The 144,179-nt window shown below is 41.1% G+C and overlaps 2 protein-coding genes across 7 annotated transcripts; both read left to right on the top strand.

Annotated features, from left to right (window-relative positions):
- The first annotated feature begins 20,620 nt into the window (after positions 1-20,620).
- On the top strand, positions 20,621-20,944 carry LOC105722530 (protein S100-A11-like). Its single transcript, XM_064384789.1, has one exon. It carries the CDS (start codon positions 20,627-20,629, stop codon positions 20,942-20,944), a length of 318 nt encoding a protein of 105 aa, XP_064240859.1. The 5' UTR covers positions 20,621-20,626.
- A 4,979-nt stretch (positions 20,945-25,923) lies between these two features.
- MOBP (myelin associated oligodendrocyte basic protein) lies at positions 25,924-133,328 on the top strand. 6 transcript variants are annotated; one of them, XM_064360115.1, is made up of 9 exons: positions 25,924-26,056; positions 36,810-36,888; positions 57,332-57,541; positions 57,747-58,037; positions 70,130-70,352; positions 76,865-76,959; positions 80,802-80,885; positions 129,916-130,040; positions 131,358-133,328. In XM_064360115.1, exons 3-4 carry the CDS (start codon positions 57,336-57,338, stop codon positions 58,000-58,002), a joined length of 462 nt encoding a protein of 153 aa, XP_064216185.1. In that variant the 5' UTR covers positions 25,924-26,056; positions 36,810-36,888; positions 57,332-57,335; the 3' UTR covers positions 58,003-58,037; positions 70,130-70,352; positions 76,865-76,959; positions 80,802-80,885; positions 129,916-130,040; positions 131,358-133,328. The 6 variants fall into 6 exon arrangements, with proteins under 6 accessions (XP_064216185.1, XP_064216184.1, XP_064216186.1 ...); XM_064360114.1 differs by having other exon boundaries at positions 131,933-133,326; XM_064360116.1 differs by lacking the exons at positions 129,916-130,040; positions 131,358-133,328 and adding an exon at positions 88,364-90,445.
- Positions 133,329-144,179: the final 10,851 nt, after the last annotated feature.

Below are 144,179 nucleotides of genomic sequence, written 5' to 3'. Positions count from 1 at the left end.
TAGTGCCATATCATCGAGTTGTCAGGAGGAGCAAATGAATTCATATTTTTAGAACCCTTAGAATATTTTCTGGCAGGCTCGGTGTGGTGGTTCACGCCTGTAATCCCAGCACTTTGAGAGGCTGAGGCGGGCGGATCACGAGGTCAGGAGATTGAGACCATCCTGGCTAACACAGTGAAACCCCGTCTCTACTAAAAATACAAAAAAAAAAAATTAGCTGGGCCTGATGGCCTGCACCTATAGTCCCAGCTACTCGGGAGTCTGCAGCAGGAAAATCGCTTGAACGTGGAAGGCGGAGCTTTCAATGAACCAAGATCACACCACTGCACTCCAGCCTGGGCGACAGAGTGAGACTCTGTCTCAAAAAAAAAAAAAGAATGTTTTCTGGCATGCAGCAGTGCTCCAAACATGTCAGCTGTTGTTGCACTTCCATGTTTAATATGTGATCATTCTTTTTTTTTTTTTTTGAGACGGAGTCTCACTCTGTTGCCCAGGCTGGAGTGCAGTGGTGCAATCTCGGCTCACTGCAACCTCTGCCTCCCCGGGTTCAAGCGATTCTTCTGCTTCAGTCTCCTGAGTAGCTGGGACTACAGGCACGTGCCACCATGCCCGGCTAATTTTTGTATTTTTAGTAGAGACGGGGTTTTAACATATTGGCCAGGCTGGTCTCAAACTCCTGACCTCGTGATCTGCTCGCCCCGGCCTCCCAAAGTGCTGAGATTACAGGCATGAGCCAAACGCGCCTGGCCAGCACTTCGATTTTTAATATGTGATCATTCTTTTTTTTTTTTTTTTTAATTTTTTGTTTTTTAAAAGACGGGGTTTCACCGTATTGGTCAGGCTGGTCTTGAACTCTCGATCTCAGGTGATCCGCCCGCCTTGGCCTCCAAAATGCTTGGATTACAGGCGTGAGCCACCACGCGTGGCCGAATATGTGATCATTCTTAATGCCCAGGCAGAGATGAGTGTTAGGCCAGGAATGCATTCCTTCATTGTTTATCACTAAACACAATTCAACAGTGAAAAGAAAACCTTGCTTCACTTAAAATTGGATAATTTCCTCCAGAGACTAATAAATGAGAGACTGTCTTAACTTGATTAAAGGAAGCTTGGGGAAAATGAGAGTAAAACTCTTACTTAATGATGAAACAGTAGACTCTTTCCCGAGATGAAAAGGAATGTTACGTAGGCTGCAAGGATAAATGACAGATGAGTTGAAAGTGTAGCATAAAGGGCCAGGAACGGGCAAATTCCAGACGGAAGATTGGCTGGCCAAATTGATGAGCCCCATTTCATAAGACATTGTGATAAGACATAAGAAGGAAATTCCTGATACTGCTTTGAGTGAAGGGCTCAGAAAGACCCTTTTCTTTCCTTTTTTATAACTTTGAAAAGTCATCTTTTAAAATTTCAAATTTTGACCATCAACATAAAATATTCAAGACACTTGATACTGTATAATATATAGGCAACAGAAGAGGAGAAACAAACCCTATTTTAAGTATGTAAATATTGTCTGCCACATTAAGGTAGGGATTTCTCATATCAATTTTACGTAGTGTTGGATGATACGATGATGAAAGAGCATCACTGACAGAAATAGGCAAAGAGATCCAGGTCTTTTTTTTTTTTTTTGAGATGGAGTCTTGTGCTATTGCCCAGGCTGGAATGCAGTGGTGTGATCTCAGCTCACTGTAACCTCTGCCTCCCTGGTTCAGGTAATTCTCCTTGCCTCAGCCTCCCAAGTAGCTGGGACCACAGGCATGCACCACCACACCTGGCCAATTTTTGTATTTTTAGTAGAGACAGGGTTCCACCATGTTGACCAGGCTGGTCTCGAACTCCTGACTTCAAGTGGTCTGCCCGCCTCAGCCTCCCAGATGCTGGGACTAGAGATGTGAGTCATCGTGCCCGGCCAAAACCCAGGTCTTTTAGAAATGTTTAAATAGCTCATCTGATCACAGTATCTTCATGTGAATATTTTCTAACTTTTCAACTGAATTCTATATTGAAAAATAAGTTACTTGGCCTGGAACAGTCCCTAGATGGTTTTAAGAACAATTTTTAAAAATTTCATTTTATTTTGAATAAATTATAGTTGTATACATTCAAGGGCTATATTGTGATGTTTTGCTATGGTATACCATGTGGAATAATTAAATCAAGCTAATTAACATATCTGTCATCTCACTTATTTTTTTCTGATGAGACATTTGAAATGTACCCACTTAGTAATTTTGAAATATACATTATTGACTATAATCGCCCTGATGTGCAATAGATCTCAAAACTTACTCCTTAAGTAAGTTAAGTGGGGCAGTGAGATGGGTGGAAACGAGGCCAATAAAGGTACATTATTGAGAAGGTAAAGCTGTGGTCAGCTGGGATTCCATGCACTGGGAGCTCTGGGAGGCCATGGAGAATTGAAAGCAGCAGAGAGGGGGCAGATGGGGAGAGTAATGAACACGTCCCTCTGATTTGGTGATCACTGTGTTTTGCTGAGAGCTTCAAAAATGGAAGTTTTTGGGTGCTCCATTCACTGAATATTTTGGTTAAAGGGTTTTAAGCAAAAACAAATCAAAATTTAAAATATTTATAAAAATGAGTAAGGGCACAGTTTGATTTACACAGTAGTTTTTCAAAGGCTCAAAAATTTCTCAGATCTGGTGATCAGTACCAAACTTCAAGTATAAAGTTCAAAATTCATTGAAAAGAACAGTCATTAAATGGAAAGTCACCTTCGTGGTGTGATCTGTAAATGTGCGTTCTGTAGCTGCACATTTTAAACTGTCATTTGAGGGCACAGTCTTCCTAAAATACCTAGTTATTTTTGGAGTGGACATTGAGGCTTCCTCAGCAGGTTTCCATCTCTCTGGGGGAATGTGGGAGGTGGGAGGATCAGTGAATCACCACAGCTCCCACATGACAGCCGAAGCTTACGCAGTTTGTGCAAGTTCCGCAAGTCATCACCAACTTTCTGGAGAAACAGATTTAACACCTACTTTTCTACTAAACCTTGATTTCCACTCATTAGCTCACTGCTATCAAAACCTTTATTGCAAAATGCAAAATCATTGCCAAACAGTGGAATCAATAGTTGCAGATCTACATTATATAGAAAAATGATAGAGCCAGTGCAGCAAAAGCAGAGCACTCCGTTCTCGATGGGAGGATTTCTCAGCTTCCTTCTTACCTGTAATTTCCTACATTTCCCACCTACCCCAGCAACTGACAGTCCAGCTGTTTGCATTTCACATGCCATGGTAATCGTCACTGTGCATCTGGTTGGTACTCACGTTGCTAGCAGGAGCAGCAGCTGGCATTGCTTTTTTCAGCATCTGAGACACATAGGAACTGACTGTCTCTGGGCCTCATGTCCCAGCACATACTATAATTTTAGCAAGTGTCCTGAATGCTGTCTTTGAAATGGAGGTACTGGTTAAGTGGCTGCATTTGGAAAGAGCAGAGCAAGCAGATGTGATTACTGCTGATCACCTTTCACTAAGCCTGTCTAAGTGAGAGTTCCTTTTACTGCACGTGTGTGTCACGTGCCATGACCGGAAGAGATAATCGCTCAAGTTGGGTGGACAAGTGGATGCTTACCAAACCCAGCCTGACTTATTTTAATGCAGCAATTAAATACAATTTTGGGCTGGGTGTGGTGGCTCATGCCTGTAATCCCAGTACTTTGGGAGGCCAAGGCGGGTGGATCACTTGAGGTCAGAAGTTCGAGACCAGCCTGGCCAACATAGCAAAACCCCTTCTCTACTAAAAACAACAACAACAAAATAGCTGAGCATGGTGACACACGCCTGTCATCCCAGCTACTCGGGAGGCTGAGGCAGGAGACTCGCCTGAGCCCAGGAGGTGGAAGTTGCAGTGAGCCAAGATCGATCAACAGCACTCCAGCCTGGGTGACAGAGTGAGACTCCATCTCGAAAATAAAAAATAATAAAAATAAAAACGTTGTCACAAAATGGACAATCTTGGACTAGTGATAAACTGGAAAGGACACAGGGAAAAGAAATCTAAACCAGGCCTGTCCCAGACCGTTGGGATGTTTGCTCTCCTCTGTCAAGCCTGCCATCCAGCTATAGCAGCTGTGGGCCTTGGAGTGTGAACGCTGGTTTGGTTAATATCTCAGTCTCCAGTTGCGATGCAGCAGCGAGGACTGAAATCTAGGAAAATCCCATTCCCAAGCCAGCACTCCTCATTGCCTGGGTTCCCATTCCCAAGCCAGTACTCATTGCCTGAGTGACACCTCCGTCCTCCCAGCCTGCGATCACTTTCAGCTGTTTCTACTGACTCATTCTGGCCACAAGGGTGCAGTATAGCGCAGTGATTACGAGCACAGACCGGTCAGACTTTCCGAATTAAGGTCGCATTTCCTCCCCGGACTGTGACTGGGCAAGTTACTGAAGATCTTTGAGTTTAAGTTTCAACATCTATAAAATGAGAATAATAAGAACATCGAATAGGGTTGTCGTGGGGAGCAGATGAGACAATATGCATGAAGTGCTTGAAGAATATACAGTCATACGAAACTTAACGATGGGAATGTTTTCTGAGAAATGCGTGGTTAGGCCATTTCACCATTGTGCAAACATCACAGAGTGTACTTACACAAATGATAATGGCATAGCTGATACACACCTTGGCTATATGGCGTAGCCCACCGCTCCTAGGTTACTGTCTTAGTCTGATTGTGTTGTCATAAAGGAATATCTAAGGCTCGGTAATTTATGAAGAAAAGTTTATTTGGCTCACAGTTCTGCAGCTGTACAAGAAGCATGGTGCCAGCATCTGCTCCTGGTGAGGGCCCCGGGTTGCTTCCACTCATGGCGGAAAAAGAAGGGGAGCCATCATGGGCGGAGATCACATGGCAAGAGGAGCAGCAAGAGAGTGAGAGGGCAAGGCAGCAGGCTCTTTTTCACAGACAGCTCTCAAGGAAACTCAGACTGAGAACTCACTCATTACTGCGAGGCTGGCATCAAGCCGTTCATGACGGATTCTCCCCACCATGACCCAAATGCCTCTCATTAGGTTTCACCTCCAACACTGGGGCTCAAATCTCAACCTGAGGCTTGGGGAAGACAAATACCCAAACCATAGCTACTATAAACGTGTACAGCATGTTACTGTACTGAATACTGCAGGCAGTTCGAACACAATGGCATTCGTGTATAAAAACATATTTAAACAGAAAATCGGCAGGAAAAATGCAATAAAAAAGATAAAAACTAGTACACCTGTATGGGGCACTTAACATGAGTGGAGCTTGCAGCATTCACTCTGGGTGAGTCAGGGAGTGAGTGGTGAGCAAGTGTGAAGGCCCAGGACATTACTGTACTCTGCCGTTGACATTATAAACCCTGCACATTAAGGCTACACTACATTGATTGATTGACTGATTGATTGAGACAGTCTCCCTCTGTCACCCAGGCTGGAGTACAGTGGCATGATCTCGGCTCACTGCAACCTCCACCTACTGGGTTCAAGCGATTCTCCTGCCTCAGCCTCCTGAGCAGCTGGGACTACAGGCACGTGCCACCAAGGCCAGCTAATTTTTGTGTATTTAGTAGAGAAGTGGTTTCACCATGTTGGCCAGGCTGGTCTCAAACTCCTGATCTCAGGTGATCCACCTGCCTCAGCCTCCCAAAGTGCTGGGATTACAGGCGTGAGCCACTGTGCCTGGCCTACTTAGTGTAGAGACAGGGTTTCACTATATTGCCCAGGCTGGTCTCGAACTCCTGACCTCGAGTGATCCATCTGCCTTGGCCTCCCAAGGTGTTGGAATTACAGGTGTGAGCCACTGCATCTGGCCTCTAGCAGTCCTGCTCTGAGGCTCTCACAGTCCCACCTTCTCTCTGCAAGAAGCTGAAGCATCAGAATGAAGAACGGGAGGAGATGTGTGTCATTGAATGTTATTTCCAATTTGAAATTCTTGCTTCAATTGGAGCATTTACTTCATTTACAGATAGTGTAATTACTGAATGATACAATGGACTGAATTTTTATGTTCCCCAACTCCAATTCAAATGTGGAAATCCTTACCCCATCATGACAGTATTAAGAGGTGTGGGGCCTTTGAGAGGTCGTTAGGTCATAAGGGAGAAGCCTTCATGAATGGGATTAGTGCCCTGACAAAAGGAACCCCAGGAAGTGCTCTAACTCTCTTTCTGGTGTACGAGGTACAAAAAAAGAAAAGCTGGTAATCTGTAAGCCAGAAGGCCCTCATCAGAATCTGGGGCCATGCGGGCATCTTGATCCGAGCATCCGGAACCGTGAGGAGTGAATTCCTGTTTGTAAGCCACCTGCTCTGTGGTACTTTATTATGGCAGCCTGAATGGACGGTGACAATATATTTTGCTCATCTTATTATGTTCTGTTTGTCTTGCCTGCTTTTCTTTATCCCCTATTTTAGAATTAACCTTTTTTAATTAAAAAATTTAAAATTGAGATATGATTTGTATACAGTAAAATTCACTTTTTGTTGTTTAGTTCTAGAAGCTTAAAATTTTTAAAAAAAAATATTTAAAATTGTTTTTGAGACACAGTCCCACTCTGTCATCCAGGATAGAGTGCAGTGGTGTGATCATGGCTCACTGCAGCCTCAACCTCCCAGGCTCAAGTGATTCTCCCACTTCAGCCTTCCAAGTAGCTGGGACTACAGGTGCACGCCACCATGCCCAGCTAATTTTTGTATTTTTTGTCAAGACAGGGTTTCGCCAGGTTGCCCAGGCTCAAGCACTCCTCCCACCTTGGCTTCCTCAAATGCTGGGATTACAGGCATGAGGTTTTTTAGAGACAGGATCTCACTCTATTTTCTCGGCTGGAGTACAGTGGTGCAATCACAGTTCACTGCAAGCTTGACCTCCTGGGCTCAGGCAATCCTCTCCCCTTAGCCTCTTGAGTAGCCACCATGCCCAGTTAATTTTTTTTTTTTGTAGAGGTGGGGTTCTCACTGTGTTGCCCAGGCTAGTCTCAAACCCCTGGGCTCAAGTCCTGGGCTCCTACCTTGGCCTCCCAAAGTGCTGGGATCACAAGCGTGAGCCACCGTGCCCAGCCTAGTTCTGAGTTTCGACAACACGTACAGCTCATCACCACCACCACGATCAAGATACACGATAGTTCTGTCACCCAAAGCATTCTCCCACGCTCTTTTATAGCCTTCCCCAACCTCCTCCTACCCCTGCTCCCAGCACCTACCAATACTTCTCCATCACTTTAGTTTTGCCTTTTCCAGAATGTCATATAAGTGGAACCGTGCACTATGCAGACTTTTGTGTCTGGCTTCTTTTAGTTAACATAATGCATCTGAGATTCCTTCCTGTTGTTACCGGTTCCAACAGTCCGTTCCCTCTTACTGTTGACTAGTATTCCATTGTGCGAATGTACCAGCCTCTGTTTGTTCACTCACTAGTTGAAAGACATTGAGTTTCCAGTCCGATTTTCAGTATTTGGTAATTATAAATGAAGTCACAATAAACATTTATGTATCAGTTGAGTTTATTTCTTTAGGGAAGTTCAGCAGTGGGACTGCTGGTTCACATAGTAAGTATGTTTAGTTTAACTTTTTGAGAAACTGCCAAATTGTCTTCCAAAGTGGCTGTACTATTTTGCAACCCCACTAACGATGGTTAAGAGTTCTGGGTCAGGTGTGGCAGCTCACACCTATAATCCCAGCACTTTGGGGGGCTGAGACGGGTGGGTTCACTTGAGACCAGGAGTTTGAGACCAGTCTGGCCAATGAGGTGAAACCCCATCTCTACTAAAGATACAAAAACTAGCTGGATGTGGTGGTAGGCACCTGTGGTCTCAGTTACTCGGGAGGCTGAAGCAGAAGAATTGCTTGAACCTGGGAGGTGGCGATTTTTGCAGTGAGCTGAGATCTGCACCATTGCACTCCAGCCTGGGCAACAGAGTGAGACTCTGTCTCAAAAGAAAAAAAAAAAAAAAGAATTCTGGTTGCTCCACAACCTCACTTGCATTTAGTATTGTCTGAAATCTTTAAAAAGCCATTCAATGGGTTTATAGTGCAGCATCATTGTGGGCATAATTATATTCCCCTAATGATTAATGATGTCGAGTATCTTTTTTCTATCTGCCACCTGTATTGATCTTCTTTGGTAAAGTGCCTTTTGATCATCTTTTCATTTGAAACTTGGTCATATTTTTTGATTTCTCTATATGCCAAGTAGTTTTGGATTGCATCCTGGACTTTTTATTTTATTTTATTTAGAGACGAGCTTTTCCCATTTTGGCCAGGCTGGTCTTGAACTTTTGGCCTCAAGTGATCTGCCCGCCTTAGCCTCCCAAAGTGCTGGGTTCGTTGTTGTGTTGTGTTGATTCTGAGTCTTGTTACAGTCGTCTGGAGAACACTGATTTTGGGGGCTTCATTTTAGAAGGCATTATTCAGCAGCTTTTATCCTAATTATTTCTTCCTTGAAGATAATGTCTGTTTTCGTTTGGCTGCTTCTCTTTGTCTAGTTTATTTTTTCTAAAAGTTTTTTATAAGTGTGTCAATTTGTGAATTTCTTTTTACTTATCATGCTGAGGGTGTTAGCATATCTTTAGACTTTGAATTCATGTCTTTCAATATTTTGAGATACAATTTTATTTTTATTTTTTTAGATGGAGTTTTACCATATCGGTCAGGCTGATCTCGAACTCCTGACCTCAGGTGATCCACCCACCTCAGCCTCCCAAAGTGCTGGGATTACAGGCGTGAGCCACCGCGCCCAGCTGAGATACAATTTTTATCTGTCCCTCTGGGATTCCAGTTAACTACATGCTGCACTGTTTTACTATTTCCTTCAGTTTTTCTTCTGTGTGTTTCATTCTTTTTTCCCTCTGTGCTGCATTCTGGATGTTTTCTTTTAACTAGTTTTTTTTTTTTTTTTTTTTTTTTTTGAGACAGGGTCTCACTTTGTTGCCTAGGCTGGAGAGCAGTGAGTTGCTAGGCTGGAGTTACCTAGGATACAGATTTTGGGTCACTGCAGCCTCAACCACCTGGGCTCAGGTGATCCTCCCACCTCTCAGCCTCCTGAGTAGCATGTGCCACTATACTAGGTTTTTTTTTTTTTTTTTTTTTTTTTTGAGAGATGTGGTTTGCCATGTTTCCAGGCTGGTCTTGAACTCCTGGGCTCAAGCAGTCCTCCTGCCTCAGCCCCTCAAAGTTCTGGAATTATAGACATGAGCCACCACACCCTGCCTCATATAGCTTTTTGATTCACTAATTCCCTCTTCAGCTGTGTCTAATCTGATTTTATACTGATCTGTTTAGTTGGTAATTTGCATGATTTTACTTTTGAGTTTTAAAATTTCTATTGTTTTTTCTTTTTGTCCAATTTCCCAGGAAGTTTTTGTAGTTTTCAGGTCACAGTCAAAGTTTTCAATCTTATCTTTTATCTCCTTGTTCCCAATAAGAAGAGCTACTTTAAACTGTGTTAGATAACTCCGTGATGAAGATCGCTTATGTTTTTGTTTCTGGTGCATGTTTTTTCCTGCAACTTCTCATTCATGTTGCCTATCTTTGAATATGGATAGGGCCTTTCATTTAAAAAGTTGTTGGAAGAAGTAACTTGATAACTTGGAGATTGTTACCTCTCTCCAGAAAACACAGTCACTTTTCCTTGCTTGGGTATACTGTTAATCTATGTTTACCTCCAGGAACTGAGAATTTTCTGGGTCAACCAAGCGACTGCAAGATTGTGCCAGAACTATTTTACTTTCTATTTGCCCTTTTTCTTAGGGCAACCTCTTGGGTTCATAGTCTACAAATTTGGGAGATTTATCATTATTAGTGGGCTCTAACCAAACTTTTGTTCCCATAGTCTGGTGAAGGTGCTGTGGTGGGCTAAATAATTGGTTCCCAAAGATACCCATGTCTTAATTCCTAGAACCTGTGACTATGTTACCTTATGCAGAAAAGGCATTTTGCAGATGTGATTAACTCAAGGATCCTGAGGTGGGAAGAGGATTCTGGATTATCTAGTGGGTCCAATAGAATCAGAGGAGTGCATCTAAGAGGGAATTAGGGGTGAGACAGAGAAAAAGATTCGAAGCAGAGGCACGTGTGGGCACGGTAGAAAGAGAGGGAGAAAATGGAGAAGATGGTGCACTGCTAGCTTTGAAGACAGAGAAAGAGGCCGCAAGTCAGTGCTAGGGAATTCAATTAAAAATAAAATCTACCACCCTAGAAAACAAGTCCAAAGAGTTAAAGAAAAAGAAAATAGTTTTATTATCAAATAAATATTAAAGCAGATGTAATGCACATCACAGGCAATCTACTAAGATTATGAGGACAGAAAGATAGCTCACCCTTTTACACAGTGTATAGACACATACATAAATGTCTTTCTTTCTTTTCTTTCTTCTCTCTCTCTTTCCTTTTTTCTTTCTTCTTCCCTCCCTCCCTTCCTTCTCTCTCCCTTTTTCTTTCTTTTTTCTTTCTTCTTTCTTTCTTTCTCTTTTTCTCTCTTTCCCTTCTTTCTTTTTTATTTCTTTCTCTCTCTTTCTCTCTTTCCCTTTTTCTTTCTCTCTTTCTCTCTTTCTTTCTTGCTGTCTTAAAAGATGGAGTCTCACTCTGTCACCCATGCTGGAGTGCAGTGGTGTGATCTCAGCTCACTGCAACCTCTGCCTTCTGGGTTCAAGTGATTCTCTTGCCTTAGCCTCCTGAGTAGCTGAGATTACAGGCATGTGCCAGCACGGCTGGCTAATTTTTGTATTTTTAATAGAGACATGGTTTTGCCATGTTGGCCACTCTGGTCTCGAACTCCTGACCTCAGGTGATCCGCCTGCCTTGGCCTCCCAAAGTGCTGGGACTACTGGCGTGAACCACCATGCCTGGCCAGATGTTTTCAAGATGAACAATAACTACTCCTCTAGCAAGTGGACTGAACAGCACCTCTTAAGACAGACACTTGAATGACTTTAAGCAAAAAAAAAAAAAAAAAAAAAGATTGCTTTATTTCAGTGGCAATGATTCAAAGTGCTTCTCTCCCTCTCCAAATACTTTAGAAAAAAGAAAATGACACTGTCACAAAACTTTCAAAGATATCATGAATACAATTTGTTTACTTTGTCACACATAGTTCATCCTAAATTCACCTGATAATTGGGGTAGCCATCCATGTAGGTAGTTGCTATATCCAAAGGACAAATACACTTCTCTTATCTTTAAGACAGGAGATTGTTTTGCAATTTGGAGTGAGGCACCCACTGAAGTCAGGCTGCCATCCTCCCACAGGAACTGGGAGATGCAGGGGCCACGTCCCTTGATGTTTACATTTCAAAGAGATGATCCACAGATCCTGGAGAAGGCCATTCCTGGGCTGTGATGCTGGCTTGTAGCTTTTAAAACGAATTATACACACCTCAAAGAGGCAGAGGAAGAACTCAGAATTATAAGTTTTCTTTTCTTTTTTTTTGAGACAGAGTTTCACTCTAGTTGCCCAGGCTGGAGTGCAATGGTGCCATCTCGGCTCACTGCAACCTCCACCTCCTAGGTTCAAGTGATTCTCCTGCCTTAGCCTCCCAAGTAGTTGTGATTACAGGCATGCACCACAATGCCCGGCTAATTTTGTATTTTTTAGTAGAGATGGGGTTTCTCCCTGTTGGTTAGGCTGGTCTAAACTCCCAACTTCAGGCGATCCACCCACCTTGGCCTCCCTAAGTGCTGGGATTACAGGTGTATGCCAACTTGCCCTGCCTAGTATTATAAGTTTTCTAAAGTAAATGTTCTTAAAAGTGGAGAAGTCTCTTCCCTGATTTTCTTTTTCTTTTTTTTCCCTCTTCTTTATTTGTATTTATTTATTTAGTCTCATAGCTATGAAATTCTAGCTCATTGCAGCCTGGAACTCCTGGGCTCAAGGGATCCTCCCACCTCAGCCTCCCGAGTAGCCAGGACTACAGGTCCATGCCACCACACTCGGCTAAGTGTTTTTATTTTTTTTGTAGAGGCGGGGTCTTACTATGTTGCCCAGGCTGGTTTCAAACTCCTGGCCTCAAGTGCTCCTCCCACCTCAGCCTCCTAAGGTGCTGGGATTACGAGTGTGAGCCACTGTGACTGGCCTGATGGGTAAGATAGAACAGGTGGTTTACTGAGGAGACTGGACCTGCCTGTAGCACAGTGAAGCTCATACAGAAGCCTTGGGGCCCAAAGAGAATTCAGAAACGGGACCCTGGGGACCAGCCAGGCCCAAAGGAGGCGCCAGGAAAGGAAGGTGAGACCTGGCAAAGTAGCTGATTGTTTCCCTGAATGTGTGATTGGCTAAATCTTGGGACTGGGAAAGTTTTTTCTGTGCTTTACAGAGCTCAATTTTTGGGTGCCCATGCCTTTGCTTTGAAAGGGTTTGGTCTGTAAACTTAGACAACTTTCAGTGGCGATTTAGGTTACTCAGAAAACTGGGGCCCCTGGAGTGAAAGGAAGAGATGGAAGGGGAAAAGCATCCATGCAGCAGTCGTGTTCTGTTTGATCTGGAAGACATCGGCAGCAATGGAAGACTGCTGGAGATGGAGATGCCAGGTGGTTGGATTCTACCACGCCGAGCCACATCTGCTGTTTGGATTTGCAGACTTGAAACACGATGGGGGATTCCTAATTATGATTCCCTTCTCGGCGCTTAAGGGGAGCAGTCATTGCTGGGTGAGATGGTCGCAGGTCGGATCCTGGACACCGGCTTACCTGTGTGCTTTCTGAAGATGACTGCATTAATTGCAGCTCTTACTAATGGAAAGGAGCCTGTTTTTTGTCCACGTGGTCAAATGAAGCTTGGGGGTGGTCACTTAGCTCTAGGGTAGAGAGGGCAAGATTTAGGCTTTGGGGCCCAGGACCCCACAATCTGACTCCTCCTGTTTCTAGGCCTCCCGGGATCTCCCAGATCTGAGATCGCAGGAAGTGAACAGGACATAAGGGGGGTGGTGGTGGTGGTTGGTGGGGGGGGATCCCATCCTTACAGCATCGCGCCCTCAATTCACTCTTAGTTAACCCTGATGTCGCCAACTTAGTGAAAACCTTGCCTCTGTCTCCATCATACATCTGCGACCTCCAAGTGATGGTTAAGACGATGGGAGAGAGAAGCCTGGGCCCGGAGTGTAGGCTGGTGTTGACGAGGCCCGGGAAGCGTGGTCCCCAACCCCACCCCTGGCAGCGCTGCGCGGCCACTTCCTCCCCAGCCCCGCTACAGCCCTCCCTGTCCCCAGCCGCGCTGCTCTGACCCATCTGCCTGTTCTGCAAAAGGAAAAGCTGAGCCTCTTTTTCTTTTCTTTTCTTTTTTTTTTTTGTTGTTTGTTTTGTTTTGTTTTTTCACTTTGTCACCCAGGCTGGAGGGCAGTGGTGTGATTATGGCTCCCTCCCTGCGACCTTGAACTCCTGGGCTCAAGTGATGCTCCCTGTCCCGCCTCCTGAATAGCTAAGACTACAGGCACGCACTACCACACCTGGCTAATTTTTATTTTTAAATTTTTATAAAGATGAGGTCTTACTATGTTGCCCAGGCTTGTCTCAAACTCCTGGCCTCAAGCAATCCTCCCACTAGCCCCTCAAGGCGGGAGCTGCTGTGCCTGGCTTTTTTTTTTCTTTTTTCTTTTCAATTTGTACTGCCTTTATGGCAGCAGCCAGCAGCGTAGGCAGCCTCCTGAGGAAATGCAGGCTGAAAAGGGGAGCATGTTATTCCCCAGTCTGCAGAAGAAATACAGCCCTGCTTGTATCCTGATCGGAGTCCAGTGAAGCCAATGTTGGACTTCCACCTTCAGAACCACCTTCATTAAGATAAGGCAGCTGCTTCAGGTTGTGCTGTTTTAAGCCATTAAATTTGTGGCACTTTGTGGCAACAACGATAAGAAACTAATACCCTAATCAATATACTCCTTGTTAAGTGATAAGAGAAAACTGTCTGCATACTAGATCGCTACTGCAGCTGGCTACCGTAAGAGAATCACCTGAGAAACACATTGAGCTTAGCTACGATTGCTTTTTCATCATTTACTCTGTCCACTGACCTAGATTACAGAATTTTGGGTGAGATACACTTGATTTAATAATTGAAGTGTTACAGTGTTATGGCATGAATATTTAATACAAATAGAGGTTAATTCCAACCATGTCTCTTTCATTCCTTATGGAGACCTGTCTGTATCATTAGAAATTGTCTGGCTGCTAATTACAGAGGCCCAAACTAACAGGGGCTTAGTGAAGACAGGGGCACATTTTTCACTTGTAGAAAGTGAATCACAACTAGGCAATCTGGAGATTGCACAGAGGCTCCAGCTGTTTTCCGTGTTTCAGAGTCCTCTGTGCGCTCTGCCTGGCTTAATTTTCATTCTCATGGTTGCAAGATGTCCGCCTTCGCGCCATTCGAAGCACCCCATATTACAGGCAGGAAGAGGGGAAAGGGGAAGGGTAGAAGGGTGCCTGCCAGTGGAACAAGTCTAACCCTGAAAGAATGTTCCTGAAGGCCCAGCCAGGCCTCCACATGCACATCACTCATCCTCGGGCACCACCACTTGCAGTGAATGCTGGGCAGTGTAGGTTCTTTGTAAAGCTAAGCATGTTGCCCCCCAAGTATCAGAGGGGCTCTGGGACTTAAATGAAAAGGAGGTAGAGGCCAGGCGCAGTGGCTCAAGCCTGTAATCCCAGTATTTTGGGAGGCCGAGGCAGGTGGATCATGAGGTTAGGAGTTCAAGACCACACTAGCCAAGATGGTGAAACCTCGTCTCTACTAAAAATACAAAACTTAACCAGGCGTGGTGAGTGGCGCCTGCAATCCCAGCTACTCGAGAGGCTGAGACAGAGAATTGCTCGAACCTGGGAGGTAGAGATTGCAGTGAACCGAGATCACGCCACTGCACTCCAGCCTAGGCGACAGAGAAGACTCCATCTCAAAAAGAAAAAAAAAAAGAAAAGGAAGAGGAGGCATCAGGTAGTCAATTGGTTTCTGATGGGCTGTTCTCCAGATTGCTTGGGGTATTTGGGTGCTCTCTCCTGCCCTCCTGCTACCTAACCTTGGGTGAGATTCGTGTGTCTGGATGACAGATTGAGAAAAATTCACGCTTTTTAGTTGTTCATATGGTTCTTTGAGGAAACAGGGGATTTTTCAGAATTGCTTCAGGGATTCCACAGATAATATATATTTTTCTTTTCAAAGTGAAGGTTTAGGCTGGGCATCATGGGATCACATGTCTGTAATCCCAGCACTTCTGGGAGGCCAAGGTGGATGGATCAGTTGTGGTCAGAAGTTTAAGACCATCCTGGCCAACTTGGTGAAACCCCATCTCTACTAAAAATACAAAAAGTAGCCAGGTGTGGTGGCACGTGCCTGTAATCTCAGCTACTCAGGAGGCTGAGGCAGGAGAATCTCTTAAACCTGGGAGGCAGAGAGATTGCACTGAGCTGAGACAGTGCCACTACCCTCCAGCTGGGTGACAGAACAAGACTCTGTCTCAAAAAACAAGCAAGCAAGCAAAGGTTTAATGTTCCCACAGAGCACAACTATTTTTTTTTAAATAATGTATACCAGAGATTCTTAAGCATCCTTTTTTTTTGGTCTTACTTTTTGTCACTATGACAGAACAGATTTTAAACATTCTTGATTCAATTCTTCATGGCCATAGTCAAAAGAAATATTTAATAGCTCCTTTTATGAAGTAAGTCGGCTTGAATAACTTAAATAATGTTCTAACAGCTTAGAAGTGATTTGAAAAAATCATAGACATAAATTGAAAGGAACAATAATGTTTTTGTTTTATTCTTTTTTTTTTTTTTTTTTTTTGAGACAGGGTCTCACTGTCACTTAGATGGTGAAGTTCAAAGACCTGAGGCCTGGAGAGCCGATGACATAGATTCCAGTCCAGGTCCGATAGCCTGAGAACCAGGACCGCTGAGGGTAGAGGTCAATGTCTCAGCTCAAGCAGTTGGGCAGGAGTGCAAATCCAGCCTTCCTCTGCTGTTTTGTTCTATAAGGCCCTGAACACTGGGTGAGGCCCACCCACACTGGGGAGGGTGGTCTGCTTGACTCAGTTCAGCAATTCAAATGCTGATCTCTCCTGGAAACACTCGCACAGATACACCCAGAAGTAAGGTTTAGGCAGACAGCTGAGTATCCTGTGACCCAGTCAAGATGATGCATAAAATTAGCCATCACAGTGTAGTTTATAATGGTTCTAGCATTTACTCCCTTAAAGTTGTAGTAAAGTTATTGGCTGGTAAAACAATTAACTGTTAAAACTATTTGTGAAGAATGTTTAACATTTTTCCTTCACAAGTCCCCTCATAAGCAATCATCCATATAACTCCCTCTCTGGGACTCAGTGAAGAATTATTCAGGGCACACCTACTCAAACTTTCCTTGAGTGAAAATTCACTGGTTCCTGGCTCTGCCAGGCATGGAACTCTTAGGACAATTATTATTATTATTATTATTATTTGAGATGGAGTTTCACTGTGTCACCCAGGCTGGAGTGCAGGGGTGCGATCTCAGCTCACTGCAACCTCTGCCTTCTGATTTCAAGCATTCTCCTGCCTCAGCCTCCTGAATAGCTGAGATTACAGGCACCCACCATCACACCCAGCTAATTTTTGTATTTTTAATAGAGATGGGGTTTCACCATGTTGGCCAGGCTGGTCTTGAACTCCTGACCAGATGATCCGCCCACCTCAGCCTCCCAAAGCGCTGGACTTACAGGCATGAGCCACTGCGCCTGGCCCCTTAGGACAGTTTTAATTGGCGGGGATCCTTTTTATTAAAAAGAAATCTTCACTTTGGGAGGCCGAGGCGGGTGGATCACGAGGTTAAGAGATTGAGACCATCCTGGTCAACATGGTGAAACCCCGTCTCTACTAAAAATACAAAAAATTAGCTGGGCATGGTGGCGCGCGCCTGTAATCCCAGTACTCAGGAGGCTGAGGCAGGAGAATTGCCTGAACGCAGGAGGCCGAGGTTGCGGTGAGCCGAGATCGCGCCATTGCACTCCAGCCTGGGTAACAAGAGCGAAACTCCGTCTCAAAAAAAAAAAAAAATCTTGCTGGAGTTGTGTTGCAGTCAGAGCCCTCTGAGAAATCCACCCAATGAAGTTAATCTTTCTCAAATTCGGTCACCAGCTGAGAAACGAAATTTGGAGTAAATGGGGTTAACAGAAACTTCAGGTAAAAAAAAGATTAAGTTAAAAATAAGCTATTGTCAGCTTAGCCACAGGTGCTGTTGACATCTTATTGTGGATTTCAGATCAATAAGATCAGAAATCAAATTTTTAGTTTATCAAGGGGCAGTAACTTAGAGAAGGTAGCTTTTATTCATAAAGATCTTATTGTCCCCAGCAGTGTTAAAACAGAGCCTTAAACAACAGCAACAACGACAAACAGCGCCTGACGGTAAATTCCAATGTATTAACTCACAATGCTTATCAATTACTTGGGATATGTGATTTTCTGAAGACACTTTCTTCATAAACTACCACATCACAAAGTGACAAATGTCTGGCTGCTTGGTAAGCACAGAATTAAAATAATGGTGAGTCTTCTTTTCAGAGGTTAGTTCCATTAGTGTGGGGTCCTGCTCCATGGTGCATATTTCTTGTCTAGTGAAAACCTGGATCAGGAATTGGAATTAGGGCGCGTCCACCGCTGCAGGCGGACACCACACTGATACATTCTCATCCTGGGTCTCCCCTCTTGCTGGCATCCTTGCATATTGCTACCCCACAGCCACACTTTCCTACTCTAATGTCAGAGTTACACAGAGCACCAAACCTGGACTGGGCACAGGAGGTCTGACAGCCGTGGTGTGGCTCCTACAGAGTGAGTTTTAACGCTGCGAATTAGATAAAACCCAGTCCCTTAAGTAGGGAACACGATGTACGTTATTACACAGGTCACCACTGGCCAGAACACAATTGTGACTGGGCCCTAGCAGAGCAGAGGGAGAGAGACGGAGATGTTGGGCGTGGAGCTTGGGAAGACACAGAGGCTTTGTCTGAGCGGCTGGCAGCTCAATTGGTATCATATTCCTCTGTTCACAATTGAACACTGGAGAACGTGTTGCTAAAAATCTGTAAGGTTAAGGTCAAAATCTTGGATGAGACAGATTTACACTGAAAGAGAGGATTGAAAGGCAAATGAGGAGCCATTTAGGATTATTTTCTCTCGGATTTGATCGACCAGTTCATTATTATTTACTTTACAATAATTAAATGGTCTTATTATTACTTTTCTTTTTTAAGAGACAAGGTCTCTGTGTTGCCCAGGTTGATCTTGAACTGAGCTCAAGTGAGCCTCCTGCCTTGACCTCCCAAAGTGCTGGGATTATAGGCCCGAGCCACCATGCCCAGCTGGTCTCATAATTATTTATAAAATGAAACATTTGTTTTTCATATTTATCAGGAAAAATAGCATTGTTGTGAATCTGAAACTTTCTGGTCTGTCTTCTATCTTTCTGCTTGAAAAAAATCAACTTTTACAACACGTATTTGATACATAATTTTGTTAAGTAAACAATAATTGTCTAATTGTGGATATGACTTTATGTATATTTAAGTTTTTAGGTGAAATATGAGAGATGTTCTTATGTTGCCAGTGACATGCACATCTCCTTTCTTAAGGAAATGCTGTTTTGCAAATAATTTACTCACTTATATTAATTTTCAATTATCTCCCTGACAAAACGTTTCTATTCCTTCTAACCCTTTTTATGGTTGACTTTCTCTCTTTGCTAATATAAAATAGTATTGTGACTGCTAATGAGTTTGGGGTTTCTTTTCTTTTCTTTTCCTTTCCTTTTTGGAGATGGAATCTTACTCTGTTGCCCAGGCTGGAGTGCAGTGGTGCAATCTCAGCTCACTGCAACCTCCGCCTCCTGGGTTCAAGCGATTCTCCTGCCTCAGCCTCCTGAGTAGCTGGAATTACAGGCGTATGCCACCACGCCCAGCTAATTTTTGTATTTTTAGTAGAGATGGGGTTTCACCATGTTGGCCAGGCTGGTCTCAAACTCCTGACCTCAAGTGATCCGCCCACTGTGGCCTCCCAAAGTGCTGGGATTACAGGCGTGAGCCACTGCGCCTGCCCTGGGGTTTCTTTTCACAGTGATGAACATGTTACAAAATTAGATGGTGGTAATGGCTCCACACCCTTGTGAATATTCTAAAAATGCTCTAAATTTTGCAGCTTAAAATGATGAGTTTTATGATATGTAAATTGTATCTTGCTACAATTACTGTCCTTTGGTAAACAGTGGCAGATAACCTACATATGGTTATTTTTTCTACTCTCCTTTCCAAAAAATTATTAAAATTATAGTATTAAAATATTTGTAAAAGGTAAAGGACTAAAAAATATTTTCCTCCACAAAGGCAGTAGCGCATTTTAAAAATGATTTTAACTCCCAAAGATAAAAGAAAAAGTGACAAAAAGATGAGAGATGATAACCCAATTTTGGGAAACATGAAGCGGAAGGAGGATGTAAACAGAGTGGAGGAAGTTTCCGTCTGAGTGCTTGCAGGAGCGACGCCCGAGAAAAGCACACCAGAAGCTATCTGTCAAAACACTGAGGGGCTCTACACTCAGAGCGTCCTGGTATAGTGGAAGGAAGAATCAGGCCTAGACAAGCCGCACACTCAGAGTGGACTCTCAGGGTCATTGCTGAGACCAATACTAACTCGCTGTGGTCACTGGAAGTTTATTATGGAGAAATTTCCTGATTCAGGAACAGTGAGAATGAGGGGTGATGGGCAGGGTTGATAAGCAAAACAAGTCCACACACTCATGTGGGTCCCTCAGATCCCTTGTCTACTCTGATCACAGAATATCAACAGCATGGTGTTCAAACTTCTGTATCTTCCCTGCCCCTGTCAGGCTGAAAACTAGACAGCTTTTCTTTGAATAAACTGAATGACCTGTAATCCCAGCTACTCGGAAGCTGAGGCAGGAGAATCGCTTGAACCTGGGAGGCAGAGGTTGCAGTGAGCCAAGATCACACCATTGCACTCCAACCTGGACAACAAGAGCGAGACTCCATCTCAAAAAATAATATATATATATATATATATATATATATATATATATATATGTATTTTATATATAGCATGCCCTACGATACCTTTCTTAGAAAGAGTATACATCTATACTTCTAAGAAAGGTATTATAGGGCATGCTTCAGAAAAACGAGGGAACACACCAAAGATGAGGATAGCATGGGATCCAGGACAGGGTGATCTCTCCCAGCAAAGCCTGGAAGGGTGGACCCAGGCCTGCACCTGGTCTAGGGAGCAACCAGTCTGGAATCCGAACGAGGTGATAGAGGGTTACAAAAGACAAAGATGTGTAAGATCATTCAGTGTATCAGAATGCTTAAACATTATTAATAGATGGTTGACAGATCTGTTGGAATGTTTGGGAAAAAATGAGTGAAAAGTAACATTTAAAACTAAGCAGATTAAAATAAATGAATGAAATTAAAAAGGGGACAATTATTAACAAGAAAGGAACAAGAAAGTTATACAAAGAAAGGGAACAGTCATAGTTAATCTAAAAGTTCTGTAGGAAATAATACTTACATATTTATTGTGCTATAAATACTAACTGCTCAGCACCGCTCCCAGCCACAGCCTCCCACACACCTCGCTCAGCTCCAACATGGCAAAAATCTCCAGCCCTACAGAGACTGAGCGGTGCATCGAGTCCCTGATTGCTGTTTTCCAGAAGTATGCTGGAAAAGATGGTTATAACTACACTCTCTCCAAGACGGAGTTCCTGAGCTTCATGAATACAGAACTGGCTGTCTTCACAAAGAACCAGAAGGACCCTGGAGTCCTTGACCACATGATGAAGAAACTGGACACCAACAGTGACGGGCAGCTAGACTTCTCAGAATTTCTGAATCTGATTGGTGGCCTAGCTATGGCCTGCCATGACTCCTTCCTCAAGGCTGTCCCTTCCCAGAAGCGGACCTGAGGACCCCTTAGGCCTGGCCTTCAAATCCACCCCATTTCCTTCCAGCCTTTCTGTCATCATCTCCCTTGAGCCCAGCACACCAGCCACCTCATACAGGCCCCACCTGCGGATAGTAATAAAACAATGTCACTTTTTTAAAACATGAAAAAAAAAATACTAACTAACTATATTCAGTAGGTAAGGGAAAAGGGAGAGGAAAAAGTAGAATGTAAGAAAACTACACCCTCAAAAGGAAGCCAATAACCTGCCATAAATAGGGATATAAACGGCTATTTGTGTGAATTATTTAGCAATATGGAAATAGAGAAAAGATAGCTATGGAAAGTTAAAAATGGTTGCCTCTGTGGCTGGGGTGTTGAGTGGGGTGAGGTGGCACAAGGAACTATTATTTTCCAACATAAGCCTTTTGATGTTATAACTTTGCACAAATGTTATTTTGATAAATGTAGAAACCAGTTAAAATAGTACTTATTGTCACTGTGGCGTATTCGTTTGCTAGGGCTGCTGAAATAAAGCACCACCAACTGGGTGATGTAAGCAACAGAAATGAATTGTCTCACAGTTCTCAAAGCTTGAAGTTTGAGGTCACGGTGTGGGCAGGGCTGGTGTCTTCCGAGGGCTGTGAATGAAGGGTCTGTTCCAGGCTCCCTCCTTGGCTTGTAGATGACCATCTTCTCCCAGTGTCTTCACATTGTCCTCCCTCCAAATGTGTCTTTCTGCCCAAATTTCTTCTTTGTGTAAGGACAGCAGTCATGCTGCATCAGGGCCCACCCTAACAACTTCCTAACTTGATCATCTCTGTGATCTGTCTTCAAATCTTCATTTGAATCCAAATGCTTTTTTCTTTCTTCTCTTTTTTCTTTCTTTTTCTTTCTTGCTCTGTCACCCAGGCTGGAATGCAGTGGTGCAATCTGGCTCACTGCAACCTCTGCCTCCCAGGTTCCAACGATTCTCGATTCTTAGCCTCCTGAGTAGCTAGGAACTAAAATCCTCTGTAATGTTAGATGCATGCTACCACACTTGGCTAATTTCTTTGTGTTTTTAGTAGAGACGGGTTTTTGCTCTGTTGGCCAGGCTGGTCTTGAATTCTTGGCCAAAGTGCTGCGCTTACAGGCATAAGCCACTGCACCTGGCCTCATTCCAAATTCTGAGATACTAGGGGTTAGGACTTCAACAGAGGAATTCGAGAGGTGGGGGATGGGACACATTTTATTTTATTTTATTTGTTTATTATTATTTTTTGAGACGGAGTTTCATTCTTTGTTGCCCAGGCTGGAGGGCAATGGTGTGATCTTAGCTCCCTGCAACCTCTGCCTCCCAGGTTCAAGTGATTCTCCTGTCTCAGCCTCCCGAGTAGCTGGGATTACAGGTGCCCGCACCAAGCCTGGCTAATTTTTGTATTTTTAGTAGAGATGGGGTGTCACCATGTCGACCAGGCTGGTCTCGAACTCGTGACCTCAGGTGATCTGCCCGCCTCAGCCTTCCAAAGTGCTAGGATTACAGGCATGAGCCACCGCGCCTGGCCGGATGGGACACATTTTAACTCATAACGTGGGGATTGTCAACTGTAGCCAAAGTTTCTGTGGGAAAATCCTCTTAGTGTTAGCAAGTTTCTTAATTGCGTCTGTGAGTTCACCTGGAGTCCTGGGAGGTCTTGCTCTACGTGGAACACTGGCTGTCATTCAAGAAGAGTGACAGTGACTCAGATGTGGCCTCCCCAGCACCGTTCTGGGAGCGAGAGTGCCGCCTCATGGAGGGCGAACACCAACGTTTAAGTAGGAACAGAAAGAGATGGCATTACGAGCATTTTGTGGAACCGCCATACTTTGGATGCATAAATTGTGTATCATTCTATATATGGTGTGGAGTAGAAGATCAAAGATGTGACTTCCCCAAAATGTGTCATTAAGAACTTTTTTTGGAAAGGTTTGAGAAGCAGACGATCCTTTAATAAAGATAGTGCTTTATAATATATCTACTAGATCTTATATTTTTTAAATAGCCTGAATTAGTCTCCAGTTGTTTTGTGAACAGAAAGCAAGTCCTTACAAGTGCCTCCCACCCCTGTTTGTGACCTTCTTTAGGGCCAGGGCCATAAGAGTGACATTGGTGCAGGACTTTGTGTGCCAGGCATTCTTTCCACCAGTGCACACGTCTTAACTGATTTAGAGTTCACGTGAATTTTTGAGGTAGGTCCTGTGATGATCCCAGTGTCAGGGCCTCCAGAGCCCAAGCTCTAAACGGTCTTACTCGACTTCCCAGCCCTCAGTTACAATCACTACAACACAAGCAAAATACAGGCCTCACAGTGGGAGCGAGTCAACCAGCATATGCCTATCACTCATTACGCAGAGAAAGAATGTTTAACTAACTACAAAATTAGTGTATGAAGAGGACATCACAGTGGCTCACGCCTGCAATTCCAGCACTTTGGGAGGCCGAGGCGGGAGGATCACCTGAGGTCAGGAGTTTGAGACCAGGCTGGGCAACATGGCAAAACCCTGGTTCTACTAAAAAATACAAAAATTAGCCAGGCCTAGTGGTGTGTGCCTGTAGTCCCAGCTACTCCTGAGGCTGAGGCAGGAGAATTGCTTGAATCTGGGAGGTGGAGGTTGCAGTGAGCCAAGATAACACCACCATACTCCAGCCTGGGGGACAGAGTGAGATTCTGTCTCAAAACAAAAACAAAAACAAATATGTTAGTGTTCAAAGAGATTTATAGTCAATGTTTGTAGTCTCGATAGATTACCTCTTCAAGGTTTCCTGGCTGATTCTTTACTGAGAGAAGAGCCTAAAGAGAAACTTGGTGGTAATGTTGACATTTATAGTCCACTGTCATGCAGGGGGCTCTGGGAATTCAAAAGGCAAGGCTGCTGTTTGTTGGATTGGTTTCAGAAGTAAGCTTTCATCTTTCAAATCATTAGTGGGTAGTTCTACATATATAAAATAAACAGCAAAAGCAGAGTTTACAGGACCCATGACATTGAACAGAGCACAGAAATGTGTGACCCCACATTTTAGGATAATTATAAGAAAATGCCAGTGTCTAAGACTGAAGCCAATAAAATGTTGATTGAATGAGATTCATCATTTGCAGAAACTATTCAACATAAGAGATGACTTATACATGTTTTTATAAATGTGAATGCATAGGATAATTGGCATAGAACCTTCCAATTTCAATGTTAGTTGTAACTGGACTGGATTAGACTCTTGCTAAATCAAGTGTACAAGGGCATGTGAATGTTAGTTTTGGGGTGTATCGACGGGTATATATGAGTGTTTTAGGGAAGGAAGTGTGTGGATGAGCATCTAATCTACATGGAGTATAGAAACTCCTGGAATTTGTCAGTGTGATTGCAACTGTGTTCATGGCTTATGGGTATGGTTTGTGATGTGTGAGTGAGTATGGGGTACTGTGTGGGATGGCACTGTGGTGTGTAGCATGTTGGTGGGAAGGGTGTGTGGTTTGTGATGTGTGAGTGAGTATGGGGTACTGCGTGGGATGGCACTGTGGTGCGTAGCATGTTGGTGGGAAGGGTGTGTGGTTTGTGATGTGTGAGTGAGTATGGGGTACTGTGTGGGATGGCACTGTGGTGTGTAGCATGTTGGTGGGAAGGGTGTGTGGTTTGTGATGTGTGAGTGAGTATGGGGTACTGTGTGGGATGGCACTGTGGTGTGTAGCATGTTGGTGGGAAGGGTGTGTGGTTTGTGATGTGTGAGTGAGTATGGGGTACTGCGTGGGATGGCACTGTGGTGTGTAGCATGTTGGTGGGAAGGGTGTGTGGTTTGTGATGTGTGAGTGAGGTGTGGGATACTGGGTGGGATGGCACTGTGGTGTGTAGCATGTTGGTGGGAAGGGTGTGTGGTTTGTGATGTGTGAGTGAGTATGGGGTACTGCGTGGAATGGCACTGTGGTGTGTAGCATGTTGGTGGGAAGGGTGTGTGGTTTGTGATGTGTGAGTGAGTATGGGGTACTGCGTGGGATGGCACTGTGGTGCGTAGCATGTTGGTGGGAAGGGTGTGTGGTTTGTGATGTGTGAGTGAGTATGGGGTACTGCGTGGGATGGCACTGTGGTGCATAGCATGTTGGTGGGAAGGGTGTGTGGTTTGTGATGTGTGAGTGAGTATGGGGTACTGCGTGGGATGGCACTGTGGTGCATAGCATGTTGGTGGGAAGGGTGTGTGGTTTGTGATGTGTGAGTGAGTATGGGGTACTGCGTGGGATGGCACTGTGGTGTGTAGCATGTTGGTGAGAAGGGTGTGTGGTTTGTGATGTGTGAGTGAGTATGGGGTACTGCGTGGGATGGCACTGTGGTGCATAGCATGTTGGTGGGAAGGTGTGTGGTTTGTGATGTGTGAGTGAGGTGTGGGATACTGGGTGGGATGGCACTGTGGTGCGTAGCATGTTGGTGGGAAGGGTGTGTGGTTTGTGATGTGTGAGTGAGTATGGGGTACTGCGTGGGATGGCACTGTGGTGCGTAGCATGTTGGTGGGAAGGGTGTGTGGTTTGGTGGGGTGAACTGGTGTGTGGTGTGGTTGGACCTAGCATGGGGCTTAACTGGACTTTAACTGGGAATGTTAACGGAACACCAAAGCCCAAATCTTGGAATTTCAACCCCTGTAGACCAACGACCTTAATGAATGAACCTTGAGGGGTGAGTGTTCACATGGGGTGTTGGTTCTGTGGGAGGTGGGAGGCTGGAATACGTGAATGTTGGGGGCCATAGAGTGAAGGTGGGGGTGTGTGTGTGTGGGGGTGATATCGGTGTAGCTTAGCTTAGCTTTTGTTTAGATTTTCTTTTGCTCTTTGTTTTTGTCTTTGTTTGGCCTTTGTTTTGTCTCTGTTTCGCTCTTTGTTTAAACTTTCTTTGACTTTTGTTTAGTCTTTCTTTAGCCTTTTGTTTAAACTTTGTGTGGCCTTTTTGTAGTCTTTGTGTAGCTTTTGTTTTTAAGTGGATCTTGGCTGAGGACTCATCAAAAACACCTTGTGTAATGAAAAACCCAGATCTGTAAGCTCTCCCTATATATTCTGGATGCATTGAGGTAGGCTCAAACCCTCAGGGACCTGGTGTAGACGCGGGATCTGTTTCACACAACTGCTATTTGAAGGTAAGAGGATGCCTCTGGTTTTTATTCTACTTGATTTTATACTTTCAACTTTAAGTGACAAGTGTACGTTTTTGTATGGGGCTTTCATTATATCCCAGGGAAAACTCTCTGTAAGAATAGTCAAGACTGGGAGGACGAACAAGGATGGAGAAAACAAGAACAGACGACACCACGTTCATTCTGATGTGGGCAGGGGGCCTCGTGGAACGTGCCTGCCGATGTTTGGGAATTGTCTAAGCCCAAAGAGAGGCTCTGAGCCCTCGCTCGGATTTCCTCCAGGTTCCTGGAGCTGGATGGATGGTGGTCATGCCGCTGCTGCTTTGTTTTCTATTTCTTTTTTTATTATTTGTCATGATTTAAAAACGAGTTTTTCTTTTTATCTAGGAACAACTTTTTTCCTCATATGGTTGGATTTATGTGTGGGGGATGTTACTGGAATAACAAAGCTCAAATCTTGGAGTTTCGACCCCTGTAGACCAACAACCTAAAGCGGAAAGGCGCTAATGCTTTGTCTGATACAGAATATCTTAGAAACGACAGGGAGTTTTCAGTTCTATGGATGACAGAGAAAGGAAAAAATACCATGTGTCCCGGAGGCAAGTGATGAACTCGGCCTACAGTACTAGCGGGAAAATGGGGAAAGGACTTCTTAATGCTCTGTAAATAAGTCAGGGAGGCAGAGAGCAGGCTGCTGCCAGGTGTGTGGATATGCTGTTCTGTGACTACTTAGAATGGCAGGAGACTTGTGGGTGAGCGGGTTTCAAAAATAGTTTCAGATTTTCAGGAAAGTTGCAAAAATACCAAATATCTCAGGTGCCCCCAAATTACCCAAATGTTCCCGTTTTACCATATTTCCTTTATCATTCTTTTTTTCTCTCTCTGTATCTATCTAAATATATGTATATATACACACACACATATATTTATTATATTTATATCTAATTAATTTTAATTAAAATTAAAAAATTAATGTTGAGAAAAGACTATTTTCTAATCTGGAGATATCTAGATTTCATCAATTGTCCAAGGAGCCAATTGAGAACCATGCATGACCTTTACTTGTCCTGTCCCTCTAGCCTCCTTTAATCTGGAACCAAACCTGAGGCAGCTTTGACCTAGACGGTGTTGAAGAGCATAAGCCACTGATTTTGCTAAACGTCCCTCAATATGGGCTTGGTCTGCAGTTTTCTCACAATTATGCAGTTTTCAAAGGAGTACGCTTGCATTGTAGATCCTACATATCCAAATTCATACTTGAATCTGATTATACACTTTTTAAATTCCAGGTCTTGTTTACCTAAGTTACTAGTATTTTAAATGAGTACCTAAAATCTTTGCACACCAAATTACCAAAAATTAAAAATCTAGAGCTTTTACGGATAATTCCCAAGCAATCACCAAAAATGAATAACTGTCGCTGTTAGATTATAAATGGCAATTACAGTGATATGTACATGAACTTATAGGCTGAAAGTGAGGTATTCAATTTGGATTCTTTGTGTGTGTTGGATTCATGTCTGCTGCTCTCTGAATATTAGTTCATGAATGTAATAGTTCCTTTCTAAGTGCAACCAGCTGCTGAAAGCAGATACAGCTCAATAGCGTTTCCCTGGGAAGCCACTCCAGGCTGGCTGGCGTCCTTTTGCAGGTTGACAGGACGTCTGCACTATGGAGGAGGCGGGCCTCTGGCAATGCTGCAAAAAGCCTCCTGATCAAAAGTGTTTCCTGCCTGTTCTAGTGCTCACATCTCAGCATTGAACTACAGACCACGCCCATATTGAGGGACAACTAGCAAAATAACTGGCCCAAACTGTTCAAAGTTGTCCCCTATGGGGACAGGAATCAAAACTCTGAGATCCTTAAGCTGTACCAGGCATTCTCAAAACAAGTCTTCTCAACAAAATCTGTGAGGTAGGGACTATTATTCACATTTTACAGAGAAGAAAACTGAGATCCAGAGACTAGCCTATGATTATACACAGCTAGTGAATGACAGAGCCCAGTACTCAAGTATGACATAAGCTTTTTAATATTTTTATGGATGAGATGCATTATTCTTTTTAACTAATACACTTTTACTTTAAGGTTAAAAAAATTGAAGTTAAAAGGATGAGCTGAAAATGAACTAAGCAATATTTTAAAATAATTTCTATTAATGGTATAAAATTGTTTGTTCTCACTAAAAATATCAGATGTATTTTTAATGAGAGTAATTGAGTTCAATGTCAAATCTAGTTTTTCCTCCTCTTTGTTAATTTAACAAAAAGATCTTCCTAGTAGTAGGGGCAGAGTTAGCTCTGCCTATTAAAAAATTAATTTGGGCTTCTATTACTACTTGTATGATCTTAAAATCTTAAGTTATTCATTGGGTTCTCATGAAAGAATAAGTTCAGCTAAAGCAGCTAAAAACAAAAAGATATAATCAACAAATTCACTCACCAGGCTCAATCTGCAGTAATTTTCAGTATACTGAGAGCAAAGGGACAAGTGAAGGCCCCCAGATGCCTGTCTATGGTTCAGGGCAAGGTCTAGCTAACTTGTGCTGAGTGAGGGTGGCAGAATCAATGCAGGCATTAAATATTAAATGTAACAATCTCATTGTTTTAGATAACACATATAAAAAGAAAAGTCTTTTTTTTTTTTTTTTTTTTCTTGAGACAGAATCTCCCTCTGTCGCTGGGCTGGAGTGCAGTGGTGCAATCTCGGCTCACTGAAACCTCCGCCTCTTGGGTTCAAGCGATTCTCCTGTCTCAGCCTCCTGAGTAGCTGGGACTACAGGCATGTGCCACCATGCCTAGCTAATTTTTTGTGTTTTTAGTAGAGATGGGGCTTCACTGTGTTCGCCAGAATGGTCTCGATCTCCTGACCTCATGATCCGCCCGCCTTGGCCTGCCAAAGTGCTAGCATTACAGGCTTGAGCCACCGCACCTGGCAAAAGAAAAGTCTTATACCTGATCTTCCTGACCCTCAGTCAAACATCTTGGGAACTCTCATGGGGTAGGCACATCTGTTTTAAAGACCACTGGGCTGACCGTTCCACATTAACAATTCAATTACACCAGGATATGATGGGCTGACACCAAACTCTTCTTGGCATTTCAGTCTCTATTAACCCCAAGTCTGGGATATCACCATTGCAAGTCCTTTCCCAGCTCCTCCTCTGGCAGGAGACATGCGTCCTTTCCCAGCTCCTCCTCTGGCAGGAGACATGCGTCCTTTCCCAGCTCCTCCTCTGGCATGCTGGCATGCCCCTCCTGCACTTGTTTCCATTCAGCTCTGTGTTACCTGCTGCCACTGCAACACCCAGAGAACTAAGGATTACACGTAGAAGGAATCTAACCTGTACTGAGATATAGACACCATAGCACTCCCAAGAAGCAGCAGCTGTGTAGAGGCATTGACTCAGCTACCAGATCCACTACCTCTGCAATCGCAGAGCAGAGCTCATTTCTCCACGTAATGTTTGCACTCAGATGGATGAGGGCTTCTGTGCCTTCAAGTCCAATGGGTTTTCCATAACTACCATAGAGAACCTTGTGGTGGGTTCCTCAGAATCACCAAGGTTAACTTCAAGTCCCTACCCTTGAGAGGGGTGCCTGATAAAGACAGAACTCTCATTTCCCTTGTAAGTGGGAGAACTTCTGTTTGGAAGTGGCTGGCAGTTTTATTAGTCTGGAGATAGAGGCTTTGACTTCCTTTACTTTGAGACAATTACTAAAATGAATTCCTTAGATTAACAAATACAAAATATCCATTTTTTTTTTCCAGAGAAAATATTGGAGTCATAAAAAATCTAAATGCAGGGCAGTTGGTTAACCTATTATATGATTTTATAGTACAGTGAACATAATGTGGCTTTAATAGGGCTGTTCTCTGGATGACATACACTTTTTTCTCCTAAATATGGAAATAGGTTAGGATTTTGGGGTTCTGTACATAGTGCTATTTAATAATGAGGAACTCAACTACTGGGAAAACATGGCATTAGCTATTCTGACTGTTTCATCTGGGCCATGAAAGTCACTCTATAGTTTGATAAAGTGTTTTCTACTTAAAAGACTACTCAAAGGATATTCCCATGATAGATCATCCCAGAGTGAAAAATTGAGTGTCCCCTTCTCTCAGTCAGCCAAAAGAATTGGGGGCCACTGGCCAGGTGTGGTGGCTCATGCCTGTAATCCCAGCACTTTGGGAGGCCGAGGTGGGCAGATCACTTGAGCTCAGGAGTTTAAGACCAGCCTGGGCAACATGGGGAGACCTCCATCTCCACAAAAAATACAAAAATTAACCAAGTATGGTAGTGTGTGCCCATAGTCCCAGCTACTTGGGAGGCTGAGGCTTGAGGATCACTTGAGCCTATGAGGTCAAGGCTGTATTGAGCCATGTTCTTGCCACTGCACTCCAGCCTGGGTGACAAAGTGGGACTCTGTCTCAAAAAAAAAAAAAAGAATAATAACTGGGGGCCGGGACATGGAAGGGTTGGGAGGCCAGAGAGTCTTGTGGATAGGGGTTAAGCTGCTTCCCACAACCTGGAAGGCTGCTGGGCTGGACTAGGCCCCGGGATTAGATCCTATCATGTGGGCTCCAAGAGTGACTTCTTATATTGGCTGTGCAGGCCACTCTGGCTTCTGTTGCTTCTGTCACCCTTAAAGCATTAGGTAAATACCTGGTGTCGGCTGTGCTCTGGGTGGGTAAGGAATCTTCCTGTTTTAAGATGTACTTGTGGTAGGGCATGGTGGCTTATGCCTGTAATCTCAGAACTTTGGGAAGCCAAGTGGGGTGGGTCATGAGGTCAAGAAATCAAGACCATCCTGGCCAGCATGGTGAAACCCTGTCTCTACTAAAAATACAAAAATTAGCTGGGCATGGTGGTGCGCACCTGTAGTACCAGCTACTCAGGAGGCTGAGGCAGGAGAATCACTTGAACCTGGGAGTTGGAGGTTACAGTGAGCCGAGATCGTGCCACTGCACTCCAGCCCGGTGACAGAGTGAGACTCCGTCTCAAAAAAAAAAAAGTACTTGCGATTTTGAATTTGTTCAGGCATGGTGAAGCCAACCAGATCAGGAGATGGTTGCCATTGAAAAGACAGTGTTTTCTCATCACTCCCAGGAGGAGGGGGCATATGGGGAAGGGCCACCTGGCCACATGGGGAAGCACCAAGGTCTTAGGTCAGGAGTAGGAAGGAGTGAGGGTGAAAAAGCGCAAGTGAGAGCCTTTATTGTGGTTTTTGTTGGGAGAAATGGGCTAGGCAGAGTAAGCAGAAGAGGTATGTTCGAGATTGGCTAGTTGGAATAATTTCCTGGGGCTCTGAGGTGTAGGAGCTGTCTGGTTTCTGGTCCTGGAGTGATAAGGGCAGAAGAATATTAGTTCAACTTGTAAGAGCTCAATAAAGGAGGTAGTTGGTGAATCTGGGTTCTGGATTAGTTGATTTGCATATAAATGGCTGCTCACAGGGGAGTCATTTGCTATCTCTAGGAATCAGCTGGCCCTGGGAGGGGCTTTGCTGACCCTGAAAGGCAATACAGAAAATATGATCATTTCCCACAGAATATATTTATCAAAACATCACACTGTACCCCGTGAAAGCAAAGGAGAAGCAGCACAGGAAGCTCTAAGGTTGTGTAATACGGGTGCTTGATAGTTAATCCGGACTAAGTGGCTACGAACGTTTTCACAGAGGGAGGCATATTTGACTTGAAATGTTGTATTCTTGGGCAGGTGTTACACAAGTAAAGTGAGCTGGGGGAGTATTTCTGGAAAAAGAAATATTATTAGCAAATGTCAAAGGTAGAAGGAACCATAACGCATCGAGACAATTGATTATGGCTGAAACACAGACAGGAGCTACATATGTTTTTTAGCTCTATTTTTCTTCACTTGGCTGGTTTTCTGAATGCTCCAAACAAGGGAATTGAGAGTTCCTACTCCACTCACTGACACTTGATGGTTTATGTAAGTTATTGTAATAAAAACATGTGGATGGCATTAACTTAAATGAAACAGATTCGAATTACAGTGATGTATTGGTTAACAACGAAGATACATTCTCAGAAATGAGACATTAGACAATTTAGTCATTGTGCGAACATCATATAGTGTACTTACACGAACCTAGATGGTACAGGCTACTTAATACAATGGTAAATATTTGTATGTCTAAATATAGAAAAGATACAGTAAAAATAATATATTATAATCTCCTGGGACCTCCGTTGTTTAAATGATCCCTCATTGACTGAAATGTGGTTATGTGGCATATGACCATACATGGAACACCTGAAGTATACACAACACCCCCTAAGAAGTCATTTTTCCCTAACTGCTTCTCTCTCTCTCCATGAAATTTTAATACTACAGATGTTCAGTATGTCTGTTTATGTATTGTACATATATGTGCTTTGCACATAAAAAAGTGAGAATTCACACATAGGTCTGAGATTTAAAAAAAAAATCCAAAAAATTATCCAGGTATAGTGGCACACACCTATAGTCCCAGCTATTCTGGAGGCTGAGGCAGGAGAATTGGTTGAACCCAGGAGTCAGAGGTTGCAGTGAGCCAAGATCGCTCCTGGGCAACACAGTGAGACAAATAACAAATAAATAAAAATAAAACAAAATTAAAAAATTAAGGTTTTTTTTTACCCCCCTCAAGATCCAGTTTTCATCTCTTGGAGGTGATATTACCCACGTTGCGAATACAGCATGCCCTTTACATAGCTTTCTTTAATGTTAACATCTTCCATAACCGTGTAGCACAACTAATAAAACTAATAAATTAACACTGATACATTATTAATTAACTATAGACTCTATTCACATTTTACAAGTTTTACTGCTAATGTCCTTTTTCTGTCAGGCGCTAATCCAGGATCCTGCATTGCATTTGGTTATCAGGTCTCTTTAGTTTTCCCTAAACTGTGACAATTCTTCAGTTTTTCCTTGTCTTCCATGACCTTGAGACTTTTGAAAAACATTGGTTGGTTATGTATAGTGTCCTTCGATTTGAATTTTTCTGATGTCTTCTCATGATTAGGTTGAAGTTATATATTATTGAAAAGAATTACATGGAGATGATGTGTAACATATCAGAGAATAAAGGAGACTGATCTGTCTTATTAGTGGTGATGCTAACCTTGATCCTTCGGCTAAGATGGTGCTTTTCAGATTTCTCCATTTTAAAGTGATTATTCTTTTCTTTTTAATTAGTAGATATTTCTTCGGGGGGAATATTTTCAGATGACGCAAATACTGTGTTTCTCCTCACACTTTCACGTACTAATTTTAGCATCCATTAGTGAATGACGCTTGTAGACATTATTGTGGTATTCTAGCACTGCTTTTCTATGTCCCTTATTGCTTCTACATTTATTAATTGGAATGATTCTTTAAGGAAGATCATCTCTTCTACTCCATTTATTTATTCAGTTATGCATTTATATCAGCATAGGCCCAACAATGTTTGTTTTATTCCTTGGTTTATAATTCAATACTATTTTATTTACCTTCTTGCTCAAATAACTTTGGGAGGAGCTCTTTCAGATTAGCTCCTATGCCCTTTTCACATGTTGTTATCCTCTTTGAGCATTTTCTGACATCACAATTTGTTCCAGGATTAACTTGTATTTTCTCTGACTCAGCCTCCATGAGCCATGGTTCCTTTTACTGGACACTTTACCAGTCCAGCCTATCACCTCCTCCATGAGCCATGGTTCCTTTTACTGGACACTTTATTAGTCCAGCCTAGTATACTGAAGAAGTTAAAAAACAAAATTTGGGTATTACTTGTTGTATCAGTTCATTCTTGCATTGTTATAAAGAAATATCTGACACTGGGTAATTTATAAAGAAAAGTAGTTTACTGGGCTCATGATTCTGCAGGCTGTACAGGAAGCATAGCAGCTTTTGCTTCTGGGGAGGCCTCAGGAAACTTCCAATCATCGAAGAAGGCAAAGGGGAAGTTAGACATTTCAGATGGGGAAAACAGGAGGGAGAGAGAGAGAGAGAGAGAGAGAGAGAGAAGGAGGGAGGGGGTGCTGCCCACTTTTAAGCAACCAGATATCATGAGAACTCACTCACTATGGTGAGGTTAGTACCAAGGGGGATGGTGCTAAACCATTCATGAGAAACCACAATCACATCACCTCCCACCAGGCCCCACCTCCAACACTGGGGATTGCATTTTAACATGAGGTTTGGTGTGGACAGAGAGCCAAGCCGTATCAGGTGCATTCCTTGCGATTGGGGTGTTACCTCTTCTAAAGAGTGTGCTCCTTCTACTTGTATTAAAAAAAGGTGGCTGTAAAACAGCCTCGAGCAGGTACTTCAGGAGGTGTTCCCGAAGAAGACATTGTTGTCATAGGAGATGGCAGCTCCACGCGTGCTATTGTCCCTGAAGAACGTCAGTGGGATGAGAGGCGGAGGTAGAAGACAGTGATATTGACAATCTTGACCCTGTGTAGGCCTGGGCTAATGTGTGTGTTCGTGTCTTAGTTTTTAAGAAAAATGTTTAAAAAGTAAAAAATAAAAATTTTAAAACTAGAAAAAAGCTTATAGAATAAGAATATGAAGAGAAAATACTTTTCTACAGTTACAGAATGTGTTTAAGCTAAGTGTTATTTAAAAAGAGTCAAAAAGTTAAGAAAATGTAAGTGCATAAAGTGAAAAGTTACAGTAAGCTAACAGTGTTTTTGAAGAAAGAAAAAATTAAAAAAAAAGGAATTCCAGTGTGGCCTAAGTGTACAGCATTTATGAAGTCCACAGTAGTATATACAGTAAGATATCTGGTTGGTTTTGAAGAAAGAAAAAATAAAAAAAAAAAAAAAAGGAATTCCAGTGTGGCCTAAGTGTACAGCATTTATGAAGTCCACAGTAGTACTCTGGAATGTCCTCGGCCTTCGCATTACTCACCACTCATTTGCTGATTCACCCAGAGCAACCTTTGGGTCTGTAAGCTCCATTCACGGTAAGTGCCCTGCATAGCTGTACCATTTAAAATCTTTTATACTGCATTTGAGTGTTCCTTTTCTGTTTTAGATATGTTTCAATATGCAAATACTCAAATTACTGTTGTGTTACAGTTGCCTACAGTATGCAGTACAGTAACATGCTATACAGGTTTGTAGCCTAGGGGCAATAGGCTATACCACATAGTGTAGGTGTGTAGATAGCTAAACCTTCTATGATGTTTGTACAATGAAGAAATTGCCTAATGACTCATTTCTCAGAATTTATCCCTGTGATGAAGCAACACATGACTGTCTATTTTCTAAGTGACTCCCTACTGTCTGTTACTTTCCCCTGCACCCTTCCAGATTCCTGCAGTCTTAGCATCTCCTAACTCCTACCTCTGTTTCTTCCTGTCTCTCCTTGGACTCCTTTTTCCTGGATAGCAGATTGAAAAATGTCTTCGTGGAAAAACCCAGGATGAATGTGGGGTTTAACTACTTTGCTTCCTTTCTCTCAAGGATCATAGTTCTGCAGTGATTGGCATCCAGTGCCTAAGAATAATTCTTCTGTATATTTTTTCAGCTTTATTGTTTCAGCAGGAGTTTAAATTCAACACTTGCTACTATGTCATTACTGATCATTTTCTTTTGAGACAGAGTCTTGCTCTGTCACCCAGGCTAGAGTGCAGTGGTGTGATCTCCGCTCACTGCAACCTCCACCCCCCGGGTTCAAGCGATTCTCCTGCCTCAGCCTCCCTAGTAGCTGGGATTAGAGGCATGCACCACCACACCCGGCTAATTTTTGTATTTTTAGTAGAGATGGGGTTTCACCATCTTGGCCAGGCTGGTCTCGAACTCCTGACCTCATGATCTGCCCACCTTGACCTTCCAAAGTGCTGGGATTACAGGTGTGAGCCACCGCGTCCAACTCTGATCATTTTTCTAAATAAGAAAGCTTGTAGACTCATAAGATTTCAATTATTCTGTCAAGCAGAGGGGAGAAAAGAAACATACTATGATCCTTACCTGATTTTACTTAAAACTCTTACAAAGATTTATATAGTTAATTACACAAAGTTTTCAATACATCACTCTTACTAGAATAAAAATGATCAACTAAAAGAACCCATCAGAATTACAGGGTTCCTTTGGAGGCTATTTTTGTGTCTAGAATCTTCATAATCTTATAAGACCTTTTTGTTCAAACAGCCCTTCCAAGATCTGATATATATATGGAATAGGACAAAGGGTTATGAATAGTCACGTAAACTTCTGTGTTTCACAGGAAAACAAGATTGACATCCTCTGGAAGTGCTTAATTTAATGCTTTATCAAATTGGATTTTTTAATGTAATTCACAGCACCAAAAACATCTCTAGAGCTGTAGAAAAGGAGGAGGATATTCCTTAAGCTCCTTTCTTGGCATGATGTGAAGATTTGTATTTTTAGAGCCAGACTCTGGAATTTCATTTGTCAAGTTTATAAGCAAAAATCAGCCTCATAGAGCTCAAATTTACTAGGAGAAATGAAAAAAGAACTGCAGATTTTTTACATAATGACAGTGAATTAACTGGACATACAGAATTCTTTTCTGTACAATGTTAAGGCGGTTTTTAAAAGTTACATGTGATTTTCTGACTGTTCTTTTCCCCATCCCTCAGCTGGCAGATGGCATCTAGATCAAATGTCTTAATCCTCCCTAGCATTGTGAGAGTGAAGCTCCATGTGCAACACACTTGAATTAACTGCAACCTGAGTAACCAAAACACTGTATTAACCAGAGCATATCCTATTGCTTCACTTTTAGGAAAAAAAAGAAGCAAATGATACCAAGACAAGCTCCTAAGAGAGATCTAATCAGCAGATGTGTACGGATGAAAATACAGGTACAAATGAATCTCTTACAGGCTTTTGGATCTGCATCTACATTTTTGCATAATGATGACCGGTATTCAGAATGTCACAGTAGAATGCAGAATCAGCAAAAGAATGAGCAATCAAATTTTCAGTAAGAGTTAAACACTTGTTTAGTATGTCCAGGTGGCTCACCGTATTCTAGGTTCTGGGAGTAGGAATATAAAATAATTTTCTCTACCTCAGAGAGACTATGACCCAAGCCACTGTGTGTCTGCACTTGACAAACCCACATACCACGCACAGTGGAACAGCCATTCTGTGATAAACGACTTCCTCCCTTTAGATTCCCAAACTCTTGGCGGGAGAGCCCTTCCATCTTTTTGTGTTAACTGAGTCCAGCCAGTTCTCTGAGAACAAGGCTTCATCTGTTGGCCTCTCAAATAGGGACCACGTTACACTCCAGGTAGCTCCAGGCTTGAGAGTGTGGTCAGTGTCCCCGTGTTGCCACTTTGAGGGCACTACGTCTTCACCCGCTAGTTAAAGCTCTGCATTTTGAAGCTTGTGCTCCATTCCTGCGGCAGCCTTCGCTGGGCCTCCAAGCCACACCTCCTCCTCCGCTGATGGGGTGTTGCTGGGCTGTCCACTCGCTCTCCACTTAGGTGACTTTACTACTTACTTGAATAAACTATTCACCACTCCAGTGAATTAGCCACTCTGCTCATCCATCTATTGTCCTTCTGTGACCACTGTCCATACTTGAAACTACTCCATCAACCAAACAGTGCAAAAACATCCAGTATCTCATCCACAATCTTCCCTTCTTTTCACTTGTTATACGTATGCCATTACAACTCTTCTTTCACTAGGCGCTTCTAGTTGACTTGCCCTTTCATCTCCCATTCATTTGCCTATCCATTCATCTAACACCTTTTTCTGCCTTCTGTTTTCTTTGTATTACTGATAGATTCTAAGATCCATTACTTCAATTCAACTCTTGCAAATTGTCCAGCAATTTCCACCCTGATGAACCTATCTATCTTCTCTATGTCTACGCCCAGGCTGCTAAGAAAAGCTGAAGAACAGAATGGAGCAGATTTGTATTTCTGCAAATTAATGGTCAGTGACCTCAACTAGAATCTCAAAACTGACTGGCCTCCTAGTTTCTACAAAACCTCTCTTAAACCCATCCCATTCCTCTCACGTCTCCAACTCTCTTAATCTCAGTGTTTTTCCATTTCACTGGAAAAATGGAAACTATTAGACGGAGACTTCATGTAGTCAAAAATTTTTTGTCTTCTTACAAAGGCCAACCATTTTGCATGTGCTATGCACTCTAGCTCATCAGGTTTTCCTTAAGAATATTAATTATTTCCTCTCTTTCTGACTTTATTTCAATTTCTTCCTCTGTACTTCCTGTTAGCACTTATGCCTGCTCCAATTTGTCTCATTACTACAAACGTCTCAACAAACCAGCCAAACATCTCCTTCTGCCCCACAAAGGACCCTCTGCAAACCACACGCTCCTCTAGCTACTAGCGTCTCTCCCACTGTTCTCAACTTTCTGGGCTGAGTTGCCTACAGTTTCTTTTTCTATCTTTAGCCACTATTCCCTCCATAAACCCTCAAATTCAGCTTCTGTTTCAGCCACTCCATGGCATCAACTCTTGCTAAAGTCACCAGTTATTTTCATACCACTTAATCAAATGTACTCTCGTAGTCCTCATATCATGCCACCTCTCAGAGTCATTCTACAAAGTTGACTATTCTGTCTTTTGAAATACTCTTTCCCCTTGATTCCCATGGTGTCACATGTTCCTAGTTTCTCTTTTACCTCATTCAGCCACCAAGGCAATCCCATCTACTCTCATGGCTTCAGTTGCCACCTATACTCCAGTGACTTTCAAATTCTATCTCGAGCAAACTTCTCCTCTGAACTATTCCCATGACATCTTCATCTAGAAGCCTTCAAACACCTGAACTTGAATGCATTAAAAGTGAACTCATGCTTCTGTTTACCCCCCAAACCTTCTCTTTCTCCAGCAGATACTTTCAACACCCATCTAGTTGCTCAAACGACATACCTAGATACACACTTGACTCCTCCTCATTACCACTTCTTATGTGCAACCAGTTACCAAGTCTTGTTCATTCTACTCTTGGAGTATTTTGTCACTAACATCAATATTCACATGGCTTCCTGGAATGGGCTTTGCCCATGAAAACTGTTTTCCTTAAATCTATGGAAGTGAGCTTACAAAAATGCACCTCTGATTATGATACATTTCTACTTAACATCCTTCAGTATATTAAGGATTTCCCTCCATTCTAGTATTTTTTTGATCTACCAAGCATGTCAGTTCACTCTGATTTCCTCTCCAGCCCATTCTGCTCCACTCTCCCTTTTACATTCATTGTTACAGTTGCACTGGCTTTTTTCTAAGTCCTCAGATGTACCCTCCCAACCCCAACTCAGAGTCTTCTGTCTCAAACACTCTAGGCCTACTCCTCTCTCTGCTGCAATAACATTGACTCACGCTTCAGCTCTTACCCTCCGAGAAACCTTCCCTGACCTCTTATCCTAGTTAAGATCCTCATCTGTATGGACTCATTACCAACTGCACTTTTCCTTGAAGGCACTGGTCACAACTCTAACTAAACAAGTACTCCTAAAGATGATACTTGCTTAATGTGGGTCCTCCTTGCTAGGACGTGCACTCCCTGAGGTCAGGGTCTTTGTTCATTGTCATGTTGTCAGGGCTAACACTGTGTTTGGCTCATCATATGTGCTCAGTGACTGCTTTTTTGAATGGATGAATGGTTTTAATACAACATGGAAAATATAAAGATGGAGGCAGAAAGATTGCAAAATGAAACAGAGATAAGTGGCATTTCCCTTAGCCAAGGAAGTCAACTAGTGTAATTGTTATTGTGTGACTCAGATGATGGTCTTGGACACAAAATCTGGGAATGTAGTGCTTATTTCAGCTTCTGTCTCTGGCTTGGCCTCTTCTTTGCCTCTCCAAGAATGGAACCCCTGGAAAACCCAAGGCAACTTAGTAGCTATCATTGTTCACTAGATGTAAGTGGAGCAATAAATTAGCCCATCAGGTAATCTGAGTCTCTTCTTAAGTCCGCTGCTATGACCACAGATCATTTAGGTTTTTCTGTAAAACAATACAATTTGGGGCTGGGCATGGTGGCTCACGCCTGTAATCCCAGCACATTGGAAGGCCCAGGCGGGTGGATCACAAGGTCAAGAGATCGAGCCCATCCTGGCAGACATGGTGAAATCCCACCTCTACTAAAATACTAAAATTCAGCCATGGTGGCGCATGTCTGTAGTCCCAGGTACTTGGGAGGCTGAGGCAGGGGAATCGCTTGAACCTGGGAGGCAGAGGTTGCAGTGAGCCGAGATCATGCTACTGCATTCCAGCCTGGTGACAGAACAAGACTCTCTCAAAAACAAAAAACAAACAAACAAAAAACCTCACAATAATATGATTCGGGAGATTGGTTGTCTTCCCCATAATTCAGGAAAGAATGATAACAGGATTTGTTTAACCTACATTTATGTACATTCAAAATCCCACCATTTTCATAGGGGGAGACCTATCATCCTTATTTCCCTATTTCTTACACAACAAACACTGGATTAAGAAAGGCAAATAATTGTAAAACCTAGTACTCTTTGAAATTATAATACTTTCTATGGAGAGACCATTTTATGCTAAACCTTAATTTTTAAAGTACCAAGTCCTACATAACATCCCAGGGGACAGAAGCACCTGGGGATTTTTAAGACACTTTCAATCCAATCAGTGTCAGCGTTCACTCATTGAGTGGATGGTGCAGTAGAACCCTGAGGATTCAGACAGAAACTCTGCCCTCAAAGAGCTCACGCTGAGATCACAGACATACAGCTATGTTATGATACTGCAGTCCACAAATAGAAGTATGTACAAGTTATAAAGATGGCCCAGAGAGGGACAAATCTTTTTGAAAGATCAAATCCTGATGAGGCAAGACCTCAGTTGGGTTGTTAAGGATGGAGAAAAGGCATTCCAGGGAAAGGAAATAGATACTCAAAGGTACATCTTCTGATCACAGGATAATGCTTCTGGCCTGTACCAGCAAGAAGTGGTGTGGGAGATGAAGGACAGAGACCAAACCATGAGGGGTCTATGTGCCATGTTAATTGAGAAGCAAGGACTTGGTTCTGTAACTCAGGGGACCCTTGAAGTTTTCAAGTAGCGACAGATATGATCAATTTTGCATCATCTCTGTGGCAACATGGAGGATAGATAAGGGAAAAGTGAGTCTAGAGTCAGGGCTGGCCGGCAAATAAACGGAGAGACCAGCTGGACCCACCTGTCTCCTCAGCCTGTAGAAAATTGGACCCGCCTGTCCCCTCAGCCTATAGGAATATTCATCCACATAAAATTCCAGGGAAATTTGAGTGTCCATAAACTAAAACCATGCACTGTATAATCTTAGACACAAGAAACTGAAGGATACCATGTTATTTACATAACATTTAGAAAGCTACTGTACTTCTTGAACATTTATCTGGCCCCGCTATAATAAGTGAAGGTTTTACTCTTGAAATAGTTGCTATATCAATTATCTGTGTGCTAAAGATAATAACCTTAGGTCACACACCTTTTCCTTTCCCTTAGAATAGCTGGAGGCAGGTAAGAGTTTGTTCATCAGAAAGGACTTTTGCACAACTTTATGAGACAGTTGCAGGTGGGCAGTGTGGCTCTTGGACCACCTTAGTTTGTCCTTGCTGCCTAAAACAAAGCAAAACAATGAGGGCATTTAACATGGCTTTATTTTGTGTCCTCGCATGGGCCTTCAGAACAATTAGGACTCTCTTATTCCTTTACTTTTTCATAGTCTTGGCAGATCCCCACATCAGTGTTAGATTTTGGCATCTCGCTGCTTTCTGTGGAAAAGCACCCAGATTCCAAATAAATATGTGTATGAAATTTTCCATTACCTGGCACTGGTTTGTCACCCACACTCTACTGTTGAATCTTCATTGTCCTAATTTGTAAACATAATCATTGTCATGGAGACAAATGGATAAACAAGGACAGATAATGACATCCTTAGCGACAGCATGTAGCAGTTACAACCAACCTTCGGGTTCTACATTTTTGTGTTTTTGCTGCCGTGGACTGATGAACACAGAAACCATTGTCTTTCACTGTGTAAATCTACACTCAGAGGAAAGGGTCAGCCTCTGGCCTGAGAGGATTAGGAAGGTTTTAGAGATCACTAAAGGTTTCTAAGGGAGCTGGTGAATGTGGAATAAAATTACTCTTCAGGAAACATTGATAATTTTTATCACAGCTAAGGAGTTGGGGCTGAGCAGTTTTGGAAGGCTGTGGTTAGGCATATGTGAAAACCTGGACCAGGAATGGAATCTCTGGACCCCCAGTTAATATTCCAAAATAGCCTTTGAAGAAGCACCCGTGTGCACGCCTCACTTGCAGGAAGTTGTGGGCTCCTTCTGACAGCCTGGGGCTCCCTGGCCTGTGAGCATCCCTCGCACCAAGTGCAAGTCCAATCAATGGTGGTTGAATGAGCCCACCTCCCTCGCCAATGCCTCTGATTGGCTGCTTCCCCCCCGCCCCCCGCCTGACATCATTTCCCCCTGTTTCTGAGGACCAATTGGGATGGACACAAACGACGCTTCCTTGCTGTTCTTTGCCTTTCTCTGAATACTTCCTAGTTAAGAATATTTGTAATATGATTGCTAGCTATAAAATATACCTCTTTTTCTATTATTTCCCTATTTGTCTACTTTTTTCTTTTTGATTTATAGTTTGTTCTTAATGTAAACATCCTGGTTACTAAAACTATACATTCATATGTTGGGATATTTTCTTCTCTACAGTCACTGGTCTTTTAACTTGTAACTTCAAGTTGTATAAAATACTCTTTTTATTCTATAAAATAGTCTTTACGATTTGCTTTTCTCCTGTTCATGTTTGCTGTGTTAGAAGGAGCATGGTGTCAGGGTTAGGAATACATTCTAGTTTACCTTGGTTGAGCTCCTGGGACTCCATTTACTAGCTCTGTGAGCTTTGTTGAGTTATCTGACTTCTCTGAATATCTCATTTGCAAAACAGGGCTATTATGAGGTTATGGGAATGAAATGAGTTAAATACACAAAGCCCTTGAACACTGCCTGGCTTGTATCTCATTCCACTTGTTTGCTATTATAATTTTTTTCTAGGATATTTGTTCTAATTTCATCTTGTCTTTATTTAGGGTAATTTCCCAACTATATTAAATAAAATACGATAAATAAAAATGCCCCCTCTGTTGTGATCCATGCTGCTATACATATGTGTAGTGTATGTGTAGTGTATAGTATGGAAGTACATATTATACTTACAGCGTGCCCTCCGAAGTGGCTCTTCACCAGCTGTGTGTGAGAGTTGCTGTTTGTGGACACCCTTCATGTCAGGCTATTTAACTTTTACACATCTGATTCTTGTAGAATGGTATCAATTGTTATAATCTGTGTCTTTTTGATAATTGATGAATTTGAATGTATTTTCATATGCTTATGAGTCATCTGTGACTTCCTTCTCTGTAAATTGCCTTTTCATATGATTTGCCGAATTTTCTTTTTCTTTTTTTTTTTTTCTTAATGATTTGTGGGAGTTCTTTAAAGATTCTGGATAGGAATTCTTTGTATAGGATGTGTTGCATTCTCCTAGTTTTGTTAAACTTTTGACTATGTTTATTGTGTCTTTTGATGTACAGTTGTTTATTTTTTTATTTTTTTGAGACAGGGTCTGGCTTTGCGACCCAGGGGGCTAGAGTGCAGTGGTGTGATCACAGCTCACTGCAACCTCCAACTTCCAGGCTCAAGGGATCCTTTCATCTCAGTCTTCTGAGTAGCTGGACTACAGGCATGTGACATCATGCCCTGCTAATTAAAAAAAAAAAAAATTGTAGGGATAGTCTTGCTATGTTGCCCAGGTTGGTCTCAAACTCCAGCCTGGGCCTCAATTGATTGTGCCTCAGCCCCGCAAAGTACTGGGATTACAAGCATGAATTACCATGCCTAGCAGGTAGTTTTAAATTTTGATGTAATCATATCTCCCTGCAAATTAATTTTATAAACATTATTTGTTGATAAAAATCAACAAATTTGTTGAAGAATCCATCTGCCTCCTACCTATTTATAATAACATCCCTATCATATATCAAGTTCTCTTGTTAATATGAATGTATTTCTGAGTTCTATTTTTGACCCCACTGTTCCACTTGGCTATTTCTGGGCAATGCCACACTATTTAAATTACTATTGCTTAGTAATGTGTTTGGATATCTGGTATGAAAAGTCCTGCCATTTTTTTTTTTTTTTAGACGGAGTTTCGCTCTTGTTACCCAGGCTGGAGTGCAATGGCGCGATCTTGGCTCACCGCAACCTCCGCCTCCTGGGTTCAGGCAATTCTCCTGCCTCAGCCTCCTGAGTAGCTGGGATTACAGGCACACGCCACCATGCTCAGCTAATTTTTTGTATTAGTAGAGACGGGGTTTCACCATGTTGACCAGGATGGTCTCGATCTCTTGACCTTGTGATCCACCCGCCTCGGCCTCCCAAAGTCCTGCCATTTTTATCAGACTTTTCTTAGTCCTTTGATTCTTGGTGCTTTGCTCTTCCATCAAATCAGATTATAATGTGCCACAAAAGACCACTGGTGATTTTAGTAAGAAATGCATGAAGTTATGAATTCACTTTGGAAAAGTTTACATATTTATGATAAATATTTTTTCTATCTATGGATAATTTTTCTTCTATTTATTGACACATGCTTATACTTTCACTGAAGTTTTGAATTTTTTTCTCAAAACAATCCATACATTTTAGTTTTTGATTTATTTCTAGGTATTTCAGGATTCTTGTTGCTATTGTTAACAAATGTTTTTTCGGTTATTATTTTTTCCGTACTCCCTGTCTCTCTGGGTGTTCTCATATGTTCCCTCGGCTGTAAATCTCATTTGTATGTCAAATGCAATTCAATTGATTTCTGCCCCTCTCTCTTGAGATTTCTCAGTCCTCATGACAAATCATTCCCTTTTACAGACACTTGGAGGTTTCAGAAGTATCTCAGACTGAAAGTATCTAAGATTGAACTCTTGATTCTTCTCTTTCCCATCCTTAAATCATTCCCCCACCTTAGAAAAATAATTGGTCATCTACCTAACTTCTCTGGGAGACATGCTGGATGTCTGTGCTTCCTTGCTGACATTCAGTCTGACTTCATGTCCTATTCATTGTTAGGTTTCTTTTCTTGCTCATGCTGTACTCTGACCTTCCCAAGACCAGTCTATTAGGTGGCATCATCAGCACTTAGACATGTAGAAGCGTCTCAGGCTTAACCTGTTTGGAACATAGTAGGTGCTCAATTAATATTTGTTGAATGCATAAATGTCCAAAACTGTACTCTTACCTTTTTCCCCCAGCCTTCTCCACCTCAGTAAATTGCTTCATTGGGCATTTGCCTAAGTCATAAGTCTGACATTCATCCTTACCTTATCTTTTCCAACAAATTCCACATCCAATCTGGCCTCATGTTCTATTAATTTTGCCTCTAAAATCCACCTCCACTGTCAATGCCCTTGTTAAAGTCTCTTTTCCAGATTCCACTCCTGCTTACTTCCAATCTATGTTGCAAGGAGCTTGAGTGTTCTTCATGGAACCTAAATATGAAGATTTATCTCCTTTAGTCAAGACCTTCCAACACCTTCATATGTTTCCCATTCCTTAGCTCACCTGCCTGGTCTTGCTTATGGCTTGCCCTAACCTCAATGTTCCTTCCCTCACTGTGCTCCAGCCACCCTGTTCTCTGGTTTCTTGGGCACATCAGGTCTCAAGGCTTCTTTCTGGAACTGTTTTCTTCCTCATGTATGGGTGGCTCCCATGTATCTTTTGGATCTCAAATTAACTGCATTTCTTCCGGAATCCTTCCTTAGCCCTCCAATCTAAATTTGTCTCATTGCTATGTTGTTTCCTGCCACCCAGTTACTTCCTTTTAGAGCCTTAATCACATTTCTGTTATATATTGGATATACTACTCATGGGGTAAGAGATGGTCTGTTAATGTCTTCTTCTCTGTACCCTAAGCTCCGTGAGCATAGGGACCTTCTTTGTCTTGTTCACCACTTAAATGTACTCAATAAATCTTCAAATGGATGACTGTTAGTATTGTATTTGGCTGCATTTACCTTCAGCCATCTTATGTGTATATTCTTTGCACATATAGTCTGATGTCATCTGCCTTTCCTGTCAATGGGTTCTATTGTGCTCATAAATAATCTCAGCAGCTCCTATCTACTGTTCAGAGGATCCTTGTCAGCCTTAAAATTAGCACCAAGAATTGCTCTCCAGGGTACTAATATCTCAGCTATTCAAGGCGGGATCTGGGTATACAGTTCTCCCCTTGGCTCCTGGCCCAGCCCCTGGTGAGGGTGCTACCTCTCAAGGTGACTGAGGGTAACAGAGGGAGCTGTAGGTTCTCTCTAGCTGATTGCCACATTGACTCTTAACTGGCTTCAGCTGGGATGGCTGGCCACCCCAAGTTTCTGCCATATAATTAATGACCTAGCTTACTGCTGCTTTCAGTTTATATTAATAGAGGTATTTTCTTATGTCAATACAGCTTCTTCATAAGTATCTTTAAAAATGGATAGCTGGGATTACAGGTGCCCACCACCACGCTTGGCTAATTTTTGTACTTTTAGTAAAGATGGGTTTCACCATGTTGGCCAGGCTGGTCTTGAATGCCTGACCTCTGTTGATCTGCCCACCTCAGTCTCCTAAAGCACTGGGATTACAAGTGTGAGCCACTGCACTCGGCCTTTTCCTCAGTTTTTTCTAATCAATTGAAGGCATGAGGGTGATGGTGTGGATTTTGAGAAATTATAGTCATGTACTAGAAAGAATTAGGAAAAAGGAAAGGGAAGGCTTAGGGGAAACATGACCTAATTTGCTCGTCTTCTCTACTTTGTGAATTTATAGGGGGGATTCTGTGTCCTGTGGAGAGCATACTGAGGTCATTGAAGGGAACTCTTCCATTCTGTTCCTTAAAATGGGAACAAAGAACGAGGCCTGGAATAGGTAATTTATTATAACTGTCTTCACCTTTCTCTAGTGTCAGGCATGTCACAGTGATGTCATCCTCTGGACTGTGAGTGACCAGTTGATGATATCACTGAGGCCCCATCTCCCCTGCGTGGACAGGGTGGTACGGATTATAACAGACAATTCATCTCACCGGTCACTCATAAGTTGTGCTGATTCTTATTTACTTACCTTCTCTGGGCCTCAGTTTCTTCATCTGTAAAATAAGGATACATGCAATCTACCTCCTAGGATTATTACCAGGGTTAAATATATTAATAAATGTCATGAGCTTGGAAGAGTGCCCGACTCACAGTGAGCTCTCAATCAATAGTACTATTATTTGCTGTTGTTAATAGCTTATACTTCTCAATGGATGTGATTTAGCAAATAGTAAAATAACGTATTTTTGGTTTTTGTAATCCTTAATTTCACATGGTCTGGCAGCTCATATACCAAGAATCATGCCAGATAACTCAGATCATCAAGTTTCCTCTATGGTGTAAATGCATGTCCTTTCTGCAAAGAGAGCTGAGCGCCAGGTTTGGTGGCTGGAGGAGAAAATAGGATATGCTAGAGGCTGAGTCTTTGCCAGAGAGAAGGAGGAAGTAGAAAAAAGAATCGTTCTAGCCCAAAGAAGAGTGGGAAAGGAGAGAGAAAGAGAGAGAGGAAGCTAAGGAGACAGACATTTGTTTTCTCTTTTCTCTAGGTGAAAACTCGACACCATGGTGGGGGATGTGGTATGGTGTGGTAGAATCATCCAGATAGGTTTGAAATTGTTGGTGTGTGTATGAGGGGCAGTGACACACTTGAACAGGAATAGTGTAGTGTGGGCACTGCAAGCCCCTAGAAAAGGCTGCCCTCAGCCTCATCCGGCACGACTATGAGTAACTGCACAGCTTTGGCTGGGAGGCTGTCTAAGCCAATGGCCCAGAATAACGCTCTTGTTTCCCCACTTGTAATGCATGGAAACCAAACATTTCCTCGAATAGATGTGAAGGAGCAGGGAGGACAGCTGGACCAGAATAGGAGGCTACCGAGTCAGGAGCCTGGTGATCAGTGGCTTTGGTTGGATCAAGTGGTCAGTAGCAATGTGTGTCATTCATGCTAAAAGGCAGATGAGACCAGATGAGGCACCCCATGGCAGAGCCCAGCAGAGGACACCACCCAGAGAGCCACCCCTTCCCTCACTGCCATGAAGATACTCAGCTTTCTCGTATTCTTATCCACCTTGAGAAGGAAGAGAGGGAGGTGAGAAATAGTTGTGTTAGGGGACTGAACTCCAACTGACTACAAAGTAGGAAGGGACGGTTTCAGCTAGAAGTGATCGAGGCACCATAAATTTAGAGTTTTGGTTGCTCTGTCCATTCCACATTCTTTCTCAGCCAATATTCATCATGGGATGGGCTTTTAATATCACATGAATTCTACAATTACAGAGAAATAAAAAAGTTGTTCTTTTTTCTTTTTTTTAGTAAAATCAATCTCAATTTGAATAAATTTGAAATTTCTTGCTTTCTTTATTAACCTGAAGTTTTCTTCTTCAGTATATATTAAACATTTCATTCCTTAATTCACATAATAGATCTAGAGCCTGATCATTATTTTCCTGTGGAGTTTTGATATGTAAAGCCAGCGTGTTGATCTCACATAGGGTTCAGGTCCTGGGTGGATAGTGAAGGTCGAAGCTTGTCTCATACTCTTCCCATGTTGAGTTCTTTATACCAAGAGAAGACCAGACCCTTGCTTATGGTTGTGAGGGAGCTGAGTGAAAGAATTGAAAAACTATTCTGCTATCAAAATATAGACCTACATCTACCCTTCATTCTGCCAACTCTATACCCATTTACATGTCTGACTTCCTGTGATGCCATGCAGATATGAAGGGGATGTGGGCTGCAGCATGTCAACTTACCACTTGCATTGGCTTTCCTTTCCAGAGGATGCCCAGAACTGAGGGCCACCTGCAGTTTTCATGACATGATTATGCCACATCCCACTGCTTTCTCAGAAAAGATGATAGAAAGAAAGGAGGAAGGATGGGAAGAAGGGCAAACAATCCACTTTATACTCATGATTTTAATTTCCACTTCCAGCCTCTATAGGGAATGGCGAGGCTGTGTTTAAACATACCATGACACTGGTGGTTACATAGATCTTAATGCCATCTCTAGGACGTGTAGTGAAATGTGTATGTAGTGATTAAAGCTTGTGAATTAATTTGCACAAATTAGAAAAAGGCATAGTGTGTTTTTTCCCCTAAAGAGCCCAGTTTTAGAACTTTCAAGGTTAGTTAGGTCTTTTCCTCTGTTGAGCAGACATTTTTGCCTGAACCCGAGCAGAGTCCCCGACGAAACACAGGGCTGCTAGAGAGCATCTGGGGACAGGCACTAAGTGGCCAAGGGCTCTGCCGCTGCTGTGAAGGACACCCTTTGTTCATTCCCTCATTTTTAATCAAACATCCTATGAACACCTGTTTTGAATCAGGCAGCTGAATGAGGCTTATGGACAACAAATTTAAGGAGACAGTCAAACAGTAAGGGTAGCACTGAAGTTTCTAGATGCTTTCCTAGAATTAATCACAGGACACAAAGGAGGCATGATCATTACTCTCTGGGGGAAGGGAAAGATCTGGAAAGGCTCCACAAGGAGTGTCTTGACTTTGAGCTGAACCTTAAGGCAATGGAGGTATTTGCTGTGCAATTCTTGAGTGGTAAAAGACAGGGGAAGAAGGCGCCCTATGGACAAGTTCCAAAGGCTTGAGATAATCTTGTCTCTTAGGGGCTAGGAATGATTGGGTTGGGCTGAATGCCCTTACCAGAGGAGGGTTCCTTCTTGAATTAAAAGCCTTATTACTAAAGAAAGATCATCTTCCCATAGACTTTTTGCCTACCTTTTATTGACTAGAATGTGGTCACATGGGGGAGTTGTATAGATTAAACCAAGCATATAGCATGGCCAAACAAAATCAAGGTTTGTTACTGATTAAGGGGAGAGTGGATATTAGGCAGTCTACTAGTCATATTAACCATTAGGAGTTTGCTATTTTAAAATTATTATTGTATGATGTTGGGGATTTTACTTAAATTCTTCTGGCCTCAATTTTCTCATCTGTAAAATGGAGATAGTAGGAACTACCTGGAGGGTTGTTTTGGGGAATCACAAATGTTAGATATAAAGTATATGGAACATCCTAGGTGCTCAATGAACGGTGGAGAGGTTTCTGTCCTCCTTTCTTTGGATCCTTCTATTCGCTTTCTTCTCCTTCTTTGAATGCTTGCTTCACTTTTCTCTTCTCTAGTTTTAGATTATATGGAAACATCTGGAAAGCGTAGAGAAGATTATCTTTTACAATTTCAAATTTGGTTATTTTTCTCTTCATCCTGCCAGAGAGCTCATAATCATCTTTGCTTGCAATTATGTTTTGTGAAAACGTCATGCAGTGTTTTTAATTTGTTTTTAGCCACTAAAGTAAATAAAGATGTGATTAATGCTTAAGTATCATCAGAGATAAATAGAGTGTGTCTAAAAAATTCAGCAGAATTAGACAGGTCATTTGAATGAATTCTCCTCAGCGAAAGGAAAATAGAATTTATTAAGCAAGTTATTTACATTAGTTACAGTGCTAGGTTCATTTTTTATTTACTTTATTTCATTTCATATTTCAAAGGCCCCCTGAATTAAGTATTATTATTTTTACAGGAACTGAGTGTACCAGTTAGGAACGTATTTGGTTACTTGTAACTGAAATAATAGTGGTTTATAAAAGGTGGATGTTTGTCTCTCATGTAAAAGGTGTTCAGAGTTCAAGAGTCAAGGCCTGAAGCAGTAAACTCCACAGTCCTCCAGGATTCAGGCCCCTCCAGTCTTTTTCTCCACCACCTCACAGGAAGTGGCTTCACCTGTGAGGTTGAGCTGTGGTCCAAGATTGCTGCTGCACCCAGGAGTGAACTGCTAGACCACAGTTTGTGCACATTTTTATCCTCACTAGATAATCCCAAATTGTTTCCAGAAATGCACAGTCTTTGCAAACACACATAGAACAAGGTCATAAAGCAAATTTGAACAACCGCTGGAGTCATTGTCATAGCGACTGCTTTCTCTAACTGTTAAAACTAGAAGCCAATGTAACAAAAATAACTCCATACATTTGGGAATTTCACAACAGATTTTGTAATAACTGATGAACCCAAGAAGAACTCATCCATAATTAAAATGAAGTGAAGATTAAAAATTTATATTAATATTTGTGTTATGCAGCTAAAGTTGTACACAGTGGAAAAGGTTATAGTCATATATGAAGCATTTGACTCAATAAGAAAGAAAAAGCAAGAACACAAAGATAAAGAAAATGGAAGAAAAAAACTATAGGCCGGGCACAGTGGCTTACACCTGTAATCCTAGCACTTTGGGAGTCTGAGGAGGGAAGATCACTTGAGCCCAGGGAGATCCCGTATATACAGAAAAAAAAAAAAAAAAAAAAAAAAGCTGGGTGTAGTTGCATGCACCTGTAGTCCCAGCTACTTGAGAGGCTGAGGCAGGAGGACTGCTTGAGCCCAGGTGAGTGAGGCTGCAGTAAGCTGTGATTGCACCACTGCACTCTAGAATGGGCTACAGAGTGAGACTTTGTCTCAAAAAGAAAAAAACAAAGAAAAGAAAGACGCAAAAAAGAAGTTATAAGTGCATACAGAAATGAATAAACTAGAGGAGAAAAGAACAAAGACAAGAAAACAATTTCCTTACTTTTGAAAAAAGTAATGAAGTAGATAACTTCTGACAAGAGTACTCAGAAAAATGAGAGAAGATACAAATATAGAATATAAACTACAAAGGGGATCATAATTACAGATTTTACTACAGATTTTACAAACTGTAAGAGAACACTACAGATAACATGAACTTGAAAAGTGAATGATTTTTTTCAACAATATAGATTTGAATAATGTGTAAGGTGTGGTCCCACTTTTTATTAACTATATGTTTACATGTAAATATTCTCAAAGAAAAATTAACATATTTTACAAGTGACTAACCATGGGTAAGCATTTAGGAATTTGTATTATTTTCTTTTTCTTTCTTTTTGTTTTTTGAGACTGAGTCTCGCTGTGTTGCCCAGACTGGAGTGCAGTGGCACAGTCTTGGCTCACTGCAAACTCTGCCTCCCAGGTCCAAGTGATTCTCTTGCCTCAGCCTCCCAAGTAGCTGGGATTACAGGCGCCCGTCACCACGCCCAGCTAATTTGTATTTATTTATTTATTTTTGAGATGGGGTTTCACTCTTGTTGCCCAGGTTGGACAGCAATGATGTGATCTCGGCTCACCATAACCTCTGCCTCCTGGGTTCAAGTGATTCTCCTGCCTCATCCTCCCGAGTAGCTGGGATTACAGGCATGCGCCACCATGCCTGGCTAATTTTGTTTTAAGTAGAGACGGGGTTTCTCCATGTTGGTCAGGCTGGTCTCAAACTCTCAACCTCAGGTGATTTGCCCTCCTTGGCTTCCCAAATTGCTGGGATTACAGGCGTGAGCCACCACACCCAACCTGGCTAACTTTCATGTTTTTGTAGAGACAGGGGTTTCACCATGTTGACCAAGCTGGTCTCGAACTCCTGACCTCAAGTGATCTGCCTGCCTCGGCCTCTCAAAGGGCTGGGATTACAGGTATGAGCCACAGCACTGGGTGTATTATTTTCATCCATCCGAGTTTTCTAAGTTTCAGCAGTGAACATAGATTTTTAAATCCACTAACGGACTAGAGGCGAGGAGCTGCAGAAGTGTCTGTGTGTCACATTCCCTCAGGGCCCATCCTAAGCTTACTACTAGTCCCCAACAGGGACCCTTCTGGCTACAGAAGGGTCTTTATTGTTGTGAAGTCTCCAAACTCCATTCTCTACCTTTCTCTTCTGGAGTGATTTGTTTCCCCAACGTTCAGTCTTTTTCACCCTAGGACATAGACCCATGATCTCTGAGCCTTAACCCACCCCTGGGTCCATCTCTAGTCCCCGAAGGCTAGTTTGGCCCTGGAACCTGGACTCCTATTTTTTGGGAGGAGGGTTGAGTCTTTAAGAAGCACAAAGCAGTGTTGGACCTGGTTAAAGTGCACAGGATGTTGGAGTCACACAGATGGGGATTCAAATCCCTTCCTGTCTCTCATGGCTTATGGACTTAGTCGTGTTCCTTAGACTCTCCATCTTTAGTTTGTTGATAACACCATGTTATAAAATGAGATAAAGTATACAAAACAACCATACACAATGGTGCTCAGTAAATTGTTACTTCTTTGCTGTTAGTATTTGCTTTACTTAAGGAAAAACTTTTAATAAAACAAATTCAATTTAACAGTTTAATTCAGCAAAGAACAATTCACAAATCAGACGGTCCCCAGAACCAGAATAGGTTCAGAGGGACTCCAGGGCTGCCACACGGTCAGAAAACACTGACGGAAAGAGAAAGGAAAGTGACAAATAGAAACCGAAAGTGAGGTACAAAAACAGCTGGACTGGTTACAGCTGGAACTTTCCTTATTTGAACACAGTTGGCTATGATTCGCCAAAGCTCTGTCATTGGCCAAAGCTCTGTGATTGGTATAAGACTGGGTTAAAATGTACACACCTAGTTAGGTTACAGTTTACTATGTACAAATAAACCATTAGGCGGAACTTAAAATATATAAGGATGTGGCTTTAGGCTAAAGTTAATTTAACAGCCTGTATTTCCAAGGAATTTACTAGCAATGCTGGTGTGTTAGGAAACGATGAATCTTGTTTAGCATGCGGGGCTTAGTGGTTTGAAATTGGAGGGTGGCATGGGGCCAACAGTTGGGGGAGGCAGTATATAGAACTACTTAACCAGGTACCCCAACTAAGTGCTGTATTTCTGCACTGGGGAAGAGTTAGGAGCCTAGTCTTTTCAAAAATATAAACATTTTACTGAAGGAGGGAGAAAATATTATTTTGAAAGTAAGATGCATTTTCAGGTGGTTGTGCTAGGAATGGCAGGGTTCTTCCAGGGAGGAGAATTGCTTTTTTCATGATCACCTATTGATAGATAACTAGAGGTGATGCTGCCCCCTGGCGGACATGGTCAGGAGAGACAGTAAGGGAAGTTGTCACGGAGTAAGAAACAACTTTTCCCTCCAAAGTGCTAGGGGAAAAGATGGCTGGGCAGGGGTGCAGATGGGCACACAGTGACCCAGGCATCACATCAGCGGGAGCAGTGAATGGGATTTGAGAATGCAATTAGGGAAGGAACTCAGAGTCACAGTGGACTTTAAATCTCCTTCTTATCCCATACTAGTTATTTCTTAAAAAGTTGGGGTAAGAGCTAGATTTTCTGTTATTTGTGATGGGTGCCTGAGCCGTTTGGGAAAAGGTGACCCTAGCAGGCTGGAGGAATTGGGAATATCTGGGTTGCCTGTGAAAAGCTGAGTAACATAGTCTCCATGTGCTGGGCACCTGAACAAATTACTCTTGAAGGTTAGTCCTGAAGTGTTTCATTTCATTATTGCCCATGGGAGGAGAAACTAGCTGAACTTAGTGATCTATGTAGGACTTGGGGAAGGGCTTAGCAGACGTTTAGGGTCTTTGCAATGAATCTGACCCTATAAGTCAGTTGCAGCTTCTCACTGGTCTATACATACCTGTCTGGATAAAGGGCTCTTTTGAGTATATCTGATCATCTCCTCCTTTGGAAATTCAGCAATTTCTCTCCTAGGAGACTGCTACTCATCCTCCCTCTCTGAATACCTGTTATGCCTTCTTCCTGCAGCTTGAGGGCAGGTCCAGTCCTTGTCCTGGGAGCCTTCCCTTGCCTGACTCCTCGCTGAGTTCATATCTTATCCATGCCCAAGGCTGTGCCCCCTTCCATGAGGTAAACGGCTCTCAAGATGAGAGCTTTAGGTCCGGCATTTTGGGTGCCCATTTCTTCATGGATGTCCTTGGCTCTTTAAACTCACAGTATCTCAGACTAATAAGATGATCTCCCTCCTTCTCATCTAGTTAGACCTCTGATTAGCAGATGGCACAACTGTGTTCCCAGTCACCTGGGCTCGACAGTTCATAGTGAAAGGTAACTCTTGTCCTGACTCATTGCCTGTGTCCTGGCTCTATTACCTCTCCCTGGCACGATGAGGGCTCTCAGGGTAACGCAATTCACCTCTGTGTATCTGCTTAGGTATCAGCCATTCCCAAGCCCTCATCTTCAGCTAGATGAAATGCTTCTGTCCATGAAGTTTTACCTGTGTTATCTATCATATTGCCCTCTCTTCTGTCTTTTCATGCCATTGCACCAGCACATTCTTATGTTCTAGAGCATGCCGCCTTTGTATCACACTGATGTCTGTGGACATTCCTCTGCCTACAATGTGAGCAGGATGCTTATCTGATCTACCCCCTTCTTCATCTCAGTGACTTGTAGTTATTTAGTCTCAGTAAATGAGAGTTTTCCGGTCATTAGCATATTATGTACGTTCTAATCACTTGCCTGTATCTCCACTGGTGGATAAGTTTCTTGGGGACTGGACTAAGCATGATTTAGCTTTGTGTCCAGCATGTGAACCGAGCACTGTGCCAGGCACAACTAAAGTATAAAATAAATGTTAAATTAAATGGGTGAAGGTAGTTCATTAATCATTTAGTCTTTATTACACCTTAAATAACTATAACATTAAAAGTTTAGGATTTAAAAAAATTAAAGGTTTGGCAAAAGCAGATGAGCCTATAAGGGAAATGGATGAGGAGAGGCTAAAGATAGAGGAGGAGATCTATGAGAATGTGGTGTCACAGGAAAGAGTTGAGACGGAGAGAGACCAAGCATGAAGACAACTGGTTTAGCAGCATGGAGGTCCATGGAGAGCTACGTAGAGCCATTTTTCCTTGGGAGCAAAGGACCAGGAGCCAGAGTGGGGTGCACTGACGAGTGAGTGAGTGGGAGATGTAAAGATGGAGGAAAAAAGTATTAATAACTTTTCAAGAACTTGGCCTATATAAAAAAGGAAGGTAATAGGGGAGCAAAAAGACGTGGGAGCAGGATCTGGAGAGGATTTTCTTTTAAAATGGGGCATTGTGAGCATCTTAAAAGATGATGGAGTTGGGAAAACTTCCTGGGAAAAATATAAAACCTTTAATAAGAACTAAGGTACTTAATTACATAAAACTAATTATTTTTGCGTGATAAAAGCAGGTGAAATATTGGGAAAGAATATTTTTAACCTATGTAACAGATGTGACACATAATTTGGAAGATCACAAACAGAAGTGCCAAAAAATGTATTTGTAACTGTATTCTACCTGCTTCTCAGCTGTCGTTTCTATTTGTAGCAGAAGACAACCACACCAACTGACGAAAAAATTAGAATATCCCCTCAATGTTATTTAGTTTTCTGTACTCGTCCTTAAAAACCCAGATTATTGGTTCTGTCTTCAAGGAATCCATCCCTTTTCCATGCTTTCCTTGACCTTTGCACACACCTGCACTGGTCAACATAACACTGTAATTACATTCTGCACATCTGTGTCTCCAACCTGACCCTGAGTTTGCTGAGAGCAGAGACATTGTCAGTATCCAGTTTATGCCCATCAACTATGTAGACTCTTGTTGATTCTTATTGATTGATTGTTACCTAAGTCCCCTGTGGGCTTTGGCATTTTGTAATGGTAGGCAGGACTATTTCTGCGTTTGTCACATTCCTAGAAGGAACGTTTTCAGTCCCTAGCTAGCTCCCCTTTTGCCCCTTCTGAGTCAGAGCCCACCTTCTTCAAATACAACTATGCTCTGACTTGTAGCACCATCGATTAGTTTTGCCTGTTCTTGAATCTCAGACAAAATCAGCTATACAGCTTGTTTTCTTTTGTTCAACATTAAGTCTGCGATGTCAAACGTGTTGATATATGTTAGTAGTTTGTTCTTTTTCCTTGCTGTGTAGTATTTTATTGCATGAATGATGACTGTTTTAATAATAAGCTGTTTATTTTCTTTTTAGAGAAAAGGCTTTTCCTAGTTCTAGAATAGTATTTAGTCAAGGATATGTTTTAAACGTTTTCCTGTCTTACATGAGTCTCTAAGACATAAGGAAAATAAGAGCTCAAGTTTCTTTTTTTCCCTGAAAACACGATTTTTAAAAATACACAAATGAAAATGAACTCTCTCAGTTGAGCTCCTTTCCACGGAGTTGGGGGGAAGTTGGTCCTGCAGGGTTTTGCTCGTAGGACGTCCCTGAATGTTACCTTGGACTACGGGAGCAGCAGGGGGTGAGCTTCCTGAGTAGCGGGCTCCCTTGCCTGATGCGCGTTTCTGTCTCCTCCCGTCTCCCTGCATCGGCGATTTCCAGTGAGATGAGTCAGAAAACGGCCAAGGAGGGTCCCAGACTCTCCAAAAACCAGAGGTACTCCGAGCACTTCAGCATCCGCTGCTGCCCGCCGTTCACCTTCCTCAACTCCAAGAAGGAGATAGTGGATCGGAAATACAGCATCTGTAAGAGCGGCTGCTTCTACCAGAAGAAGGAGGAGGACGTGGTCTGCTGCGCCTGCCAGAAGACCAGGTGAGCCGCCCGCCCTCCCCGCTCCGCACCCCGCTCCTCCCGCGGTCGGCTCGGGGTCAGGCTCCGACCCGGAAGGCGTTCCAGGGAGACCGGAAGTTGGGTGGGGGAGCAGGGCCTTCCCGCCAGTTTCCAGCTCCAGCCAGCGTCGCTTAAGCAACCGAGGAGCGCCCTGGCTCCCGCCTCCAGCTTCTTTTGGCCCTCTCAGACCCAGCCGCCGCGCCACGTCCCCTCAGAGGCCCAAGAAACAGCCAGCTACGCCCCCCGCGGTGGTCAGAGCGCCAGCCAAGCCACGGTCCCCTCCGAGGTCAGAGCGTCAGCCACGCCCCCGCCCAGAGGTCCGACCGCCGCCCGCCAAGCAGCGTCCCCCTCAGAAGGCCAAGCAATCGCCGCGCAGCAGCCCCCTCCGAGGGCCGGGCGCCAGCCGCGGGGGGTCCCCCGTCAAAGCTTCTAGGTTCTGGTAACACCGTCTCTTCCCTTTTGCTCCCCCAGCCCTAAGGTTAGTAGCTGCGTCCTGCGTTTACTAACACCGGGCGGTCCCCTCGGCCCCTTCCGCCTTGTCACCAAGCCTGTGACGTCAGCTCCCTGCGTCCAGCCCCCTCCGGTTGAAATACCTGGTGTGGCTCCTGGCTTCTCCCGGAGCTCTCGCGCCTGCTCCTCCGCTGTGGCCTTTGCGACCTTTGTCTAATGGGACGGGAAGTTGTGTCCATTGAGACGACTGACCGCGATGCCAGGTTGAATAAACGCGTTCCTCCATGCCCGTGCCTCAGGGCGAGGAGGAATGGCGACTCTGACCAGTATCCGTGTATGTAAACGGAGAGGGTGATGATCCAGTGGACCATCCATCCGTCATCGGATGACTGGCTTCATCTGACGTCAGCCTCAGCGGCGGTGCCAATCATGCATTCACTCACTCACTCAGCAGACCCCACTGCACACCGGAAGAGTTCCGCATGCCGTGCTGGGGGAAGGGGCCGTGGCGGCGAGCAAGCCGCGCTGCGTGGGATTCACCAGGACTAAATTCAGGAGATGTCTTGTTCAAATAAGAGAATAGGTGTCGGCCAGGCGCGGTGGCTCACGCCTGTTAATCCCAGCACTTTGGGAGGCCGAGGCGGGTGGATCACGAGGTCAAGAGATCGAGACCATCCTGGTCAACATGGTGAAACCCCGTTTCTACTAAAAATACGAAAAATTAGCTGGGCATGGTGGCGCGCGCCTGTAATCCCAGCTACTCAGGAGGCTGAGGCAGGAGAATTGCTTGAACCCAGGAGGCGGAGGTTGCGGTGAGCCGAGATCGCGCCATTGCACTCCAGCCTGGGTAACAAGAGCGAAACTCCGTCTCAAAAAAAAAAAAAAAAAAAAAAAAGATTGAGACCATCCTGGCCAACATGGTGAAACCCCGTCTCTACTAAAAATACGAAAAAAAAAAAAAATTAGCTGGGCGTGGTGGCAGGCGCCTCTGGTCCCAGCTACTCGGGAGGCTGAGGCGGAAGAATCGCTTGAACCCAGGAGGCAGAGATTGCAGTGAGCTGAGATTGCCCCACTGCAGTCCAGCCTGGCGACAGAGCAAGACTCCGTCTCAGAAAAAAAAAAAAAGAAACGTGTCATCGTGTAGGCATCCGTGCCCTAATGTCCTCATAATATGCATGCACCCTGGACCATGAGAACCATAAGCAGGGAGTTATTGGCTCTGCCACAGGAGTTTGGGGCTTTACAAGGGACATTAGGCTAGGATGAATAGACGGCAAACGCAGGGTGACCCATGTAGACAGAAAAGGAGAGCCAGAGACGCACATTTACCTACCCTATTTTAGTAGGCCAGTTTGTTTTTTTTCTTTAGATTTTTTTTTTTTCTTTTTGGGATGGAGTCTCGCTCCGTTGCCCAGGCCGGACTGCAGTGGTGCGATCTCAGCTCACTGCAACTTCTGTTTCAGCCTTCCAAATATCTGGGACTACAGGGGCCTGCCACCACACCCGGCTATATTTTTTGTGTGTTTTTAGTAGTGATGGGGTTCTGGTCTCGAATTCCTGACCTTGTGATCCACCCGCCTCGGCCTCCAAAAGTACTGGGATTATAGGCATGAGCCACTGCACCTGGCCTATTTGGCCTATGTTTTTTTTTTTAGAGCAGTTTAAGGTTCACCGCAAAATTAAGGGGAAGGTACAGAGATTTCCCCTATATTCTTGTCCCAACCCACACATGCCTGGCCAATTTTTTTTCCCTACTGTTCTGAAGGTATATCAGCATGCTTACTTTTTAGTCCCTTTACTATTTGGAATTGAATCTGTTTATGAGTTAGTAGTGGGTGTGCATTGTATTTCAGATTCTTATGTCTACTCTGATACCCAGCATTTGTATAGCATCTACTGTGTGTAGATGTCATGTGATGCTTACTGATTTAGTTGGAGGAAGAGTCAATGGAGCAGAATGTTAAAGATGCCCCTAGAGAATGTGTTTTTTTTGGTCACTACTAAGGCCTGGATATCTGCATTTTTAGCAGGCATTCACCCCCACAAGGTACAGTTACATAGACAGTACACAGACTATACAATGAGCAACACTGACCTAAATTATCCACAAATGAATATTTCAGATAATTTGTGATATGAAGTAAAGAAATGTGGAAAGTGACAAGTTTATGGTACCAAAAGTGAAAACATGAAAAAGTCACAAAATTCAGACAGTTTAATTTGTAAAGGAAGTAACTAGTCACTAAAACTTTAATAGCTAGTTGTATGCCAGGTTACATAGTCATTAACTGAGACCCTCTATAGGAGCCTGAATAGAAGGGGCCTAGGACAGGTAAGTATTAATATATGGAAGTAGTTAGAAAATATATGAAACAGAGGAAATTAATTGTATAAAAGGCATATCACCTATGGTGGCTTTGGGTGGCTGGAGTTCAAGCAGGACATGGAAAGGAGTTAGAAGACAATGAAAGCAAACTTCACCATACCCACAGATTTGTCTGGCCCTAACCTAAACTTAGGAGATATCCTAGTGTTGGCGTGCTTTGACTTCTTCAGGTGACTAATCTCAGTGGGTATCAGAGAAGATGCCTTCACAGGCTGTTATCTCCTCAGCCATGGCCCCTTACCTGGGAACAGAGGATCTGAAAGGCTTCATTAATAATGTCCCATGACTTCACTTATGCACCATCTGAGTCCTACTTGAGATATTCGTTTTTCCTTCTTAGATTTCCAAAGGTCTTCAGGTAACGTATTAGAGCCACTTCTTCACCATATTGCCTATTCCTTTTATTGATACTGATTGACTGTTTGGAATCAAAGGAGCGAGAGGCAGGTTGATGGGAAAAATTTGCTCTTAAGCAGAGCTACTAACTTGCACATGAAGAAAGAGTAAAAAAGATTTTCTGAAGCCAACTTGCTTTCTGAAATGGTGCTATTTCTGAGGTATTGCTTTTAGACGTTAAATAATTTTGGCAAAGGCCTAATTGGGTTCTTAATAACTCCCTTGGATAGGTCTTCTCAAAAACCAAAGAATGATGAAATCTTAGAAACCGATTATACGATTTCCAGCATCCTGATTAAACATGGTAGCATTCTTAATATTTGATAGAAGGAAACCCAGGCATCTCCTCTTAGTTTATTCTGTCCTCTCAATTCTAAGATTTTAGGATTTCACAGTGTTGTCCTTGCCTTTGGGTTTAACAGGTATATTCTGGGCCTCTTTTGGTTTCAGTGCTCTGCTTTTGGGAGCTGGGGAATTTGTGGTTCTTTGAAAACTGCTGTGGCTGTGGGTGGTTAATTTGGAGTCAATCAGTCACATATATGGGGCAGTGCTGTGTGTGCTTTTGACTCATTTTTTTCTGCACAGCGTGTTTTATTAAATTGAGCCCTGCACACAAGCAGCCTGGAAGGCTGTGATTTTCCAAGTCACAGCAGAGCTATGGAAAAGGCCTGAGTTCTTTGCTTTCTGTTCGGGCTCTTGTTCTGCCTGTGCCTCAGGTTGCATTATTGCTTTTATGAGTTTGGGTGACTGAACTCTTGAATCTTGCCCTACGTATGCCATGTAGTCTATCCTAACTGGGAGCAGGCCTTTATACATCCTGGTGGTCCCTATATCACGATGCATATGCAAAGCAGATGCTTTTGCAGAGGCCTGGGTTAGCCAGAGAGGCTTTCGGTCCTGGGAGCTGTGTGTTGTTTTGCAGTGTAATAGCCTCTGCCTGGTCACAGGTCCTTACCTGGTCCAGACCGCATGGTTAACTACTCCCTCTCTGTAACCTTAACCCAACTGTCTCTGATCCTCCTTCAGCACTCGTTTTCTCCCCGATTCTAGATCAAGCTAACAACCTGCCTGCATTGGTTTTTCAACTGCTGAGCATGGTCATGTGTGCACAGAGCTGCTGAGCAGTTTGGGGAAAGCTTTGTAGCCTGGTGGGTTGGTGCCACCACAAATGGATGAACCCCAGCCACTCCCCAGACTGTCCTGGCTCCACCAGCCCCCACACATTCATCAGAATATGCATCTGTCTTTAAATCCTTCTTCTCGGCTTCAGGAGATGAAGCCTTCGTTTTCTGATGAGGCCAGTCCCCCCCGACCCCGTGATCTTCCTCCTCCTTGTCTCCTTTGGTGTCTTGCTGCACAACTTATCTACCTCCCTGACCACTTCAGCGTCTGTATCTTGTCTCTTTCTCATTAGCATTTCAACATATTTTGCTCTCTCATATTGACTGTGTGTTCACATCTAGCCCTATCCAGTTTTCTTTCTACCTTAGACAAATTTTAAAATGAATAGTGTAAACTCGTCATCTTTACTTCCTCAAATCCCATTTGCTCTTCAGTTAATCGTGTTCTGATTTCTTCCCATAGGACCTCCTGATCCTGGAATTCCTCTTGTGCATATTCCTCCAGATGTAACAATGCAAGGGCAAGAAGTTTATTTGGGAGGTGAAGGGGACACTAGGGGAATGTGGGAAGTAAGACAAGGGAAAGAGCCAATTAAAAAAAAACGCATTAACCAATTCTCACCATGGGTTCCTGGAGCATTAGTCCTGCTGAGGATCCCTGGGGAATAGTGCAGACATGTGCATCAGTTATCTCATCGGAGGGGTGGAGGAACTGGGATATTTATAACCAGTTCTTGTCAGTCATTAGTCAACCAATGCTGCTTGGAGGGTGCGGGCATTTATTCTTTGGCACATCTAGCTTGTTAGACAGCAAGGTGGGCTGTAGCAGCAAGGTATAAGCCCTCAGGAAAAGAAAGGCAAGTGCTAGCACCTGGGAGTGGGGCTGAGCACAAGAGCGGTAAGGGCAAGGGGTTGTGGGCAAGGCACCAGTAGTGTCTGCTCTGATGGTGTAACTGTGACCTTCATGTTGCTTTTCCTAATGAAAGCTGAATCCAGCCTATATATCAACAGTGCTTTCTGTTGGATTTGTTGGACTGCTCTCTCCCTCAGTCTTTAAACTCTCTGTTCTCTTGGTTTCTGTGACTTTCTTTTCTCTGCAGGAGCTTTCCTTCTCCATCTTGTTGTGAGTGCTTCCTTTTCTGCCAATTGCTTAATCTTGAAGTGCCCTAGGGTTCCATACTGAGCTCTCTATTTATATGATTTTGCCTTCTCTTGTGGTTTTAATTTTGACTCTCATGCAGGTAACTTCTAAACCTTAATTCATCCTTGACATTAATATATGAGCCTATTCACTCAGCATATCAGTTTGATGTTGGAAAACTTAATCTGTCTACACCTGACTTCATTCTTACAAAGACTTCTTCTTTTTGTTTGCTGTCTCAAAAAAAACACAGCTGTCCAACTAATCCTCAAAGTTGGAAACCTTAGCACCATTGTAACTTCTGATTTTCCCCTGCATATAAATGTCTGCCAATTTGACTTTCTGATGGGAAGGGGTGCAGGATTGAGAACAGGCTAGAAACAAAGTAGAGGGAATGGAGATAGTTGATAAAATAGGGCTCCTTCATAGCACATATGGAAAAGCTTTTAGATTGTACGAAGTAGAGAGAGACCCATTAATGGGCATTAAGATAGAGGCAGGTCATGCCAGAGAATGAGTGAGGTAGAAGCTTAATAAGGTTAGGGTACACTTGGAATGTTAGAGACCAGGCTTCTAGGCAGTAGTTAGGGCTGGCTGACCGCAGCTCAACAGAGCTGTATATAAATCATTTGTTCTTAAGGAGCTCCTTCTCCAATAAAGGAAACAGATTGCCACCTCTGAAATCAACAGTGGATTCACACAACTCCACATCCACACTCTGCTTCTCTTCCAACTTGTTTGCCAAATGCCCTCACAGCAATTGTTCTTAAACTTTACCATGCTCCTCCAGTGCTCTGACTCCTCCATTTTTATCTCCATCTATCAGACTCTTCACTTTCCTCCCTTTCCAAATTAGAAATGATATCCCAACATTTTAATCTCTCTTCCAAATACCCTAGAATCCCCGGCCTTCTGAATATCTGTTTTGCACTTCTACACCCCTGGGAAAACCCCAGCCTTGGATGAACCCAACTATCTACCTTCACCATATTTGTTTTTGGGCAGCTATGTATCACTGGGGAAAAGCAGACAGCAGGACAATAGTAGCTGGCTTTAAGCAGAATTGTGTTTATCCTATCACTAAGCAGTTTCCTTTTGGGCAGTTATAGTTCAATTGCATGCATTCAGACTAAAAATGAAGCATGTACCTCAGAAGTAAGCATGTGTAGTTTATATGCACACACACATATTCCACATGTATCAGGCTTACTGAAGTCTAATTTACATATGGTAAAATTCAACTCTTTAGGCATGCATTTCTATGCACATAGTCATATGACTACTGCCACAAGTAAGATATAGAATATTTTCATTGCCCTTCAAAATTTCCTTATATTTCACCTTCGCAGTCAACTCTCTAGCCCCTAGTAACCACTGATCTATCTTCTGTCCCTATAGTTTTGCCTCATCTAGGATTTCATGTAAGTGGAATTATATAGCATAGCCTTTTGAGTCTGGCTTCTTTTACTTAACATAGTGCTTTTGAACCATACTGTTGCATGAATTAATAGTTTTTTCTTTTTTTATAGTGGAGTTTATATGTGTGCATATATATATGCACACATGTATATATGGATGCACATATGTGTGCATCCATGTGCAACCATGGCCCAAGATTTTAATCTCTTTCACAAATACCCTAGAGTCCCCTGCCTTCCAAACATCTGTCTTACACCCCTGGGAAAACCCCAATCTTGGATGAACACAACTATATATATATGCATCCATATACAGTTTATATGTATATAGTGTATATATATATGTATATGCATCCATATATTCTCTATATATGTTATGTTTAGATGTATGCGCATATATGTACATACATACATGCACATGTGTGTGTACATACATACATAAATATGTATATAGTATATATCTGGATTCATGTACCATAGTTTTCTACTCACCAGTTGGAAGACATTTGTTGCCAGTTTTGGTGATTATGAATAAAGTTGTAAACATTATGTGAACCTAAGTTTTCCTTTCTACTGGATAAATAACTGGGACTGGTAATGCTGGGTAATATGGTAGATATATGTTTTAGCTTATAAGGAACAGCTAAATTATTTTCCAAAGAATTTATAACATTTTGCATTCCTACCAGTAACCTGAGCTTATTGTTAACACTTGATACTGTCAGCTTTAAAAATTTTTTTCATTCTGATAGATATGTAATGATACTCATCGTAGTTTTAATTTTCCATTTTCTTAATGACTAGTGAAGTTGAGCATCTTTTAATGAGCATAAAGATAATCCATTGAAGACACTTATTTGGTGAAATCTCTGCTTAAATCTTCTACATATAAAAATCATGTTGTTTCACTATTGTATTTTGAGAGGGTTAAAAATATTCCAGATACAAGACATTTATAAACAATTTGTTTTGCAAGCATTTTCTCTAAGTCTGTGACTTGCCTTTTTCTTTTCTATTCTTTTCTTTTCTTTTCTTTTCTTTTTTGAGACAGAGTCTTGCCCTGTCACTAGACTGGAGTGCAGTGGCACGATCTCAGCTCACTGCAACCTCTGCCTCTCGGGTTCAAGCAATTCTCCTGCCTCAGCCTCCTGAGTAGCTGGGACTACAGGCATGTGCTACCACACCTGGCTAATTTTTATATTTTTAGTAGAGACAGGGTTTCATTATGTTTGCCAGGACGGTCTCGATCTCTTGACCTTGTGATCTTCCCACCTCGGCCTCCCAAAGTCCTGGGATTGCAGGCATGAGCCACCACGCCCAGCTGCATTTTTATTGTCTTAACAGTGTTTTGTGAAGAGCCAAAGTTTTGATAAAGTCAAATTTATCAAAGTTTATTATCACACGGGTTTTTAAAAATTAAAAAAAAAAATTATTTTTGATACCCCAGTTCCTTCACCTCTCCAATGAGATAACTGATATACATGTCTACACTGTTCCCCAGGGATCCCCAGCAGGATCATACTTTTTGTATTGTATTTAAGAAGTCTTTTTCTAATTCAAGGTCACAAAGATTTTCTCCCATGTTTTCTTCTAGAAAATTTAAATTCTAGGTTTTACCTTTAGAGTATTATCCATTTTGAGTTAATTTTTTATAATGGTGTGAAGTATGAATTGAGGCTTAATTTTTTTTGTTGTGATTGCATATGGCTCAGTTTTTTTTTTGTAATTATTTCAGCAACATTTGTTGAAAAGTTTCTCCACTGAATTACCTTTGCAATCTGGCCAAAAATCAGTTGATCATATATTTATGTGTTTATTTCTAGACTTTTTTTTTCTATTAATTTATATATCTTTCTTTTCACCAAAGCCATACTTTATCACTATAGCTTAGTAGTAAGTATTGAAATCAGTTAGTGTGAATTCTCCAATATTGTTCTTCGTTTAAAAAAATTGTTCTGGTTATGTGAGTTTTTTAACTTTTCCATATAAATTTTCAGTGTGTCAGGTTCTACAGTATATTATGGTAGGAATTTTTTTTTTTTTTTTCAGATGTAGTCTCCCTCTGTTGCGAGGCTGGAGTGCAGTGGCGCCATCTTGGCTCACTGCCTCTGCCTCCTAGGTTCAAGCAATTTTCCTGCTTCAGCCTCCTAAGTAGCTGGGACTACAGGTGCATGCCACTACACTCACCTAATTTTTGTATTTTTAGTAGAGACGGGGTTTTGCCATGTTGGCCAGAATGGTCTCAATCTCCTGACCTCGTGATCCGCCCACCTTGGCCTCCCAAAGTTCTGGGATTACAGGCGTGAGCCACCATTCCCAGCCTATGATAGGATTTTGAAAGGAATTGTGTTGAGCTCATAGATCAATTTGGGGAGAACTGTAGCGATACTGAGTCTTATAATTCATGAACATGGTATATCTTTCTATTTATGTAGGCCTTTTTTTTGTTTGTTTTGTAGTTTCTAGTACACAGATCTTGCACATATTTTGTTTGGTTTGTACCTAAGATTTTATGCTTTTTGGTGATATCAAATATAGCATTCTTTTTCAATTTTAATTTCTAATTGTTCATTGCTAGTACATAAAAATATAACTGAATTTTGGGTATTGATCATATCCTGTGATTTTGCTAAACTTACCTATTCTAGATTTTTTTGTGGTAGACTCTAGGGTTTTCTATATTGTAAATAATGTTATCTTTGAATAGAGACAGTTTGATATATATTTTTTCACTCTGTATGCGTTTTTTGTATATGTTTTGAACTGCTATTTTATTTAAAACATTTAATTTTTAGAGAAATATTTTAACAAGATTAAATTCTTGCCAAATTGGCTTTCTGGAGTATTACAAGGGATTAGAGCCCAAAGATCCATGCCTAATAACACAAGGTGCTTGGGTTTGGTTGTTAGTTCATTCCTGTGCCTTCTTCATATCCTCATTTCAAGATATGACTCAACTTTCCTCATGGCCTATTGACTGATGAACAGTATTATCAAAATAGAGAATGGACATGAGCATTCTTTGGATGTAAAGAATCACAGAGGTCCTGAATACTATTAGAATTACTATGGTGGTAATTTTTCAAAATTGCCAGGTACTGATGTCATCTTAATGGTTATGAGATATGGTTACCAAAGCTCTAGGGATTGGATTTACAAGGTAAATTCAATTCCAGTTCACATTTGGGGATAATCACCATCTTGGAGGGAGTTAACATTTTGCAGAACAGTCATGTGGTAGTTGTCCTTGTGTGGGCCAAAGACTTATGACACTTTCTTCTCAAACCCTACATGACCCTGAATTATCTGTTTCCTCTGTTCAGCTATGTGGGCAGTCTTTATAATTTTAACCTTTCAAGCTGTGCTATAATATAATGACTAGAGCATTTTATATAGGACATGACTTTTGTGTACTAGTGACCTATTATTTTCCTATTTGGGGTTTGTCAGGGTGAATGATGTGGGGTGTTTTGTGGAAACAGTCTAAAGAGTCATCATTATTGTCAGTGGTAAGGGGTCTTGGCATAGCCCTCTGACTTGAGAGCCTTCACACTTCTTGCTGAGCAGATGGTCGCCCTTTCTGTGAGCTCCCTTGATACTTCCACTGCTATAATTTGGACGTCTTTGCTGATCAGTTCACTTACTTGTCCATCTTCTTTGCTGGATGGAGTGTGCATGAATCAGGATCAGAGAATCTTACACTCATCCCCCCAGGGCCTGACTCAGGGCTTGGCTGATGTTATTGACTGAATGAGCTCTGTAAATACACTTGCAGTCAGTCTGGCACAGTGGGAAGGGCAAGGACTCTGGCATCATTCCAACAATTGGAAATTAAAATGAAACAAAGGCATGAATTGAAAAGGTTTGAGTCTGAGCTCTGCTGCCTGTGGATTTCCTTTGTCTGAATTACCTATTCTAAGTCACATTTTTCCCATCTGTAAAATGAGGATATTATCTACTTCATTAGTTCATCATATTATAGTACTAGGTAAGTGAATGTTATTGGAACAGTTATTTAATGGATACATCGTGTCATTTAACCCTAACTACTAGCATATTATTTCCAACTCAGTTGCCTCCCCTGGTTGATTGGGAGTTCAGGGGCTGTTGCTATATAAACTAGTCATCCCTATTACCATCAATGTGGCTGCCATTGCTAGTAAAGTGCCAATTAGATAATTCGATGCTCATATTATCTGGGATGCCACAGTGGCCGATTGCAGTGATGCTTGCAGAAGGTGATGCCTGGGGTCTGTGGGCTTCCATGCTAGTCTCAGCATTTGGGTTTTATATTCAGCAGTATCTGTGGGTAGTTTGAAAACACGCAGGCTGCCACATGTCTGGAGGTCATACAGCAATCTAGAAAGTGTAAAGAGAGTCCTTCCTCAAATTTCAAGGGATATGTTCCAACCTTCCAGGCTACAATTCACTCTACAAATTTTAATAACATATTTCTGCATTTATTTTTTCTGGTATCCTCAATCCAGTTTGAAGGGCATCAGCATTGCTAGCTTGATATATAATTTGGGATTTTTAAAATGCTATTGCTAATACCTGAATATGAATTTTATTTCTAATATGAAAAACTTTCCGAATTACAAAAAAGCTGTGATCCTCATAAGTTTTGGTTCTAGAATAAAATGATGCGACACTCCTAATCCATGCATTTTGGTTTTTTTGTATTTGTTTTTTAAACTAAGAACTTTGATGATGCACTGAAACTATTCAACATAGCCTCGTTTCAAAGGCAGTCACATAGAGTTCTGCTGTCTAAATAAATTAAAGCTGATATCACACAACATTTCCGTTGGGTAAGCTTGCTGGCAATGCTTATCTGGGCCACATATTTATAATGTCTTTATTGGATGTTGTTTGTTTCCTTCTTGAACATGATTTATTCCCCCATCAAAATAGGAACATGTCAATATGTTCACAATTTTATAAGTGCATATACTCTGTGTATATGTATGTACATTCACATTTTTATGTCTATAAGTAGTAAAACTTTTTTTCCAGGAGTAGGTGTACTTTAATTTCCTTTGTGTTTTTCCTTTTTTTCTTTTTTTTTTTTTTGAGACAGAGTCTCCCACTTTCACCCAATGGCACGATCTCGGCTCTGCAACCTCTGCCTCTTAGGTTTAAGCGATTCTCCTGCCTTAGCCTCCTGAGTAGCTGGGATTACAGGCACCCACTACCAGACCCAGCTAATTTTTTGTATTTTTAGTAGAGACAGGGTTTCACTATGTTGGCCAGGCTGGTCTTGAACTCCTGACCTTGTGATCCACCTGCCTCGGCTTCCCAAAGTGCTGGGATTACAGGCGTGAGCCACCACACCCAGCCTCCTTTGTGTTTTTCTGTGTTTCAAAATTATCTACAGTGATTAACCAGAAAATTAATATTATAATTATAATAATAATTATACATAAAATAGAACTTTTAAAGAATATCTTTTCTAAGCTCAGGCCAGGAAAAAATATTATCATATTATTTTTGGCTAGAGACTACCAGAATTAAGAAATTAAAGAGAGGGATTTTGCAGAATAACCTCAAAGCTAGTCTCAAAATTCACAATTATATTAACTGAGCTCAGAGAGAGAGAGACAGAGTATATATCACCTACCAATGTCATGTGTTTTTCTTTTTCTGTTTGTAAACCAGATTGAAAAGAAGGATTAGGCCAACCCCAAAGAAGAAGTGACCAAGGAGGAGTTTAAAGTGAATGAATGACCTCGGCTTCTGGACTCATTGCTTCACAACCCATCTACCCTTGGACGAGTTATCTGGCTTCAAATATTATGCAAGGGCAAACACCTGCTGATGCAGCAACTGCTGATGCTCATGGTCCCCATGGCATGGGGGCCTCAGGGCAGCCTGCCTGGAGGTGAGCAGGGGTATCTCTCTGTCTTATACTCCAGTCAGGGGGTTCCAGCCGTACCTGCAGGCTCCAGAGCTCAATGCACAGTTCTTTTTGTTTCACCTGCAGTCTTTTCCCCAGGATGTGCACAGGCCTCCAGGGTCTTTCATGACTCAGGGTCAGGGTGGCTCAAGAACCAGTCCACATGTTGTCCTCCAGATATTCCCTTCCATCCCTTGCATCCTGTTGCTCAGCCTGACTTTCAATTTTTAACTTTCTCCTTTGTAATTAATCTATCTGAGTTTCTCTCTTCCTCTGTGCCATTTGGTTTCCTTAATTAGTTCCCTGTGCCAGTCAGAGCCATAATTGGCTCTGGGGAAGATCCAAGTTATTTTCTGAGTAAGATATTAGGCTGCTATATGATCCAGAGATGCAAAGAAATCCCCAGAGAGTGTAGGAGTTGTCTAAATCCATGTGTCAGATGTAGCCAGCGAGTTGTGTCAGAAGCAGAGATAAAAGGCATGAAAAGCAACCCTCTTCCACTCCTCAGGCCCCTGTCTTCATCCTTACATGGGGCTTTTTGAACATCTCCTCTTGGCCCAGCTAGGGTGAGAGCAAGTCCTCTAAGGCACTGCGTTTGAGCCTTGCTCAGCCCATCTGAATGATCCCAGTTCTAGAATTGACTGCTTTTAAATTGTGTGACCTTGGGAATGTTATCTGGCTTCAACCACAATGCCCTACCTTAAGTCCCTCTCCCAGGTGATCGTAGATACAGGGCTGCTTCCCCGCAAACCCTCTCCTCCTCAGGACACAGGCTCATGGCCTTATGACACTTCACGATCAGAAGTGGTGCTCAGAGTTCCTGTTTCCACATGTAACCCCCTAATTCCTGGGAAAGCCTGTGGCCTGGTCCCCCCAGTGCTTTCTCTGGCTGGTCCCTCCATATTTTCATCTGAGGGTGGAGTGAGATCAGGAAAAATAGGAGAGGAGCTTTACCTTGGGGGAGAAGAGAAGTGTGCAAAGGATGAGTTATAGGAGGTTAAGCAGTCTAAGATTCCTCTCCCTATGTAGGAGGCCATTTCCTCATGTGAGGGCGTTCCTCATTATAATTGAACCCAATTATAATGGGACAGGGTTGGGCATTGACTTCCCGTCTCTTCTCTCTGTTTTGTTCCCACTATCTGTAGCCCAAAAATCTTGGGAGGACTTTGATCTTTAGTATGGGCTCTTGGTCAGGGCCATAGGAACTAACCCCAATCCTTATTCCACCTGGCTCTACCACATCCCCTACACACAAACACATGCTATGGGGAGGGAGTTTGTCCCTGTGTCAAGTGGATGATCCTTAGATCACCTTGTGCTCCTGTGGAGTGGGGTGTGTGTGTGTGTGTGTGTGTGTGTGTGTGTGTGTGTCGGGAAACAGCTTTGAGAGGATGTCTTTGGGCTCTCATTTTCTCTCCCAGGCACAAATACTGGGTGGCAGGGTGGGGGAGCTTCTCCAAGTCCCATGTCAGGTGCTGCCCCCTGAGGAGCTTGGCCACTGAAACCGATCATGAGATGATTGTACGCTGACACACCTTCAGGGACCTGGCCTTGACTTAGGGCTCCACTGTGTCCTCAGCAATGGCCTTGCAGGAGACCCTCTTGGGTTGCTTTCCCTATTCAGCCTAGAGTTGGGGTGGTGGGAGAAGAGGGGTTGGAGTGAATCCATCTCTATTCAAATTCCAGCTGGGATTACTCAAGGAGTCTTCCTGGCTTGTTTTGGGCCCAAACTTGGCTGCATTGTTTATTAGCTCCCAAAGTCGGGATTGAAGAGTGAAAAGATGCAGGCAGTGAATCCTTCCGCACACTACTCCCCAACCTCTCCAACGCTTTTCTACTTAGGAGGCCAGTGGAAGGGAGGAGAGGCCTTGCCCTAGCCCACGGGGACAAGGCTCATTGTTCTTCCAGGCTTGGTCCACTCTGCTTTTGATTCTGAAGTTCTTTCCCTACCCAGCAAGACTACGCTTTCTTGCCTTCTTTCTCTTCTTTCTTTTTGTCCATGTAGATGGTATGTTGTGATATATTCTCAGTGCCTGTGCCCACCTTGGAACTCTGTTCTTGCTGTTCATTCTGCATGTGATACTCTGGGCCAAGATCTTTGCACAGGTGCCTCAAATATCACCTCAGAGGTGCTTCCCTTGAAAACTCGGTGCTATTTCTATAGTTGCTTTATTTGATCACTCTAAGTTTTGTTGTCTTCATAGCACTTATCACCCTCTGGAACTATTCTGTTCATTTATTTACTTGTTTAATGCTTGGCTTTTTTCCTGTCCTAATGTAAACTCCGTGATTGCCAACAATACCTATTTACTTGCTACAGCACCCCCGTGGCCCACCACCCCCCGGTTCCTGGCACTAGTAAGAACTCAATAAACACTTGTTGATGGAATGAATGTTTCTTTGTTGTTTTTTATAGGAATGTTTTTTCAAAAGTTCAGATATTTTTGAGAAGTCAAAGGTGTCTATTGTATTGAGCAACAGGGAACTGTTGGTGACTGTGTAGGACACTCTCCGTATGACGTAAATGGGAGGCGAGGAACAGGAATTTGCAATTGTAGATGCAACTCTCTCCACTAGGCTTGACTTCGAAGGAAGGCAGAGGGGTAGGGCAAGGGCTGGAGTGTTGCATTTACTGAGAAGGCACATGAGCATGTGGAACTGCTGCTGGGAGGGCGGCGGTGGAGTGGGTGTGTGAAGAAGGAGGAGTGGATCACTGATGGAGCCAGCAGTGGAGGAGTTGAGGGGGCCAAATCGGGGTCAGTGAGGATCAGGCATGGAGCAGGGGTGCCTTTTCACTGGAAAAGAGGGAAGGAGAAAAGGAGAGTGTGGATTCTGGTGGATTTGCAGGACATTGAGGCAGTTTCTGCCTGTGGTTTTGATTTCCTCTGTAAAGTAAGAGATGAGGCGGCCTGATGGGGTGCTGGTGTTGGGGTCAGAGGCATGAGGATGGGAGAGAGGGTTATAAAGACATCATTTCAAATCATGTCTTTGAAATCGTCTATATAATTCTTTCTCCAGATGAATTTATATTTTTATTTATTTATTACAAATTCAAGATAACATTTTGCCACTACGTTTTTGCCCATAACCTCATATTTAGATCTAAATCCTAGATCTAAACTTGAGGCTCATATGGTTTCAGGTGGAAGAAATAAGAGTTGGAGAAAGAAAGAAATGCAGAGTCTAATCTTCCCAGTGAATAAAGGTTCATGAGGAAACTTTGATGAGGGGAAGCTATAAAAATTCCACCAGATTACAGGGAGATGGAGCTGTGCTCTGAGACAGTAATTTGTTCCCTGTCCATCTAGGCTGCTGTTGTTACACCAAAGAGTGAGTTATAAAAGGTTAAGCAGTCCAGTATTTCTCTCCCTGTGTAGGAAACCATTTCCTGATGTGAGGTGGGTTTGAACCCAATTATAATGGCGTTAAACTCAGGGCTGGAAGGGCCCTGGTGGGGGAAGAGGGCTTCCTGCCTGACTCCACTGCACATGTCTCTGTCCCGTTAATACCACCATTGCCAGGTACTTACTATCATCTCTGCTTGAGTAAAATGCAGTGTCCTTAGTGGACAAAGATGATACTGTTGACATAAGAGTAGGGTGTGCAGTTGTTAGTTGGAGAGAATTTGCATCCTCTTCTTATTGTAGTACAGGTACACACTTGCAGGAATGCTTGGGTAAGGGGAGTGATAAAATAACTTCTTATTGAGCATCAACTATGCATTCACCTTATATCACAGGGTACTTTGTGTTTGTAAATGGGAAACAGGAGAAGTTGTCATGACCCCCATGGCCGCTGAAACCATGACCTTTACCTTACCACCATGTGGCAACCCAGAAGTTTCTAAACAGAGAATGGTTTAGAGTACCCAGGGGTACTTGGAGATGCCACTGTATGAGATAAGGGGAAAGTGGAGCCAGCAGGACTCCAGGCCACACCTTCACATCAACAAAAGTGGTGTTTAGTGTCTGTGTTGACTTCTAACTGTATGTAGATAAAGGATTCCACTGGAGCAAAGGAGTCTGACTACTCTTTCACAAATGCAACAAATATTGATAGAATCCTTACGTTAAGTGATTTTCTAAATGGTTTACTGAATTAAAAAGTGTACTATTTGACATCACAGGTTTGAGTTTAGTTGGCTGGCATTTCAGTGACTATTTCCTCTGAAGCAACAATTTACCTATCACCAAGTTCAGTGCTTTGACTTTGATCAACTGACTGGGTTTATCCAAAGTACAGATGAGCAAAAGAACACAGATTAGAAAACAGTCCTGATAATTAGTCCTGTATTTTTAGTTTTAAACAAATTTATGTAAAAGCATTATATTTTACAAGGCACTAAAATCCGTTTCTGTTGCATAAGCTTCATTGACATATAAACAACATTGGTAAACACAAAATAGATTTGAGGAGAGTGGAGGAAATAGGAATCTACAGCTTAAGTCGTGGTCTTACTTCATAGCAAATCTGTTATCTATCAGATTTCCATCATTTGGCGCAAAAAGATCTCTTAATAAAACTAAGTTCTAAGAAAGTATTAAGTCTGATTACCAACATTAATATTGGATTTTGAAGCATATGAACTCTCTTAAGAGTCAATTCATAATCAGGCTGGAGATCTGTGGGACCCAGTAGTGGTATCTGGAGAGGCTGGTAGGTCCCTCTCTAGAACCCAAAAGGTGTAAGGATTTTGTAGAGGGAAAGGTAAATAATGCCAAGTAGCTGGGGTCTAGGAAGAAAGTTTTCTCTTGGGGCAAGAGGGTGTAAGTTCCTAAAGTTCCTTCAGCAGGGATGTTGGTCCTTTAGTTAGGAGGTTTAAAATCACCAGGAAGAAAGGGTGAGGAAAAACGTCTGGGCCCATGTTTGAGAAGGTGGCTGATGGTGGTTGAAGGCCTTTCTTCGATGAATTAATGATGCATATTTCTGATAAACATGGGAAGTTATTTACATCAGCATTAACTAAATCTACCCTTCATGCAGAAAGGAAGAGCTCTTAGGTCATTCTCTGTTAATGAAACCATACCAGGGTGAATATTAGAGTGTCTCTGAAATACACTGAAAATACTTCCCTGGCTCAGGTAGTGGCCAATGCTACCTCCAGGCAGTTTTCCTTGATTAATGATGCAATGGAGATATCCTATTGCATCCACCATCAAGGAGAGTTGGTCAGTCTGTCACTCAGAGGAAGTGGGACTCAATGGACATTCTGACTATTTATTAATTCAGTCATGTTTACATGCAGATCAGAGAGTAAAGTTTTTCTTTACATCTTATATATCCTTCTCTTCCTAGGTGGAAGTCCATTCACAACCAATTCACTGCTAGCAGACCTTTTTCCTAACAAGAACAGGTGGATGGCATAGTGGGGATTAGAGCACCTCAGCACTCACAGGGGCATCCTGTGGGAGCCAGGCTGGCTTCTAGGACATCTTATTGATGGAAGTTATTTAGTGGATCTTCTCGGATTTTATTTTATTTTTCTGATCTCAAGAACATCAATCTTTGGGTTTGTTACCTGTAATTTTTGTGTTAGGAAGGCAGCATCCTTCTTTCCAGGAAGAAATCTTGATGCATGAAGAAGAAAAAACCTGGTATCCTGCCCTGTTTTTGTTCTCATGGAGATTCAACAGATTTTTACATAATCTGTTTTTACTATAATTCACCCTCCATTTCTTGAATTCTTTGTGAACATCCCTTTCTCCTGTGAGCTGACAGCTTCTGTTCTTTTTCTTGGAGCTTATGAGCTTTCTGAGTCAGATCCTTTAGCAAAGCCCTGCCAGCTGCAAGATTTTGCATTTATTTTCAACTAGAGCATCGACTGGCTGCAGTAAAACAAATTTTTCCAAGTTAAAAATTTTTTTCCTTCCAGCTGATGCCTTGCTGGCAATTATTTGGCTTAGACTGTAAATGGCATCTATTTTTTTTTTTCCAGTTCTTGTTAATGTGGATTTCGGCATTGTCTGATGACCCTAACTTTTCATCTTACCGTGGTAATCTGCCAGTTAACCCTTTATTTTCAAATCATCTAGTTCATTTCCTTTGCTATGAGTTTTCTCCTCTGACTCAAAGATCAAGATCACGTGGTTTCAGCTATCTAGTATATTTATTCATAACTACAACTGCATTATTTTCCTAAACCACAGCTTCTTTCTGAGACTTGAGATCTTATCTGATCTGCTCACTACCTCAGTAGGTAGGGGGTGGGGCAGGAGCAGTTAGGGGCAGAAAGAGGTCACAGCCTTCTATTTACTGCAGCCTCCACGTACCCCTCCAAACAATCTGTACTGCCACCTCTTTCTCTTCTAACTCCTATCTTCCATCTCTTTGTTCACCTCAATGCACACACATCTCTGATCACAATAACTGTTTTTTTTTTTTTTTACAACTTAAATTTGCAGATCTTGGTTTGTAGATTTGTAGCAGAGCTACTTAACCACCTTTCTACATTTTTATCACTCTGGACTTACACCCCTCTTCATGCTTTCTCTCTCCAGATCTCATCCCTAGCTGTTAACTCTGATTCTTCCCAAACCAGCCCTACGTTGACTTACGCAGTTTCCTACCATCAAACCGCCAGCAGTGACGCCTGGTAAGGGTGCTGACCCACAGCCAGGTGCATTCTTTCTCCCGGTCTCTCTAATTCCCAAATGGCCTGGTGACACAGTTACATTAGATTATGTTGGATTAGTTCTATCACTGCTGAATCTGCTTCCTTAACTTGTGCTCAACTACAATTTTAACTTACTATTACTTGGCGTTGTTTTAAGTCTTCAAAAGTCCTCAGTTAATACTTGAACACAGCTTTTCATGTGACACTTTTCCTCTTCTGGTTTAAGTTTCTTTTTGATGAGCTCTTGGGGTACTAGTAAGAGAATTTCTGCAGTCCAGAGAAGGAGGAGGGAGCATCTGGTGCCAAAGTACGAAATGTGTTCATGAGTGTGTGTGTGTGTGTGTGTGTGTGTGTGTGAGTGTGTGTGTGTGAGTGTGAGAGAGAGAGAGAGAGGGAAAGAGATTGATCTTTTTACTTCTTGTAGCTTTCTTCTTTCTGCTGCTGCTTGTATTTTGAGAGAGGTGAATTTCCTCCCTTCAATTCCCTGTGTCTCCTTGCTCAAAATCATGCTGACAGGAGGTCATGGCTCCTGATATAGTAAACCTCAGGATGGTCCTTACCCATGCAAGAGGTTTGGCTGGCAATTCACACTAATTTCTTCTCCCTTATGACTTGTAAAACTCAAGTACTTGTGAAAATGAAAAAACTTCAGTGTATATATCTCACCCAACAAGGCTTTATAAAGCTGCTTCTGCTTCTCAGGGTAGCTCTCCTCTCTCTCTCTCTCCATTTTTTTTCTTTTTTTGGGACAGAGTCTTGCTTTGTTGCTCAGGCTGGAGTGCAGTGGCACAGTCTTGGCTCACTACAGCCTCTGCCTCCCAGACTCAAACAATTCTCATGCCTCAGCTCCTGAGTAGCTGGGATTATGGGCGTTTGCCACCACACTCAACTAATTTTTTGTATTTTTAGTAGAGATAGGGATTCACCATGTTAGTCAAGGTCGCCTTGAACTCCTAGCCTCAAGTTAATCCTCTGGCCTCAGCCTCCCAAAGTGCTGGGATTACAGGTGTGAGCTACACGCCTGTCAAGGCAGCTCTGTATTCTAAACATTAAGGTACCATTAGGATAGAACTAATTTAGAGCAATGTTACATAGTGACTTTCTCATACAGGGAGTGCAACAGCCAGGTTGGTTATACCAGAACATTATTTATACAGGGGAAAAATCAGGCTTATGTGTGTGTGTGAATATAGAATTTATTTTGTCTTAAAATCTGAGCCTCCTGTTTAAAGTTTTTTAAGGGACTAAGCAACTTTTGCTCTTCACTCTTAATGCTTTTTCTTTCAGAGCCCACCTTTCATGGAACCCTGCAGCACTAAACACTTTTATGCTTGTAACATATTTAAAAGATAAAAATAAAAGTGTCTGCTCCCAAGCTCATGGGCAAGTCCACTCATCACAAGTGTTGCTGGCCAACAGGGTCAATATTTGCTGACTGAGTAAATAATGAAATAGTATTAAAGATAAAGTCATTTAGGGTTTTACTGAGAATGTAAAAACTCAAAAATGAAAATTCCAACTAAAAAGCAGAGGATCCAAACCATAACTTTTGATGCCAAAACTCTTGCAACTACCTCAGAGTACAGGCGAGCACACCTAAGTGTATAATACCATCTTCTCCTCTTATGCTGCCATCTCTTCCACCCACATGGGGCTTGATGCCAAGAATCACAGTACACTGCACATAACCTTTGTGGACAAGTGCTCACTTTAATTGGTTGATGGTCTTGTGGTGGTGAGTGGGTATGGGAGTAGGGTGTGTCTGGACTAAAGGTATGGGATCAGGCTAGTTCTCACATTCTCACCAGAAATAGGAGTTGACCACAGCTGCTATTGCTTCTCCGTCATTGGGAGAGGTGATATGTAAGGTGGTTGAGAGTGAGGATCCTGGAAACAGACATCCCTGTCATGGATTTCTTGTTTGAGGATTATTACTTGTGTGAACTTTGACAAAGGATTGAAGGTCTCTAAGCTTTATTTTACAAGTGAAGACAATAAAAAAAAAAAATCAATCAATTAGCATAAAGCTTGCATGTAGATAGCACTCATACAGTAAAACAAAAAAAATGTTGCTTATTCATATAGCAATATTTACTATTTGCATTTGCTCTTATACTTATTTGCATACTTGTTAATTACTTGCCCCCACCACTAGAATGTAAACCTCATAAGAGCAAGAACCATGGCTTTACGCCTTGATGTTGTTCCTCATTTTTCCACCCCAATTATTTGATATGGACAAGTTTTGTTTCCTGGAATGTATGGAAACAGTTTTGAAAGCATGGCCTTAAATCCCCTTCTGATCTACTTTTTAAGCCATGATGCTATTGATTTGGCAGGGTATGGATTTGGTTTAATTTCTACTCTACTATAATAAGCAGACTTTGTCTAGAAATGTCCCATTTTTGTAATTAATTTTTAAAAGATAATTATATCAAGAAAGTATTATAAAAGTAAATATCTCTTTATTAAGATGCACGCAGTATCAACTTTTACACAAAAGGCTCCATATGCTATAAGATTTGCAGTAAGTTGCCAACCCCTTTTCTAAAACTTTCAGGTTGTTTTTGCCCTCCAGCTCAATCAGTTATTCAAGAATTACATCTGTGATTTAGGCAAAAATGTGACTTACATGCCCTGGTCCCTAGTGGGGAATAAAGCACGTGAGGGGCTGCAGCTAGAGACCCTGTGCTAGCCTAGGACCAAGTGCAAACTAATGTCATCCATTTGGAGCACAAGAAATGGGCAGAGTCCTTCTGCTGTGACCAGTGAATTTTGGATGCACTGCAGTCCTCTGCTTTCATTATTCAGAGTATCTAGAAGTGGATGATTGATACAAGTCAGATCTTCCACAAGAACGCTTGCCACTATTCCACAGAATAACTCTCATGATCAAGGTGCTTGGTCCTACTTAAGCTAACGAAAAATTGGCTTTCACCAAACAATAATCAACTAATCTAAAATCCTTGGATGTTACAAATCATTTTTCCTCTGCCCTGAGCGATATTTCTATGGTATTTTTATATAGGCTTATCTGTAATTAATATTTATAAAGTAAGATTTCATTGGAGTATATTAGCCTCTCAAAATAGTATAAAGTATAATCTGATATATATTTTGATTTTTAAAAACATCTGATTTGTAAACATACACTCAATTTCTTCTTAACATATGGCCTAAATCTTGACTATTTTGCTAAATTTTAATACCTTCCCACAAGAGCAAATTTAGTACATTAACACACCTTCTAGTTGTTGGCATTCTGAAAGTATTGGCTCAAAGAAAGTGTCAGGAAAATGGGCAAGAACACTGTAATCTTGGAAAGAGCATGGAGTTATGTAAAAAAACTGGGCTGGGACATGGTTTTATTTCTCACTAGCTGTATGAGTTTGGGAAAGTCATTTAACCCATCTGTGCCTTAGTTTCTTAATTAATGACTGACTTGCCTTTCCCACAGTGCAATTGTACAAACCGAGGGAAATTAAAGTTCTAATTTATCCCTGCAGAGTCCTGATGGCTAAGAAAGAAAAAAAGAAAAGGAAAGAAAGAAAAATTTAATAACATTAAAAAATTGTTAATCTAAAGGCTTAGCACACCTAGATGAAAATATGTTTTCTGAGGGGATATCATAATGAGGGGGAGGGACTCGGATTGCCATCCTTCAGGCACCTACCCACCATTTTTGGTCAAGGAGCAATATCTATTTGTGAAGAAAGGAGAGAGGCCAATTGGGGGTGCTTAGATATAACCACTGGGGGAATTACTGTGGGTTGAACAGCTGCATATAGAATTGTAGTTTGACAGGTTTTCCCGCCCATTAGCACTTGGAAGATGCCATCCTATTGTCTTCTGACCTCTATAATTGCCACTGAGAGATCTGCCGTCAGTCTGCTTATCCTTCCATGGTAAGTAAATTGTGTTCTCTCCTTGTTTTTAAGATTGTTCTCTTTGTCTTTGGTGTTCTGAAGTTTCACTATAATGTCACTAAGTATAGATTTATTTTTATTCATTCTGCTCAGGACTCAAGTTTCTTCAATCTGAAGATATATATCTTTCTTCAGGGACATGTGGAAAAAAAAAAGATGTTGCACAACCATCAAAATGGCAAAAATAAAAAAAAAATCAAGTGTTGGCAAAGATGTGGGGAAAATTCTCATAAACTACTGATGAGAATTTTTAAACTATTATGACACCTTTAAATTGAAATCTAGGGATACTAGCAGAGGAGGAAATTGTATAACCTGTGATGAAGCAATTACAATTTTAGGCACCCATTCTAGAGAAAACTTGAATTCATAGAAAAAGGAGACACACATAAATCTGTTCAATGAATCATTGTTTGGCATTAAAAAGAGAAGAGAGAGTTAAAAAACTTTTAACCAAAATGTCCACCAATAAAATGAGTGAATCACCTGTGGTATATTCATAAATAAAAATCTTAAATAGCAATTAAAACAAATCAGATATACACACATTAAATAAATAAATTTAGAGCACAAAATGAGGAACATAAAAAGCAAATAGTAGATGGCAAATGTAATATAATGTACTATGCATAAATTTTAACAAAGCACAATAGTATATTCCATATTGCCCAATAAGCAGAAGCCGTAAGGCCTCACACTTTCCTTATAATGCAATAGAATAAAAATGACAACAAAGTAAAAGGGTATCCCAAAAATAAAACTATCGTTTCAGGAAAAAAAATTTAAAATAACTCCTGGTTTGAAGAAATAATAGAAAGTGAAAGCTATCTATAAATGGTTAACAATATTAGGTGGACATATTTGTTTGAAGAGATAGGTGGAATATAGATGAAAAGCCTGGGGTATCTTCAAGGTTATACGTCTTAGAAAACAAAAATACTTGTTTGGGTTCAATTTTGGATCTGGTCTCGTTCTTGTGGCTCCAGATGATTTCTGACATGGAGAAAAATGGGGAAGAGTTGAAATACATCCTTCCACCCAAACCCTCCTTTAGTAATAGGTAAGAAAATGCAGAAGAAAATAGAATGTTGCAGAATGTGGAGGGATGTAAAATGGACAGTACTAGGGTAGAGGGAAGCTCAGATTATAGGAAAGAAAGAGCATTAGGAACCATCTTGTGCTAGGAACTGCTGTGACCAAGCACAGTCAGATGCCAAAAGATCCAACAAGGCCATGACTCTGTGCCCTTGAGTGAACACAACCATTCCTAGCCAAGTTTAAGAGGCAAGTAAAAATATGGGGGCAATGTCAGACAAAGTCTTGTTCAAGTTATGGGGCTAGGATGAGAGAGAATGCCACAGAGTAGAGAGGAAGAGTGATAGATCCAGGTGAAATACAGCTCAGACTGCCACGACCCCAGGAAGAGGAATCAGGCAAGTATTGTCCCAAGGCAGCTGGAGGGTGAGGCCAGAGTGTCCTGGCTTCCTTACTTGGGGATACCATGGCTATCTGTGGAAATTCCAATAAAAAGGCAGGAAAATTTGACTGGATGGAATCTTCAGGTAGAAATGTTTCTCTTGACTAAATTCAGGTGCTAAATAAACAACAAAACGGTAGCCTCTACTATGAAGCGTTTCCAATGATGGGATATCTGATGCCATTACATTCCTGGGAATAACATGGTGAGGTGCAGGGTGGTGGTGGTGGTGAAACATAAGCCAGACCACTGTAAGTGAGAACAAATTACTGGCCCGGCCCAACCCACACCTAATAAGAAATTTAATATCCCTTTGGCCTGTTTTAGATTTTGGCAAAGCTAGGCCCATAGTCAGTGCTTGCTGGGCTCTCTCTTCCACATCGTCCAGAAAACATACATTTACTATGGAATGATTGTGGAGGTGAGAGTATAGTGCATATTAATTCGTGCAAAAATTTAGATGTTAGTGCAGAAATGTAAATGACAAGAAACTACTGAATTCTCTGTCTGTTGTGGAAATAAAACCTTCTGGGGATGAATCAAAACTATCTGACAATTACTTGAAACAGGTGGATAGCTAAATGTAATGTGCCTTGGATATTATAACTAAAAGGTGCTATAATCCAGTTTTCTTTTTGTCTTTTAAGGATTGGTTCTGAGGCACACTACCAGTAAATATTGCAAAAATTACATAAAGTTTCAAAAGCTACTCTATGTAAACTTTTTTGAGTGGGAATTTTCAACCATAATGTCTGGCATATGACTGATAATTCTGAATGTTAACTGATTTTATGTTCTGATGTTTTGACTGGTTTTGGGAAAAATTTTGGGAAAAAAAAAGAGTTATCCTTGTAAATACCCAACAACTGGGTCTCTGGGTAAAAAGTCCTAATTTATAGAGATTGCTAATTTCCATAGTGTAAATATTTCCACAATGCAGGTTTCTTTCTTTCTTTCTTTTTTTTTGAGATGGAGTTTCACTCTTGTTGCCCAGGCTGGAATGCAATGGTGCGACCTTGGCTCACTGCAGTCTCTACCTCCCAGGTTCAAGTGATTCTTCTGCCTCAGCCTCCCTCCTGAGTAGCTGGGATTACAGGTGCCCACCACCATGCCTGGCTAATTTTGTAGTTTTAATAGAGATGGGGTTTCACCATATTGGCCAGGCTGGTCTCGAACTCTGGACCTCAGGTGATCCATCTGCCTTGGCCTCCCAAAGTGTTGGGATTACAGGCGTGAGCCACCACACCTGGCCTACAATGCATATTTCAAGCTATGAACATGATGTCTCTGGAGTTTACCATTTATCTTTTAATTGGCAAATTTGATGCAGAATTGGGAAGAGAAGCACACAATTGACTCTTGTCAACTGGCACAGGCCAACGCCAGTGCACCACTGTGTGTATCCATGGCCCTCTGTGAAGTTAGAGTTTACTACTAAAATTTCTGCTCCATAAATATACAAAGGCATTAGTAAGAGAAAAAATATAAAGGGAATATAAACTAAATTCAAACTGGGGACCTCAAATGGAGAAAATTGACAGATAATATTTTTGTGACTTTGAAAAGTAGCATTTGTCTAGAATTACCTTTTATTGTCTTTTTTTGTTTGTTTGTTTGTTTTGAGATGGAGTTTCGCTCTTATTGCCCAGGCTGGAGTGCAATGGTGTGTGACATCAGCTCACTGCAACCTCTGCCTCTTGGGTTCAAGCAATTCTCCTGTCTCAGCCTCCCAAGTAGCTGGGATTACAGGCACCCACCACCATGCCCAGCTAACTTTTTGTATTTTTAATAGAGATGGGATTTCGCCATGTTGGCCAGGCTGGTCTCGAACTCCTGACCTCACGTGATCCACCTGCTTTGGCCTCCCAAAGTGTTGGGATTACAGGCATGAGCCACTGCGCCTGGCCTATTACTATCTTTTATTAAGCAAACAGGGTATCTATGTATCATACTAAGTGTTCTGCGCTCTTAGTTTCTTTGGTGTTCACCTAGATGGAGGCTGGGGCTTCCTCCTTTCAGATATTGGTGCTAACGTGATGCTGATCAAAGAATTGATGGGACCTGCACACTGTAAAGCTGGTTTCAGGATGGCTGAGCTGAGGGTCAAGAAAGAAGAGAAGATACTGACTGCCTGAATTTTGGGATGGTGGCACTGAAATTATACTTGTGATTTGGCGTGACAATATATAGCTCTTTGTGATTGTTAACATTAATGAAAACAAGAAAAATTAGTTGCTCAAAAGTTGAAAAAAATGAATTTATAAACTTTTTATTAGAGTAAGGCAAAGAACATATTAAAATAGAAGTAAATTAGAAATGTCAATAAGAACCCATGGACATTTTTTAAAAGGAAATTTTATCTCTTCTGTCCCTACAGTGATTTATGCTCTTGGATATTTTTGCTGTCATCCTGACAAATTCCAGTTGGAATGTGGAACAAGCTTATTTGTAGACCCAGTGCCAGTGGCTTCTAAAACAATTATCTGAAAAGAGAAACCACTGCCTATTGGAAGGATAGTTGATTCCATACCTCGAGCTAGGGAAAATAATCAGAATTAGTCTGTGAAATCTAGATGTTGAGAGAAAGCAAGATTGCATTAGGGCATCAGAGAGTCATAAGTCCATAGGATGCAAAAAAGAAGATGAAATAAAATTGCCTGAAAACGCACCTGAATTTCTGACGTTGTTTACTGAAAAGGCTGGGTATTGATAAATCCCAATTATGTGAGGTCTGCACTTGAGAATTTATAACCAACAGTTTGAAAATGCAGGGTGTTGTTTTTTTCTATGAGGAGACAAAACAGTCAAGTGAATATTGCAGGACATTATCACAGTATCAGAGATCTTTGTGAAATGTGGTTCATTTGCTAGAAAATAATGCAAGCCTATTGGAGAGAATCAGGGTTTCTGTGTTGCTGCTAGGGATGACCTTAGGGGTTGTAAGTCACACTTTTTCCTTAGTCTGCCAGCAGCAGCTACACAGAGTACGCCTACCTCTTCTCATGAAAGGCACGCTGAGTTTCATCAGCTAGTAGTGTCTGGGCACTATTGCAAGTTATGTCATGTTGTTTATGGCCATTTATCCAACAGTGTTTTTTTCTGTGCAGGGGGCTCTGCAGCCTCATTCTATGCTATTTTTATTACCATGTGTCTGTGTGCCTCAGGTGGCAAAGCAGAAGCAGCTTCTCTACCCTCAGCAGGGCTCACTATGACTCACTGTAAGGGAGGAAAATCTTATAGATGTCAGAAAATGTTAGGTAAGTGGACAATGATAAAGCACCAAGTGATCAGTATTAAAGAGAAAAACAGTAAGTTTGTGAAGGAGAGATATCAAAGTTAGTTTAAAAAAAGTAGTAGGAGAAATATCAAGTAAAGGGACAACACTCCACAAAAATTTAGATTGTAACTGAACTTCTCCTAAAGAGATTTAAAAATGAAGTAAAGGAAATACATGAAGGAAGAAAGTAAAATGCTGAGGGGTAAATTTGACCATGAATACCTAAGGTTTTGAAAAACATGCTTACACTAAAACAACCAAATACACAAAAATCCAGTGGAAGAACAGGTCAATACAATACCAGTTGATGTCTCTAAGAACTAAATATATAAGAAGTGAAAAAAAATGGCCAGTTTAACACCAGCTGTTGCCTATAACAACATGTTTATTTGCAAAGTCCGCATTTTACATACATACTATGGTTTACACAAAATTGGAAGGAAACCAACTAACAACAGATCTGTCATCAACACAGGATAGCACAGCACTGAACATGCGCAACTAGGCGGTCAAATCACTTTCCCCACAGGAGGCGGCAGGGGGAGCCTGATGCTAGCAAGAAGTGAGCAGCCTGATGCTAGCAAGAAGTGAGCGGGATGGTCCAGAGGACAGCGTGATGGAGGTGGGAATTGGGTGGTATCAAGCGAGGAACGCAGAAAGCAGGGCTTTGGTGTTGTATACATGCATAAATCCTGAATGGGCGTGTGAGAGCTCGGAGCCCTGCCATGGACCGTGTTGTCTTCCTTAATCACTTCCTTTTCTCTCCCATGTCACTGGGACAACACACCTAGGGTTTACTAGCTAAAATGGGTTTGGAGCAATCAAGACAGCCTCCTGCTCCAAACAAACTGCTCTCCTTGCTCCTAACATTTATGAAGAAAAGGTGAGACTCCTGGAGAGAGGGTGAAAGGGAGGCTGTCAACATAGGAGCATCTGTCCTTAACTGGCTCTTTAAATAACTGTAGGTAACGTGTGGGGATTTGGGACATTCTGCTCTGGACACCATTGAAAACCTATTTCCTGGATATATGTAAAAAATCCAGAAGGTTCTATCTCTAGATCTTCAGCAAGTGGGAGTGACAGGGGCCTGGATGAGATAAGAGACTCGTCTTGCCTTTGCAGACAGTGAATGTCAGCTTGAGGAGAAGAAAAGGTGGATTTCATTGGTAATTACTGGGGTGGGCTGATTTGTCAGCCTCACTGTAAACACCCGAAAACAACTTAGGGGTATTCTGAGGACTTCAGATTCCTCTCTTCACAAGTTGGGGACTTGAAGTCAATTTCTATAGTCACAGGCAGGTGAGTTCATAGTCAAATCATGTTCCATGTAGAATTCACTCATTCCTGCTACTCACTCTTTGACCTCCCTGGCTTTGCTTCCTTACTCAGACGTAAAGGATTTCTATCATGGAGCTTTTTGATGTTGCTCTGATTCTTCCTGGCTCTTGCTATCACAATCTGAACCTTATGGAGCCCATAAGCGTCCTGGGGACATACGATGTCTCTGGGGACAAGGAGATAATGCTGAGGGAATGGGAGACAAGAACTCAGGGGAGCAGTCCCTAAAGCACAACGGCTCCAGGAGTGGCCCAACTGGATGGAGCGTCCACTTGTCACAAGTTGAAAGGTCCTCAACAGCACCAGAACAAACTCACCACGCAATGGACATTGTTAAGTGTTCAGGCATAACCAGCAATGCTTCCAACTGTTGTTTTTAGAAAAAAACTGAATTATTCTCATCCAACCACTTAACCATCACCACAGATCCTTAAATACCATTTTCCCACTTCCACTGACATGTGTTAAAGATTTACTTTGCTATGCCCTGTTAGGTATTTTATAAGATCACATGTTATCTTGTTTAGCCATAATGCAATAGTAGCTTACAGATGAGAAAAAATATAAGATTTAGAGATCTACCTTAAAAGTGACACAGCTGACGTTCAGAGCACTTGAGATTCTGATACCCATGCAAACTCTGCTTCTCATTCCTTATTTCCCAGTAAATTTCAATGAATTGAAACTGCCTAGTGTTCCCCTGCAGGGCTGGGGGTCTTAGGGTGCCCTTCCTAACAGATGAGTGGTTCCTGCTGTTTCCCTCTCCCCCATGTGAGTGGCCAGGATACTACTATGTGCTGTCTGGCCAGTGCTGGCCACTTGGTGAGTCACAGAGGCTTGTAGGGAAAGTGGCATAATGCAGTTACTCCACACTTGGACCTTTCAAACCCAGGCAGAACAAGATCAAATGTCAAAGGCCACAGCTTCAAATGGAATCTCTGTATTGAGCAAAACCCTGGTTCTCAAACTTTTCTGGTCAGGTTTCAGTTTGTGCTGGATCCTGATTCCCCCCAGATTTACTCCATCATCCTTCTCATTCAGCTTAATAAAATGCGGTCACCATTTACCGACCTAATACTATGTGCCAGACACTGAAGCCCTTTAGATACTTAATTTTTACAAAACATTTTGAGATATGTAGCCTTATTATCCAAATTTTATAGAGGAAATAAATCAGCCCCAAGACGTTAATAAGTGGCCCAAGATTTCAAATTAGCATGAAATGTGGCAGGGATTTGAACCAGCAGCCAGAATCACTGGCTTTCTTGACTTGCATATTGACCTGCCGTCCCTGGGGTTCTTGATTCTGCTACCTTGTCTGACTCCGGACATTGACCACAGCTCTTCTTTTTTGTTTCACCTCAGTGACTCACAGGCAACGTGGGATCCTCAATTTCCAGCTACGGTTTTGTATTTTTTGAACTGAGGATATCATTCAGCTGGACACTTCCTGACCTGGAAGTTTCCTGATCCCATTGGCAACACCACCCAAATGTTCCGGGCTTAATCTTTTGAAAAATAAATGGGCTCCTTGTTCCCGCTGAAACCCACCTCAATGTTGAAAGCCAGGACTAACTTATTTCTAAAGCCAGGCAGGACCTGAATTGGTATTTGCTGGGTCAATGTCTGTCTACACTATTTCCTACCCATTAAAAGACCTGTAGAAGTCCAACTATAAAATAGAGGCTTATTGTTCTTTGTGTCAATGGCATGTATTATTTTGGCTATGCTAGGTTGAAGTAACAAATATACTCAAGTTGATGAATAGCTCAAACATAATAAAAACGTGTGCTTTGGCTCAGGTGACAATCCTGGGCAGCTGTGTAGGCCATGAGTTAACAAAAAGTCTGGATTTGCTGGACACTTTTCCTCCAGTCATTTAGCCTAGTTTATAGAACAAGTCCTGGTTTATATTTAGAACAATGCCTGCTCATTTTCAGGGGAAGGGAAATGGTCAGATATGTATCATTTTTGCTCCATTCCCAAAGAGAAATCCAACACTTTTATGAGAGTCTCATAATTAGGTTTCCACTCAAGGACTTCCTGAAAAAAATGCACCTGGATTTCCAATGTAAACATGTTTGTGTGAATCAGTAACCTTTTTCTTCTGTATATCATAAGAAAGCAACAGATGAGGTGTTTAATGCTAAAATGAAACACGATTTTAGCAAAACTAGAGACAGATAAAAGTTTCCAAAAATTAGGGCTTCAGGAAACAATTAAAATAAGCACAGGAGCTGAAAATGCATGGTAAACAGCAAGCAATGATAAACCTTAGAAAACACCAAAATGAACAAACAAAAAACTTAAAAAAAGTACCCATCACCTGCACATGGACAGTTGGGAAAATCCAACTAATTCAATGCTGAGAAAAATAAAAGGTAGCTGACCAAGCATCAATGGAAAGGTATAATTTAAAAAGTCAGCAAAACCCATCGGATGAAGAATACCAGAAAAGCTTTGTAACCCAATATTTTGCCATGAGTTAAAAAAAAGAAACCCTTAAGAAATCAATTGCCACTATGAAGAAAGATTACCAAGTAGAAATGAAAGGACCCAAGGGAGGAGATAAAATGTGAGCTGTCAAAAACAAAAAATAAAAAGCAATACCTCAGTACAAAGCAACTCTGCAACTCCCTCATTTATCTTTTAATTGGCAAATTTGATCAGTCAATAATATTTCTAAGAGTTCTGGGCAGGTCAAAACTACCTCAGGCAACCCCAAAGAGGGAGGGACAATAAACCCACCTTAACTCTACCCTTCCCACAAGCCTTCTACAGAAGAAAATATGCAAAAAGTAAACAGACCACAAGCTACAAAACATAGAAAGGAGAGAGCTTATACATTTAATAATAACAGAACAAAGGCCAATTGCATTTGTTATATTACTAACTGTAAATGGGTTCAATTAACCTATTAAATGAAAAAGATTTTCAAAGTGGATCACAAAGCAAACTATACACAAGAGAAACATCTAGAGCAGAGTGATTCACAAAGACTAAAAAGAATGGGCAAAAGTGTATCTGAAAACCCCCTTCACACACAGAAAAAAAGGTAAGAAAGGTCACAATCTTAATATCAAACGAATATTAGTTAATGCCAAAAACTATGAAATGAGACTAGTGCTCTTTATATAATACTAGTATGCAATTGATACAAAGGTAATGAATATCTGTGCACAAATAACACAACACCAACATTTATTAAACAAATTACAGGGTATGAAAGGAAATGAAGATCAAAGTACAGTAGTAGTAGGCAAAAGATAAGCAAAGATGTAGACGTCTTAATAACAAAAGTAGTAAGATAGACGTGATTTACGTGCATGAATCTATTATTCCTGTGAATATAAGTGACAACGGTAGATTTGGGAAAATGACCATGTATTATCCCTCAAGTAAAACCTCAATAAATTCTGCAATGGGAAAAAAAGAAGGAAACAAAGAAGAAATTAATAATAACAATGAAACTCAAAAGGATCTTTTCCCCTGGATGTTAGAAACATTACCATCACCATCACATCTCTCTCAAGCAATTTTTTTTGTTAAAGGGGAAATACAAACAAAAATTACAGTATTTTGAGAAAACAAAGAAAATGAAAACACTACAAATCATAAGGAATACAGCTAAAGCTATGCTGAGATGAAAGTTAAAAGCCTTAGTTCTTGTGTTAGTCTGTTTGTGTTGCTATAAAGGAACACCTGAGCCTGGGTAATTTATAAAGAAAAGAGGTTTATTTGGCTTATGGTTCTGCAGGCTGTACAGGAAGCATGTGCTGGCATCTGCTTCTGGGAAGGCCTCAGGAAGCTTCTAATTATGGCAGAAAACAAAGGGGAGCCAGGGTATCATATGGTGAGAGAGGGAGCAAGAGAGAGATGCCAGGCTCTTTCAAACCAGATCTAGTGGTAACTCATAGAGTGAGAACTCACTCATTACCGCAGGAGGGCACCAATCCATTTATGAGGGGCTAACCCCTGTGGCCCAAACACCTTCCAGGGATCACATTTCAACATGAGATCTGGAGGGGAGAAATCATTCAAACCATATCAGTTCTCATATCAATGAAAAAATAAACAGTGAAAGTACATGAAATAAGCATCCCACTGAAAATGTTACAAAAAACCAGTAAAATAATCCAAAGAAATATAGAAGAAAAGAAAAATGAATATGAAAACAGAAATTAATGAAGTAGAAAAGAGAAAGCTTAATAAATCTGAAAGTTTATTTCTTATTTTTTTCAAACCCAGATCTTTGATTCCATCTCACAAGGATCCATACTTGCCACAGCTGTGAGTGGGGAGCACATGTGGGCTCCCTTAGTGAAGATCCAAGGTCTCAGCTTCCAACCCACTAGTCAGAAAAGTCTGTTTAGTAGTCAGTGCCCACTCAGCTCCTCAGCTCCTTCCGTCCTTCCTTCCTTCTCTCTTTCCTTCCTTCTTTTCCTCCCTCCCTCCTTCCTTCCTTCCCTTCTTCCTTCCTTCCTTCCCTCCCTACTTCCTCCTTCCTTTTCCTCCCTCCTTCCTTCCCTCCCTCCCTCCTTCCTTCCCACCCTCCCTCCTTCCTTCCTTCCTTTTCCTCCCTCCCTCCTTCCTTCCTTCCTTCCTTTTCCTCCCTCCCTCCCTCCCTCCTTCCCTCCCTCCTTCCTTCCCTCCTTCCCTCCTTCCTTCCTTCTTTTCCTTCTCTCCCTCCTTCCTTCCTTCCTCTCTCTCTCCTTTCTTTCTTCTTTCTCTCTCTTTTTCTTTCTTTTGTACTTATGTAAAGGAAAACTACTAGTTGATATAATTTCTAAAAAAAAAGAAGAAACAGATTAATGAAATAAAAACTGATATGAGAAAAATAATGACAAAAACAAAAAATTAAAACAATCATGACAGACCACTTTTCTCAACTCTGAGAAAAATCTTTGAAAATCTGAGTAAAATGAAAATATTTTTAGAAAAATATGATTGACTAAAACTGACCCCAGAAGAAATAAGAGCATAAACACATTGTTTGAGTAGAATAAATAAAGTCACCAAAGGGCTGCTTCTTTAAGAACTCAGTTAGGCATGATAGTTTGACCATATAATTCTACCAAACTTTAAAGGAGCAGCAAATTTCAATACTCTGTAAACTGTTCTAGGGTTTAAAAGATAAAGAAGTCTGTCAAATACTATATCTGGAGATTATAACATTAATGCTAAAACCTGACAGAGAACTTGCATAAAATAAAAAGTACGCACAAGTTTCTCCTATGATAATCATACAAAATAATATATATTAACAATCAGACTCCAACTCCCACATTTATATCTCCTGCTCAGATCCATTTCCTGGGCTTCAGAGAACCATAAATCCAACCATCCCACAGATGTCTCCAGTCAACCTCCTCCTAAACAGATGTCACACCTTTCTTCAACCTTGTTCCTCTTGCGTTTGCAAGCCAGAAATCTGCAATCCCCTCTATATTCATACAGCTATTCAATTGCTAAAGCCTCTTGAGTTCCACTTCCTCATCGGTTTCATCTTCTCCCTCACCTGTCTGTGCTCTAGAGCCTCATAATTGCACCCTGAATTTCTGCAGTGGACTTTTAATTGGTATTGCTGGCTCCTGTGCTTCCTCTTCATTCTTGATACGAAACATTATCCAAGTGCTCTTTCCAAATTGCAGATGCAATCACACCTCTCCTCAGATTGAAATCCTTCATTTAGTCCCCAGCCCATTTGGATAAAGTTCAAATCTTTTAGATGTAGCACACCAGGCCCGTCATGGCTGCACTCCCTATTTCTCCAAACTCTCTGTCAGTGCTACCCAGTGGGCCCTTGTATCCCAGTGATACTAAAACTACCTGTGGCTTCCCAAACACTTCATGCTCTTGGTCATCTCTGCAACTCAGTTCATGCTATTTCCTTCCTCGTGGAGCAGTTTCTTTAAACTTTTTGCTCGTAAACCTAAAGTAAATTTAAAAAGTTTATACCCTTGACGTTTTAAATAAGTTTAAATAGTTGCAAAGACTATGATACAACATATTGTAAAAACTGACATTTTAAAGTAAAACTCTTATATCACTCTTCTATTGTGTTAAATGAAATCTAAATATCATAGCAACTTTATAATTCATTAAAATATATAGATAAGCTATACTTTCTTTCTTTCTTTAATTTAATTTTGAAACAGAGTCTTGCTCTGTCGCCTAGGTTGGAGTGCAATGGCACGGTCTCGACTCACTGCAACCTCCGCCTCCGGGGTTCAAGCTATTCTGCTTCAGCCTCCTGAGTAGTTAGGATTACAGGCACCCAATTCCTTAACAGTTAGAAATTTTTAATCAGTTCCCTTTTCCTTTGGACTAATGTTTTCATTTCACTCCTTTAACATTTTTTTCTAATGTAATATACTTACTGTTTTACAGTCTTTTTTTAATTACTATACTTTAAGTTCTGGGGCACATGTGCAGAACATGCAGGCTTGTTACATAGGTATACATGTGCCATGGTGGTTTGCTGCATCCATCCCCCCGTCATCTACATTAGGTATTTCTCCTAATGGTATCCTTCCCCTATCCCCCAACCCTCTGCTATCCCTTGCCTAACCCCCAACCCCCTGACAGGCCCCATTGTGTGATGTTCCCCTCCCTGTGTCCATGTGTTCTTATTGTTCAACACCCACTTATGAGTGAGAACATGTGGTGTTTGGTTTTCTGTTCTTGTGTCAGTTTGCTAAGAATCATGGTTTTCAGCTTTATCCATGTCCCTGCAAAGGACATGAACTAATCATTTTTTATGGCTGCATAGTATTCCATGGTGTTTTACAGTCTTTTATTCAGCATTCTATAACACTTCTGTGCAGAACACATATTATACAAAATAAAATTTCAAAATTTCTTGTGATTGAGTCATTACAATTATTAGTACTTTCACTTGGTAAAACAATATAAATATACTATATTTAAAACCTAGTCATTAAACCTAAGTTCTAAAATTTTAAAAATCAGGACCATATATTTCAATAAGATGGAAGTAACTATTTTTTCAGTTAGTACACATTTCTGTCGATAAATACTAATTATACTCAGACCAAGGCAGAATTAAGCATGAGTTTAACTTCTTTTCTTTCTTCTTCTTCTTCTTCTTTTTTTTTTTTTTTTTTTTTTTGAGGTAGGGTTTCATTTTGTCACACAGGCTCACTGCATCCTCTAACTCCTGGGCTCAAAGGATCCTCCCCATCAGCCTCATGAGTAGCTAGGACTACAGGTGCATGTCACCATGTCTGCAAATTTTTTAATTTTTTTGAAGAGACAGAGTCTTGCTGTGTTGCCCAGGCTGGCCTCAAATTCTTGGCCTCATGTGATCCTCCCTCCTTGGCCTCCCAGAGCACAGGGATTACAGGTGTGAGCCACTGAGCCTGGCTTTATCTTTTATTTTTATATAGAAAAGCACTGATAAGCCTCATTCGTATAAATAGATTTTTAAAAAGTTTTTCAAAGGTCATTGTTGCTTGATTTTTTGAAAACTTGAATTACAAATTAAAAGTTAGATTATGATCTATCAACCAAAATTATTTTTAAGAATCTAGTAGTAGTCAGTTCCATGAAGTTTTCCTTTCATTTTATCAAAAGCAAAGAATAGAAAGCCACCTGAGTTACAAAAAGTTTGTAGATTAGTAAACATTTACTTCCTTGCTCTCACATTGATATTTTACATAATCTCGTTTGTGTTATAGTTGGTGAGTGTGGCAGGCTCTAAGATGGTCCCCAGTGATCCCCTCCTCCTAGTGTTCATGCCCTTGTACAGTTACCCCACTTAGGTGTGGGCTGGCTCATTGACTTGCTTCTCACCAATAGACTACAGCAAAAGTGAGAGGATGGACCATGATAAGGTTATGTAAGATCGTGACTTATTTCTTTCTGTCTTTGTTTCTCTCTTACAATTATCTTGTCATACTGGGGAGGGTTGGAGGACTGACCTTACCTCCAACCAACAGTCACCAAGTTACTGAGATCCTTAGTCCAACAACACTTGAGAAGCTGAATCTTGCCAACAATCATGGAAGTGAGCTTGGAAATGGATTCTTTTTCAGTCAGTTCATCATGTGAAACCCCAGCTTACCCTAGAGAAGATGGTGATTGCCACCTCATGGAGATTGTGAGGTCAAGGGCCCAGTTAAGCCATGCCTAGATTCCTGACCTGTAGGAACTATAAGATAATAAATGTGTGTTGTCTTCACCAGCTAAATCTTGTGGTAATTTGTTTCACAGCAAAAGTAGACAACGAATACAGTAGGAAATGCAAATAATCAAAAGAAAAAAACTAGCTATTAAAATTGGAAAGGAGGATAGAAAACTATTTCTAGATGATACAAGGAAAACCAATACTATCAAGTGAAAACTGTGTACTACCAACAATAAGAGTTCAGAGTAAGATTGTTAGATGCAAAATTAATATACAGAAATCAATAGCTTTTAAGCTGACAACCTGATATAAAATAAAATAAAAATGTACACTATAAAACCATTTACAATAGCAACAAAATAATAAAATGCCTACAAATAAATTTAGCAAAAATTGTTTAAAAAATAGATGAACATTTGAAAGTACACTTGTTGAGAACAAAAGACCTGAACAAATGAAAATATATATTTATTGACAGACATATTGACATCATAAAGATGCAAATCCTACCCTTGTGATTTGTTCTACTTGTTTCCAATACTAGAGGTACATGTGCCTTAGCAAAATAAAATGGCTACATATTATTTATGGTGGCAGTGTAAACTGAGTCATTATTGAGAGATTTTTGGCCATAACAAATAAAATTACAAATACATAGGGATTTATCAATTGCACTTTGAATTTATCAGTTGCACTTTTGGGAAACCTATGTGTACAAGATACTCATTATAGGATGTTTAAAATAGTAAAAGATTGAAAATAACCCAATTTTTCATCAATAGGAACGTGGTTAAATGAAGTATGGTAAATTCATGCAGTGGAATAGTATGAAACAGTAAAAAAATAAGGTTGCTCTGTATGTATAATCATGAGAATATATCCAAGGTATATTGTTGGTGAGAAAACAAAGCAAGCCCTAGAACAATGTATATAAAATGATGCCTTTTATGTAAAGAGGTGTTAAGAATTTATATTTGCCATTGTCTGCATTGAATACAAAACTCTGAAATGACACTCTCATAAGAAAGGATATCTATTTAGGGGCGGGGTATTGCAAGGAACTAGATGTAAGTGGGGGTGATAGGATTGGAGAAGACATTTCATTATATATATTTTTATACTTTTGATTTTTGAGCCATTAAAAGAAAACAAGAATGATTCTGTGAATTAATAATAAAATAGAGGAAAACTCCCATGTCTTGGCAAGTCATTCAGGTACAAGTACAAGGATTTAGATTATTTTTAAAAATTTAATAATACTTAATATCAAGCTAGTTGACATTAATAAATACATTATCAGTTTAGTAGACTTTACTTAATGACTTTTTAAATACAATAATTTAATATGATTTATACTCTAACCTGAAATTACATTATATGCTGTTAGCTCTAATGTATTCATTCCATATTTTAAAATGTGAATGTATATGTATTTATAAATTTTCTATATATTGTGTATATAAATTTACATTTATTTATTATATATATGCAGATAAATGCATTGATTCTTATCAAGGAACGTGTACAGGATTAACCATGGTAACAGGTTGAATGATCCAATGACTAGTGGAATGACTAGGGCATACATTTGTGAGGTATGAGTGACAGCTCTGTAAAGACCAGTTCTAACTGTTAGGGATTGTTTTTACCCACATTTAAAAATGACCATCTGCTTTAAAAAATGCCCTATCCTTGGTCTAGTCATTTTGCTTCTAGAAATTGATTCTAGAATCATTCTAAAAGCCTTTTCTAAAGGAAAGCTTTGTGCACAAAATTAATCAAAATCATCTAAATGAATAAAAATAGTGGTAGAATAATCTCTACTTAGTGGAACATTATAAAATCATTTGCAGTGGAAAATGCTTGTGCTACAGTGTTAAATGAAAAATAGAACACAAAATCACACACACACACACACATTTCTCATTCATGGGGAAAAGAAACAACTGGAAAACATCACCAAAATGTTATCAGTGGTTATGACAGAGAAGCAGGAGTATTTTTTCCTTTCCTATATTTTTCCAAATCTTTCAATTATTACTTAACCTGTTTTGTTTTAAATGAAAGTGATCTGTTGAAGGAGACATGGGTTGGAGATAAAGATATTTTATCTCATTTTATCTCCAACCCATGTCTCCTTCAACAGATAAGATAACAGATAAGATAACATGACATTTCTCAGTGTCCTGTTCCTGAATGACCCATAGAAAGCTTCAATAATGAGTGGGTCCCCAGCCAAAAGCATGTTGCAAGCTTATATCAAACATAAAAAAATACCAAGATAATTCACATTGCCACTTGCCAACTGAAATTCAGTGTCAACTGGTAACTTGCTGGATTATGAGGAGAATGTGTTCAGTCAACAATATTCATCAAATTTATTGCAGTGGTTTGCCAGAGCACCAATAGAATACCAATAATGTTGTGGGCTGAAAAAAAAAATCATTAAAAATCAAGAAACCTAGAAGCACCTTTCCTAAAGGTATCTTACAAACTCCAGCTCTTCAGTCCCTCAATTATAAACAAATTTGTTCTGTGATTGAACAATTTTGGGGAAAACTATGTACTGTATTCCATTTATGGCGAGTAACAGTGCCCATTAGTGTGTTAGAAGCTCCGAGGATTCTTCCTTTCCAAGCAACCAGGTTTGTACAGAATCTCTCACACTGATTTGACCACAAAATCCTTTTTACACATAACACCTCTTAATACTCCAGGGAGCACATGTTAGGATATGCTGTCTTAGAGTTTACTCATTTTATAAGAGTTGATTAGAAAATATACAAAATACTGCTCTAAAAATACTGGTAATAAGGTTTGATCAATGGCCGACTTACTATATGTGTTGGCTAACAGTTCCCTTAGTCATCTAAGACAATCTTAAAAAGCTACTTTGCAAATTCTCTTCTCCAGGAAAGATAGGTCCTTTTTTGGCCAAATTACTTCTCAAGATATGAATGTGATTTCAAAAACAGTGAAATGTACTGACCTTTGCTGATTGCCATAACATTAGTAGCCAAATGCGATTTGGAAGGGTAAGACTAGAAACTAAAAGATCCCTTAGTAAATGAACATTGAGGATACATACACACATATGTCTCCAAATAAAGCTAGATTTATTTACAGGTTGCAAATAAAATCATAGAAACTGAATGTGATAAAGGCTTTCTTTGTTATACTACAAAGCAGGATTCTAAGAGTAACTACCCAAAGCCATAGGAATCATTGCTGGGAGCATCAGAACAAGTGTAGACCTAGGACACTCAACTGGGAAAGAAAACAGACCCTATCCTGCTCCTGGTGCTTGGAACATGTTTGATATCTCTGTATCCCAGGGAGGATATGTAATCTTCTTGGTGTGTGTGCAGCCCTTACACCAACCTTAGGCAGATGAAGTGAAAGGAACAGCTATTCAGGGTACTGAGATGATAGGATACTGCTAGTCCTAACCCTTCAGCTTATTTGGTTATTTCTGCAGATTACATACCAACATGAGCCACCTAATCTGCTTCCTATGGACTGTGAACTTGGCATTTTTTTTTTAAATCAATAGTGGGCAACTTTCAGGTGGTGCTGAGATTATGTGGGCTTCAGAACTGAAAGGTTGAGGGACTGGTCTCAGCACCATCACTTTCAGCTGTGAGATGTTGAACACATCACTTCACTGATGTGACACTCTGTTTCCTCGTCTGTCTAATGAAAATATTCTCTGCTCAAAAGTATGGTTTGAAGAATTAGAAGTAATGAAAGTAAGGTGCTTAGCACAGGTCCTGACATCTAGTAGGTATACAACAAATGATATACAACCAGATAATTATTTATGCATTTATTTATATGACAGTGTTTATAGAGCACCTGTTCTGTGGAAGGGCTTTGGAGGGCAAAGATTACTAAGATATGCCTCTTGACATATCTTACTGATATGAAACGACATTTAGTGATATGACTCAAGGGCATGCAGCTACTTCATGACATGGCTGAAATGCACACCTCCCACCTTACCCATTCCATGAGCTTTGAAATGGGAAAATTTCATTTTAGTTGGGGAAATAAAACAACGGTTTCACTCAGACTGTTGGGATCCAATCCCCTTTTTGTACAGTGGTGGGGTACATTCAATATCCATCCAGTGGAGGAAAGTTATTTGTTCTAAACGAAAATCCCAGCTCTTAGCCTCAGACAATTTGCATCCTACTCTAGTCTGTTGTGCCAAGTCAGCTAGAAAATAGCCATTGGGTAGCACCTTTTGGGTTGAAGATCATCAGTAGCCTTTGTGGTTAGAGAAGTAACTGTGATTAGAGATGCTGTCTTGCTGGATCGTGGCACAGAATGACCGAGTCATAGTGTTGTCAAAATGAAAAAGGCGAAATGTTAGAAGCCAGTTACAATCTGTGGGGATCAGATGATGAATCCGTGTATTGAACTTAGGATATTTGCTCTATCTTTCAGGATTGCTGTGAGGACCAAATCAAAGGTGATGGTAAATGTGAAATGTAAAATGCAATACTAGTAGAGTAGATATTACTTTTATTGAATTCATTTTACTATTTTATATCATTGTATGTGACACTTTTTAAGATCAGTGATCAAGATCTAAATTTCTTTTGTTCTTCACTGTCAGGGTGACTTGACAACTAAATAGTTGAAACCATCCATAATGGTAGGGAGACTGAAGCTGCGAGGACCACCCTATACTCTTACTGTGTAATAGCAGGAGCCGAACATTTAAAACATTGTATGTTTTCTTTAAACTCCTTGAAATCAAGTGTATTAGTTAGGGGTCTCCAGAGAAACAGAACCAACTGGATGTGTGCATGTGCGTGCGAGCGTGTGTGCGTGTGTGTGTGTGTGTGAGAGAGAGATTTATTATAAAGAATTGGTTCATATGATTTTGAATGTGGAGAAGTTCCAACATCTGCATTTGGCAAGCTGGAGACCCAGGAAATCCAATGGTGTAGTTCTAGTCTGAATCTGAAGGCCTGAGAATCAGAAGAGTTGACGGTATCAGCTCTGGTCCAAAAGCCAGGAGTCTTAAGACTCAAAAAAAAGATGATGCTTCTGTTCCAGTTAAAAGGTAGCTGATGTCTAGTTGAAGGCAGTCAGGCAGGAGGAGTTCCTTCTTGTTTTCAGAATCGTTAGCTTTTTGTTCTAGTCTGGCCTTCGACTGATGAAATGAGGCCCATCCACATTAGGACAGTCTTCTCTGCTCAGTCTTCAGACTCAAATGCTAAGCTCATTCAGAAACTCCTCACAAAAACACCCAGAAAAATGTTTCACCAAATTTCTGGGTACCCCGTGACCCAGTCAAGTTCACATGTAAAATTAACCATCACATCAATTAAGTTTTATTTTCACTTACACTGATATGATTTTTTCGGAGGTGGGAATGCCATGATTTTCTAGAATCTATAGACTGGGTGAGATACAAATGGTCCAGTTGTAAAGATAAATAATGACCCATTAAACAGTAAACACAATTTAAAAAAACAGCCCTTCCTAGTTTCAAATGAACAATGGGATCTTCTTTTCCTAAGAATTTGCTATCAAAATAAACAGCCATTAGAGGGAGCTCTGGTTGCAGTTTAAAAACAAAATTAACCTCTGAATTGACAATGTTTGCTTGGAATGCCAAGTTTCCAGGTTTCAACAGAGACACAGAAATTATTATTTTTGTAAACTAAAAAATAGGAAGTATCCTTTAACACCACCATTTTGTATATCTGACCTCAGTAGAGACCAAATGTGCTTCTTGGAATACCAGAGCCGAATGATACAGAGACAAAGCTGGTGGTAGGGGAAGGCGGAGGTGTGTGTTTCCGCCGCCCCGACGGAAGTGGCTTCCTGCCCTTGGGTCAGTTGCTTGCTCTCTCTCCTAGTCTATTTCCTCTCCCGAACAATGAGGGTAACAGAGATTAGCGTTTACCATATTGGAGTCTGCGGACATTTCCCAGGGACTGGAGAATTCTAGGAGAATTGAAAATTTAAAAAAAAATTTTTTTTTAAGGCAACTGTCTTGAAAATGTTACATTCTCAAAAGCTGACGGTCCTAAAAGGATTATTTTAACCATATTCTCAGTCATGTGGATGATACACTCACAACCAGCATCTGCCATGAGTTTTCAGGGCTGTGTTGGCATTTGTGTTGATAATTATATTGGTACCAAGTGATCCCTTTCTTGAAGTGACAGCATTGAACTTTTAATGTGTTGCTAAGTCTTTCTGGTTGACATTAGGTTGGTGGTGTCAAAATGACAGCAGTTGACTTATCATTACCATTGTATTCATAAAGACAAATTTTCTTTTCAGCAAGGATAACATGCAGCTGAAAGCATTGCTACAGAATAAGGTTTTAGAAACGTAAGTCATTTTGCAAACTGAGGTTCTGATTTGACATAATGAAAATTACTGCAGTGGAGGAATGTACTCACTACTTTCATTTCCTGGACTTGAGAAGAGAACAGAACAATAATGCATAATAATTTGCACGTGCAAATGAAAGCTGCATGACAATATAGTGTGCCGAGTAAGCCACGTTGTGGTTTGGATATAGTTTGGAAAGAGAAAAGAGGTAGTAGATTGAGTCCTCACCTAAATGATAGACAAGCTGAGCTTGAAAGACCTGGATCACAGCAGGCGGAAATATACCAATGGAAAGCGAAAGGCTTGTGCAGATCCTGTTGGTGTGTATCAACTCCAAACAGTTTAGTAGCAGTAGCTGTGAAGATTTTGCAATACATTCTCATTATTTCTGACTGTACTGCTTTATTGATTGGTTTGTCATAATAATGGATCATTGTTAAATGAAAAAATAGCAATGACTCAGCATGCTTAAAAATAAAAATAAAATAGGCCAATAAGTAAAAAACCAAAACAAACCAAAAACCCAGCAAGTACATCTTTGTATTATTATTATTATTATTATTATTATTATTATTATTATTTGAGACGGAGTTTCGCTCTTGTTACCCAGGCTGGAGTGCAGTGATGTGGTCTCGGCTCACTGCAACCTCTGCCTCCTGGGTTCAAGCAATTCTCCTGCCTCAGCCTCCCGAGTAGCTGGGACTACAGGCATGAACCACCACACCCAGCTGATTTTTTTGTATTTTCAGTAGAGACGGGGTTTCACCACGTAGACCAGGGTGGTCTCGATCTCTTGACCTCGTGATCTGCCCGCCTCAGCCTTCCAAAGTGCTGGGATTATAGGCGTGAGCCACTGCGCCCGGCTCATCTTTGTATTATTAAATCAACATCAAGCTCTCAGTTTTAGCAAAATGGCTCTATCCATTACATTATGCTTGTTAATTTAAATTAAAGCAGTTTTGTAGTTTTGCCTCTGGACGATTATTCTGAAAATACATCGTGTCCAGGGGAAGGGGCTAGTCAGGCATTTCACTTCAAGGCTTTTTGTAGCCCACTGAGCAGAAAGAGTGCTGAGACCACAGAGCAGGCACTCCCTGCGGCCAGCCCGACTCTCAATGGGCTACTAAAAGCTTTGAAATGAAACGCCTGGCCAGCTCCCCTAGAACCTGCTAAGTGGTAGAAAAAGAGAAAATACTGGGGTCAGAGGAAAGTTCTACCACATGGTTAAACCAACTTACAGATCACTGGGAATGGTTTGTGTTATGCTAACTTGGCACTCTGGTATTTTTTGCCAAAGTACAGGATTCCATAGACGATGGTGGAAGGTGTTTTGCAGACAGAAGTAGCTTTGTGCTCCTTTTGCTAACTTAGCCTTAACTCAACAACATCTTGATACACAGACATATTAAGAGGATATGCAGGAAGGTGTTAAGCAAAACCTTGAAATTAGAGAAAGAGTTTTGCAACCCCCACCCCCACTCTCAAGTGTGGTAATGGTTTGAGACTGAAAGGGAGAGGACAAGTGTAGTGCACCACAGTTTACTGGGACTTCCTATGTGCAGTGACATTTACGTTCAAGAGAGGGGCCCTTTCTCCCCTCCACTGCCTTTATTATTTCCAATTCTTAACCTCTTGAGAATTTTTGTATTAAATTTTTGCTAAGGGAGGCAGTCAATCCCATCCAGACAGTGTTTTTGTCTCATAGAATCTCTACGCTACCCCTCCCAGGAAGAAGTTGCGATTAGGTTTTATTAGCCCTCACCACGGGATGGTAGCAAGATGGAACTGGGTTCCTGGGAAGGAAGCACTTGAATAGTAAAAGGAGTAGGAGGAAACCAAGGGATTAGAGGGCATTGAGTGCCCATTTGAGATAAATTCTGTGTAGACTGAAGGTGACCAGAGGGGAATAGTAAAGAAAGCTTTATTCCAACTTCAGGGCTCCAAGAATGTTCATTTGATATCAAAACTCTTTGGAACATAATGACAGAGTTATGGGAGTGTGGTCTGATTTAAGTTTCACAGCAGTACAATGAGGTAGGAATTATTATCGGATATTTCTTAAGTTTCAGGAGGAGAGCTCAATATTGCTTTTTATATGCACCTTTTAAAACAAAGGTGTACAAATCATGAGAAGGAAAACACAAGTTTTACTAAATTTTCCCATTCCCATTTTAGAGTTGAGGAAACTGAGCCTCGAAGAGATTAGGTGATCTCCTAAAGGTCATACAACTAGCAAGTGACAGGACGAGACTTTGACCCTAATATGCTTTGGCTGTGTCCCCACCCAAATTTCATCTTGAATTGTAGCTCCCATAATTCCCACGTGTGGTGGGAGGGACCCGGTGGGAGATAATTGAATCATGGGGGTGATTTCCCCCATACAGTTCTCATGGCAGTGAATAAGCCTCACAAGGTCTGATGGTTTTATAAGGGGTTTCCCCTTTAGCTTGGCTCTCATTCTCTCTTGTCTCCTGCCTTTTGTCTTCTGCCATGATTGTGAGGCCTCTCCAGCCATGTGAAACTAGTCCATTAAACCTCTTTTTCCTTGTAAGTTATCCAGTCTCGAGTATGTCTTTATCAGCAGTGTGAATACAGACGAATACAGACCCCAGACCTATCTGATACTCAGGTTGGTTGGCACGTTTCCCTCCACACCACCCTTCCTCCCCTATTCTCTACATCTGCCTCTCAGACTCTCTATCTGCATGCCTCACTGTCTCACCTGGATCCATCTGACTGATGGAACACAGGAAAGACAGTTTGGGCACAGCCTGAAACCCTGTGCCTGGAAGATGCTGGCAGTGGTCAAAATCCATAACCCATAGGTCTGTAGCAACATGCTCTGCCCCATCCCATGCCCACTAAATCAGAATGTCCATTTTAGCAAGATCCTTGGGTGACTATCCTAAGCCATAAGGCCTGAGAAGTACTGTTCAAACCTACTCAGCTAAATCACTACATGGAGATACACATTTTAGAGTTTCATCATTATGTTTTAAAAATAGAGAGAAAAGGGTGGGCATAATGGCTTATGGTTGTAATCCCAGCACTTTGAGAGGCAAAGGTGGGAGAATCACTTGAGCCCAGGAATTCGAGGCTACAGTGAGCTATGGTCATGCCACTGTACTCTAGCCTTGATGACAGAGCAAGACCCAGTCTCTAAGAAAAGGGAAAAAAGAAAGGAGAAAGGAGAGAAGGCTGGGTGGGTGGCTCATGCCTGTAATCCCAGCACTTTGGGAGGCTGAGATGAGCGGATCATGAGGTCAGCAGTTCGAGACCAGCCTGGCAAACACGGTGAAACGCTGTCTCTACTAAAAATACAAAAAAATTAGCTGGGTGTGGTCGCACATGCCTGTAGTCCCAGCTACTTGGGAGGCTGAGGCAGGAGAATTGCTTGAACTTGGAAGGCAGAGGTTGCAGTGAGCAGAGATCATGCCACTGTATTCCAGCCTGGGCGACAGAGCAAGACTCCGTCTGGGGCGGGGGGTGGGGGAAGAAAGGAGAGAAAAGGCCATCAGTTTAAAAGCTTACTATCTCAATTAACAAGTACAATGGAGTGGATTGGTTTCCATAAAAGGGTACAAGGCAGTTGTGATGTTAATGGACTTGCATTGAGAATGTCCAGATCACTGTTCGTTGAACACCTTCTGTGTGAAAGGTACATATTTGACCTTATTTACTTCCCACAAAATCCTTTTGACATCAATAAGTCTCCATGTTGCAGGTAAGAAAATTGAGGCCTAGAAAGGCTGAGTAACTTGTTTAAGTCTTGCAATTGGTGAGTGCCAAGGTAGGAACTTGAACCACAGCTGTTGGCTCCATGCCAGCTCTTCTCTGACTAGTGAGCAGGCACAAAGTTTACCTCAGAAAGGATGGGTTCAGAAGATTAATTCTGTAATTCCAGAGAATTACAATATATAGGAATCAGAATACAAATTGTAGATAACTCTTGAGAAACACTTAGTTGGGTTCAAGTTTTTATTCAGTCACTTTCTAGCTACAATATACTGGACAACATACTGAAACTCACCAACCTCAGTTTTCTTACCTGTAAAATGGGGAAGATAAAAATGCCAATTTCACAAGATTGATTGATGAATATTCATCTGTAGCCTAAATGTCCCCAATCTTTCCAGCCACAAATTTCTGTAGCAAAGGAGGGAGGTAATGACCACTCCCTCTAAATTCCTCCTGCGATAGCCCTGTTTGTTGTCTTGCCTCCTCTGTTCACCCTACTTGGCCCTAAACAAGAAACAGCTCAATATTGAGACTCCTCAGAGAATCATTAGCCCAAACAGATGTATGACAGGTCTTTATTACATTACTAAAGATTCTGGAATCATGGCGGGTAAGGAATCAGGGAGAGAAAGTTTACCTACCTTTGGCTTCCTCTTATCCTAAGAGCCTGTTCTCTTGACTCCCTGTCACCCTACCTGCCCGCAGCCTTTTTGCCCTTTCTCCTCCCTGCTTTGTTCTTAGTGTGGAATAGCCTCTCCCCTTTCGTTTCCCAGAGTACCAACCCCAAACTATTAGGTGGTTAGCTGGGGAAAATGAAAGATGATTTCAGCAGAACAGGGAATAAAAAAAATCAAAAATAGAATGTTTGACATTTTCCCCTTCCTCACTGTGTAAGTCCATTCTCATGCTGCTATGAAGAAATACCCAAGGCAGAGTAATTCATAAAGGAAAGAGGTTTAGTTGACTCACAGTTCTGCAGGGCTGGGGAATCCTCAGGAAACTTACAATCATGGTGGAAGGGGAAGCAAACACATCCCTTTTCACATGGTGGCAAGAAGGAGAAATGCAGAGCAAAGGGGGGAAAGTCCCTTATAAAGCCATCAGGTCTCATAAGAACTCACTCATTATCACAAAAGCAGCATGGGGGGACCACCCCCATGACCTAATCACCTCCCAAGAGGTTCCCTCCCTCAACACACGGGGATTACAATTCAAGACGAGATTTGGGTGGGGACACAGAACCAGATCTTATCACTCACTCACCCCCACCACAAAGAACCATCTGGCTGATGTCCTTTTCCCTGAGACACTGCTCACCAGTAATCTTCTCTCCAAGATTTACTCCATCTCAGTGATTCTTCCCCAGGACCTCCCAAACTTCTCCCATCTTGAGCAGTCAGAGGGCAATTCTGAAATTTCTGTTACTTTATATACCAGTGCAATTAAACTTTCTTCTACCCTAATTAAGAAGTCCTCACATTTCAAGATCCTGAATTCCATCAAGAAGTTTTCCTACACATAGGAGTTCTAGTACTTACACTCATTTTGTTTATTATTTCTTTATCATCATTCTGGGGATTTGGAGGGAAATGGAGATAAACCCGTATGTTCAATATGCTTTATTTAACTGAAAGCCCAAAGCTTCATTTTCCTAGAATGCTTGTATTACCAGAAATCTGAAATAACATTTGATCACTTCTTGGAAATGCTAAAGGCTTTTAAGATTCTAGCATATTTGATGTTGTTTATTATGGGGACTGCTTCCTGGTGACAGGAAGAATGTACTTTATTTCTATTCATAGACATCTCCAAATCACATTACAAAATAGAATGGATTTCACCCGCCCAGTGGGCTCTGGCGCTTGTCAGCTCAGCCATAAAGGCTACTACTTGCTGCCCTTGCCATGTGACTCCCAAATCTTTCCTCTTTACTTTTGCTTCCTGTGACCTTTTCCTGCTTGGCAGATGGGGCAGAGGGTAAGGAGTTTCAAATTTAAGCATGGTCCTATAAACATTTTCTGTCTTTAGTTTTTTCACATGGCTTGCGAGAGATTGGGGTGATCCGGTATAAGGAGAAAGCCAAGACAGACTCCTCTCTGTGTCTTAAATAATTACTCTGTCTTGGGCTTCCAGAGCTTCTGAACAGATAGGTACAGACCCCTTGGTCAAAAAGGTCAAATATTCTTGTGTGTCCTTCTTTCCCCATTTAGACTGAGCCCCAGGAGGGAGAGTAAGGACCATGTGTAGCTCATTTCTTAATCTCCTACAGATTCAAACACACAGCTGTGTATATTCTGTGTGAACAAAAAACACTCGTTGAAATTGAATTGAGTTGAACTTTGTTTCCTTACACATGAATCCATTTGCCATGTCGTCAGAGCTTACTGCAAAATGATTGGAAAATAATCCTCTAGACCATGAAGGTATCATAATAATTCCACAAAATAAAAAAAAAAAAATCTCTAAAAACTTGCATGCAGGAACACCATAACACACCCAATTCTCTGCACAAAACAAACATACCCCAGGGCCCTCTCTAGATCTCTGCTTTACTACAGCACCATTTACTCTCTCTGTAGTTGTGAGATCTTCCGAGTGGGCAAGGCAAGTTGAGTACACCTGCATGGCGGACTATTCTGGCTCAGGCTATCCAGATAGAGTATAATTGCTTAGTAACTGTGCTCTTGCCCTTTGCTACTCTACAAGATTATGCTAAGAAAAGTAGGTATAATTTTCTCCCTGGCTCCTCCAAAACAGAGTAAATCCAGAGGCATACCGTGTAAGTGATTTCCTGACACAAGCACAGCTGGTTTGGGCTCCTCTTTGAGGCTTGGTTAGGATTTCACCTCCTAGCTTTACATTTGCTTGTTTGCTAGGCTTCTAGCTTGTGCAAAAGAATCACCTAGGAGCTAACCAGGAATTTCCATCTTTCTGCTAAAATATTAGAGCACACTATTCAAATGTGTTTTATTTTCAAGGGCAATGATTATTTATAGATGAGTTCATTCCCAAATAAACATGACTCGAGTGCTATTTATCTAAATTCTCAGGTTAACTGGGATGAAATAAAGGACTCAGAGAATCTCATAAAAATTTAAAAGGAGTGTTTCATTTGTGTCCCTGGGATTTGGTTATATTGTCATCAAACTGAACAGTTTGTGTGGAAAACCTGCAAGGATAGGAAATGTCAGTCAAAACCGTCAATGTTGCAAACATGATAATAATTTCCACAGGGGAAAAACTCAAGAGGAAAACTTAGAACAGGAGACAAAAATTGCTCCCTGGGGCTTAACTAAACTCTTCAGATACCAGACCATTCCATGCTCTTGAACAGCACGAACAATTGTTCTGATTTAATCAGTGATGAATTTTTAACTTCTACCCCAGTGAGGTTGGCTCTCTATCCACCATAACTAGTAGGAACTTCATGGGATAGATGTAATGCACACTGTCCACTTTTCCTCAGAAGGAAATTCTATTCTCTAATCCAAGAGAAGACATCAATCCGTGTTCGTAATGGGGAAGGCCACACATTCACTCTGCCTCAGATCTGACATTAAACAAAAACAAGGAATCTGCATGAATCCATAGGAAAGAGGTTTAGATAAACATAGAAGCCAGCGAGCTCCAACTCAGCAGCCTCCTCAGACCTTTGCGACACTGCGGGGTGCAGCACCTGTGCCGAGAACTACAAGCAGGACGTGCGTGAGTTTTCTCCACAACGGCAGTCAGCGTTTCGGTATTATCTTCTGTTGTTTCTACCCAAGGATGAAGAGGCTCAAAAACAACAAAAGCCATAGGATCTAATTACTTGTCAGGAGGAGCTTCCTAAATTGTCTCCCACTGCCAGCACTCTGGGAGTCAGGCTCTGTGGGTCTGAGCCTGCTGTTCCTCTGCTTAAAATCTTTCCACGGTTCAAGAAACCATGAAGTCATGGTTTGGCCTTGGCGGGCCACTCCAGTCACCTCACCTCACAGTTAACCCTCTGACCACGCCAAACTGCACCAGCTAGGCAGTCCATGCCCCTGGGGTTTTACTCATGCCATCCCCTAAGACTTAAAAGCCTTCCCCAATCCTGCAATCTCCTATCCTTGTTCACAACGAATCAGCCTTCAAATGGTCGCCTCCTCTTGCTCTCATGACATGGTGAACCCAAGGAAAAAAGCTCTGTGCCTGTGTTGCAGAAGGAGTTTGTCACTCCTGTCTTATTCCTTTAGTTCAGTATCTTAGGCCCAACTCCTTCTAGACGCACTTAAAGAAGGTGGACCTGACTCCTCAGATAACAACTCATGTGTAGCTGACTAGACCTTGCTTGCCAGTTCCCTCAGGGCCATGTCCATCCTGAGTCAGGGTGGAGATGGGTTAACTGGACAGTTGCCTTGTGCACCTGCAACCAGAATCACTAGAGTGTGACAAGTAATAAAAAGAAAGAAATATGCTTATTGCAGTTTGAGAAGGGAGTGAGATCTGTGCTAGACTCTCATAGAAGACCAACAAAAATGATGGATTGGGTTACCTACAGAGTTTTGTTTAACTAAATAAGGTCTGCAAATTTGTGGCAGGGGCTGCATGTCTCTAGACCCTAGGAAGACAGACTGAAGGTATCAATTCTAGCCGTTTTATCTGCCCTGACCTCACACACTCAGTGTTCATTGAATGAATGTTTAAAAAATATTTTTTTGGGCTCCCAGGTAGGATGGCCAAATAGGAACAACTCCGTCTGTAGCTCCCAGCGAGATCAACACAGAAGGTGGGTGATTTCTGCATTTTCAACTGAGGTACCCAGTTAATCTCACTGGGACTGGTTAGACAGTGGGTGAGCAGAAGCAGGGCGTCATCTCACCCAGGAAGCACAAGGGGTCAGGGAACTCCCTCCTTTAGCCAAAAAAAAGCCATGAAGGACTGTGCCATGAAGGATGATGCTCTCTGGCCCAGATACTATGCTTTTCCCACAGTCTTCACAACCCACAGACTAGGAGATTCCCTCAGAGGGCTACACCACAAGGGCCCTGGGTTTTCAAGCACAAAGCTGAGCGGCTGTTTGGGCAGACACCGAGCTAGCTGCAGGAAGTTTTTATTGTACCCCAGTGGTGCCTGGAAAGCTTGAGAGACAGAACCGTTCACTTCCCCTGAAAAGGGCGCTGAAGCCAGGTAGCACCATGGTCTTGCTCAGCGAATCCCACCCCTATGGAGCCCACCAAGCTAAGATTCACTGGCTTGAAATTCTCGCTGCCAGCACAGCAGTCTGAAGTTGACCTGGGATGCTTGAGCTTGGTGTGGGGAGGGGCATCCACCATTACTGAGGTTTGAGTAGGTGGTTTTCCCCTCATAATGTAAACAAAGTCCCTGGGAAGTTCTAACTGGGCAGAGCCCACTGCAGCTCAGCAAAGCCACTGTAGCCAGACTGCCTCTCTAGATTCCTCCTCTCTGGGCAGGGCATCTCTGAAAGAAAGGCAGCAGCCCCAGTCAGGGGCTTATAAATAAAACTCCCATATCCCTGGGACAGAGCACTTGGGGGAAGGTGTGGTTGTGGGCGCAGCTTCAGCAGACTTAAACGCTCCTGCCTGCCAGCTCTGAAGAGAGCAGCCAATCTCCCAGCACAGTGCTTGAGCTCTGCTCAGGGACAGACTGCCTCTTCAAGTGGGTCCCTGACCCCCGTGCCTCCTGACTGGGGGACACCTACCAGCAGGGGTCGACAGACACCTCATACAGGAGAGCTCTGGCTGGCATCTGGTGGGTAGCCCTCTGGGATGAAGCTTCCAGAGGAAGAAGCAGGCAGCAATCTTTGCTATTCTGCAGCCTCTGCTGGTGATACCCAGGCAAACAGGGTCTGGAGTGGACCTCCAGCAAAATCCAGCAGACCTGCAGAAGGGCCTGACTGCTAGAAGGAAAATTAATAAACAGAAAGCAATAGGATCAACATTAACAAAAGGGACCTCCACAGCAAAAACCCAATCCAAAGGTCACCAACAGCAAAGACCAAAAGTAGATAAATCCACAAAGATGAGGAAAAACCAGTGCAAAGAGGCTGAAAATTCCAAAAACCAGAAGGCCTCTTCTCCTCCAAAAGATCACACAACTCCTCACTAGCAAGGGAACAAAACTGGATGGAGAATGATTTTGGTGAATTGACAGAAGTAGGCTTCAGAAGGTGGGTAAAAGCAAACTCCTCCAAGCTAAAGAAGCATGTTCTAACCCAATGCAAGGAAGCTAAGAACCTTGATAAAAGGTTAGCGGAATTGCTAACTAGAATAACCAGTTTAGAGAAGAACATAAATGACCTAATGGAGCTGAAAAACAGCAAGAGAACTTCATGAAGCATACACAAGTATCAATAGCCAAATTGATCAGGCAGAGATGGAAGGTCAACTTAATGAAATACAGTGTGAAGACAAAATTAGAGAAAAAAGAATGAAAAGGGACAAACAAAGCCTCCAAGAAACATGGGATTATGTGAAAAGACCAAACCTACAATAGTGGTGTACCTGAAAGTGATGGGGAGAATGGAATCAAGTTGGAAAACATACTTCAGGATATTATCCAGGAGAACTTCCCCAACCTAGCAAGACAGGCATATGTTCAAATTCAGGAAATACAGAGAACACTACGAAGATACTCCTTGAGAAGAGCAACCCCAAGAAACATAATCGCCAGATTCACCAAGGTTGAAATGAAGGAAAAAATGTTAAGAGCAGCCAGAGAGAAAGGTCAGGTTACCCACAAAGGGAAACCCATCAGACTAACAGCAGATCTCTCTGCAGAAACCCTTCAAGCCAGAAGAGAGAGGGGCCAATATTCAATATTCTTAAAGAAAATAATTTTCAACCCAGAATTTTATATCCAGTTGAACTAAGCTTCATAAGTGAAGGAGAAATAAAATCCTTTACAGACAAGCAAATGCTGAGGGATTTTGTCACCACCAGGCCTGCCTTAAAAGAGCTCCTGAAAGAAGCACTAAATATGGAAAGAAAAAACCAGTACCAGCCACTGCAAAAACAAACCAAAATATAAAGAACATAAACACTATGAAAAAACTGCATCAACTAATAGGCAAAATAACCAGCTAACATGGTAATGACAGGATCAATTCACACATAACAATATTAACTTTAAATGTAAATGGGCTAAATGCCCCAATTAAAAGGCACAGACTGACAAATTAGATAAACAGTCAAGACCCATCAGTGTGCTGTATTCAACAGACCCTCTCATGTGCAAAGACACATGTAGACTCAAAATAAAGGGATGAAGGAAGATATCCAGGCCTAGTTAATTTTTGAATTTTTAGTAGAGACAGGATTCAGCATGTTGGCCAGGCTGGTCTTGAACTCCTGACCTCAGGTGATCTGCCCACCTCAGCCTCCCAAAGTGCTAGGATTACAGGTGTGAGCCACCATGCCTGGACCTCTTTGAGGATTCTTTTAGACTAGCATGGCATTGGTTCTGAGTGTTCTTACACATTTAGAAAGTAAAGTATGAAAGTTTACAGTGTAGGCCAGGCACAGTGGCTCACATCTGCAATTTCAGCTCTTTGGGAGGCCTAGGTGTTACTGGAAAGGGATCCCAGTCCAGACTCCAAGAGAGCGTTCTTGGACCTCACACAAGAAAGAATTTGGGGCAAGTCCATAGAGTAAGGTGAAAGCAAGTTTATTAAGAAAGTAAAGGAACAAAAGAATGGCTACACCAAAGGCAGAACAGCAGCGGGGACTGCTCGACTGAGTGTACTTCTAGTTGTTTCTGGAATATATGCTAAACAAGGGACGGACTATTCACAAGTTTTTGGGGAAAGGGACTGGGATTTCCCAGAACTGAGGGTTCCTCCCCTTTTTAGACTTTATAGGGTAACTTCCAGGCACAGCCATGGCATTTGTAAACTGTCATGGCATTGGCTAATGCATTATAATTAGAGCATAAAGAGCAGTGAGGATGATCAGCAGTCACTTTCATCCTCATCTTGGTTTTGGTAGGTTTTCTTTACTGCACCCTGGTTTATTAGCAGGGTCTTTGTGACCTGCATTTTGTGCTGGCCTCATATCTCAGGCCATGACTAAGAATGCCTAACATCCTGGGAATGGAGCCCAGTAGGTCTCAGCCTTATTTTACCCAGTCCCTATTCAAGATGGAGTTGCTCTGGTTCAAACGCCTCTAACATAGGTGGGAGAATTGCTTGAGGCTAGGAGTTGGAGACCAGCCTGGGTAATAGTGAGATTCTGTCTCTACACAAATAAATAAAATTAAATTAAATAAAAATTACAGTGTTAATAAGACTAAATTCCAAAATTTTATGTTAACAATGGAGGCTTGGTTATATACGTTGTTTTCTCTGAACTGTCCACAAACCTGCTTAAATAATAGCAAGAGTTTTAAAATGGTATTAACCAGTAAGAACAAAGAGAACTGCAAGGGAAATACTCTTGGAAAAGAAAGTTCACTGAATTTTTGAAAGAGAACAAAGAGAATGCAAGTGAAATACTCTTTGAAAAGAGAGTTCTCCAAATTTTTGGAAATGAGAATTTAGATAGACAAGAGGGAACAGATTAGCATCACAAAGGATGGTACAATGTAGTGCCTGTTGGCTAGTTATTGACAAAACATATGCCAGACCTGGAACCCCATAGAAGTTGAACATTTGAAGATACTTGCAATTCCAAAATCCACGAAGGCTGGAACACAGACAAATTCTTTTTTGGAAAGCTCATTTAGCTGCATAAAGTGGTCTGACTTCACTCATTTGGAGAGAAGCTGACTTGAACTGACACAAGGCTATTTATAACCTTTAATTTTTCCACTGAATGTGCACATTTATATGCTTCACTGCAGAAATAATAGTATGTTTGAGAAAAATTTATTTATTAAAACGTCAACAAAAATGGTGATATATCTACTGGGAAGACAGGAGAGAGGTTGTAGGGGGTGAGACTGAAGAATGTAAGAGCTAAATCCTCAACTACCTCAAAAGGAAGTTAAGGCATAATGCTCTAAAACTGGTATGTCAAGAAATGTCAGTGTAAATATGTTATTCAGAAATATGATAGCAAATAAGTAAATAGAATATAACCACAAAGAAGACTAGGTGTCCAGGAAACTTCTTGGTTAACTTCTATGAAACAGTCAAGGCACATATAATCCTAAGTTATATGACCTAGTTGAGATAATATAAAGAGAAGGGCTGCTTCTCAGCTCATTAAAGGTGATAGCTTAACTTTAGTACCAAAAAAAAAGAGGACAGCATGAGGAAGGAAAATTTCGGGCCAGTTATCCATCATGAACATAGATTTATATTACTAGCAAACTAAATCCATGAATGCATGAAAAGAATACTACATAATGATTAAGTAGGGCTAAACCAGCAAAATAATGTTGATTTAGTGTTAGAATTCATGTAATATGTATCTGACCACACTAACTGGTTAAGGAAGAATAATCATGTGATTGTTTCAGTTAATACAGAAGCATCTGATAAAATTCAGCATCAATTTGTGATTAAAAAATTAGCAAACCTAGATGATAAAGAACTTCCTTAATCTGATAAGGAGGGTCTACAAATGACCCAAAGCAATTAGCAATAGTGAAAGGTTAAAAGCTTCTCCTTTGAAGTCCAGAACAAGGCGAAGATGCCCACCATCACCATAGCCCTTCAGTTTTGTTCTGGAGGTCCTAGCCAGGTATGAAAATAGAGAAATAAAGTTGACATTTTTGCAGATATTTACACAAACAAGTCTGAAGAATCTACAGATACATTAGAATGAGCAAATTTTATAATTTGCTGGATACAGTATATATATAAGTATATGTTTTTACTTCAAATGGATTTATAAACCTGAACAAACTTATTTTGCAGAACTTGACAGACTGACTTTAAAATTTATCTAAAATTGCAAAGGGCTAAGAATAGCCAAGATAGTCTTGAAGAAGAAGAACGAGGTACAGGACTCGCCTTGCCAGATATCTAGATTGATATAAAGCTTTAGTAGTCAAGACAGGGTGGTATGGAAACAAGGACAGAACAATGGTGATACGGTTTGTCTGCGTCCTCACCCAGATCTCATCTTGAATTGTAGCTCTCATAATTCCCATGGGTTGTGGGAGGAACTTAGTGGGAGATAATTGAGTCACAGGGGTGGTTTCCTCCATACTGTTGTGGTGGTGAATACATCTCATGAGTTCTGATGGTTTCATAAAGGGAAACCCCTTTTGCTTGACTCTCATTCTCTCTTGTCTGCCACTATGTGAGATGTGCCTTTCACCTTCCCCCATGATAGTGAGGCTTCCCCAGCCACGTGGAACTGAGTCCATTAAACCGCCTTTTTCTTTCTTTTTTTTTTTTTAATAAATTACCCAGTCTTGGGTATGTCTTTATCAGCAGTATGAAAACTGACTAATGCAAATACCTAATGGAACAGACTAGAATGTCTAGACACAGATCCTTTCTTATATTAACATTTTACTTATGAGAAAACAGACACTGAAAATCACTAGAAGAAGAATTTTCAAAAAAATAGCATTTGGTTCTATATATAGTATACAGCTATTCATCTAAGAAAATAAAAAGAGACTGGGTGCCGTGGCTCACGCCTGTAATCCCAGCACTTTGGGGGGCCAAAGTGGGTGGATCATTTGAGGTCAGGAGTTTGAGACCAGTCTGATGAAACCCTTTTGCTACTAAAAAAAAAAAAAAAATTACAAAAATTAGCCTGGTGTGGTGCCAGGCTCCTATAATTCGAGCTACTTGAGAGACTGAGGCAGGAGAACCACTTGAACCCGAGAGGGGGAATTTGTGGTGAGCTGAGATCATGCCACTGCACTCCAGCATAGACTCCATCACAAAAAAAACAGGAAAGAAATCTGACATCTTTTGACAGTACACACAAAAATCAATTCCAGATAGGTTAATGCAAAAATTATGAAGATTTTAGAATATAATAATAGAGACTATTTTGATGACCCTGCAAAGGAAAATATTAAAAAATATGAGATACAAAAATGTTAACAATGTAATGATTAATAAATTTGACTACATTAAAGAGCCTATGTTCATCTATCACTGCAAAGAGAGCGAATGTTTGAGACACAAAGCAAGAGATCTCTATAACTAAGAAAGGGCTGAAGTCAAAGATGTATAAAGAACCTCTTTTTTTTTTGAGACGGAGTCTTGCTCTGTCACCAGGCCGGAGTGCAGTGGTGCAATTTCAGCTCACTGCAACCTCTGCCTCCTGGGTTCAAGCGATTCTTCCGCCTCAGCCTCCCAAGTAGCTGGGACCACAGGCGCATGCCACCATGCCCGGCTAATTTTTTTGTATTTTTAGTAGAGACGGGGTTTCACTGTGTTGGCCAGGATGGTCTTGATCTCTCGACCTCATGATCCGCCCGCCTCGGCCTCCCAAAGTGCTGGGATTACAGGCGTGAGCCACTGTGCCCAGCCTGAAGAACTTTCACAAATCAGAAAGCCTAACTGAAAACTGGGGAAAAGTCTCAGATAGACACTTCACAAGAGAGTTTTTCTGTTTATCAGAAAAACTAATTAAACTATGAATGGAACTATAATTACATACAGTTAAATATATAGGTATTCATCACACAGTCAGCAGATTGGCGCAGGTTGAAAAGTCCAAAAGACTGAGTGTTAGAGTCAGTGGGCAGCCTGACAAACTCTCACTTATTGCTAAAAGGGCATGAATTTTGTGCCACCACTTTGGAAAACAGTTTGGCATTATCTAGTACATTTGAAGAGATGCAAGCTCTATGATTCAGCATTGTCACTTCTTAGTACATATCCTAGAAAAAATTATGTGCCTGTGTGCCAACAGATAAGTATAAGAATGCTTGTGATAGTATTGCTCTTAATATCCTCAATGGAAATGACCTGAATGTTAATCCACAGTAGACCTGATAATAAACTAATTGTGGCTTGATATGTCTTGGTTGAGTCTCACCGGCATAATAAGGAAAGGAATAAGAGACGAAAGATACATATAGTGTGGCTGTATTCGTATATATTATATTTTAAGGAATGCAAAATTGCCTGGTATCCCTAAGACTGAAATCAAGACTCTCTTCCTTTCTCTCCAATTTCTTTACACGTGCATTTCCCCAGACACTGCATCTTACTCTATGAACTGACATTTGACCTGCAGAAATATTATGCCCCAGAGTTAGTTGTGATATTAAGTTTCTTATATTTAGTAACTAAAACCCAGTTATTACAAATTCTCTCAAAAAAGGGACTTTCAGACATTTCTGTTTTTGTTGCTTTGTTTAGCAAAATTTATATATCTTTACTGATGGCACTGCTTAATCTTTCTCACTTTGCTTATAAAAACCTCTTCATTGCCACCCTCTTCCAGCACAAGGCTGAATTGCCTAGTGATATAGCTTCTGCTTCCACTTGAGTCAATATGGAATGTTATTTCTTTCTATCTATTCAGTGATGAAACCCACCGTTTTTTTGGTGAGCCAATTCACACTCAAGGGCTCTAGACCACCACAGCACTGTACATCCTGAAACGTACCCTGTGTGGCCCCTTTGTGTCCAACCCCCTCCCACAGAATATCAATGTCAATATTTCTATATCAAGGCAACAAAATATTAAGTCAACAACTCATTACAGACCGTAGCAATAAATACTGAGGTTCAAATTTCTTACATGACTCCTTTGTTAAAAATCACATCTGCAAGAACAATTTTATGAAGCAGGGTACTATCACATTTCAGCAGCTTCTGGATAAAGTGAATGTTTTCTTTTATTGAGATTTATTTCACAATTTGTTAGAAAAGTCTGTGAATATCAAAGCCAAATGCTAGATTTCCATTAATTTGCACCAAGAAGGAAAAAAACCCCACATCTTAGAAGCTCAAAATGTACAGTATGGAAAGGAAAAAGATTGACTAACATTATCAAAAAATTGAATACGAGCTACGAAATGTTTTGCGTCTATAATACCAAGATGACACCCCTAGGCTAGATCCTACTTTATCGTTATTATTTCTGGTTATTCTGTTAACTGTCCCAAGCATATTTCTATGTTTTTCGACAGAACTGGCAACTGCTAATATTTGCTGATTTGGTTCAGTCACTTTCTGAACCAAACGTGAGCAGTGCTAGGGAGACCTAATTGAAAAACGGTTTTAGAATGAGCCAGACCTGAGTGTAAATCTTGACTTGGTCGCTGAACAAGTTATATAACTTTCTCTATGAAATTGCAATAATAATACTTGGTTCATGCTTTAAGGTTTGTGAGAAAATGAGTAATGCTTTCATGGGCAAGATGTCTCACTTTACAGTTGACAAAATGTACACACATCCACACACACACACACACACACACACACACAAGTCTGGTACAGTGTAAGTCAATTTGCCACGCCAAAGAGCAGTTTGAAAGCAGCGGCACTACCCAGGCCCGAGCAAAGTGGCCACGGTCTGCTACGTTCTGTTGACCGGTCCTAACTCCAGGCCTAAGCAGAGGCCACGCATATACTCACATCTGGCCTACAGATTCATTTTGTTTAACCCGCATAGCACTATTTTTAAAAGTAAATGCATGCCAGTCTGTAAAAATGGGATGACTTCACATAAATGACAGAATTTTCTACTTCTCTTGAAAAATTGGAAGAAAGTGGTAGCGTGGGTCCACATGCTGCTGGAGGAAGATCGCTAGGGCTGAGGAGGGGCAGCCTCTTTTCATGGCACATGCCCAGTTCATCACGGGCGCCCCCTTCCTGCTACTCTCATACACTTTATCTGGCAGGCATTTTACTTGCTACTGTGAGTCTGGCAAAGGGATGGGCTACACAGTCTCCAGGTAAGCTGTCATTCAAAAATAGTTACTCTCACACCCAGACCTGAGAAGTTTGGACAGCCTTGGTTGTGTGCTCTGGGAAGCAGGGAGGGTAGCTGTTCTGTGGGCCAGTCAAGGTTAGTCCTTTGCTAGCCAGACTAGAGTGGTGATGACATTTGGAGCACCAGGTGGCCACAGGCAAGGAGGAAAAGCCTCGCTGGCCCAGTCCTGGGAGGAGATGTGTGAGGTCATTTGTTCTCCCAAGAACAAATTAGAGAGGAAGAAACGCTGCCTGTGCGTGGGCCAAGGCTGTATGCACAGGCAGCTTTTCTTCATCTCTGATTTGTAAAATGCTGTTGAATATCTGTTCTCTCAACATCCTGAATGCTAGGCCCTTTTCCATTTAGTTTTTTCTTCTTCACTCCTGATGTGGCTGCCCTCTTCACTATCATGGCTATAGTGGCCAAACTTGGTTTGAAGGGAGCATGGTCAGTGAGCAAAGAGCCCCCGGCTACTGCAAGATTAAAATGGAAATTCACAGCTTCCACACAGTCAGCTCTGAGCAGAAAGAGAGGAAGACAGAGTTTCTCCTTCCACAGAGCAAAGGAGCCAGTGGATCCATAAATAGGTGGGAAACTGGGCAAGATTTTCACCACAGGAACTCGACGAGTGGGGAAGGACCACTGATATTAGACATTAGACATTCACAAAATTAACTAAGATCCCAAGCATAAAGAGTTATTTAATAGCCTCTAATGGTCTGAAAGACAGAAAAGATATCAAGCTAAGTTTTGATTGACAAATTGTTCCATTTTTTTCCTAATGCCACAATTGGTAAATTTGGAAAGTTGTAGAAAGATATGAGGCGATTAATTGTCCCAGGTTGAGGCCTGGCCCTTTTTAGGTCCCTTCCTTTTCTCATTGCCCCATTTTCTATACTGCCCAATTATCTCTGACTTTATATCCCTGAAAGGGAAACAAGTTCTGAAGTATTTGCTGTATAGTAACATACGCCCTCCCTGATTGTCCTGCCAGGTGGATTTCTGTTTCCTGCAGCATTGTACGGTGGCCTCTTTGCGGTGAAGGGTAATTTCCACCAAATCTTGTCCGAGGTATATGTTTTAATCAAGAAATGACATGTAGCACTTTCCAGTTACATTAATGAAAATTCCCAGAAACAATTATGCTTGGAAGGAAATTTGTGCAACCTTCAGTTGTGTCTGCAATGCCTGGAAGTATGGACCCGTCCATGATCAAAAGTAGAGTTCACTAATTATGAGATGATAAGACCACACTCAGTCTAGAGCTGCACTGTCCAATGCAGTGACCATGGGCCGTATGTGGCTACTGAGCATTCAAAATGTGGCTAGTCCAAATTGAAAAGTGCTGTTAGTGCAAAACATATGCTGGATTTCAAAGAGTTAGAATGAAAAATACTTGTAAAGTATCTAACAAGTTTAAAATATTGGTTGCATGTCAAGATGATATCTTTTGGATATATTATATAAAATCTATTAGTAACATTAATTTTCATCATTTTTAAAGTTAAAAAGTATGGCTACTAGAAAGTTTAAAAATGCATATGTGGCTTACATTGCATTTCTGTTGGGCGGCACTACTCTAGAAAGATGGAAGAAAACACCACTCTTCTCATTGCATCGTCTCTCAGTCCCTGTGAAGTCTACCCAGGATAGATACCCAGGGATCCATCATGCTCCCATCTCCTCGCCTCTGAGACGTCGGTCACTACCTGCAGAAGTCTGAGCTGCAGACCCTGACTTAACGACAGATGAATGAATGCACTCTCACACCACTACAGTGATACAAGTGGGCTAGGGATGGCCGTTGGCTGCTTTCAGTGGGTGAAATGCAGAGCTTCTGTCTAATCGACCAGACCCTCTGTCCATCCACACTTTTATTTATAACAGAGGTGTTAAGTCAACACCCTTTGGATAATTAACATGGTCAAAAGTGGCTTTACGAATGATAAAAGCTTTGGGTTTAGGGCCCAGGGTAAACACTATTAACGGGTAATTCTCCTTTGATCTCCCACTGAGAGGCACAAAGTTTACATGATAAACAATTAGAGACCAAGGGATGTAGGATAAACAGACTTAGCTGGGAAAAGCCTCTTCCCTATCTTCTCCCTAACTTAATGGACCAGCTGGCCACCTTCGGCCTGTCCCAATAAAACATTTCAGACTTCCGAAAGGTTTGAGACTATAATCTATAACTTTCCCTGAATGTTTTCTGTAATGTTTTGCCAGCCACGCCAAGTGAATATCAGCACTCCTCCATGCCAATTCCCCTGGGTCTCCTCTAACCTCAACACTCCACCACTTTCCATTTCTTTGTCATTACGGGTGATGCTCTTTACGATGCTACAGACCAAATGGATCATGGTTTTTTTACTCTTTCTTGGAAGGGCATTGAGAGATCTATAGTCTCCCTTGTAGCAGACTTGATTTATATCTTTCCAAGTCTTCAGGTAGGTATATATACAATACAAACTGTCCTCCTACTAATTTTGATGACCTTCCATGGCCAAGTTTGGAAGAGCTCTGATGCTAATATGATCTCAGACTTCTGACTTGAGTGGTGTCACCAGATATCCTGTCCTACCATGCATGCAAAATAACTCTCCATAAAACCCACTGAATATGTTTCAGCGTATTCCGTGTATTTTCCTACTGCATCCTCATAGAATACATTGAATAAAGTAGATCTATTATAAAGTTCATTTTATATCTATAGTTCCCAAAATGTAAAGTGTTTTGCACAAAGACTCAGCAAGGGTTAATGATAGAATTAGGTCATAAGCCCTAATTCTCTTCCAGCTCTGGTTCTCTACAGCAAGTGTAGAAATCAACAGAAAATGTGCTCACAGCCTCACACAACAGCTCTAACCAATTTCTCTTCCAATCCAGTTTTCACAGTGTTGCCAGAGTTATCCTTTGAAAATACAGACTTGATTATATTTATACACTACAAAACAAACAAACAAACAAACAAACAAGCAAAGACAAGCGAATCTTCCCTGGCCTTTGGTCTGCGTAAGTGGACGTTGATATGCCATCCCAGCCTCACTTCTTTCCTCTCCATCTGCAATCTCTTTTCCCTCTTCCCCACTGCACCCAGCACCTGCTCAAATGCCACAACTCAGCACTTCTTGGTTCTTGTTTTCTCAGATCCTCTCTTCTGGCTGTTTCCATCACCTCTAAATCACACACCCCCTTTATCTCCTAGCAAAGCCTTTGGGCTCAGAGCAAATGCACTCTATTGAAAGCTTTCTCCAGCCTTCCTAGGAAGAATTAGTATCTTCCTTCTCTGGGTTTCCATAATCCTTTGTACAGACTGTCCACTGTACAGTACCATTATTACTATTACCATGTCAGAGTCAACTCGTGCCTGTCTCCTGTTTTAGACTGTGAACTTCTTAAGGAAAGAGACTGTCTGTCTTTGTATCTCTATGTGTAGTTGATGCTCAGTGGATATTCTCATCCATTCTCATCTATATGTTGGTGTTTCCCAGGTCTATCTGCTGAGCCCAGCGTTCTCCCCCAGTTCCAGACCCAATTCTCTGACAAACATCTCTCATTTGATATCCCACAGGGAGTTAAAGCTCACTGTGACTTAACTTGGACTCACTTCCCCCCTTACCCAACTTGCTTCTTCCAGAGTCCCTGTCTCTGTGTTTGACATCCTCATCTATCCAGTTGCTCGATCCAGAGAGTGGAAGTTATCCTTGACTTTATCCCCTCTTTTGCCAGCATTCCTCTCCCTCATCCAAACAATCTGATGTATTATTTTCTGCTTCTCAAAGATCAATTAAATCTGCGTACTTTATCCCTGCTGCTGTTATCTCAGGACAGCGTCATCTTTTGCCAAGATTACAGTGATTACATCCTTTAGAGTCTCCCTGTCTTCAGACTTGTCTCCCGCACCTAGAAAAGTATCTGGCATGTTGCAAGCACTCAATAAGTGTATATTGAATGAATCAATCAATGACTATACATAGATGGGTTCACATCTGGCTCAGCCATGCCAGAAGGAAACTCATCTATTTGAAAATGTCCACCCCCTTCCTGATGGAAGGACCTAGGAAATGAATTTAGAGCTATTTATTTTTGAATTGAAGACTAGAATAGTTTTCTTAACATATGTAGCACCCAGAAGCTTTCAACACATTTGTGTATCAGTCATGTCAGTTAAGTCTCACATTCCCCTATGAAATAAATGACCTTGAGAACTCCCTTTTGGTAGCTGAGTCTCTTTTTTGCAGACTTACAGAGTCTAAGTCATTTTCCCACAGTTACCAAGGTGGTAAGGAGAAGAGGCAGGGCTCAGGTCAAAGCATGCAGTCTCCAAAGGCTAGACCAGTTTGGCTAAATTTGGCCCCATACTCAGTGGAACAAGCTGGGTTCTCTCACTCAGTAGAAAGCTTGCTCCTCAGAGAGTAGCTTTGGCAAGGGATAGTGTAGGCCAGTGGAACTGAATAAAAACTTCTGCGCCTCTGCTGACTAGAGGCCTGACACCCCATGCTCATAGCCTGGGGAGCCTGGTAGAGGGGCAAGCGAAGGAAGGCCTGGAACTCAGGGACTTGAGAGTTTCCCTTGCCTCACTGTTATAGGCAGTTATGGCTGTCTCTTCCAGATTACTGCTGGAGATGTTAGGAATAATTTACTCTCTCTCTCTCTCTCTCTCTCTAGCTCTCTCTTGCTCTCTGTCCTTAGTTTGCTTTCTGGGAACCAAAACTGCTAGAAATGCAGAAATGCAGTTGATGAAATCTATTTGGTAAGGGTAGAAAACTCAGAATTGTGAGTAATCACAGGAAGCGAGAAGAATTGCTGCAGTCAGCTTTGATGCCAGGAAATAGGCCATAGATGGGCACAGATAGTGGAAGAAAAGAATGGGAGCACATCCCAAATAACACTGCAGGTGGCCTGGGCTCTGGAGGGGGCCCACATCTTCCCTGGGCACCATGTGTAGCACTGCAGATGGGGAGCAGGAAGATTTCATTTACATGGCTCTCAGCGGGTGCACACTGAGTACCACCGTGTGTGAGGCCCTGTGCGACACTGGGCATGGAGCTGACGCAGCATAGCCCCTGCCTCCTAGCAGCATAGTGTAGCCAAGCAGATAAGATGTGGACATAAATAGCATAGTGCAAAATACAAAGTCACACATTTCACAAAAGAGATTTTGACAAGGTCTTGGGGCATCTAGAGCGGAGGGAACCAGAGTCGTCTTCATGAGGGAAGAGGGATGTTGTGACCTGTTAGGTCAGGTATTTAAGTTAGTTTTGGTGTAGTCAGGTGTGGCATAGTAAGAAACATTCAAACTGGAATGGTAAAACAATTATGTTTATTACTCACAGACCCTGAGAGATGAAGAGAGTACACCTTGCAGGTTAACAGGGAGGGGAAGGGGACATCCAGGACACATGAGCTGAACCAGCAGGTGGGAAACAAAGGAGAGGGAGGGACCTGTGGACTGAAGGCTTGACTGGGATTCAGAGCATTGCCTTATAGGGGTTTCCCATAGGAGGGTTGGACTGGTTAATTTTAAGGGAGTATGAGGCTAAGTGTGGGAACTTAGGGTTACATTATCAAGTTCACCAGGCTTGAGGCAGAAGAAAGGTGGATAAGTGGTTCAGGGTACAGGGCCTTATCTGTCTAAAACATGAAGATGGGAACCAGGTGAAGACTGTCTTCAAATATGTAGGTCAAGTATGACAAGCCAGGAACAGGACAACGAGAGAGATGTTGCAGCAGCATTAATATAATGAGAGTTATGACAAGGCATTTAACTGAGCTTAGACTTATATGTAGATTTGGATAAACAGAGAGTAAGAACATTCCAGAATGAAAGAATTGCATATATAAAATCAGAGCTAGGATTCATGGCAAGGAATCTGTTGCTAAAGGTTCTTCAAAACTCAGGAGTGGGGACCCCAGCAGCTCCAGGTAATCTGACCTTCTCTGTTGCGTCTATGTAGTTTAACCCCTGCTCCTGTGGCTGGTGGCTAATGGTTTTTATTTCTGCTTGATTCTGGAGCCTATGGCTACTTGGTTCTTAGCTTGTTAGTTTCTCCAGAAATAGTCCTGTCAGAGTTGATTTCCAGGGCATTGGGTCGTGCTCCCTGGTGGAAATCCTCTGCACACTTTCTTGGTGCACTCTGTCTGTATCTTTTGATTCCTTTGTCATTTTTGTGCTTACTGGCCCCCCACATGCTTTCCCTCCAAGTGGCCAGCAACTGTACCTTTGCCAATGACTGCCCTAAGGCTGAAGATATGCCTGTGCCCGTGAAGACTAAGGTATGCCTAGGAATTTAAGTCCTTCCCAGGTTCCGCCCTTGACTGGTGATAGATGGATGTGCAGTAGAAGTATTCTACTTTTCTTGTCCCCAACATGTGCCTAACCTGCCTCCAGAGACCCTCTGAGGTTAAGCCAAACTTTCCTCTGGGGACTTTTCTGGGCCTCACACATTGCTTGACCTTTTTCCTTTCCTGATCCCACTTCCCCCTCACTTCTCCAGGTGTTCCCTGGAAATGCTTCCTAATAAATTACTTTCTCTCAAACTTTCATCTCAAGCTCTGCTTCTGTGGAATCCAACTGAGACATAAGCCAAGTGTGGTAGGCAACATAATGGCCCCTTCAAAGTGTCCACATCCTCACCCCTAGAGCTTATGAATACAGCAAAGGGGGCTTTGCAGGTGTAATTAAGGTTGTAGATCTTAAGACAGAGAGATCATCCTGGGTGATCTGGGTGGGCCTAATCTAATCATGTGAACCCTTAAAAGCAGATAACTCTCTGGAAGGAGGCAGGGAGATGCAGCAGAAGAAAATCAGAGAGATTGTAAACATAAGAAGGATTTGATACACCTTTGTTGCTTCTGAGATGTAGGGGCCAAGTGCAAGGACCTGAGAGTGGCCTCTAGGGTCTGACATCTAGCAAGAAAAGCAGAGGCTTCAGTCCTACAGCTGCAAGGAACTGAATTTAGCCAACAATCTGAATGAGTTAGAAACAGATTTTGTCCAGAGCCTCCCACAGGCTGACACCTTAATTTCCACCTATGAAACCCAGAGTGACGAGACCAGCCAAGTCCACTCTTACTTTTTTGTTTGTTTGTTTTGTTTTTTGAGACAGGGTTTCACTCTGTCACTCATGCTGGAGTGCAGCGGTGCAATCACGGCTTATTGCAGCCTCTATGTCCTGGGCTCAAGCAATCCTCCCACCTCAGCCTCCCGAGTAGCTGGGAGTACAGGCACATGCCATCATGCCTGACTAATTTTTACATTTTTTGTAGTGATGGTCCCTTTGTTGGCCAGGCTGGTCTCGAACTCCTGGGCTCAAGCAATCTGCCTTGGCCTCCCAAAGTGCTGGGATTACAGGCATGAGCCACTGTGCCCAGCCACAGCTCTTACTTTTAACCTACAGAACTGTGAGATAATAAATTTCTTTTTTTAAGCTGCTAAATTTGTAGTAATTTTTTACAGCAGCAATAGAAACAAATATACCCAAGTTTCACATAAATAATGTGCATACTCACTGTCTATCCTGGTGGCAACTTGTGCTAGGTATGTCATGAGTTTTGTCCACATAACCACCCATACTTCAGATCCACACTGATGTAAAGATTTACGAAGCCTGTTGAGCTCTTTCTGAGGGTTGTCATTTCTTCTGTCCTCTCCCTTACCTCAGTTTGTTTGCACTAGGGGTAGGGGTCTTAGTTTGCTTTATTTTCCTCCTACCTGTAATTTTATCAGTGAAGGATTGCAAAGGACTGTGAAGAAGGGACTTCTGCCAGTGCAAAGGGCATAGGCAGAAATGGGATGTCACTTGGTTGTGGTGAATTAGCTTGTCACCTGTGGGACAGGGAGAAGTAGCACACAGGGAGTTCCCACCAGGGCCCTGAACTCTACATTAGGTTCTCCAGGTTGAGACGTGTGAGTGCTAAGAGTGAAACTGCATTTGGAGATTCTGAGGTCCTTGGAGCAAAGGAGCTTGGCCTCCATACTACAGTAGCAGGAATTGTTGGAGGCTCTCAGCAGGGGTCCTGGACTCTCCAATGACATATTTTTTTCCCCTTCTGCATCTCTGTTGAAGCACGTGTGCCCTTTTGCCAATTATGAGATTTTTTTTTCTGATCTTCTATCTAACAATAACTCACTCTAAGCAAACACTCTGTGGTCTCAATAAGTAATATTTTTTATCTATTTGCAGCTGCACATCTATGATATAGCCTTGAGGCCCAAATAGAAGCCAACTTCTCCACTGGGAGGTTTCCCTTCATCACCACTCTGTGAGTTAGGAGCTTCTTCTAACCCAGTGCCTGACTCTGACAATCTTAACTGATGAAGGGCAAGGGAAATGACAATCTGAGCACCTGCTGCTCTGCATGCTTTCTCTTTCTGCCTCCAGCTGTAGAGAGGCACCTCTACTTGTGAATACGCTCCCAGGCCTGTGTTGATGTCAGGTCCTGACCCAAGAGGCCTTACCTAGTGGTGTTCTTCCTGTTGCCTGGTTCTTAGCTTTTGTATGTGAACTTAGTTTTTGAGCATCCTGAGAATGGGTTCATTTCTCAGGCAAAGTTTTACATTAATACAGCTCATGAATCAGACTAAAGTATAATGTAAATAGGTCAAATCCTTCATTCACAAGAATTGTCTTAAGGAACAAAATGTTTAAAGTTCAAATTAGTAGCACACTCTTTCCCTGTTCTCAGAGTTAGTTGAAAGTCAAATTGTAATCAGAATCCCAACTCTCATTTGCAATGAAATTTCTGCCACAGAGAGAACATTCTGAAGCCCAAGGGATCCACAAATACTCCCTGTAGGCAGCCATGCAGGAAGCCAAATAATCCAAAGGTTGATTGGTAAGGGTGAAATCAGGACCAGGGGAAGTTAAATAAATGTTCAATGCTCTTGTGGCTTTTTCACTCCTATAGTTCAGTGAACAGGAGCAGCGCCCAGTGCCGCCTTCTCTCCTGTTGTTCAGCGAGTGGGAGGGAGTGTTACAGCTCTTTTACTCTGTCTTCTCACAGCCTGGCGGGCAGGAGTACTGCAGCTCTTTCATTCCTGCAGTTTGGCAAGATCTAGGTTCTTGTCCCATGACCAAGAGGAATAAGGTACGTGGACACTAGAGAGTGAGTAAAACTGAGTAGAATTTTATTGAGTGACAGAAAGCTCTCAGCATCAAGATGGGACCCAAAAGTGGGTTGCTATCTGTGAGGCTGAGTCAGGGGTTTTTATGGGCTTAGAATGAGGGAGTTCATGCTGATTGGTCCATGGATGGTCTTGGAAAAGGCACCATTCAATTGGCTAAAAGGCATAATTCAGAAGGAACCAATCAAGAGAGAGTGGGTAAAGTGGGGATAGAAGTTCTCACTTGGTTGTGGACTCTATTTGGAACTGGCAGCTTGGTTATCAGGCTTTAAACTGTCCTTGGCTTGAAGGTTGCATTTCACTGAGGACCCATCCCTGTCTGCCTAGGAATTTGTCTCCTGTCACTATCAATACCATCATGATATCATAGCTGGATGTTTTTCTCTTACAGTTGGGATGGTTTTAGAATGGCATTGGAATACTCAGAGTCCATTATCAAGGATTCACCATGTCTGTCTCCATCTTCATATTAGAGATGTCTTTGCATCACAACCCAAATGCACTATTTCTGTTGGGCATGACCTTATCTTCACTGGGTAGTGTTTAGCTTCTCAACATCCCACTGTTCAGGCAATCTCTGGTTTCTGCATGGCTGATACAGGCCCTCTTCTGAGGGAGTTTCTTCTTTAGATACCAGTATGTTTAATCTGTTTAGAGTGAGTATTTGCTAAGCAGAAATGCATTCTGACTCCTTGAGGTATGTTTTTTCAATTTCATTACAAATTGAGTTTACTTGATTGTCAAGAGAAAATATTTCTCTCATTCCCATGTTCTCACACCACATATTCTAAACTTCTTAGAAAGTCATAAACCTTACCAGTTTCTCTCTCTGACTTCCTGCCTTTATGTTCTCTTGAAGTTCTAGGCTCTGAATGGGTACATAAGTCTTATATGGGATAAAAACACAGGGACAGAGTCTAACATCTTGGCCACTACAGGATATGTGCCCAGCCAGCAGACGGCTACTCAGAAGTCTGATTGCTACAGAAGATATATGGTGGGAGAGGGAGTTGTTTTTTCTCTCTTTCAGAAAAAGCAGGGCTGGTTGAAGGGATGAGGCACAGGCCACCTGTTGTCATTTACTCATCTATATCCATTGACCTTATTGTTTAGTGAATTTTTTTACTAGATGCTGGCAGTTGACTACCAAATTCTGGTTTTAGTGTGGCTGTGAGTTTCTCAATTTGGGGGGTTATTTATAGTTTGAGGAAATCTCTATTAAGTGTTTTTCACTAGATTTAATGATAAATATAATTCCCAGTTCTTCAGCATTTTTTGAGGTTTGTAGCTACAATGTCTAAACCTAAAACTATGAATATAATGAGTAAATGAAAGGCATTGTTACTGTCCTGGCTTCTCTCTTACTTTGCACATGAATTTGGGCAGGTGAAGCTTTGGACATACAGCTCTGAATACTTGAAACTCAACTGCAATAACTTCATGATGTAAAGTAACTTGACGATAAGGGCTCTCTGAAATGTCAGCATTCATGTTGGTGTCTTTCTAAAGCGTCTGTTGACTGTAAAATTGAATTTTTTTTGAATTTCAGAAATAGGTCAAGTTTAGCAGGACCTTTAATAATCTCAAGACCCAGCATATGCCATGGGAAATGAAGACTGAAAACATTAAAAGTAAAATTTAGGGACAGTGTTCTTAGTAGGGAAAACTGAATATTTTTCTAAAGTGTTTATGCTGTTGGGCTTCTGTTTCTGTTCTGTCGCAGGTTGTGATATGTTGGAAAATGGATGAGCTTGAAGCTGGTAAAAACAAGCATGGAATCCAATCAAAAGAGTTTAGATCAGCTGATTTTACTTCTCTTTGACCTTTGCTTTGTGTAACAGTAAAAAGGTGGGTGACGATGTCAGGATGCACAAAGTTACCAGCAGGTGTTAATTTTCTCCTTTGCAGCACCTTTATCTTCTTTATCTTTAGTCACTTTTATTCCTTGACCACCAGTCTCATCACATCTCAGCTTTTTCATGCACTTTGTATCGGTTTCTAGTCTATACGTAGTCCCAGAGATAAGAAGAGAAGTTCCTTTATTTGAGGATAATTTTTCATGAACATCACTATCATGTTTTGACATTTATTAAATATTTGCTTGTTTGGAAGAGACAATTAGTCATTTAAAAACCTTAACATCAAATCTACTGTATTGCTTAGGCAGGCAGAAGAATAAATAAAATTAAGGCATTTGTTCTTCTAAATTATTAGGTGATCTCATGTTCTTCATCCACATATGTAATGTACTCTTTAATCTTCTCCAAAATAAGTTCTTATCTGTCAGCTCATTTCATTTGACCCTCCAGACCACTTTAGGAAATTGTTTGATATATATATATATTTTTTACAGTTGAGGAAACGTAGATACAAAAAGACACAAAAGACACATACCCAGCTTTAGTGTCTTGCCTGAAGAATTCAAGGTTCTCCAATGGAAACTGAGACATGAAAAGACACATCCAGCTTTAGTGTCTTGCCCAAAGAATTCAAGGCTGTCCAGTGTTGGACAGGTTTTTTTTTTCTCCAAAGAGGAGCTAGAGACACATTAAATGCACTGTCATTTGCAGTAAGTATTTGCACATAGTCCCACATTAATCATGTTACTGTTATAAACACCCATGCATCTATTTTAAGGTGCTCCAAGGTAACAGTTTGCCCACATGCATTATTTTCTTTTAGAATTTTTGATCATTCATAATATCTAGCCAATAACAATTTCAGTGTAAATGGATTGGTGAGTATATTATAATCACTTCTACCTATAGTTACTGGCCTTGGAAAGCCTTTATTCTCAGTTCTTTATTAAGAACTTTAAAACTCTTAACGTAACACAAATTCAATCAGATTATTTAAAAATGGTTACTAGTGCATTATAATAGTTCTTGGTTGCAAATGTATGTTTTGTTATTTATAAGCCCTTTGATTATGACTATACATTAGTAATAAATATATCATCAACCCAGCTTTGAAGTAAAAGATTTTTAGTCAGTTTACCCTACATAAGGTCATAAAGCAATATCACCTTCTAACTTAAAGTGACTTAGAACCAACTGAGCAGATGTATATAAATGCTCTTGCACCAATTCCAGTACCTCCCAAGCAGGGAAACACTGTAAGAAAAGAAAACAAACTCACTGATTCCCTTCTCTTATCTACATTCAGACCAAGCACATAAAGTATTCCCAGAAGCGAAAAAATGTAATTTAGTTCTCTCCTGCTTGGATTTCCACCTGGACTTCATCATGCAACAATGAGAAAGGAACACGCTAAACGGCTACAGCCTATATAACATTTTTAATGGAATGCTGGCAGCCCCTCTTCCAAGTGGCCTAAAAAGACAAAAGCCTCTGCAGAGTTAAAAGCTATTTGTGGGAAACAGAAAGATATGTGGCTTTAAGCAATATTTCTATTTAAGCAAAATATCAGAAATTCTTCATTTAATAAATGTATGTACACAGAACATCTAAGTAAAAGGATATATGAAATTAAAGTTCAAACAATAAGATTTCCTGAAACTCATTTTGTTCTTTTCTTCTGTGATATTGTAATTATTTTAAAATTAGACTTCAAATTATTTTTTGCTTTATATGATGAATGATTGTCTTTCTTATTCTAAACTCTATTTTGCCAGGAATTAAGCTATTCTACCTTTATTTTGGTGAGTATATAATAGTATCTTTCTCCACCTTTCTACTTTTAACCTAGCTATATCTTTTTTTCTTTTTTTTGGTTTTAAGGAGCAGAAAGTTTAATAGCCAATAAAGAAGGAAGAAGCTCACCCATAGAGACAGAGGGAGGGGGATCCAAAGCTGGGAGAGGAAACCCCAAGTGCCATGGAAATCAGCCAGTTATATGAGGAGGCTGGAGGAGGCAGTGTCTGGTTTGCATAGAGCTCAGAGGATTGGTTTGACCAGGTATGTCATTCACATAGCCACAGAAAAACTGCCTCTCCCACCCTAGTCTTTTAATATGCAAATGCAGGGTGCCATGATGTCCTACACATGTGGGGATATGTGGGGGAGGCCATGTTGCCAGGCACACGTGAGGGCAATAACCTAGCTACATCTTTATATTTAAGTGGGTTTTCTTATAGACAGCATGTATTAATAGTAGAGTCTAGCTCTTTAATCCAATCCGATAATCTGATGTTTAACTGGCATATTTAGACCATTTACATTTAAACTGATTATTAACTTATTTGAATTGAAATGTACCATCTTGCTGGCTGTTTTCTATTTGTTCTGTTAACTAAAATAAGTGACTGAGGCAAGAATCTCAATCAATCGAGGTTTATTGAGCTACAGCTTGAGGGTGTGCCCAAGATAAACATGAGTCACAGAAATCCTCTGTGGCTTGCGTTCTCCCTGAAAAGGTTTTCAGGAGGTTCAGTATTTATACATTTCCTTAAGGGAGAAAAGTCATGTAGGAAGAGTGGGAGTAGGCAGAAGAATGATTACTCTCATATTGTCTTTGTTCTGTACCCGAGAAGATAAGGATTATTAGTGTGAAGTCCAATAGACATATCCTTGTTTTATGGGAGAATATACATGTTGAAAGGTTTAGAGGCCAGCAAAGAGCAATTGATGAGGGCAGTCATCCAGAGATGCCTGAGGCCACTTGCCTTTCTGTGGGGCCTAGGTAATGTACAAGGCTCTGACATAAGGGTGTGAAGCAACAGCTATCCATTTGGGGGAAAAGACGGAAATGATGAGTGACTCTGTTTCCAGTTTCCTCTGGTGTAACTTGCCCTGAGGGTCCCGAGATTATTTTTCTTTACAGTTTTATTTTTTTTTCATATTTTTTGCTTGGTTTTTGAATTTGAGTATTTTATGATTCCACTTTATCGCCTTCATGAAATTATTGTTATACCTCTTTTTAAGTGTTTTTAGTGATTAACTTAGGGTTTAGAAAAAAGATTAAAAACATGAATCTAGCTTCGCTTCATATAATATATGCCACTTTGCACATTTCCAACCCTCCCATCCTTGCGCCATTTTGTCACACATTTGACTTTTACAAAGGCTGTAAAGATATACTACATTGTTATAATTTCTGCTTTTAACAGATTTTTTTAAAATAAAGAAAATAAATTAAAAATAAATATTATATTTTCCTTTCATTTATTCTATTTCCAATGCTCTTCATTTCTTTGTGTGACTTCTAGTTTCTGATTACATCCAATTTCCTCTGTCTGAAGAGCCTCCTGAAACATTTCTTACAGAGTAAGTCTCCTGGCAATAAATTTCTTTCATTTTTGATTGTCTGAGAAAGTCTTTATTTCTTTTTCACTTTTGAAGGATATTTTTGGAGTGTATAGAAGAATTCTGCATTGGAAGCTTTTTTCTCTCAGCACTTTAGAGAGGTCACTTCATTGTCTTCTGGGTTTCATGGTTTCTGATGAGACATGGCTTAATTCTTATCCTTGTTCCTTGATAGATGACTTGTCTTTTTGTTATAGGAAAGTGGTTCCAATCCAGACCCCAGAGAGGGTTCTCGGATCTCATGCAAGACAGAATTCAGGGTGAGTCTGCAGTTCAAAGTGAAAGCAAGTTTATTAAGGAAGTAAAGGAATAAAAGAATGGCTACTCCATAGACAGAGCAGCCCTGAGGGCTTCTGGTTGCCCATTTTTATGGTTATTTCTTGATGATATGGTAAACAAGGGGTGGTTATTCATACCTCCCCTTTTTAGACCATATAGGGTAACTTCCTGATGTTGCCATGGCATTGGTAAACTGTCATGGCGCTGGTGGGAGTGTAGCAGTGAGGATGACAAGAGGTCACTCTCCTTGCCATTTTGATTTTGGTGGGTTTTGGCCAGCTCCTTTACTGCAAACTGTCTTATCAGCAAGGCCTTTATGGCCTGTATTTTGTGCTGACCTCCTATCTCATCCTGTGACTTAGAATGCCTTCACTGTCTGGGAAGGCAGCCCAGTAGGCTTCAGCCTTATTTTACCCAGCTCTTATTATGATAGAGTTGCTCTGGTTCACACGCCTCTGACGTTTTTGTCTCTGCTGACCTGCGAGATTCTATCTTTGTCCTTTGTTTTCAGCAGTTTGACTATGATATACTTAGGATTTGTTTGTTTGTTTATTTTTAACATACATAGATTTATCCTGTTTCATGCTCTCCAAGTTTCTTGGACCTGTGGTTTGGTATTTGTCACTAACTTTGGAAAATTCTTGGCCATTATTTTTCAAATATTTTGTCTGTTCTGTTATCTGTCTTTTCCTTCTGGGATTCCTATTATGTTTATATTTCACTGTTTGATATTAACCACAGCTCTTGAATGCTCTTTTCACATTTTACCAGTCTTCTTAGTCTTTGTATCTCTGCTCAGGTAATTTTTATTGATTTATCTTAAAGCTCACTGATTGTTTCCTCAAGTCTTCTGATGAGGCTGTCCAAGGAACTCTTTATCTTCATTACTATAACTAAAAAGCAGGTTATTTGTTTGCTGCATGTAGAGTCCAATTAATAAGAGCAAGGTCTTGGTACAAGAAAGTAAATTTATTTCCGAAGCTAATTTTGCGTTTACTAAGACCTAAGTGGGAAGTAGGAGGAAGGGGAAAGGAAAAAAGAAGAGAAAAAGCCAATTAAACTAGGTCTTAGAAAAATGTCCTATACACCAACAACAGCCAAGCTGAGAGCCAAGTCAGGAATACAGTCCCATTCACAGCTGTCACAAAAAAGAATAAAATATGTAGGAATATAGCTAACTAGGGAGGTAAAAGATTTCTACAATAAGAATTACAAAACATTGCTCAAATAAATCAGAGATGACACAACAAATGGAAAAACATTCCATAATCATGGATAGGAAGAATCAATATCATTAAAATGGCTATACTGCTCAAAGCAATTTACAGATTGAATGCTATTCCTGTCAAACTACCTAATGGCATTCTTCACAGAACTAGAAAAAACTATTTTAAAAATCATATGGAACCAAAATGAACCTGAATAGCCAACGAAATCCTAAGCAAAATGAACAAAGCTAGAGGTATCATGTTACTCGACTTCAAACTATACTACAGGGCTACAGTAACCCAAACAGCATGGTACTGAGGCAAAAACAGGCACGTAGACCAAAGGAACAGAATAGAGAGCCCAGAAATAAGGCTGTACACCTAAGACCATCTGATCTTTAACAAAGCTGACAAAAACAAGCAATAAGGAAAAGACTCCCTATTCAATAACTGGTGCTCAAATAACTGGCTAGCCATATGCATTGAAACTGGACCTGTTTCTTATACCGTATACAAAAATCAACACAAGATGGGTTAAAGACTTAAATGTTAAACCCAAAACTATAAAACCCTGAAAGACAACCTAGGCAATACATCCTGGACATAGGAATGGGCAAAGATTTTATGACAAAGACACCAAAAGCAATTTCAACAAAAACAAAAATTGACAAGTGGGATCTAATTAAGCTTAAGAGCTTCTGCACAGCAGAAGAAACTATCAAAGAGTAAACAGACAACCTATAGGATAGGAGAAAATATCTGCAAGCTGTGCATCTGGCAAGGTCTATTGTCCAGCATTTATAAGGAATTTAAACAATTTACAAGAAAAAAACCAGCCCCATTAAAAAGTGCGCAAAAGACATGAACAGACACTAGAAGACATACATGCAGCCAACAAACATATAAAAAAATTTTCAACATCACTGATCCTTAGAAAAACACAAATAAAAACCATAATGAGATACCATCTCACACCAGTCAGAATGGTTATTAATAAAAAGTCAAAAAATAACAGATGCTGGTGAGGTTGTGGAGAAAAAGGAACCCTTATACACTGTTGGTGGGAGTGTAAATTACTTTAAGCATTGTGAAAAGCAGTATAGCAATTTCTCAAAGATCTAAAAGCAGGACTACCATTAACCCAGCAATACCATTACTGGGTATAAACCCAGATGGAATATAAATCATTCTACCATGAAGACACATGCACATGAATGTTCAGTGCAGCACTATTCACAATAGCAAAGACATGGAATCAACCTAAATGCCCATCAATGACAGATTTGATAAATAAAATGTGGTTCATATACATCATGGAATACTATGCAGCCATAAAAAGAATAATATCATGTTTTTTTGCAGGAACATGGATGAAGCTGGAGGCTATTATCTTTAACAAACTAATGCAGGAACAGAAAACCAGATACTGTATGTTCTCACTTATGAGTGGGAGCTTAATGATGAGAACTCATGATTATAAAAAGAGTACAACAGACACTGGGGTCTATTTGAAGGTGGAGGGTGGAAGAAGGGAGAGGAGAAGAAAAGATAACTATTCATCATCTGAGTGATGAAATCATCTGTACAAAAAAACCCCATGACATGAGTTGACCTGTGTAACAAATCTTCACATGCACATTAGAACCTAAAATAAACATTTTTTTAAAAGGCAAATGGGAGTACTCAATTACAGTGATATGGATCAAACTGGGGAGAACTGATATTTTAACAATATTGAATCTTTCAGTTCCAGATAATGATATATCTCTATTTATTTATTTAGGGTTTCTTTAATTTCTTTTAGCACTATTCTGTTGTTTTCAGTCTTGAGGTATTTTATATTATTTGTTAAATTTATTTTTGAGTATTTTGTGTTTATTAATGTTATAAAAAATGGAATATATTTTTAAAAATATTTCATTTACAAATACTTGCTGCTAGTACATATCTATATAATTGATTTTGTATTTTGAATACAAAATCACTACACTCTCTTATTGGTTATAATATCCATTTTGTAACTTCCTTAAGAAAAGGGAAGTAGGTAAATGAAAAAGAAGAAACAAATATAAAATAAAATTATAAAATGGTAGACATAAATTCAAACACATCAATATCCATATTTAAAAATAAATGATCTAAATATATTAATTAAACTCAGATTGCCAAAACACATTTTTTAAAGTGACCCAACTATATGTTATCTACAAGAAACTAAGTTGGCACAGATATGCTTAAAAAATTAGGTTGGTGAAAGATACACCATGCAAAAATGAATCAAACAAAAGCCAGAATCACTATATTAATATTAGACAAAGTAGACTTCAGAGCAAAGAAATATACCAGGGATAAAGGACATTGCACAGTGATAACAGAATCAATTCACCAAGAAGGTATAACAATTCTAAGTGTGTGTGTACCTAATAGCTTCAAAATACATAATGCACATAATGACAGAACTGAAAGTGGAAATAGACAAATCACAGTTAGAGTTGGAGACATCAATTCTCTCCTCTCACTATTTTATAAAGGCAATATACAAAAAAATCAGCAAGTATATAGAAGACCTAAACAATACTACCAATCAACCAGATCTAATAGACATTTATAGAACATTCCATCCAACAACTGCATGATACACATTCTTTAGAAGTGCCATTGGAACACCCACCAAGATAGATTATATCCTGGGAAATAGCAAATTTAAAAATATTTAAAAGAATTAAAATAATGCAAAGCATACCCTCTTATCATAGTGGAGTTAAACTAGAAACCAATAATAGGAAGATAATGGGAAAAATTTCAAAAACTTGAAATTAAGTAACACATTTATAAATAATTCATGAGTAGAAAAGAAGGGCTCAAGGAAAATTAGAAAATACTTTGAACTGAATGGAAATGAAAATACAAGACATAGAAATTTGTGGGAAGCAACTAAAGCAATGCTTGGAGGAAAATTTATAGCATTAAATACTTACATTAAAAAAGAAGAAAGGGGCCAGGCATGGTGGCTCACACCTGCAATCCCAGCACTTTGGAAGGCTGAGGTGGGCGGATCCTTTGAAGTCAGGAGTTTGAGACCAGCCTGGCCAACATGATGAAACCCTGTCTCTACTAAAAAATACAAAAATTAACCATGAGTAGTGGTGCATGCCTGTAATCCCAGCTACTCAGGAGGCCGAGGCAGAGAATCACTTGAACCTGGGAGGCAGAGGTTGTAGTGAGCCGGGATCACGCCACTGCACTCCAGCCTCAGTGACAGAGTGAGACTCCATCTCAGAAAAAAAAATAATAATAATAAGAAGAAAGGTTTCAAAACAACAATCCATGATGCTACCTTAAGGAATTAGAAAAAAGAGAATAAAATAAAATAATGAAAAAAAGAAAGTAGACAAAAGCCCAAATCAATAAAATTGAAAACAGAAAACCATAGAAAAATCAATGAAACTAAAGGCTGATTATTTGAAAAGGCTAATAAAATTGATAAACCTCTAGAAAAACTGAAAGATGAGATTTCATTAAAGATCCTATAGACATTAATATAATGGTAAGAAAATATTATGAAAAAGTTATACACATAAATATAACAACTTAGATGAAAATGGAACAGTTCCTCAAAAGCTACAAATTGCCCAAACTCGCTCAAGAGGAAATTCCCAGCTCATTTGAATAGGTCCAGCATTGCTCTGACACCAAAAAAAGAAAAAAATAACACTAAAAAGTCTACAGACCAATATATCACATGAACATAAATGCAAAAATTCTTAGCAAAACATTAACAAATCAAACTCAGCAAAATACAAAAAGATGTACACCATGACTAAGTGGGCTTTATTCTGGGATTGCCAGCCGGTTCAATATTTGAAAATCAGTCAACATGTTTCACAATGTTAACAGTCTAAAGAAGAAAACCACACAATCATACCCTGTTGGATATATTGCACACAATCGATCAATTGGTGCAGTAAAAACATTTAATAAAATCAAACATTCATTTATTATACAGACCCTCAGTAATACAAGGGAACTGTATTAACCTGATAAAGGTCATCTACGTAAAACAGGCAGCTTACACCATATTTAATGGTGAAGGACTTGATGCTTTCCCCTTATCATTAGGAGCAAGACAAACATGTCTGCTCTCACTACTACTATTAAATATGGCAGTGGAAGTCCTAACCAGCACATGAGGGCAAGAAAAAGAGATGAAAAGCATATGGATTGGAAAGAAAGAATGAAAATGCTGTCTTTGCGCATGGTTTGATTTTCTGTAGAAAAGCTCAAGAAATCTGTAGAAAAAAGACCTCCTAGAACATAAGTGGTTTAGTAAGTTTTCAGATCAAGTCAACAGACCAAAATCAATCGTATTTTTACATACTAGCGATGAACAATTGGTAACTGAATTAAAATAAATGCTATTTACAATGGTTCCAAAGGAGTGAAACACTTAGGTAGGTATAAATCTAACATAATTACTATGGAATCTGTATGCTGAAACCAAAAAGTGCTGAAGAAAGAAATCAAAGAAAACCGAAATAAATGGAGACTATGTTGTAATCATGCATTGAAAAACTCAGCATGGTAAAGATGTCAGTTCTCTCAAATTGATCTACAGATTTAATGGAATTTAATTATAATTCCAGAAGGAGTTTTGTGTATATAAACGAGCTAATTCTAAAGTTTATATGGAAAAGCAAAGGAATCACAATAGATGAAATAATTTGAGAAGTACATTAAAGTTGAAACACTTGTACCACCCAATTTTAAGAGTTACTATAAAGCTACCCTAAATCAAATCAGCACAGTATTGGCAAAGTAATAGACATGGAGATAAATAGAACAGAATGGAGAGTCTAGAACATACCCACACAGATATGGCCAACTGATTTTTAACAAAGGTGCAAAGGCAAATCGATAAAGTCATGTCAGTCTTTTCAACAAATAACATTAAAACTATGAGACATCCACATGCAAAATAATGAAAATTGACTTAAATGTTACTCTTATTAGAAAAGGTAACCTAAAACGTATCACAGATCTAAATGTAAAATATAAAACTATAAGCCTTTTAGAATAAAATAGGAGAAAATCTTCCTTAGCTGTAGTTAAGCAAAAAGGTCTTAGACCTGTCACCAAAGGCATAATCCATTTGAGAAAATTGATTAATTGGACTTTATTAAAATAAAATAAATGCACTTTTTGAAATACACTATTAAAAGAATGAAAAAGACTAATAACACCAAATGCTTGCAACGGTGTGGTGCACTTGGAACTCACACTTGTTAATGAGAGTAAAACATGATGTAATCACTGTGGAAAATAGTTTTAAAGTATTATAAAATTAAATATACACTTACTATATAACCAAGTCATTCTGTGCCTAGGTAATTACTCAGGAGAAATGAAAACACGTATTCCTGAAGAGACTCACACAAAAATGTGCATAGCAAATTTGCTTGTAATAGCCCAAACCTTAAAACATGGCAAACACCGATTGACAGGCCAATACGTAAGTACATGATTCAGTGTTTGTGATTTAAACACAGATAGCAGGGTGTGGTGCCTCATGCCTGTAATCCCAGCACTTTGAGAGGGTGAGGCGGATGGATCACCTGAGATCAGGAGTTTGAGACCAGCCTGGCCAATATGGTGAAACCCTATCTCTACTAAAAATATAAAAATTTGCTGGGCATAGTGGTGCATACCTGTAATGCCAGCTACTCAGGAGGCTGAGGCAGGAGAATCACTTGAAGGCGGGAGGCGGAGGTTGCAGTGAGCCAAGATCGCAGCACTGCACTCCAGTCTGGGCAACAAAGCAAGACTCCATCTGAAAAAATAAAAATAAAAAAGAAAACCAGATAAAGCTAACTTGTGGTGCTAGAACATTACCTGCCCATGTGAGGTGGTGGAGGGAAGCACATGGGAACTTTCTAGGATGACGGGTATGTTCTATATGTAAATCAGGGTGGTAAATGTTTCCAAAGATAGTTGTAATGATCCCTCCCATCCTGTATGCTCTCTTCCAGTGTGACTTGTCCACTCTCCCAGCACCACAAGCTTTCTCCTCCCATTGAATGTGGCTAGTGCTGTGACAGTTTTTAACTAACCAAATAAAGAAGTGATGATGTATAACTTTCAGGCCTGTGCCTTCTCAGACTGCCGTTCCATCTTTTCCCTTTAGAGCACTCCTCTTTGGCATCCAGCTCCCATGCAGCTGCCTGGAGAGGCTCACATGAAGAAAAGGGAGGCCCTAAATCAGTAGTCTCAGCTGGTATCCAGTATCAGTTGCCAGCCTTTTAGGGCCGGCCAGCCATCCCAGCCACCAACAGACCTCAGAAGAGCTCAACTCACAGTGTACCAGGTCAGCTCATAGAACCTTGAGAAGTTGTTCATATTTTAAGTTAATCAGCTTTGGGGCAATATTTATGTATCAGTAAGTAACCAAAACTCTGGACTATTAGTTACATGGGCATATACATGTGGCAGAATTCATAGGATTGGACATTTATGATCTGAACATTTCCTGTGTGTTAACCTCAATAAAAAATATTTATAAATAAAAGTAAACCATAAGAGTATTATATAGTCATGTAAACCCAAAAGCAGTCATCATAATAAATAGTAAAAATTTAAAGCCAATTCTATTAAAATCAGAAACTAGAAAGGGGTGCTCTGGGATTCAAAATTGCTTTGAAGATTTTAGCGAATTCAATATGCAGGAAATTGAAACTGCAGAAGTTATGGAAAAGAAGAGAAAAAAGATATTTGCTGGTGTGATAAATTGCATATCCAGAAAACTCCAGACACTCTATTTGACATTATGATAAATTAATTAAAAATAAAAAGAGGCAACTGGATTAACTGTAAATCTACACATGCTAGTGGCTTTCTCTATATAAACAATAGAATAGAAATTTTAAAAATCCAATTTAAATACAAACACAAATATAAAATCACTTAAATAGCTATAAAAAGCACATGGAGAAAGCCACAAAATATTATTAGAACTAGGATGAACTATAAACTGAGATATGCTATATACCTGGTTGGGAAAACATTATATCATAAAAATATTAATCTTCCATATGTATACATATACGTACACACCAACACAATTCCAATCATAATACCAACATTTTTGGTTACCTGGTTCAAGTTTATTTACAATTCATATGGAAGAATAGCTAAAATGATCTTGAAAGCAAAATGATTGCATATTTGCTTTATCAGCCACTAAAATTTATTATATAAAACGTACTGAAATTTAAAGTGCATATAGTTAGAATAGTAAACATGAAACTGAGAGGGAGAATGCAGAGTCTGTATGTAAATCCCAGAATGTATTTGTGCCAAAGTTGGCATTTCAGTTCAGGGGTTTATTTAATATTAATATACAATGCTGGCCTAAATTGTACTTTACCTGCAAGAATGCAGTATTGCGATTCCCAGTCTTAACATACATAAAAATAATTCTTGATAGACGAAAATGGAGGCATTTTGGTTGGAAAGTTTTATCAAGGACACATGTATATATATTTTTTTGATAAAGTTTTTTTTGGTACATTGAGAGGAACTAGTGGTTTCGTATTGCTACTTTTGAAGACCCTATGCTGAATGCATTTGTAAAATCTCAAATTTGGGAATGAGAGAAGAAACACTGGCTCTGTACACATATATACACATGAATGTGTACACTCACACACATGCAAACATACTGAACTCATCCCTAGTCATTTTCTCATCTTACCTAAACACTCTTGTCTTTCCAGTATGTACATGCTGCTGCCGCGGGGAGGTGAAAGGAAGGGAGTTGCGGAGGAAGGAAGGGAATGAAAAAGAAAGGAAGGGAAAAGAAGGGCCAAGTCATGAACCTTGGCAGAGTTGGCGTGGATCGGGCATACTAGCTTCTTGATTCTTCAAACTGTCTTTCATCTATTCTGAAGGATTCGGCAATTTCTCCTGTCTTTAGTTGCATTGTGTTGGTGGATAAGGCATTCGCATACATTTCTCTCAGTAACAAAATGTACTACAATTTCTTTTACCCGTGGGTTTCTAACGTACTTGGTTATTGCTTTGAAAGATATGTGAGATTGCAATCATTCCTTCAACAACCAATATTTGCTTCATTAACATAAAGTGTATATTCTGCTGCTGCATTTCCACGCTCTCTGAACACACAATGACTTTTTGTTTGATTGCTAAATCACAGTGAAATCTTTCTGAAATCATTTTCAGTAACAAATTCTCATCTCTCTGACAATGCATATAACTCAGTTGAAGTGACAGCATTATGAACAGCCGTGAGCAAGTTTGCTCGTGACTACTACAATGGTTCTATCTCACTGACAGTGATTGTCCTTCTGATTTTACAAAAGTTAAACTATGCAGCTGGCCATGGTGGCTTGCGCCTGTAATCCCAGCTACTCAGGAGGCTGAGGCGTGAGAATCACTTGAACCCAGGAAGTGGAGATTGCAGTGAGCCTAGATCGTGCCACCAGACTCCAGCTTGGGTGATACAGCAAGACTTTGTCTCAAAACAAAACAAAACAAAAACAAAAACAAAAAAACCTGTGAAAAACCTTTGAAAGGTATGTCCTAGAATCAATGAGATAAATTAAGTGCATCATTTCCAACAGCTCTATTTTTCCTTCCTGAGCACTTTCTGTAGCAGCTGTGCCTCCCACAAACAGGCCAGTGTGTTCCTGCATCCTGAAGACACAGCCTTGGTTCAGGGAAGAGCAGTGGCTCGGGCAGGCTCACGCTGTCAGCGGCAGACCCAGCACTGGCCGGCAGCACATCCCACTGCCACTGCCCCTTCACAGTGGGGATAGAGAGCTGTCTTGTTTGGGACACATAAAGCAGCAAGAAGCAGGATCCCTGTTGTGCAGGGTTAAGAAAAGGCAGGTTGTTTGTGAAGCCCCAACAGGCAATTGCATAGGCATCCAAGGGCTGAAAAGAAAGTACAGTCGGGTTCATGGACAGGGCCTGTTAAGTCAGAACATGAGGTCTCTAACTCTTGGGCCATAAGACTTCTCCTGCTTCTGCATCTTCTGATTCCTCTACATAGTAAACATTCAATAGTTATTTGGATAACTTTGGCTCTGACTCACCATAGTGGTAGCAGGGACCCAACTCTATATGAAACAGGGTCTAAGCCCAGGAACTTGGTTTTGTAATTCACATTCTTGACAGAGAAAATGGCTCAGCCCAGCCCATGGATCTGCTTTCTGCCCCAT

The sequence above is a fragment of the Aotus nancymaae genome, unplaced genomic scaffold, assembly GCF_030222135.1.
Source record: "Aotus nancymaae isolate 86718 unplaced genomic scaffold, 86718_ANA_hifiasm-v0.15.2.pri h1tg000038l, whole genome shotgun sequence".
NCBI classification, from domain to species: domain Eukaryota; kingdom Metazoa; phylum Chordata; class Mammalia; order Primates; family Aotidae; genus Aotus; species Aotus nancymaae.
This window is presented reverse-complemented; position numbering and strand designations above follow the sequence as displayed.

Excerpts from the sequence above, each read along its gene's own strand:
- LOC105722530 (XM_064384789.1), top strand. The coding sequence starts at position 20,627 with ATGGCAAAAATCTCCAGCCCTACAGAGACTGAGCGGTGCATCGAGTCC.
- MOBP (XM_064360115.1), top strand. The coding sequence starts at position 57,336 with ATGAGTCAGAAAACGGCCAAGGAGGGTCCCAGACTCTCCAAAAACCAG. Across the intron at positions 57,542-57,746 it reads TGCGCCTGCCAGAAGACCAG|ACCCAGCCGCCGCGCCACGT; the intron begins GTGAGCCGCCCG and ends TGGCCCTCTCAG.